The sequence below is a fragment of the Schistocerca americana genome, chromosome 4 (genome assembly GCF_021461395.2).
Source record: "Schistocerca americana isolate TAMUIC-IGC-003095 chromosome 4, iqSchAmer2.1, whole genome shotgun sequence".
In the NCBI taxonomy this organism is placed as follows: Eukaryota; Metazoa; Arthropoda; class Insecta; order Orthoptera; family Acrididae; genus Schistocerca; species Schistocerca americana.
The window spans coordinates 286031674-286175852 of record NC_060122.1 but is presented as its reverse complement, the minus strand read 5'-3'; the positions used below and the strand labels follow the sequence as shown (position 1 = coordinate 286175852).

Below are 144179 nucleotides of genomic sequence, written 5' to 3'. Positions count from 1 at the left end.
GACATGTGGTTCACATGAATGATACAGAAGTACCAAAAAGAATATTACAATATTACAGAGAGGACATGGTCGACCAAGAGCCAGATGGGAAGATGGAGTAATCGAAGATCTTAGGAAGATGGGATATAAAAACTGGAGAGTATTGGCAAAGGACCAAGAGAAATGGAAGGAAATTGTAGAAGAGGCCAAGGCTCATCATGAGCTGCAGAGCCAAGGAAGAAGAAAGAAGAAGCAATGCCAGAATACTGTAGTGAAATGCAGGAAGAGCTGCAGAGGACTGACGATTGGTGCAGTAAGTGGCAATTGTCAATCATTCTTAAAAACAAATCTCCACTTTGAAATGAGCAACCATTTCTTTTCAGGTGGAAAGATCATCTTCCAAAATACGGTCCATTTACATTATCAAGTGAAGCCTTGACTCCAGAAGTACTTTCCAACACTTGAAAAGTATAACAAGCTATAAGAATATGCTGTGGCTGTAAAATCTTTATTTGTGATTATTAAGAAACAAAATTGAGATAACAGCATACATCAGTAACTGTCAATAAATACAATTCTTTTATTGATGGAAAAGTAAGATACATAATAATACAAATATAACCTGTTCCTCGTGATGGGGTGATTGAAACACAATCTTCGGATTTTATGATATTTGCCATGAGATATTAGAGAAGCTCTCAATGTGAATACACTTGGTTGTGTGTGTTGGTTAGAATCTTTTAAAAAGTAAGTTATGGTTCTGTATGTTGCATTTCGTAATGTGAGGATTGTGGTGACACTTGTGGGGAATTGTGTTTCAACTTGCTTAGTCTCTTGTACAACATTACTTGATAACTAAGATACCACTCACAAACAAAAAGAAAATCTGATTTAAATCACCTCCTAACGTAGGATGGCACCAATAAGTTGCAGCGCCTCTGATGTCTATTTTATGGAATGTACTTTGAAACTTTATATGATGGAAGCACATCTCTATGTAAATGTTACTAAATTCACTGAATTTTCTGTAGCAGTTGCTGAAAACTGAAAACACAGGGACAGGGAATCAACCATGAAAAGCAGATCTATTAGACTTACTTAGAAAGGTACAAAGCAGATCTATTAAACTTCCTTAGAAAGGTACTGCATATAACATCCCTAGACATTCGTTTTGCCAAATTATCTGCTTGAGGGATCACAAAAATAATTAACTCTCTAAAAAGAAGTAACTCGTCTGGCTATTACAGTATTTCAACCAAGGGTCTTAATTCTCATGCTGACTTGATAGGGTCACACTTGAGTTAAGCCTGTAACTAGTTGACGAGTCAAGGTGTATTTCCCGAAAGACTGAAGGATGCTGTAGTAATGCCCACATTTTAAATGTAGACATAAGCAAAGTGACCACTTATTATTGATCCATCTGTATTCTTCTCATGTTCTCATACATTTTCGTGAATATATCCTGCAAATGAGTTGTGAACCACTTTTCTGAGAGTAACTTTTAACAACAGCTCAGTTTGGTTTCTCATAGATACTGTGCTGAGGAAACTAATATATAACCACATAAACTCAGCTCTGGTAAAACTGAACAAGTAAAATTACTGTACTGACATTTTATGCTCTTGCCAGTGCCTTCAACAATGTGGATCTTAAAAGTCTACTAGCATAATGAAAATAGTGTGGCATAAAAAGTGTCCTTTGAATAGCTGAAGTCTTATCTTAACAACAGAAGGGAAAGGGTTGCATTAACAAATGATACAAAAGTAATAAGACTAAATTTATAGGGGGGAAATGTTAAATATGGTGATCCACTCATGTTTTTGACATAAATACATGATATACCTGAAATAGTGAAGGACTCTTCAGAAACTGTGGAGCTTGCTAAAAAAGATTCCAAACACATTCACACCAGACACTACCAGTAAAGAATGGACAGATTTAAAACTACACTCCTGGAAATGGGAAAAAGAACACATTGACACCGGTGTGTCAGACCCACCATACTTGCTCCGGGCACTGCGAGAGGGCTGTACAAGCAATGATCACACGCACGGCACAGCGGACACACCAGGAACCGCGGTGTTGGCCGTCGAATGGCGCTAGCTGCGCAGCATTTGTGCACCGCCGCTGTCAGTGTCAGCCAGTTTGCCGTGGCATACGGAGCTCCATCGCAGTCTTTAACACTGGTAGCATGCCGCGACAGTGTGGACGTGAACCGTATGTGCAGTTGACGGTCTTTGAGCGAGGGTGTATAGTGGGCATGCGGGAGGCCGGGTGGACGTACCGCCGAATTGCTCAACACGTGGGGCGTGAGGTCTCCACAGTACATCGATGTTGTCGCCAGTGGTCGGCGGAAGGTGCACGTGCCCGTCGACCTGGGACCGGACCGCAGCGACGCACGGATGCACGCCAAGACCGTAGGATCCTACGCAGTGCCGTAGGGGACCGCACCGCCACTTCCCAGCAAATTAGGGACACTGTTGCTCCTGGGGTATCGGCGAGGACCATTCGCAACCGTCTCCATGAAGCTGGGCTACGGTCCCGCACACCGTTAGGCCATCTTCCGCTCACGCCCCAACATCGTGCAGCCCGCCTCCAGTGGTGTCGCGACAGGCGTGAATGGAGGGACGAATGGAGACGTGTCGTCTTCAGCGATGAGAGTCGCTTCTGCCTTGGTACCAATGATGGTCGTATGCGTGTTTGGCGCTGTGCAGGTGAGCGCCACAATCAGGACTGCATACGACCGAGGCACACAGGGCCAACACCCGGCATCATGGTGTGGGGAGCGATCTCCTACACTGGCCGTACACCACTGGTGATCGTCGAGGGGACACTGAATAGTGCACGGTACATCCAAACCGTCATCGAACCCATTGTTCTACCATTCCTAGACCGGCAAGGGAACTTGCTGTTCCAACAGCATGTATCCCGTGCCACCCAACGTGCTCTAGAAGGTGTAAGTCAACTACCCTGGCCAGCAAGATCTCCAGATCTGTCCCCCATTGAGCATGTTTGGGACTGGATGAAGCGTCATCTCACGCGGTCTGCACGTCCAGCACGAACGCTGGTCCAACTGAGGCGCCAGGTGGAAATGGCATGGCAAGCCGTTCCACAGGACTACATCCAGCATCTCTACGATCGTCTCCATGGGAGAATAGCAGCCTGCATTGCTGCGAAAGGTGGATATACACTGTACTAGTGCCGACATTGTGCATGCTCTGTTGCCTGTGTCTATGTGCCTGTGGTTCTGTCAGTGTGATCATGTGATGTATCTGACCCCAGGAATGTGTCAATAAAGTTTCCCCTTCCTGGGACAATGAATTCACGGTGTTCTTATTTCAATTTCCAGGAGTGTAGTTCACAGCAAACAGTGTATAAAGACTTGTATTTTACAATTTGAAACAAATAAAAGTGACTTACAGATACCAGAAGTGCACAGCAATCACTGAGGCTGCTTGTACAGAGTCCCCTGTCATTCAGATGGATTATATGGTTCTGCATGTGAATAACACAACCAAAAACTGAGTTCTACCTAATTTGCAATTAAAAATCTTACTTGTAGTGCTGCCCTGCAGATGAGATTCTTAAATACGTTCTCAATACTGCTCTATGGTATAATCTTCTGGAGCAATGCAGCTAAGCTCAAAAAATATTTATTCTACAAAAGTACGCAGTATAGACATTGTGTAAAGCTCATAACTGAACGTCTTGAAGAAGCCTCTTCAGGGACCTTGGTATTCTCACCCTCACATGCAGACACATATACTCATTAATGCAATTTATGGTTAAGAATGAGAATGAATTTTGGATGAATTGTGCAATTGACAACCACAGTACCAGCATACTATAATACAGCATCTGAGTTTTGTAAGAGGAATTGCAGTGACTTTTGAAAGTAACTGTTCTGGACTTCCCCTCCACTACCAGCTTTTCTGAACTGTGCAGATACTTAGAACACATTCTCCACTCCTGAAATTATCCCAGCCTCTGCACCCTCACCCAGCAGTTTTTGCCCCCTGCCCTATCACCTCCTCCCAGTTATGTCTCCTCACCCTCATTGTGCACTGCTCTCTGTCAACACACCCACTGGTCTTTTCCCCTCCTCTGCTGCCCTCCATACCTACTCTCCCCGCACCCACCCTCCCCCACAGTCATCCTTTCTGTGTTCCTCTCTTTTTCTGCTCACCCCACCCCATCCTGCCCCCAGAGCCACCCAATGCTGTGTCTGGCAGCCTTGTCCCTGCATGCTCTGTCAGGTAGTGCTCACTTCTCTCCTCCTGTCTGTACCCTGTTATTTCTCTCCCCTTCCTCGCCTCATTCCAAATTCCTGATTCTGTTCAATGCTGTTGCACTCTGAACGGTCATGTGTGAATGTGTCTGTTTCCTTTCTGAAGAAGGCTTTGACCAAAATCTCAATGTGTAACTGTCTTTACATTGTGGCTGCCTGCAACTCAACATGTCATCTTTACAGCGAGTAGCGATCTCGCCTTTCCATAATACTGTTAAATATTTTCGATGTAAGAAATATAAAGTAATTTAGAAGTAATCACAGTCATCATCCATGAGAGTAGATTTGCACTAGTCTTAATTTGTTGTTGGTATACCTTACAGAAGTAGCCTTGTGTGGTTACTTCAGTCTGTTAATTTATAACTTGACTGGTTCCATACACCTGTAGGTTTTCCTTTGTGATGGAATGTATGGAAAAAATATGTAAATGAATGCAAAAGAGAAGTATATTGTATCACGGAATCATAAGCAATGACTCAATCATACTGTTAGAGAGAAACTATTTATTCCTGAAACACTGTTGACAACGTTTCACCCTAAAACAAATGAGGGAAGATTAAATAAAAGCAGGAGAGATTGATAACTTATGGGATTAAAGTATCTAAGTATCTTATGCTAGAAAAAGAAGACTCTACATAGTTCAGAGGACAAACTGTAATCAGAAGTTGAAACTCCAGTACCATCAGTATTGTAAAAAACTTCAGTCTGTAATTGTAAAAAATGTAACACATGCACTGGGTACAAAGTAAGCAAATACTAAATGCATAAACAATTACAAGAACAAAGAAGTATTGCAAATAAATGGAGTTAGCAGGAAAGACATTACACTGAAATCAGTGGCCACTCAATCGAGTGCTATTCACTACATCCCTAAAAAGCAGTAATTGTTGTGGCTATGGAAGTTTTTGTAACTGAATATTAAAAATTTTTACTGACATGATAGCCGGCCAGGGTGGCCGAGCGGTTCTAGGCGCTACAGTCTGGAACTGCGCGACCGCTACAGTTGCAGGTTCAAATCCTGCCGTGGGCATGGATGTGTGTGATGTCCTTAGGTTAGTTAGGTTTAAGTAGTTCTAAGTTCTAGGTGACTGATGACCTCAGAAGTTAAGCCCCATAGTGCTCAGAGCCATTTAAACCATTTTTTACTGACATGATAGCAATACCATTAATGTGTCAATGATGCAGGGCACACTTCCTGATAGACTTAAATGTCTGCCTTTAAAACTGGAGGTAGGCAAACCACCTCTAATTAAACCCACTTCATTCCTCTGTCCTTCCAGTAGCTTTCCTGAAAAGACCTGTGATATAATACTATATCATTTTTCTGAGCAGAGAGCTCTTTAACAGCATTTCTGTTTCGATTTTCTAAAGGATTCTCCCCATTAGATACCATACAAAGCCATATGATTGCATGGCATAGCTAAACAAGAAAATACATCTTGAAGATATATTCTGTGGCTTGTTAAAGCCATGGTGTGAACCACAAAATCCTGCTTGGCAAACTAAAATGTTATAGCACTAATGGCATCCTTCTTACCCTCAACAGAAAGCAGAGAATCACGTTCGCAATCATAGGTATAGAACTTAACTCAAAATGGAAGAACTGAACAAGTTAGTTCCAACAGGGATCAGCACTGTGTCCACGTCTGTCATTAACTAACATAAATGTTCTACCAATGAATTTAACCCCTTCACTGATCATCAACAGTTATTCAAGGCAGGCCAATTTGTTCACGAAGTACTATCTTCAGATAACTCGTGTGTCTTTCTGTACATTTCTTGCTATCTATTGGGCACGATTTTGTCTTCAGTTAATCTTAGTTTCGTTTATGGCGTATGGTTGTTAGCATAAATTTCTGTATAATTTAGTGAGCTATTGTTTCGTATCAGGTCAACAACATGGTTGACTGCATTACGACTTCCTTTGTCAAAATGGTGGGAAATGTGTTAGCAGTGTAAGTGGGTATTGTCATAGAAAAATTTCTGGGCTGCCAAGTGCTGGATAGCCAAGTAAATTGTGATGAAAAACACACACTATGTCAAAAATGCACCAAATCCACAGTTTTGGAGATAAGGCAATTTGTACCACGCTTTACACGAAAGTAACACATTTACGTATAAAATCCTTTGATTATATACATTCATCTTTTTTTAAATGAAATTTGAAGTTTTATTTTCAAAAAATAATATATGTTCCTTTTTCTCAGAACATATTCAAGATATTTCTACAAAAATTTCTCTGTTTCCTCTCTTTATATCTTATAAGCTTCTCTCATGAGGTTTTTGGAATAGGTCAAATAGGAGAATTTTCATAATTTTTTAATTATAATTCCACAAGTACAATTTTAAATTCATGCAAAATTCCAAGCATTTTGTCCCATATCTCAGCTTGAAATCAGAATTTCAAAATTTTCTCTTGAGACAACGTTTGTTAGGTTTATAGAAATGTGTGTACAAAATTTCATAATTCTAGCATTCATAGAATCTGAGGAAAAGGTACATAAACTTTAAAAAACAAACTTTTCAGGAAACGCAATTTGAAGTTCAACCTAGCTTTTTTCTTATGTCACTTCTTCAGAAGGCACCACATTTGTACTCTAGGCCATCTTTCCCATCAAGGTTTCTCTTCTGGTTTCTTGTTGTCTGTCGTCTTCCCTTTGTCAGGTCTTCAACTGACTTTTCTGCTGCAGAGATGTGCTGTAAATCTTATTTTTCTCAGGATGTCTTGAGTAAAATATCCTACCTTGAAGCCCATTCTTTCTAATACCTTCATCCTCCTGACGTTCCCATCATTAAATACAATAACTGCATCATAAGTTGCAATTGTGACAACTGTAGCAGATGCAAATGTGTTTTAGGGCATCGTTTCCATATGGGTGAATTTAGAGGCTCTTTTGGGTTTTGCCATGAACACACTTTTTGAGAAGTGCAGGATCAGCCAGAAACCTGTAAGTGGGCTTGACAAGATCCAGGATACAATTTGGAAGCCTCTCCTTGTGAATGTAGGGGTTGTTATCCCTCTGAGCTTTTAGATATTTACACCAACTAATGTGGCACAGATTATGAATAGGGTGTTCATCTGTTGACAACATGTGGAAATATGTAGCCCATACTGCACTTTTCATGCCATTTACACTGGATAGGTTCTGTATGATAGCCTTACCATAATACACTTGAAGAGAGTCTATCATCTTCTTTGTGAGTATGTTGTATCCACCAATGCCCTTTACATCTTCCAACTTTTTGCCTTTCATGTCACTGACAAGTTTCCTCGATCTTGAGCCATTCTCTTCTGGATGTGACCTATGCATTCAAGTTTCTCAATTGAAAGTTCTCCATAAGGTTTGCTGTCATTCACAGACTTGAATGCACTGGAGTCACCATCCCCAAGATGTTTCACATATCTGACACAACATTCCTTGACAGATCTCTTAAAAATAATTTGCATACCAGTTCCTTCCATTCCACCACTAGAACCAGAAAATGTTTTGCTGGAGTTATGTCCTTTTACATCTTCTTCACATTCTCCACTAAGTGCACAGTTATGGCAGAATTTGCTCATAACTTCAACATCTAGTACCTTCCCTGTGTCAATACTTATGACACTTGGCACACCATATAAAGATGTATGCTCTCTTTTCATGAATGTACCATCACATGACACAACAATATCTGTTCTAACATGACCAGAATCGTTCTCATCTAATGGGCCATTGTCTGCAATAGCTTCTACTGTAGCTGCTATAATACTGTCCTCACACACATCAGAAATTATATTTTCCAGTACACGGTCTTTTTGTGTAAATCTCAGACATGGCGCTGGCATATTCATTATTCCACACAATAAATTTCCCCCTTCTCTCCCATCTCCAGTGCACCTCGATCCATAGGTAAACCTCATATTATCTTCATAGTACCAGTTTTTACATTTAGAAGTTTTGAATGAGCTATCAGCATCACATTTTTTACACACGATATGCAGATTTGCTGCCAAGCCTACTCCCTTACCATAATCTATAATCTGAATGTTATCACTACCACACATTTTACAAACATGAGAAAATTTCACTGCTGCAGTCAATAATTCATGGTCAATTAATCTGAATCCAGTGTACCGAGATTCATCACTGTAGTACGCAGCATTCACCTCACCAATTTTTTGCTTGGAACTGCTAGGAGACGAGTTCACATTTTCAGCAGATTTTCTTACTTCGGACGTAGCCTCATTGCTTGTTTGTCGTTGTTTCTCACGTCTTCCATTCACTAACTTATTCAAATACAATTTATCCAGTTTTTATACACTCTTTGTGATCATGGCATAACTGAATGAAGAAAGAATTGAACAGTTATATAAACCTCCGTTAGTATCACAAGGCAAATGAAGAATTGCTTCATCGTAAATGATGCAGCTAGTTTTTTATTGTTTATAGTATACGGAACAGAGTCAAAGATGATCTTTAAAACCAAAGAGTATGTATCACGGCCTTCTAGATGTATCCCGTACACATTTGGTGGAAAGTAATACATAGAATCGTTGTTCACTGAGCTGGTATTGAAGTGCTGCTTCAAAACATGGGCATGGCAGGGAGGCCGTCATACACTTTTAATTAATTTTCAGGCACTTTGGATGCGATTTCAACATTGAAACTGTGGGAACTTATTGTCCATGAGTTGTACTAACAAATAAAAAATAAATTGAAGATTGACATTTTTGGTCAATTTCATCAACTTCCTCCCTTAAGCTGATGTTTCCATTTTCAAGTCCGTTAGTGATTAGCCATTGTACAGTGAAACAGAAATTAATTCTACACTGCCAGGGGAAAAAACAAAAATAGTAGCACAGCTGGAAAAATGACGTCAATTTTGATCCGATCTTGGCGTATGCCACCTGGGCAATAGTAGATGTACTGATAATGGTTTTAATATCATCTTCCAACAGATAATGTAGTGGCATAGCTACCAGAGTGCCATCTGTGTCTACACTTTAATCGGCAGTACTCACATCCAGAAATCTCAGTGTGGTGCGAATGTGTAAAACAACAGGCAGCCAAGCCACAGAGATGGACCCATGCTTCCTACAGTCAACTGAGTGAGTTTGAAAGGGGTCAAATTGTGGTTTTCCAAGTGGAAGGATGGTCCTTTCAGACAATTGCCAATCAAGTTGGACATGTTACATCAGTTGTGCAATGATGCTGGCATCAGCAGCCACATGAACATTCTCATACCCATAGAAGAGGTTCTGGATGTCCACACTCCACAGATGCTCATCAGGACTAGTTACTGTAAGGGCAGCAGTGGCAGATCATACAGCTACCACAGCACAGATAAGAGGGCTTGTGAGCTCAGACATGTCAATGAGACCTGTTGTGAACTGGTTACTAACAGAGGAACTATTGCATGCACACCTCTAGCCCATCTTCCACTCATGCCACAGCACTTATTTGCATGGCTCAACTGGAATGGCATACCAAGGTCTCTAGTGATGAAAGCATATTCTGCCTGCATGCAAGTGATGATCATTTGTGCATACAACATAGGCCAGGTAAGCACTGTCTTGTAGAGTGCATTCGTCCAAGACACACTGGCACCACCACAAGCCATGTGACCTTGGTTATGATCAGCTACAACTCTCGTTCATCTTTGGTGTTTCTGGCTGGGACACTAACAAACACTCAGTACCTGCAAAATGTTAGACCCATTCTTCCACCAGGAAGGTGTGTTGTTCCAACAGGATAATACTCGCCCACACACTGCCTTTGAAACTCAGTGTGCTCTGTAAGATGTGCAGCAACTTCCCTGGCCAACATGATCTTCAGACTTTTCTCCAGTCAACCACATGTGGGATATGAAGGAACGAGAAGTGACGTGTGATTCGAGAACCAACAACTCTTACAGTACTATATGAACAGGTTGAGCGGGTGTGGCATAACATATTCCAGGACAGTATTCCCCATGTGTATGATTGACTGGATGCCAGAGTCAGCACCTTCATTGCTGCCCGTGGAGACTGCACCATGTACTAATATGGATGTTTCAGCATTTATCAATACCTGGTACCTCAGGACTGCTTGTGCTATTAATCTGTAAATGTAATCATTTCATGTTCTCTATGTGCGTGCTGTTGCAACAATATATCTTGAGTGAATTGGAAATCTCTAAAAGGGTGTACTATTTTTTTCCCAGCAGTGTGTTACAGGTGAATACAGAATCGGCCTAGTTGGGTGCCAAAATCTAGCAGGACAGGGATAGCTGTGGGCAAACTGGAGTTAACATGAGCAGTTCTTACTTGTTGTAAGGGGTTCAAGTCTTCCAGTGGGCATGGTAAGATCCGTAGATATTTTGGGAGATGGGAGACCTGTGGTGAAACAGAAGACAAACCAGCAATGGACATATACACAGTCCTTCATCCCACCATTCAACTTGATTCTTCCATGAATATGAACAAGCCTTTAATTATTCCACCTGGCTAATACAGTCTTTCAAGTCATTCCTTCTTCACATAATATGCCACACTGAGCGGCAGGCATAGTCACGGACAGTGGTGCCAAGAGGAAAGTTGTTTACTCAGTCAAGCGCCATCCTGGTACACTGCCTCAGTGATTGTGGTGCAGACACTTCACAAGTATTCATACAGCTGCAGTGTGGAGCAAGGCCAGCCAGCAGTGTCTTATGTCTTTCTAGAAGGCTGCAGCATTCCTGGTGGCATGGCGATGGTGTTGGCCAGGGTTGACCAGTGGACTGATCACTGGTGAGCTGGGGTAGGCAGCTTATGCAGCGTTGGCGGCTGGGGCTGGACAGACAGACAGACAGGCAGGCAGGCAGGCAGGCAGGCAGGCAGGCAGAGGTCCCTTGTTCGCAACACAACCTGGTTTTGACAGAGTTAAGGCAACAATTCTAATTGACACAGGCTGGGCATCACTTACTGCCCAACTGGTTGAACGAAGATGAGCTGGTTTGCCCATGGTTAAATATTGCTCTCCCCCTACTGATTCCCTTTTAACAGCGGTGTTTCTGGGCTGTGTCGAAGTATCTAGAGCGTGTCAATGGCCAAAATGTGGAGCATAAGCGGTGTTGATTACATAATGCCAGGCTGTGGCGTGGTTCGGCACAGTGGTCTGATGACTTAGGAGCTGATCACGCAGTTCAGTGACCAGTACCTGCTGTCTGGGGCTATGGCTTTGTTACATTTCTGGACTCTGACTTCTGCTGCAGATTTTCCAATAACTTTTCCCTTTTACATTCCTCTCCACAATGAAGAAAATTTGTCCTGAATTTTACAGAAAAATTATGAGGGTCACTCCAAAAGAAATGCACACTTTTTTTTTAATTCCATCTTTTATTCTACATGTCTGAAAGTTTTACAGTGTGTAGATACATCCTTTAGGAACAATATTTTCATTTCTCCACATAATTTCCGTCCCACTCAACTGCCTTACGCCATTTTGGAACCAGCACCTGTATACCCACACGGTAAAATTCTGGACCAACCTGTTGGAGCCACTGTTTGGCAGCGTGCACAAGGGAGTCATCATCTTCAAACCTTGTTCCATGAAAAGAGTCTTTCAGTTTCCCAAAGAGATACATCCACACCATTCTCGTAGTGTCCTAAAAGTTCACTGCATACCGTTTTTCTTGTTTCTTTGTGAGCCACTGTCAACATTCTGGGAACCCACCTGGCATAAACCTTTTTTAACGCCAACACTTTCAGTATTCTGCAAACACTTCCTTTCCCTATCCCAACGTAGCTTGACAATTCGTTCACTGTGATGCATCTGTCAGCAGTCACCAATTTGTTAACTCTCTGCACATTGCCTGGAGCGTGTGTAGTACGGGGCCTGCTGCCGCGAGGACAATCCTCAATATTGCCATGCCCGCTTTCATCACGTAACCTGCTTGCCCACCGACTAACTGTACTGCGATCGACAGCAGAATCTCCATACTCCTTTTTCAACCTCTTATGGATGTTTCCCCACAGTCTTGTTTTCACAGCACAGGAATTCTATGACAGCACGTTGCTTCTGACGAACGTCAAGTGTAGCAGACATCTTGAAGACATGCTGTGACGGCGCCACTCATGGGAACAGGTTGAACTAAGTTTGAAAACAAGCGGGAAGGATGTACCTACACACTGTAAAACTTTCACACATGCAGAAGGAAACTTGTATTTTTACAAAAATAGTGTGCAATTCTTTTGGAGTAACCCTCGTAGTTTATTTACACTTTGTGTTTGTTCCTCCACTCATGGTATCACATTGTACATTATTTGTTGAACTTCACTAGCAGTTGTCTACCCTTCTCACAATTACTGAATCCATATGTTCTCACTTGTAAATTTTTTTACATCAGTTCACTTTTAGCCTTGTTAACAGGTGTATTATTTCACACCATGCGCATGGTATGGGGTCCAGGTAGGCATCCTACCTGCTAGTTATTCTGCTTCATATTTACCCAGTAAAATTCACATCTCTCATATTCTCAGTTGCATACTTCATATTCCTCTAACCCCTTGAATAGAAGTCATACCTCACATGTAGCCAAATGATATGACATGCCATCCAGCACTAACTTAAAAAAACCAGGAACTTCTTAACTTGTACACTTCTCTTTTTGTTCTATATATGTATACTGTAACCTAACAGGTAACGGAATCTATCAACAAGTTTACACTAATATCTTGCAACCTACAATTATCAGCCAATAAGGAAAATACATGTACTGTGACCGAAGTTCTACAAGCACCCTAGGTGTAACAGAACTGACCTATGCAAAGAGTATGATTCATGCAGTGTGCTATTGCTTAACAATACTGGCCTGTGTGAACTCTGTGGTTTGTGCACTGTCCTTTTACACTGTACTCTTATACCATAGCAATTTGCAAAAGTTTATTGACAACAGTAGGAGATCCATGATAACCTTACTCTGGTCGCTGTTTCAAGACGTCATGATTTGAGGATTTATCCAAAATTTCTTCCTTGTATTAATTCCCTAATTAATTCCTCTCACTCAGAGTTATCCAGTGGACATGCTTCATGAACTCTCTACAGGCGCTGTAACTGCTTCACGTGTGCTGTACAAAAACACTAAGTTTTTCCAGCCACAGGTACTATATCAGCCCCACATGTTGTACAACAACAAAAAATCCCTTTAACATCTGATAGATTTTTTCACTTGGTGGGCTATTACGAGTGGATTTACCACTACGTGAACATTACTTCTTGAGGGACCTGGAGTGGTTTAATTGATGACATCACAGCCAATGGCATCTCTCAACCGCGTGGTATCTCAGTGCTTTGGCTACTTTGAGACAATGGCGTATGATGGGAAGACAGTAAAGCCTAACTACTGTTGTGACTCTTTATTCCAATTCTCACTTGTCTGCATCAAACCACAGCTTAAAACTATCTTAATACACTAGTACCTGTTAAATATTTTCTCTGGGTGTCACATTTTCCAGATTAAATCTCCTAATATTCTTGGCATACCCAGTACCTTAAATTATGCTTCTCTCTGATTACTGATATACAAATTACTTTTATCGTCCTTTCTCATCTGGTAAGCATACTTCACACAATTCCTTATTTACAGCAAAAATCCTTTATGCCTCTTCTGGCTTAACTTTATGAAATTACCAAAGTTTTTGGGGTACCCGAGGTTTTCCACACCCGAGCCAGCCACACACACTGCACTGGCTGGCATAATGCCCTTTTTTTTATGGCAAACCCAGAATTCTACAGGATTTGACTTGGTGCATATGGCAGAGTGCCCATGTAAACTGCACTGGGTGCATAGTGCTGGAGTTACCAGTTTGGCCTTTGGTCCCATACCAAATGCTACGGTGGTATCTAACCCTGACATTATGGAAAAGCGTAAAGAAAGTCCAAACCAAAAGATATAGGGCATCCCATGAGTGAAAGTACAAAAGTTTGTTTTGCTGCTTCCATATGTTACTGTGCCTGTTGAATCAGTGTGTTTTCTTTGTTATCATTGATCGATCAGTCTCCATACCATCTCATTTCTGACACCAACTATAACAGGTGTAGCCTAATCGCCCCACATTGAGTGTCTAAGTGTAGCAGGACAGGGATAGCTGCAGGCAAAGTGGAGTTAACATGAGCAGTTCTTGCTTGTCAGGATGGGTTAAAGATTTCCTGTGGGTGTGGTTTGAGAGAGAGGGGAGATGTGGGGAAGTGGTAGACATATCAGCGGTGGACATACACACAGTCCTTTATTCAATCATCCAACTTGATTACTCCATGGACGTGAACAAGTCTTTAATTATTTCATCCAGCTACTACAGTAACTCAAGTGCATTTCCTTGTTCGCATAATATTCTGCACTGAGCAGCAGGCATCACATCCAGTGGCAGAGAGAGGCAAGCTGCTTGCTCAGTGGAGCTTCGTCCCAGTGCGCTGACTCTGCGATGGTGATACAGATGCCGCACCAATCTTCATAAAACAGCAGTGCAGAATGAGGGCAGCCAGCAGTGTCTTCCATCTTCACAGCAGACCGCGGCGTTACTGGTGGCATGGCGATGGTGTTGGTCAGGCTCGACCTGTACACTGACGACTGGGGATCAAGAACAGAAACTGGCACAGCATTGGCTACTTGGACTGGCCAGACAGACAGATGTTCCTCATTCACAAGGTAACCTGGTGGTAACAGAGTTAGGATGACAGCTCCAACTGACATAAACTGGGCTTCACTTATTACCCAGTTGGCCAAATGATGAGGAGCTGGTTCAGCCATGGTTAAATACTGCTTCCTCCAGCTGATTCCATGGGAACACAGTGTTTGTTTGTCGTGGTGAAGTGTCTGGAGCTTGTTGATGACTGGAAGGTGTGGTGTAATGAGCAGTAAGTCGGCCAAGCTGCGTTGATGACATGGCACTGCGCTGTGACCTGGTTCCAGTGCTTATGGCTGGATGACGCAGGAGCTGATCATGCATTTCAGTGATCAGCACCTGCTGTCTGGCTGTGGCCTCATTACAGTTCTGGTCTTTGACTTCAGCACAAAGGGTACGATTATTTGGTATAAAACTATAATGTTCATAGTTTGGGGTGTCCATTCATCCCCGCCCCCACCCTAAAAATGTCCATGTTCCTCAAGTTTTTGCGGAGCACCAAATGTCACACTTCTTGGTGATTCCACTTGGCTAAAGAATTTTATGCTAGCAATTAACTGGTCATGTATATACACTAGTTAGCACCACTTTTACAACTTGCTCTACTATCATTTATTTACAGTTAATCTTTCGCACTGTTGTATTTTTGATTGGTTTAGACCTGGAGCAACCAGAAACTTGACAAGTGGGCAGTGTCTTGGCATGTGTGGTGCCCTTTCTCATCTCATGGTAGCAAAGTTGCATAGTACATTTCCCCCATCATCCTGCTATGCTGTCGGAGTGTGAACTACAAATACGCTGCTTTAAAAGTTGCACTCAGAACATAGACCAGCTTGCATCCAGCTTGATTTTGTATTATGTTATATTAGGAAGTTCAAAAACTTGAGTTGTATGCCATGGATAGCAATATTATACTGTTACTGACTATTGATACAAGACGGTACACTTATAAAAATGAAAATAAAGTTGAGCTTGCAGCTGCATTGCATGGGCAATACTGTGGGAGCCGCATTGTTCCATATTAAAGTCTCACAACATTTCAGCTGAGGTAGAGAAAAAGAGGCAAAAACAAACAGATGGAATAAATTATCCAAGTAAACTTGAAAGGAAAAAGGATTTGTTATTTAGAATTTCTCTGCCTACAGTGCTGTGGTTACAATTCCAAACAAAATAAATCAGAAAGAGAACAAAATTTTCATCATTATTTATCTACTTTTGGTTTGTTGAAGACACAATAAAGTTGATATCTGGTACAAACTGTCGGCATGCTGCCAGACCTGCAACAGTTTATCACACAGTCGTCACTGAGGCTACATATAATTGTGACCTATTTAGTTTCATATTGTCTGCAAACTTATACAGCAAATGGGTTTTGAAAATGCTTTGAAAACAAATGCAGTGACCTGAAAACTGTTCCTGTATTTCTTCTAACACCATAATGCATTGTTCATAATTTGCATTTTCTTTAACACCAGGGCACAAAGGGAAATGAGCAGTGTTCCTTTTCAAAAGTTGTCCCTTCCACATTGTGATTTTCATTTTAAAGACATTCATTCATTCATGCATCCACCTTTCCCATTAACAGAGACTGCTTCTCACGTTGCAATGTTTTATTGTGTGTGTTCAAGAGTGCAGTCAAGTCAACTAAAAGTGTCAGGTCTGCAATCCATTCCGGATCTTTTAATGTTGGTTCCTACTTTCCATTTTCCTCCATAAATTGAACAATTGCAGGTCATATCGAAAAATCATACCAGATATGTCACTTGATTTCACCAACATACTTCGCAGGAGTAAATCATGTCTCCATACTGTTCCTGTAGCTCCATCAAAAACTGTTAAAACTGCCGATGTAATAACCCACATGAGTTTACATAATTTACTATTCAGACCACCAGATACATGTTGTGCTCTGTCCCAGCAAATTTAGCAAAAAATCTTTTTGATGTACAGAGTAATGAATTCCATACAAATCGTCTGTTGATTGATGTACTCTTAATTCTTCACACAACGATGCTAGAGTGCCCCTCGTATTGCTGCTATGCCATCAGTGGCAACAGAGACCAACATGACCAGATTCAGGCCAACGGCTTCTATTGCCTCTTCAACGGCTTTCAGTAAGTCAATCCCTCTTGTTGTGTCTTTCATTGGCATTAGATCTAACTGTTCTCCTGTCATGTGCAAATTGCTGTCATCATTGGCTGACTGCGATATGGAGCACATATCTTTGTAATGGAATGTATTTTAGGATGGGAAATAAGCACTTGTGACAAGGCCACTACAGAAAGCCACAAGCTCTGACGCCACATTAGTTGCGTGTATGAAACTAGCTTTAGATACTGAGAATTTCCATTTTCATTGTGGTAAGTGGCCTGAAGATGTCGTAGTGGATACATAACAATTTAAACCCACACGGATCGGAGCGTGGAATGTCAGATCCCTTAATCGGGCAGGTAGGTTAGAAAATTTAAAAAGGGAAATGGATAGGCTGAAGTTAGATATAGTGGGAATTAGTGAAGTTCGGTGGCAGGAGGAACAAGACTTCTGGTCAGGTGACTACAGGGTTATAAACACAAAATCAAATAGAGGTAATGCAGGAGTAGGTTTAATAATGAATAGGAAAATAGGAATGCGGGTAAGCTACTACAAACAGCATAGTGAACGCATTATTGTGGCCAAGATAGATACGAAGCCCACACCTACTACAGTAGTACAAGTTTATATGCCAACTAGCTCTGCAGATGACGAAGAAATTGAAGAAATGTATGATGAAATAAAAGAAATTATTCAGATTGTGAAGGGAGACAAAAATTTAATAGTCTTGGGTGACTGGAATTCGAGTGTAGGAAAAGGGAGAGAAGGAAACTTAGTAGGTGAATATGGATTGGGGCTAAGAAATGAAAGAGGAAGCCGCCTGGTAGAATTTTGCACAGAGCACAACATAATCATAATTAACACTTGGTTTAAGAATCATGAAAGAAGGTTGTATACATGGAAGAACCCTGGAGATACTAAAAGATATCAGATAGATTATATAATGGTAAGACAGAGATTTAGGAACCAGGTTTTAAATTGTAAGACATTTCCAGGGGCAGATGTGGACTCTGACCACAATCTATTGGTTATGACCTGTATATTAAAACTGAAGAAACTGCAAAAAGGTGGGAATTTAAGGAGATGGGACCTGGATAAATTGAAAGTACCAGAGGTTGTACAGAGTTTCAGGGAGAGCATAAGGGAACAATTGACAGGAATGGGGGAAGAAATACAGTAGAAGAAGAATGGGTAGCTTTGAGGGATGAAGTAGTGACGGCAGCAGAGGATCAAGTAGGTAAAAAGACGAGGGCTAGTAGAAATCCTTGGGTAACAGAAGAAATATTGAATTTAATTGATGAAAGGAGAAAATATAAAAATGCAGTAAATGAAGCAGGCAAAAAGGAATACAAACGTCTCAAAAATGAGATCGACAGGAAATGCAAAATGGCTAAGCAGGGACGGCTAGAGGACAAATGTAAGAATGTAGAGGCCTATCTCACTAGGGGTAAGATAGATACTGCCTACAGGAAAATTAAAGAGACCTTTGGAGATAAGAGAACGACTTGTATGAATATCAAGAGCTCAGATGGAAACCCAGTTCTAAGCAAAGAAGGGAAAGCAGAAAGGTGGAAGGAGTATATAGAGGGTCTATACAAGGGCGATGTACTTGAGGACAATATTGTGGAAATGGAAGAGGATGTAGATGAAGATGAAATGGGAGATATGATACTGCGTGAAGAGTTTGACAGAGCACTGAAAGACCTGAATCAAAACAAGGCCCCCGGAGTAGACAACATTCCATTGGAACTACTGACGGCCTTGGGAGAGCCAGTCCTGACAAAACTCTACCATCTGGTGAGCAAGATGTATGAAACAGGCGAAATACCCTCAGACTTTAAGAAGAATATAATAATTCCAATCCCAAAGAAACCAGGTGTTGACAGATGTGAAAATTACCGAACTATCAGTTTAATAAGTCACAGCTGCAAAATACTAACACGAATTCTTTACAGACGAATGGAAAAACTAGTAGAAGCCAACCTCGGGGAAGATCAGTTTGGATTCCGTAGAAACACTGGAACACTTGAGGCAATACTGACCTTACGACTTATCTTAGAAGAAAGATTAAGGAAAGGCAAACCTACGTTTCTAGCATTTGTAGACTTAGAGAAAGCTTTTGACAATGTTGACTGGAATACTCTCTTTCAAATTCTAAAGGTGGCAGGGGTAAAATACAGGGAGCGAAAGGCTATTTACAATTTGTACAGAAACCAGATGGCAGTTATAAGAGTCGAGGGACATGAAAGGGAAGCAGTGGTTGGGAAGGGAGTAAGACAGGGTTGTAGCCTCTCCCCGATGTTGTTCAAACAAAAGAAAAATTAGGAGTAGGTATTAAAATTCATGGAGAAGAAATAAAAACTTTGAGGTTCGCCGATGACATTGTAATTCTGTCAGAGACAGCAAAGGACTTGGAAGAGCAGTTGAATGGAATGGACAGTGTCTTGAAAGGAGGATATAAGATGAACATCAACAAAAGCAAAACAAGGATAATGGAATGTAGTCTAATTAAGTCGGGTGATGCTGAGGGAATTAGATTAGGAAATGAGGCACTTAAAGTAGTAAAGGAGTTTTGCTATTTGGGGAGCAAAATAACTGATGATGGTCGAAGTAGAGAGGATATAAAATGTAGGCTGGCAATGGCAAGGAAAGCATTTCTGAAGAAGAGAAATTTGTTAACATCCAGTATTGATTTAAGTGTCAGGAAGTCATTTCTGAAAGTATTCGTATGGAGTGTAGCCATGTATGGAAGTGAAACATGGACGATAAATAGTTTGGACAAGAAGAGAATAGAAGCTTTCGAAATGTGGTGCTACAGAAGAATGCTGAAGATTAGATGGGTAGATCACATAACTAATGAGGAAGTATTGAATAGGATTGGGGAGAAGAGAAGTTTGTGGCATAACTTGACCAGAAGAAGGGATCGGTTGGTAGGACATGTTCTGTGGCATCAAGGGATCACCAATTTAGTATTGGAGGGCAGCATGGAGGGTAAAAATCGTAGAGGGAGACCAAGAGATGAATACACAAAGTAGATTCAGAAGGATGTAGGTTGCAGTAGGTACTGGGAGATGAAAAAGCTTGCACAGGATAGAGTAGCATGGAGACCTGCATCAAACCAGTCTCAGGACTGAAGACCACAACAACAACACAATCATTGTATTGTCATGCCAAAATGAAAGTGTAATTTTGACAGCAATATAAAAAATGAGTTTTCTTTTGTCACCCTTAGTGGAGAAACTGTTGAATGCACAGCAATGGAAAAAATTATTCATATGGGCTCTGCATAAGATGGGATAGTGGCAGAAATTAGCTGGAGATAACACAGGCAGATTGATACAGAACTCCTGGACATGGGCTAGCGAGAGACTCCCAGATGACTGGACCACAGCCGTTACGCATCGAATTCACAAAAATTGAAGCATAACAGGTCCATTAACTACAGAGGAATACTGTTGCTTGCAGTCACATAAATCATCGAATGACATGTAACAAGGCAGTTGGACAGTGAGTTAAGGGAATATCAACAGGTTTGAGAGCATTGAGATCGTGTACTGAACAAATGTAAAACCTCAAGCCCATCCTCTAATACAGCAAGAAACGAGCCAGACAATGGGCATCTACCTTCATAAACTTCTAAAAATGTTGGTAGAATCATTCTATTTTGAATACTAAGAGAAACAGAACCCACTGAAAGACTCAGTAGGTTGATCCAGGCTTGTACAACACGAAATTCAAATTAAAGTATAGAGGACAACTCTCATAAGAGTTTTCCGATCACTACAGGGCTGAGGAAGGTGTTGGTATTTCAAGCACATTGTTTAACAGTGTTCTGGAAGGGGGGGAAAATAATGTCAGGGAGGAACCAGATCTCTACCAGCTAACACTGAATTAAGGATGGGGATCAAAGCAGATGATCTAAGGATCTCGTGTCTGCCTGTTGCTGATGACCTGACTGTACTGGCCACCAACATGCAAGAGGCTTCTATGCAACTCCAAGCACTACATTTAATAGCAAAGAAAAGTGATCTATCGATCAACATCAGAAAGACCAAATTCACTACAAATATTAAAGATATCTATAGAAGGGTGAGAGTCAGCACTACCAAGTATATCAAGAGAGCAAAACTGTAAACTGTCTTTGAGAATGGATCTCAGTGAAACTGCTACTTCCAAACAAAGGAAAATCAAACTAGATAGAGCATACCATGCATGCAGAAAAATCTATGTCTCTAAACACCTACCAATGAATATCAGACTAAAACAGTGTAACACAGTACTCAGACCATCAATCCTTTGAGTGGCAGAGTGCCTATCCCTAACCAAAAAATCCCCTAATAAGAATCCTTGAATTACAAGAAAAGAAATTCCTACAAGAGACAGTGGGACCGAGGATTCTACCAGATGAGAGAGAATGGCACAAACCTAATTGAGAATTCTGCCACAACCAAGGAAACCTTAATGATGCCATCAGAAGAAGAAACAAGCTTTCTATGGCCACCTGTACGGGATGGACCCCCAAAGATTGTCCTATAATATCTTCAAAGTAGTCAACAAGGGTAAAACTACTGGATCCCTGTGGATCAAGCAATAAAGAAATTCCTTGCAGAATGACATTTTATTTATTTATTTAACCTGGCAAGATTAGGGCCATGAAGCACCTCTCTTGCACCTAACCAGGCATTCTACTTATTTTACATTCATATGTTTTAGTAGGCATGTTAAACTACATCTAGTACAAAAAGTGAAATGAACAATTACAAAGGCACACACGGAAAAATACATACATATAGAGTTTATATTCGTAGATGATAAGTACTGTTATAATTAGACATTATGAAAGAGACAGATTTTAGATAGGAGTGCTAACAGCAGGGAGTATGAGGGAGACATGGTGAAGGGAGGAGAAGAATAGAGACATGACGTAACATAAATAAGGAAATATAAAGGAAAAGAAGATTGCGTGGTTAATAGAGATAGATGAAGAGGAAGAAGAGAAAGGAGCAAGATAGGAGAGACTAGCTTTGCTATTTGACAGAGGAGAGGATTAGCCTTGTACATTAATTTTGTGGAAAACGTTATCATGATGGCAGTAGGAAACACTTCAAGTTCTTCTTAAAAACAGCAGGGGATTGAAGTTTGTGCAAGGTAAAGGGCAGTTTGTTCCAGAGGCGGACAGCGGCAATTGAGAAGGAGTTTTCAAAAGTTTTTGTTTTGTGAGTAGGCACAGTTAGGATACCAAATAAGAGTGACCTCGTGTTTCGATTATGATGGCATGAAAGGTGTTTAAACTCTGAAGCAAGATACTGGGGTGCTTGCGGATGAGGAGTCAGTGAAGTAGACGTAGAGTGTGATAGTGACGCAATTTGTCCGGCCGCAGCCACCCTAGCTGGGAGTATGAAGCACTACCATGATCATATCAGCAAATGTTGCAGGTGTAACGCACACAAGCATTCATAGTTAGTTATAGCCGTTGGTTGTTTTCACTACTCATGCCTTGTTGAATTACATCACAATAGTGGAGGTTTGGTAGAACGACTGCTTGCATGAGCTGGCGTTTCAAGTCCTGTAGAAATACGTTCTAAAACTTTTTGAGAGCATAGAGACAAGCAGACATCTTTTGGCACGCTGCGACTGTATTCTCCGCCCACTTGAGAAGCTCATCGAAAGTTACACCTAAGTTCTTAACTGTTTTCTGATATGGTATTGGAATACCATCGAGCAGAATAGGAGGCAGCCGTTCTCGGGAATCTGAACTTGTTAATTTCTGATGCGCTATTAAGATTACATGTGTCTTTTTTGCATTTAGTTTAAGCCCCAGGTTTTTCACCCATGTCACTACTGAAGACAGAGCATCGTTCATCTGAGCGATTGCAGTGTTTATATCTTCAGGTCTGACGCTTAGGTAGAGCTGGAGGTCGTCGGCGTAGAAATGATATTTACGGGAGGACAGAACCGACGAAATATCGTTGACATATAAAGAAAACAAGAGTGGTCCTAACACTGATCCTTGTGGCACTCCCGAGGAGACATGTTTCCATGAAGATTTTTCATTTACGCAGACAACACATTGCTGTCTGTCTTTTAAGTAGCTTTCAAGCCATCTCATTGCACTATTTGAGAAATTAAGCTTTTCTGAGCAATATGTCAAAGTTAACAGTATCAAAAGCTTTGCTGAAGTCTAGTAGCACCAATTTGTTGCCTTTCGGCTGTCGATGGCATATTTCAGATCATCAGCTACTTTAATTAGAGCAGTGTTTGTGCTGTGATGTTTACGAAAACCGGATTGAAATTTGTCATATAGGCTGAATTCATGCAGGTGTTTAGTGATTTGATCATGAACAATATATTCAAGTGCTTTGGAAACAGCAGGCAGTATACTAATTGGTCTGCAATCACTAGGCAGTTGCGGGTTTTAAATCTTAGGGATGGGTCGAATTATGCTTCTTTTCGATGCAGCGGGGTATATTACGTTCACAAGGGAAAAATTAAATATGTCAGTTAAGACAGGTACTAAGATATCGGCAGCATTCTTAATCATGGTTATACTGATACTGTCATTGCCTATCGCGTCAGAAGAGATTCTCATTATTGCTTTTCTTGCCGTATTTATTATTACGTGTTTTAGGTGGAAGGTATCATTGTTAGTTATCCAGTTAGGGGATTCTTGTGGACAGTAATTATCAGCCATGTGGGTATTCAGAGGTGCAGAGAAGGACTTATTTAATTCGTTAGCTGAGACATGAAAAGCTGTTTCCGATTTTGCCTTTCCGACCCCCAAGCTATGTAGATTCTTCCATAGAGTCGTGGGCGTCAGATCGCTGCATACAAGGGAGCAAGCGTGCCAGATTTTAGCATTGCGAATGCATTGTTTCACTCTGTTCTGTAGTTTTCTATATTCTTCGAAACACTCGGGTTTCAGATCTGCCTTGAAACGCCTGTGGGCAGCATCCCTATTATTCATCATTTGACGTAATTCAGCTGTCGGCCATGGAGCAGGAGATTTTCTTATGCGGATTGTGCGTACAGGTGCATGTTTGTCATAGAGGGCAGTGAGTTTATCACCAAGTTCATTAATTTTGCCATCAATTGTAGGTTCTCTGATTATTTGATGCTATGAGATTTCTGAGCAATCGGCTGTTAGAGCATCAAGGTCAATACGTTTCATGTTCCTACAAGTTACGTAACGCGATTTGATTCTTGGGGGCTGCACAGAGTAGGCCAGGAATATTACATCATGTGCTGAGAGGTCTGGGGCCAAAATTTGACTAACATTTCTTACTTTTTCAGTCTGTTTCGTTGCGATTACGTCTATAAGAGTATGACTGTGCGCCGTATGGTGTGTAGGTTGTAATGGAAGAATGTTCATGCTATTGCAATTAAACAGTCTTCTTAGGTTTACTGCGGAGGGGGTCTCTCTTAGCAGGTCTATGTTCAAGTCACCCATTACGATGACATGTTCGTATTGACACTGAAGTGAATGTAATTCCAACTGAAAGGAACTCATTGAGCTTATTTTTGGTGGCTTGTACACAACACCAGTCAAGAACGTCAGACTTTTTATATTTATTTCAGTGAACATGAATTCAGCCTCTTTTTCTTCAGCAGGGTTTGACACACATAATACTTTCGCTTTGAGATCTGTTCGTATATACACACTGACCTCGCCACCTCGCTTTTTTGATCTGTCTGCCCTAAGAAATGTGTACCCTGGGAGGTGAATATATGTAGATGATATGTGTAGTTTTAACGACGTTTCGGATAAGAGGATTACGTGGTAGTTTAGTTGGTTGAAGAGGAGGTTAAGTTCTTCATAATGTGCAGGTAAAGACTGGATGTTGCAGTGCACTACTAAAAGCTCTGACGCATTCCGCTGGGCAGCCTGGAGTAGGGCGTCAGACTGGTTTGTCCCTTTGTTAGGCACTACCTGCCGCAAGGGGCACTGGCCGCTGCTTCTGCGAAGTGACATAACACAGAGGTGTCCGAGATTTTGCGCGCCCTGTTTGTGATCCCCCGAGTGCCGAAAGAAAGGCGATCGCAAGAGATTTTCTGAGGTTGCAGTGGCATAAAAAATGGAGTAGTGGTATTCGGTGCAACGAGAATATGACCAAGGCAAGACTTAAGGGGTGATTAGCATTTAGTTATTGCAACTAGACCTTTGCTAACATCCTCTACAGGAGTTGACCACATTGAGACCAGGAAATGGTTTGAGAAATGCAAGATAGAATTTAGCAAGAAAATGAAAGAATACAGTAATACCCCAGATCTATGCGGTAGCTGGGACTGAGCTATAACCGTGTGGGCCAAATTTGTGCAACAAATTATTTTCGATTGGGACCAGAGACTAAAGAAAACAATGCAGCTTAGAAGAAGATGTTTAATAAAATGTTCAACAATACAACAAATTATATTACAGTACACTATTATGCATTGCAACAGTATAAATCAAAGTTATTGTGACACAGAAGTTTTCATAAAATCTAACGTCATTTGATGAGTCAATTTTTTTTCTTGTCACGCAAAATTTTGTCATAGTATGCTAATAAAATTTTTATTCCCTGTTTTGTAGCAGAAATGCGCATTTCACTGGAGTCTATTTTTTTCTAAAATTTGTAACCCTTTTGCAGCAGAACTGAGGCCTTCTGTGAAGTTTACAACCATGATTGACCTTCTGGTTGAAACGGATCTGCAGAATCAAGTTGTTCAGTTTTGCTCTTGCTCAAGCATTTCTATAAATCGTCGCCATCAACCTCTAAATTTGTCTGGCAATATCAATCCCTTCTTCAATCACATTATCAATTTGATCAGGATCTGGTGCATATTCAAGGGTTTTTTTTTTTTTTTTTTTTTTTGTTTTTTTTTTTTTTGTGATAACAAGGCTGTCCAGTAATTCTCATGGCATCTAAAACATTGAATTGCTTCCAAAAATCTTTAACAGAGAGCTCATTGTTTTGTCTCATATCTTCATATAGATGTGCAAACAAATGTCTCATATAATAAGATTTAAATGTTCAATGACACCCTGGGACCATCGGTTGAAGCAAGCTGGTTGTATTCAGTGGCAAAAATACAATTTTCACATGTGGATTGAAATTAATTAGAGTAACAGGAGAATGAGCTGGGCCACTGTCGATTAAGCAGCACTTTAAAGGAGATTTGTTTTAATTGGCAATAACATTCAACTTCAGATATGAAGCGATGAGCAAATCAATTCTCAAAAAAAGAAGCTGTCACCAAACTATAGCTTTCAACTTACAAACCAGGAGCAACCTATCTTTAGATGTTTTTTTTAAAGCTCATAGGTTTTCTGAGCAATAAATTAAGAAAGATTTCAATTTACAATCACCAACTGCCTTCACACCAAGCATCACTGTCAGTCAATCTTTGGCAGCTTTCAAGCACGGAAAGGTTCTCTCTTCATGTGCAATAAAAGTTCTTTTAGGCATCTTCTTCCAGAACAGAGCAGTTTCATCTACATTGAATATGGTGTGGCTAGTATAGCCACCTTCTTCTATCATTGCCTTGAGTTTCTCAGGATAGAGCAATGCAGTCTCTTTATCAGTGGTTGGTTGGAGTTAAAGGGACCAAATAGCGAGATCATCAGTCCCTTCGTCCTACATGTATCGAACTAGGAATAATCCTCACAGGAAGGATACAAAAGGCAAATCATGGGACGCCTGATTGTAACCAAATCGCAGTAAGACAGAGATGGAAGCAAGGACAGGTAGGAAAGGGGGTAAGATGGTGAGCTGCCCTGCCCAGAATGCAGTTGGAGGTCTCCAGGGCACGGTATGCAGTAGAAGATGCACCATCTGCATCAGACCAGTACTGTCTGTTACCATAAGAAAATGAGCAGCACAGACAAGATGATAAATTTTTGGGAAAGACAAAACATTAAAAACAGTAACTGTAAAAGATAAAGAGAATAAAAAAGTGGAAAGAGTAGCAGGAGGCAGGCTGGACCACCAAACATGGGCCGCCATGTGTCCTCTTGGCCAGAGCAGGTGAGGGTGCCCCTCCGACCTCTCAGCCAGTCAATGAGGCCAAACTGCCCTGCCTCACAGAGACAAGTAGAAACAACCTTCACAGGTGAAACATCAAACAAGGTCAGCCACTTTGGTGTTGGCCGCTAGCACCGGAGGTAGCATGTCAGGAGGTTATGATATGGCTGCAAAGAGCCAAATTTGGGCAGTCAAGTAGGATGCGGATCACTGTCAGGTGAACAGCACATCGACAGTAAGGTGAGTCCTTCCATCTGAGAATGAGGCCATGGGTCAGCTAAGTGTAGCTAATGCATAGCCGACAAAGGGCAGTTCCCTGTGAGAAGCGTGAAGGTAAGACTGCCACATGGTTGCGGTCTCCTTTATTGTACTCAGTTTGCTTGGGGAGTCCAAGGCAGACCATTCCAAATTCCAGACATCCAACAGTTGATGGCATAGGGTCAAGCAAAGGTTCAGTTCTGGGTCACCCTGGTAGCCAGCTAGTCAGCATGTTCATTCCCTGAGATGTCAAACAAAGACAACTGGCTGTCCAGCTTGATGGAAGGCAGAAAGAAGATCCTGGATAGTCGTACAAATGGGTGACAATGACAAGGGTAGCAATGGTCTACAGCCTGAAGGCTGCATGGGGAGTCACTGCACAACAGAAGCATCTTGCTGGTTCAAGAATTAGCATGGGTCAGGGCTCATTTGATGGCCACCAGTTCAGCAGTGAGGACACTATATCCATTTGGCTGTAAGCGTAGATCACTGCACCTTGCATGAGCGCATGCAAAACCAGTTTGTCCACTGACCGTTGAGCTGTCGGTGCATACCACTTCTAAACCTGGAAATGCATCAAGAACGGCCAGGAACAGGCAGCAAGAAACCATGGGGTCAACTGAACCCGCCCAAAAGATAAATCAAGACAGATCTGAGGTCAAGTTACATACTATAGGGGCATGCATGATTGCTACATGACAAGGTGGTGGTTGTTAGTGTTTAACGTCCCGTCGACAACGGGGTCATTAGAGACGGAGCGCAAGCTCGGGTTAGGGAAGGATTGGGAAGGAAATCGGCCGTGCCCTTTCAAAGGAACCATCCCGGCATTTGCCTGAAACGATTTAGGGAAATCACGGAAAACCTAAATCAGGATGGCCGGAGACGGGATACATGACAAGAAGTGACAGTGGCAGAAGTTGGAGTTCAGAGCAGAGTCACTACTGTCGATCTGCAGTTGTGACCCCAGTTCTGGGTCTTTGTTGTGGGAGGTAGATCTCCCTTCTAGGGGAAGAAGGAAAAAAAACATGGTAGCTTTGAACATGTGTAGCACAAGTGAGTAGCTGTTGTTGGCACCTGATGTGTAATGGAAGGGCTCCAGTCTACACAAGTAGGCTGTTCACAGGGCTAGTTCGAAAGGCTCCTGTATCAAGTCGAACTTCATAGTGGTTCATCGGGGGTCCAGTGACTGCAGTTTTGAGGGTGATACTGAACCATGTGCTAGACTCCCACAGCCAAGACAGGACAACACCAGGGCTTTGTAGAACTATAGAAGGGTAGTGTGGCCTGGACCTCAGCTGGTGTTACTGAGGCAACAAAGGGTATTTAGATGTACCCAGCACTTTTGCTTAAGTTGGCATAGATGGGGAAGGCAAATCAACCAGGTATTGAAGACCAGTCCCAAAAATGATGTCTCCACCACACTGACAATCTGTTTGTCAATGTAAAGTTCTGGTTGTGGACGAACGGTACAGTGTTGACAGAAGTGCATGATGTGAGTCTTGGTTTCTGAAAAATGAAAGGCATGGGTGAGGGCCTATGACAGCACCATTCAAATGGCCCTGCAGTCAGCATTCAGCAACATGTTCACTAGAGGAGCAATAGTAAAAGCAAAAATCGTCAGAATACAATGAGGGTAACACTGAAAACCCCACAGCTGCTGCTAGACCATTGATGGCCACCAGAAAGGAAAGGGCATTCAATACAGAGTCCTGTGGGACCCCATTCTCTTGGGTATGCGGGGTGGGGTCACAGAGGGAAGCACAACTTGATCCCGGAACGTACAGTGCGACAAGAAGTTCTGGACAAAAATTGGAAGCAGCCTCTGGAGACCTCACTCATGTAAGGCAACGAGGATGGATATCGCCAGGTGATGTCATATGCCTTTTGTAGGTTGAGTAAGACAGCAATAAAGTCCTGATATTGGACAAAAGCAGTCTGGATTGTGGAGTGCAGACTTCGGACAAACCAAATTATCAGCATTGGAATGGGCTTGGCAAAAACTGTCCTCGAATGGAGGTGGAAGACCTCGAGACTGAAGGAGCCAGTGCAGCAGCCAGCTCACCATGGGTTTGAGCAACTTACAGAGAACATTGGTGAGACCAATTGGGCAATACGTGTCCATCTCTAGGGGATGCTTACCCAGTTTCAGTACCGGGATGATGATGCTTTCTCGTCATTGAGATGGAACTCACAATACGGCCTCAGGTGTTTCACCATCAGAAGGAAGATAAACATTACAGACAGTAAAATATTAAAATGCCCTTACCCGAACAGCCACTGTCTCCAAAGTTGTATTGAGAGGCAAACGTTTGCTATATAGTGTCCAGAACATGTGCAAAATCCACCCAACACCCTGTCATAGTTCAACGATGCTTAAAATATCCGCACTAGACACAAAGGGCAGAGGTCCATGTTGCTGGAAACCAGGTTTCCTGAAGGGCAATGCAGAAAGCAGGGGAGGAACTTAAGAGATGTTGTACCTCAGCCAGGTGGTGGAGAAACTTCTACAATTCCACTGGAGAATCATGCTGTCAGTGTACTGCGAGAGAGTGGAAGGATAAAGGAGGAAGGTCATGCCCCAGGGCCACCTGCTGCCTTCAGTTGAGAGGTTATGGTATCAACACAAACAAGTTCTGAGACACATTGTGTGGTGCAATCTGGAGCCTCAGGAGCCACCAGGATCACTGCCTCAGCCACAGAAGCAGAATGTGTGGGATTCGGAGGCATGGGGATCCCCAGAATCTCCATCTTGGAAGACTTACTTTTATCTTCCTTCTCCTTAGGGGGTTTAGATGACTGGGAGAGCTTTCCTGAATTAGTTTCAGGGACTGAGGAAGATCATAAAGCCCTACATCCAGCAGCCTATGGCTCATTCATCCATTGGCTTGTTGGTTGGGTTGATTTGGGGGAAGAGACCAAACAGTGAGGTCATCGGTCTCATTGGATTAGGGAAGTATGGGGAAGGAAATTAGCCATGCCCTGGCAAAGGAACCATCCCGGCATTTGCCTGAAGCAATTTAGGGAAATCACGAAAAACATAAATCAAGATGACCGGATGAAGGGATTGAACCGTCATCCTCCTGAATGCAAGTCCAGCGTGCTAACACCTGCGCACTGACTGGTATCGAGTTGGAGTCCCACAGAAACCTTGGAGGTGAGTGTCGTGAGGGATCCCTTCATGGCATAAGAAGTCAGATGAGGGTTGTGTGTTGCGTACAGTGGTCATCCATAATCCCAACAGACTGGGCTAGCATTGCAATGCAAAGACATGTGCCCATATTTCATGCATCTGAAGCACCACATGGGGGGATGGGGATAACTTACAGTTTCACATCGCATCTGTGTAGCATCACCTTGACCATTTTAGACAACAAATTGCTCTCTAAGGCCAAGATGAAGACCCCAGTAGCATTCCTATTGCCCTTTGGCCCCCCTCCGGACATGACAAACTAAGTGTATACCCCATTGCTCCAAGTTGGCATGTAGCTCATCAGACTGTGAGAGGAAGTCACAACCAAAAGTGATGTCTTGAACCATATTTAGACTATTATGGGGCCTGATAGTCACCATAATGTCACCCAGCTAGTCAAAAGTAAGCAACACTTATAACTGGGCAAGGGATGCCGTTTTAATCAAAAGTGACCCACTCTTAATTTTGGAGACAGCTGCAGCTTCCCCAAACTTACCTTCTATATTTCTCTACAAAGAATAAAGATTTGTGGCCAACAAAGAATCCCCATTGGTTGGAGTATTTCTTTGTTTATCACTTTAGCCCTATGTTCCTCCCACAGCGTAGCCATGGACGGAAATATTTTGGGGTTGTACCTCTCTGTGTGACATTAAGGTAATACCATCAGAGGCCTTGGACAGCGACCACTGTTTGCTGGCAATGAACCTGAGAGGGACTAAGGATAATAAAGTGATGGAAAACCAGGAAAGACATAAGGGTATGCAAGTTGAAGGAGGAAGAAAGCAGGCTACAGTGCCTACAAGTAGTAAAGGAAAGCATCCCAAAGGATGAACCAAAAATGGTAGATGAGGAATGGGGTAGGTTCAAGGGGACATTAGGCAAGCTAGAAACAAGCAAAAAGAGTGGTGGCTGAGGAAAGAAGAAAGTGGATGGAACAGTGGACCAGAATGATGGATGAGGATAGTGAAGGTTACAAAATGGTGTTATATGGGAGGATTAAAAGTAAGAGGAAGAATGGTACGACAGATTATGCTCGATTGGTCAACAAAAGTGGACAAGATGTAGAGAATAAGAAGGAACTCAAGAATATGTGGAAGGAGTATTTTGAAGAACTTCTGGACCCGATTGGAGACTGGATGAGGAGGAACAAACTGAGAATAAAAAAAGAGGAGGGACAGCAAATAGAAAAAGACGTTACATGGGGAGAAGTGTGTCAGAAGCCTGATGTGGACCAAGTGTAGCGATGCAAGGGGTACCCAATTTGCTATAAAAGTCAGTAAATTACTCAATGGACACTATTTTTCAGTACAGGTATTTCGTTCCTTCCAAGCAAGTGTTTATTCATGACATCATCATCCAGACACAAGTTGACTGTAATCTGAATCAGTTTCATCAAACTAATATCATCTCTCAGGCAGTAAAATTTTATTGATTATGAGATACAAGTTCTTGAAGTTTATTCAGAATCAGAAATGTTTAGTTAGTAATTACGTGCCATAATTTATTTGTTTCATATAAAGGCGTTTTGAATTTGTATGCATAAAAAAAACTGTGAATTTATGTTCGGCTTTTACTCTGAGACAAGTTATCACTTAGAGTGCTAAAAGTGCGCGTGTACAGTTCGCTGACTTATGTGGTAAATTTTATTTTGTGATCTTGACCCGAATGGAGAGTAAATCCAGTTTCATTCAAACTATACGTGAGATAGACACATCAAGTTATTACAAAAGAGTCGTTTAGCCTATTAGGGAAAACTGAAACCTGCACGCTCGATTTGAAATACATTACACGCCAGTGCGTGATCGAGCTGTCCAGTAAATTGCATATAATAGTTATAAATGCATTTTGACTTAATGCACGAAGCTGGAAATTAATTTTGAGACAAGTGCTGATTTCGACAAAAAAATTAACCGAAAGTTTATTCAAAATATTGAGGTCCAGTTTTAATTCAGACACGTATCACCATGTTAATTATGTTGCCTAGCAACACTGTAAAGCACAACACTGTAAAGCAGCTTAATTAATTCATTAGTATTATTTGTGACATAGTAAGGCCCATTACACACACACAAAATGTTACACTAAGTTTGCTGACCGCATGAGAGTATTTTTCTCTCCATAAATGCCAATAAACCAGCAGTTTCAAAAGTTAAATTATTAACTGTTGTGTAACTTCATTGATTGTCCTACACCACTATGGAACTTGTTGTATCATGTCTCTTCACAAGAAGCCAGGATAAACAAGAAAAAGGAAGAGACTAAAAAAGAGGCATTGGTATACAGGCATGTACCCCAAATCAGTAAAAAGGTTATATACCAGTCGTAAGTCATACTATGTCCCGATCCTGACTTATGCATCAGAAACCTGGGTTACGAAAGGAAGAGAGAAAAGCGAAGTACAAGCTACTGAGATGAAATCCTTCAGAAACAGTATTGGAGTGACAAAGATAGACAGGTTAAGAAATGAGAGGATCAGAGAGTTGATAAAGGTGGAACCATTACAGGAGGAGATAGAGAAATCAAGGCTGAGATGGTATGGACACATTAAAAGAATGGAGGAGAAGAGTATACCCAGGAGGATACACGAGATGAAACAGGAAGGAAAGAGACCAGGAGGAATACCGAGTGGCAGATGGCTGAAAGGAGTAGAGGAATGTGTCCAGAAGAAAGGAGAAAACTGGACCAAGGTCAAGACAGAGAGATGGTGGCAAGACAGAAGATGATGGAGAGGCCTGTGATCCATACAGACCCGACCAGAGTCTGGAAACTGTCCAAGATGATGATGTCCTCTCTATGTTGAACGAGTTCTTTCTTTGTGAAGCAAATGCTGGTGTCAGCGGAAGAAAGCTGCTTCTGCTTCATCTGTAGTCCCCTGCCATGGTATAACCCACTCCGAATGGGGCCTCTCCACGTGGGTGTCACCAAGCCTCAGCAAAGGCTGCCTGGCCAGTTGTGTGTTCCTCAGAGTCTCTGTGCCCCATTCATGACAGTAACATACTCCTTATACACGTTGCGTTTCGATCTACACTTCTGAAACATTTAGAAGTGTTAGCAGGCTGAGCTCAACAATGGGGACCATGTGTTTATTAATGAAAAGGTGTAGAGAGCACCGGAAGTGAATTGGAAAACCAGAATCCTAAATAAAGTACCAGGTTCAAGTGGGGTCAACTCCAGGAAGACCATCCGATGGAAAGACAGGGGGGAATGGGATAGTGGAAGTATAGGCTTGCAGCACAGAAAGGGCAGTAGTGCTGCAAAAGCTGGTCCCTATGGTAGCCACACACGTACTGACAGAAAAGCTGTGAGCTCCTTGGGGTAGCAGGGGGAGGGGGAAGGGGGCTGTGTTGTATCAGTGCTTGCCATCTTTCCACTTTCTTTCAAGTTATGCCAGTCACAATTACTTTTGAATCAGCCAAACCATCCTCTACTAGTTTCATCTTTGGCTGCCTCCCCAGTTTCTTCTTCCAGTCACCAAAAATAAGCTTAGCTTGAGAACACACTGTGTCCTTATCGGTAGGACAATTTTTCACTCGTACTTGATTATCACACCCTAATTTTAACATTGCTTCCATCTGAGTAATAATACCATAAATTTACGAATGGTACTTGAATTCAAAGATTGAGCATTTTCACAGCTTTTAGAATTTTTTCATTACCTTTTATAAATGTTCTGACTGTTGATTCTGGTTCACAAATTTTAATTTTTGTGTTGAAGTCTTTGTAATATTAAGTTTATATTTCAAAGATAATTTTTTTGCTTGTTTGATGTAAGTGAATCACATCTGCTTTGTTTGGATGACAATGAGTCTATCACTCAATAGTGTGGATAAAACGATTCCACATGCAACATGTCTGAACCTGTCGTAAGCCTAACACTATGTGGGCGGAGTGGAGGAGCAGAGGTGCATGGCACTCAGATAGAATACATCATATCCCGGCATCTTTATTTTCTTAAATATGTATCAAATGCCTTATTACATGTTTGTAACAACAAAAATAATCAATTATTGATAATATAATGTAAATGAGTAGAAAAAAATCTACTCAAGGATTTAACTTTTACAAACTTTCAGATCCAGTGGCTCCTTCTTCTGGTAGAAGAGTTTTAGGGGGCGATAGAGGGCTAAAGGAAAAGGGCTGGAAATGAGGTACAGTTCAGGAAAGTCGCCCAGAATTCCAGATCAGGGGAGACTTACCGAACGGGACAAGAAGGAAAGAGTCTTTCCTTCTCATCCTGTCCGGTGAACGGACTTGTGAAAACCAAGGATATGCTGGAGGGAAAGTTCCCACCTATCTACTTCTGGGAGAAATGTAAGTGGAATGGGTGTTTAAATTATTGGTGCTGTGGTGGCATTACGTTTGATAACTGAGAAGTCAGGTTTGCATTTGGTCAGAATTTGGTAGCAGTTAGTAATTGTATCACAGCTAATACATCATGTAATTGCTGTCACATGTGGTTCTACCTCTTAAGGGATTGGAAATGCCTGAGAGTTGAATGCAGTTAGAGCCCTTGCACATATGCAATCCACAGGGTAAAGACACATTTGGTGTGCCACAATGAGAACAGCGTTGGATTGGGATACTGTATAGGTTGTATGGACAACAGTGCACTATTTTAGATATAATGAGGGTAAGCTTATTTTGGGTATGATATACCTCAACTTAAGGGCACAAAGAGACAGCCCTGACAAAAGACGTGGTTAAATTTTTCAAGATCTGGGTTGTAAGTGGTGATTACTCAGTGATTGATGACAGGTTTGTTGCTATCATGAGAAGAGACCTTCTGGACTGTTTGGCAGATTACTGTCTGCTTATAAGGGGCCTGGCAAAGTTATTGGTTTATTGGTAAACATCTGCTTTCCACTACAGATGTTGTGCCCATAAGTGCCAGATCATTTGATGAGGGACTTTTTAATGTGGAATGGGTGACAACTGTAAAATTTGAGGTACTGTTAGTGATGTTTTCATGCAGCTGTCCAGGATGTTGATAATATTCTGGGGAAAAGATCAGAACCTATGCTTGCCATGGACCAAATCATTATGTCCACAAACCTAAATCAGAAAGTGTTTTACAAATTGAGTGCATAGGAATGATTTCGCTATGTGGCCTATACACAAATTAGCACAGACGGGTGCCATGTAGGTACCCATGACAGAGCTCCACAGGTTTGTTTTTAGACTTAGCCCTTGAAGAAGAAATAATTATAGGTCAGTATGTGGTTGGCCAAAAGAATCAAGAGAGAGATCAATAGAGATAGTAGTAAAAGAGTAATAATGCTTAGGTTTTACTACATGAACAGTGAAAATGTAGTAAGCAATAATTTTTTTTTTTTTATTCCGATTTTGGCCGTCTAGGGACCGCGTTAAACAACTATTTTTCAATGTACATTTCTCCTATTGCACTCCTCCTCTTTTCTCTTCTGCCAATATGTCTTCATCCTCTCTCTGTGCTGCTCCCTTCGGTCTTCTGTCCACACTGTTCCTCCAGTTCTTCTCTTCTTCACTTCAAATCCTTCAAAATGTTGAATTTTGTCTCTCATTAAGTCTCTGTTGGTTATATCATCTTCTCCTATACCCATCTCCTCTAAGTCTGCTTTGACTTCTTTGAACCAGGTAATTTGGGTTCTGGGGTTCTTGTCAAAAAACATGAATATTTTCTTTGTCAGCCTTTCATCATTCATTCTTTTCAAATGGGCGTAAAAGCTTACTCTTCTCTTCCTCATAGTATCTCCCACGTTCTCAATTTTGTCATACACTTCTCTACTACTTCTAAGCTTCCAAGTCCCATTCTCAAACCTCGGCCCAAGTACTCTTCTAATGATTTTTCGCTCCTTTTTTGCTATAGCTTCCATTTCCTTGTTAGTGTTCATTGCTGAACATTCAGATGCATACAGACACTCTGGCTTAATCACAGTGTTGTAGTGCCTTATTTTTGCGTTAATTGATACTGACTTCTTGTTGTACACATTCTTTGTTAGCTGGAATGCTATTTCCATTTTTCTTGTTCTTGTTTTATTTCCTTCTTTATCTGAAGCATTGGGCTGGATGATTTCCCCTAAATATTTGAAATTAGAAACCTTCTTTATCTGGCCATACTTTGTAATCATATTGTTCGGTACCACTTTTACATTGGTTAGGTACTCTGTCTTTTCAAAGGAGATTTTCAGTCCTGCTTTTTCTGCTGTTTCATTCAGAATATTGATCTGTTTGACTGCTTCTTCCAAACTTCCTGCCAGAATCGCTAAGTCATCCGCAAAAGCGAGGCAATCTACTTCTAATCCATCTTTTATTCTTCCTAATCTGATTTTTTGTATTCCTTCTTCAGTGAAGAAGTAAGCAATAATATTTTTCCTTTTGTCATTTTATGGTGGGTGTCAGAGAGAGAAACTTACATGAAGTTTGGAATTGTGTGTAAAGTTTGTTGGAAGTCACTAAGTTCTCTCAGTCTGAAGTACTGGATGAATAAAGTCTGGTTATTTGCATGCCATCAGTTACGCTGAAAAATTCATTCATTCATGTGATCAGGCCCAGTGGACCGCACGCCACCACAGTAGAACTCTCCACCTGTCTCTGTCTTCTGCTATCTGTCTCCAGTTTTCCATGACTCCCAGATGCTACAAGTCTTCTCTCACTCCATTGATCCACCTCTTTCTAGGTCTTCCCACTGGTCTGCTGCCTGAGGGGATCCAGTCCATTGCAATTTTGGGCTACCTTGTTGCTTCCATTCTAACTACATGTCCAACTCATTGCAGTCTTTTGCTTCTCATCACTCCTACGATGTTAGGCTCCTTACAGCTCTTCTGTGTTATTGCATCTTCTCCTTTCTCCAGTAGTCTGATCTCAGACTAGTCCAAATATTTTCCTGAGGGCATTCCTTTCAAATGTAAGCAGTCGGTTGAGGTCTTGTTTTCGAGTGCTCCAGGTTTGAGAACCTTAATGTCTTATGCAACACTAGCTTTAGTTGTTGAGAGACACTTCTACATTTTAATATAGGGTCTAGAGAGTGATAGCAGCTGTTTCCCACCTGCAGTCGTGCTTTTATCTCTGCTTCAGTTGATGTTACTTCTGTGAAAATTGATCCAAGATATTTGAACTCTTTCATGTGTTTATACCTGGTGTGGCTCATCATTAAATCTTGAGAGTTTTGGATCTTTTTTCCTATGGTCATATACTCAGTCTTTTCAGAGCTAATTTGTAGACCAATCCTAACTGCCAATAACTCCCAAGTCTGGATACTTCTTTTCAGATCTATTTGTGTGCATGCAAATATTTTTTTTTAAATTGGGATAATCAACAGACAGATTTCACAAACTGAGTTATTTGAGGTTCATTCCCCCCCTCCCCTTTTTTAACCCCCTTCCTGCCCCTCCCCTTTTTAAACCCTCAGCCTCTCGTCATTTGCGTCAACTTGGTTGAGTGATAATGTGCACTCAGGCACAGGATGATGTTGAACAAATTACGTTAATTTTATAATAAATACAACGAGAGGGGAAGTTACAAGGGACAGAGGTGGATTGCGTAATGTAATACTATCTGTAACACACAATAATTTTCTTTATACTTTCTTGAATTGTTTCGAAACAAGCCCAAGTGCATTACTGACTTGTTTCCTTTAAGTTGCATCATTTAAAGGGTATTTTTAAGGAATATTTCATTGGTGCTTGGAGGAATGTATACATATCAAAAACTAAAACACACAGTATTAGTGTGGGATGTCAACACTGTATATTCCAGTTTTAATAAGAATGAAAAAAATCAATTTTTGGTATTATAATGTAAATGGATAGATAAAAGATCTCCTCTACAAGTGGTGGCACGAAGACACAAACACAAAAGGTTTTACTTATGGAAGCTTTTGGGGCCAGTGGCTGCTGCTCCTCCTCCTGGCGGAAGGGTTGAAGGGGAAGGAAGAGACTGAAGGAAAAGGAACTGGAGAGGTTCAGGAAAAGGGGTACCGTTCAGAAAAGTCACCTAGTACCCCAGATTAAGGAAGGTTCTTCCCTCCCCTCCCCTCCCCTCCCCTCCCCTCCCCCTGTCCAGTAAGTCTTTCCTGACCCAGAGTTCTGGGTGACTTTTCCAAACTCTACCTCTTTTCCTTAACCTTTCCAGTTCCTTTCCCTTCACCCTCTTCCTTCCCCTACAACCTTCCTGCTGGAAGAAGGCACCACTGGCTTCAAAAGCTTGCATGTATGTGTTCTCCTGCTGGCACTTTGTGAGTAGATGTTTTATCTATCCAGTTACATTATATTGTCAGTTTTCAATAAGGTATATAATTACACCTCTTTCAGATTTTTTTCCAGTGAAGTTTAAATGGAAAGTGTTGGCAATAACTGAAGATAAAATAAAAATCAAGTATAAAGTTCATAAATTTTTGCCCAAGTTTTTTAGTAGGATGTAGCGTGTCAAACTTTTACACTCTTTCCATCCAACTCTACTGTAACATGACTAAATTTTTGGATGTGGAAGGTTTTCAGAATCCTGATATTTCAGTCTTTGATAAAAATAAAAAGCTATGTAGCTTCAGGTGTTCAATCTAAAAGGAGCCATAAAACTCAGGAATTTCTGCATATAAAGAACCATTGAAAACTTTTTGCACAACAAAAGTAGTTTACTTATCTTGCTGCACATAATGATGTTCTGATAATTTTAGGATATCATAAGTTCATTGTATGGCACTGTAGAGTTGTTTGTATTCCCAAACCTGATAATTATGCCTGTTCACTGTAACGGGTATGTAAAATGTTGATCCATCAGAAAACATATCCCCAGTACAAGAGTAACAGTATTTAGATTTGATGCAATATTTCAAACTGGCAAGGCTAGAATTTTACTTTCAAGTTTCAGCTTCTTCTGTTTTCAAGTACGTAAGAAAAACAATTTTTGAATAGCCACCCCAGGGGCTATTACCAAGATATCTCTGGCCACAATTGCATTTGCTATTTTTTTACTGGCTGCTGCTTACACCAGTCAAAGTGTATTTGAACCCTATGAAATATTCACACTTTTTCTTCAGTTAATGCCAACTATGTATAAACTGAAAACTGAATTCTAGCAGTAGTCAGTAGGAAAACGAGGTATTCTACGGAAAATCTAAAAAAATGGCATTTTATTGTAGATATGCTGTATCTGTTACAGAAATTCATTTTTGTATTATGTAAACAGCAATGGTCCTTAATGTCTTTGTGCAGCAAGCATGTTTACATCAATTTGCAACTGATAACACACTAGCAATATCAGTGTTAATTCAATTCCCCATTCAACATTAGGGAGAAAAAACAAAGCTGTAATATTTGCAATGTCTTATCTGTATCTGTATGTGTGTGTTCAGATGTGGATTTGAACATTCCTTCCAATTAACAGTTCATTTTCTTAACTACTGTACCACATCACTTTGTCAGAATACATGGAAGAACTAGCTCAGTGAAAAAAAAAAGCAGGAAATAAGTAAACATAATGATAATAATAAAACTTTTATTGAAAGTACAGAACATCAAATATCTACCCATTGTTTGGTGGAAGATATGCCATTAACAGTACCTGACATTGTAATAACACCAATATTTATTAACACAGAATAACCACAGTATAATATCTTTAATACAAAATATGTACAAGAATTCTTATTAATATACTATGTTTTGGGATTTCTCATTTAAATTAAGTTTGAATCTGATGTCTGATTACACACACATCAAATGGGATGCAAATATATCTCAACAAATTGAGGTCTATAGCAGGAAAATTGTATAAAAAAATCACTTGTGCAAAGAGGTGGAATCAAACAATTCAAATTTATATAAATATCAGACCTGGGAGTGGAGGTGTGTGTGTGTGTGTGGGGGGGGGGGGGGGGGGGGCAGAGGAACAATAGCCACAGCAAGACACAGCCCATTACACTATTAAAACCTTGTCATGAGTTACAAAGTCATGTGTATGGGAAAGAGAGAGAATGGATGCTGAAATAAAATTACACTGAATACTAACTGTATTGGTTCCTGATATTTACATCATAATCTGTCCATCATTTTAAAGGAAGCAGTTAAAATTCCTTAGCAGTTACTCTAAAATATGGTGGAAACTTAAGCATTGTAGAAATTTCTGTGCTATTCTTTTTGTCATAACCTAAGATTATCAGTGTATATACTTCATAGTCCAAGTTATTACATGTACTTGCTTCTCAGTCTTATTTTACAGAAAAGATGATAAATTTATTTCCTGGACTCATTAAGAGCAGTTGTGTAATGAACTGCTCACAAAGTCAAAATATTAAGTATGTACACACATCGTACACCAGTAGTTATTGCAGTCAGAGATAAAAAATTATGAAAACCAATGGCACCTTGGTATCCATAAACAGTGCTATGAAGGATAATGAAACATGAGAAAGGTTGGGAACCATGTCAAAAGCTTTTGTGGAATGCACATAAAAATATGTAAATTGCATTGAAAGCTGGAAGAGAATAAGCCAGAGGGTGAAATGATATACCAAACTCCCACTGCGTCAAAAGTGTGGAAATAAAAAGATTACATAGCAATATTTAATTTATTGCATTTTAAATTCAGAATGCAAGAAAATGTGAAATGGTTATAGCAAATAGACTCCCACTTTACTGTGAATCTGAAAGATTAACTTATGATGTAAGAAAAGTAGTCAACAGTTCTTAAGAATTGTGATAGCTGGAAGGGGGAAGGTAACAGTAAAGAAGCAAATACTTAAAGTTGAAGTCCAAAACAATCAAATTGTGTGTATTTTTCTGAAGACACACATATTTAATACAATTGGAAAAGGTACAAAAGAGCAGAGAGAAGATGAGTAGCAAATAAAATAAAATATATGGGGTTACACATAACAACAAAACATAAAATTTACTGTATTTGCAAAATCTATAAAAATGCCTCAACTATACGGAAAGTAATCTTACAGTAACTTCTTCCACTATTTATAGACTGCAGTATTTGTTAGTTTTTGTTTTATATTGGTGACATTAAGAAAAGTTTATATTTTAATAAGAAAGCCTGGGCTGAATGCAAACAATGCCTAGTTAGTGTTGTCACTCGGGCAGTGCTGAAGAATATCGATTTGAAGTCTGAGTATACAGCAAGAAGTTGTCTTTTCTAATATCACAGTTTGTATTAAAGCTTGTTTTGAACTTTAATTTTTGTGAAGATAATTTCATAGTTGGATACTGCTGTAAATTAGGCAGTACTGGCTGATTATTTACAATAACTATGTCCTAGATCTACAAACAAGACTGTGTTAACCTTGGTGATCGCCTGGCTGGTGTAGAATGAAGAGGTGTCATGGCCTTTATAGGTGTTATTGGGTGCCGTCCTGCAGCACTTCCTGAATTCCTGTATGGCTTCAGCATTTTACTTGGAGATCGCAACAACAATGAATCTTTGATATGGGGTACTGGTGTCTGATATTTAACTTCAATGTTGTTTCGCCCTGCCACTACGTTTCCCACATCCACTCTATTCCGGACTTTTAATGGAGAAGAGACGTCTTTTGATGAGTTGAGGTGTGATTGTTTTCTTAAGATATCTTGACACTTTTGCGAACGGAATTCTGCTATCTTATTTCTAAAAAACTGATCATCTGTGGCTGCAAGGTTTTCCTTTTCACCATTTGCTGTCTTTGAAGGGGTGGTTTTATTAAATCTTGAATGGCTGTGCTGTGATTTAGCAACTTTGCAACTGTGTGACTTTCTCACCAATCTATTTTTGGGTGAATTCACATGACTGCTTAAAATTGCACTTTTTGACAAAGGAGATTTTGACTGCTTATGTCTAGTTTTTCTGGAAGTCTCTTTTGGGCTTTTAGCGTGGCATTTCTTTTTATTTGAAGTGGTTGTACCGTGGGTAATGTTTTTAGTAGTTCTGTGAACAGTAATTATCTTAGAGTGCTGCTGACCATTAATCACGTCCACTCCTTTCAAACTGTTAATCCGTGTTCTGTTACTGATGGGAACTGGAGTGTCCAATACACCAGAAATAGCATCACCAATATAATTGTCAAAAAGTCTCATTCTTTCCAACACCATTCCAGCATTTTCATTTCTTATTCGGGCTACTGATGCCCTACCTGTAACTGGAGCTTCTCCATGAACAGTTGGTGTCTTGGGCAGGTGCGTTTCAGCTGAAAACCATTGGTCGCCATTTGAAACAGCAGCAAAATCTTCACTGCCTTCCAGCATAGGTTGGTGTGTAACAACACAATGGTTTTGTTCTGCAAACTGAGGGGTGCTGGAAACAGTCATCATTCCAACAGATGACTCAATTGACTTTCTTCTCTGTAAGAATAATTGCTGATCAGATAAAACTGGGCTCACAGTGCAAGATAAATTTCCAAAAGTATCATTTCCAGCAACACAATTTTTGGAGACAGATGAAGTCACATCTGTATCAATACTAGATTCCCGCCCATGATAAGATGATGATCTACGGCATGGACGTCGTAGACCCGTCAATACTGTATTTGGACGGCCCCGACGCAGTGCAGAGCCATTTGCGGTTGAAACAATAGCATCTGGAGAAGCCCACGAATTCCGCCGTAATTTTTGTGCTTCTATTTCTCTTGAACGCCTACGCAATGAGCCAATCTTACGAGCACTAGGTGATCTGATTGGTCTTGCTCCATCCAAACTTCTTCGTATACGCAGTTCACGGCTCAGTCGTCGAGCAAGTTGATCAGCAGAAACCATATCTTGACCAGGAGTCCCATCAAGACGTGCTTGCTCTTCCAGAGTACGCTCATAAGCAGACTGAACTGACAGTGTACCACACACTTGTTCATCTGAAGATGCATGATTCACATTGCCAAATTCTCTTGTAATTTGATTTTCAATTTCAGAAACTCTGTTCTTAATGGCTTCATATTCACTCTTGGGTATACGGACAAACTCAACAGAATCAGAGGCTGTGTTGTCATAGTCTTCAAGAGCAGCTCTTGAAAGTTTACCATCTACAATTGCCTTATTTAAATCACAGTCTGATAGATTTACAATGGCATGTGAGAAAACAAGATCTCCTGAAGAAGTGCTGAGATCTGGCATGTCTGTAGATTCTGAAGGAACAGAAACATCTAACGAGTCAAGTCGCCTTTTGCGGCGCCAAAGACCTGTGCTCCATCGTCTTTCCAGACTTGCTGTATGCTTTTGCAGCCAACTAGTTTCTTCTCTTACCTGCAACAATTATGGAAACTAGATAACATATATTCTCTAAAGTTGTGTGCAGTAGTGTATGACATTCTAAACTTCTTTATTAACCTTAGATTCTAGTACAAAGAATAAGATATCTGCACCGAACTGTTATTTTGCAGTCACAAAACAACTTCAAATATCGCTATTAAGAGACAGTATGTTAGCTTTGGAATAAGATACTTTCAGAAAATTAACAACAAACTGTCTCTTGATAAATCAATCAATCTAGGTTTTACTTGCCTGGCTGGATAAGGAGTGGGGTTTCTTTCGATTTGTTGATGCCATGCATATCTGATCTGGACAGGTTTCATTCCCACTTCTGCTGCAATTAAGATAAAATAAATTTCACATCACTGCGTTTGCTGTATAGATAGTTATGGGAAGATAATTAAAGCTTCTGACGTTACTGAAAAAATTAATTTGTATTACAACTGTAAATTAATAAGCACAAGCTTAGTTATTTAGAAAACATTCTCATCTCTTCAGTGTGGAACTGTAACACTGTTACTAGTCATAGTGTTACAGTCATTAAAGGGAAGTAGAAGCAAGCAACTGCTGAAATATTGTTCAAGTGCTACTCCTGGACACAGTAATGAATATGGTCAGTACATTAGAACCTGTATTATCTGATCCTCAATTAACTGACTCCTCAGATTATTTGTCCATGTGCCCAATCATCTGTCTGTGCTCCACACCTAACAGAATGTCGGCTTATCTGTTATCACAACAATCTTCCATCTAAGACATGATCTTCGTGCATGCTCAACTGACAGACAATTGTCCTGTCAGAACGTTTGCTTCATTATACTCTAATCTGCTGCTTTATTTGTGCATTTTTTAAGTTTATTATTATATTCTTTTAATTACACATTTGCAGATAGTTGTTGCAGTTGTGATTCAGAAAAGCAATGGATTCAGAAAAACTAAAATGGGTACAAATCAGAGTAGGAAACATGTTGTGTGCATAATCGAACAAAAACTAAAGTGTTCTGCAAACACTTACAGAGGTGAGTCAATTACTAGCTTCGCTTCTGAAATGGATGTCTGAGTGATGCCCATTAATGATTGGAAAAAATCCAAGTTTAAGTGGTGAAAATGCTTTAAAAACTAGAAAAGCATTGAAAAAACCAAAATCTGAGCTCCTGGATGACACTGTGTGTCTATGATTTCGTCAGAAAAGAGCTGGACTCCTCTTTCAGACGCTATCGTAAAGAAAAAGTTATTCAGTTACACCAAAAAGTGGGGGTAGGGGGGTGAAGAAGATGGATTCCCAGCAAGTGGAGGTTGTCTTCACTGATGGTAAATCTTCACAGCATTATGCAAGTTGCTATTTCAGGTGGAAAACTTTCTGTTGTTGATGATGATGATGATGATGAAGGTAGGGAGTTTGTTGAAAAAAATTTTAAAAAAATAGTCTAAGAAAATAAATTGGTTATTGATCAATTATACAACATTAACGAGAACCAAACAATGAAATGTCAAAAAATGCTTGCCTCAAAGAATGAGACATTCACAGACAGGAAACTAGTAGCAAAGGACAGGCTGACCAATTGCAACATGAGGCAATGCAAGAGGTGAAAGAAACCAAGAGCATCCATAAACATTCAAGAGTGCACTCAAATATTTCGAACAACAGCTAACTACTTTAGTTATGGTCATATTGTGGACAAAACACCTTTTACACTTCTTTAAATAGATTTTTATTGTCTAAAATTTTCTGTTTTACTTTCTCTCAATTAGAAATGTATTTTTTACTCAACTCTGATTAATTACATCATTTTGAACTCTGCAAATGATTTGTTTCGTTCTCCTCTGATTATCCGACCATTCTAGCATTTCAGGCACTGCCTGGTCCCAAAACTCACAGATAATCACGGTTCTACTGTAGATAGCAAAAAAATGTAAGCTGGCTGATGAAAGCCTGAAGTAATAAATAATAACAATTTTCCACTAGGGTATTAAACATGAAATATCATATTGCTAGGCTATATTTACAAATACCAGAACGATAAGCAGTCACCACAGCTACATTGGTCAATGTTTCAACGGAGATCGCTGTATATTGTACTGGGACTTTGTTCACCTATATGGGTACATGTTTTATTTTTTCTCTGTTTATTTTTATGCATTAATTCGCCTAAGTAATTTACGGCAAAGATTAAAATGCAGTATGTCCACCGCAATCAAGGCTGTGCAGATAGTGAGGAAAAAGCACTAAGAACATTAATTTTCTTGCGTTTGTAAAAACTCTTATGGGATGTTTCATAAATCCTGTAAAGTGTCTTATGGTCCATAATAGAGATAAGATGTGAATTTCTGTTTAGTTCACTAACGATGTGAATTATATCAATTATTATAGTAATAAATTAATTCTTAAAGAAATAAGCTAATGTCACTAATTCTTTATTTCACCTGATCTATCTATGTGTGTCCCCATACCTGCAATACTTCAGAGAAGCAAGAAATTTAAGCAAAGCAAGCTGCACGCCATAACATTGTCTTCAAAGAAGAAGATGAGGAAAATAATTTCATGCCTGGCTGGAAGAAAAATCATCTAATAATCTAACATTACACATTAGAGATTTTTTGTGTTATGAAAAATCATAAGCCTAACTGTCTGAAGTGTGCGTACCTGTGCGCAAATTAGTTGAGACACATGCTCCTGAGCGTGCTTCTTGTGCAGTGCCAACAAATTTCTATCGTATTTATTATTCTTAAAATTAATAATTAACCAATAGAACTGGTGACCTTTCCCTGGATGGTGCCAGATAGATTAAACAGGCGAAATAATTAAATGATATAAAACCTGTTGAGCAACTGTCTATTGTACTAATTGTTTCTTTATTTACTTCATTTCATGATGGACAAACACCACATGGTATGCATAAATGACGTATGGTTAACCAGGGGAATTTTACCAAAAATCTGTTAGAAGATTGTCTATAAGATAGGAAAGAACTCCAACTTATTGCTTGCATGACTGCATTTGGAAACACATCTATCAAAAGTAGTTTCAGTATCTTACCCCTATCCAGTCATAAATCTGAAACATTTTTTTAAAACAACAGATATTTGGGTTAACATTATTCTGATTTCTTTTCGAATTAGATAAAAAAATTGTAAATGGCAAAAATAAGCTGCAATTCTGGTGAAGGATAAATCATACATTGATTGGGAAAATTCTTGCAATCAATTTTAAGATTAAATTTAAATTTTGTTTCATATTTATAACTTTAAGAAAGACTTGCAAGATGGAACCAGTTGAAAAGATAGTGCTGTCTAATGAAAATAGCGTAGACACACACAATGTTGCCACAATGGGTGTGTGACAAAAAATGTCTATCATATCGACGGCAGCTCGGAATACTACACAAATTCAGTTTATGCTGATGACAGTAATGTCTTACCTCATGATGCTACCATGCTCATGGTAGAAGAGAGTAATCCCCAAATCTTACTAAGAAGCATTTTCTTCCATGAAGCCAATGAAAAAAGCATTAGTGTGGAATAAGTAAATTTCAAGAGAATTTGTTTCAAATGTGACTGAACAAGACACAGTAGGTACACAAGATGGTTGTGTGCTATCAATGAATTCAATGCAGGACATGTATAAAGCCTTTACTAACCCCATGAAGAATTTATTTAATAATTTTCTAAACAACAAACCAACAAAAAATTTCATTATTTTAAAAATGACCTATCACAGATGTTCGATCATTTAAGTCAAAATCTACACACTGACTTTTCTAATGATTTAACATGCAAACTTGCTGATATGGGGAAGACATTGAAGGTGTAATTATTCACTGATTTGTTTCAGGAGATAAACAGCCTAGATCAAAAATGTCATTTATACAGGAGGCACAGCCGCAAGAGGCTCAGTCAGAAGCTTCAGAAATTTATAAACTATGACAGTTACTGTTAATGGGTTGCAATCTTTATGTAAAGATTTAACGGAAGAAGTAGAGGAGCTGTCAGTAAAATTGAATAATTTAGATTTAGGCACTAAGTTCATAAAGAAAGCACAAGGAAACATCATAAAGGAGGTAAAGACTTTAAACAACAGAGCCAAAGCAGGAATGTTAGATAAGGGTACAAACCTCACACAGAAGGTCGTACAAGAGCTTAAGACCTATGTTGAGGCAATTTAAGAGGTACTAAAGGAAAGAGAAAATGAACTGATTGCTAGGATTGAGCTGGGCTTAAAGGCAGCAGAAGAGAAGTTGCAGGGCAGTCTAATTAATGTTGTGGGTGTCACTAGAGAGACGCCAATAGCAAGCAATCGGGAAGGAAAGGTAGTGGTAATACTTATCAACCATTTGCTATCAGCTCTTCAGATGGAGAAGAAAGGAATTATGAAATGCAACAGGCACTGCTAACATCAATACCAGTTGTGCAAACATATCCAGAGTGTAATCATGTACATCCAAACAATGCTGTGGCGGCAACAGACAATACTGCATGCTTGCTTCCTTTATTAATAGATGTTGGTCTCCTCCATCACAGGCAATTCCCAGTTTTTTCATCTGAGAGTAAGAAAATGAACCTCATAGTGTTTATCAGAACTTTTCACAATGTGTTACCCTGCAACTGGGCAGAAGCACAGAAGATCCAATTCATTTTAGGGTACACACATGGCAATGTTTTTATTGTGGGCAACAGATATGGCTGAGGGATGCCATACCTATGAGCAACTTGAATGGACTGACTTTAACAAATATTGGTCCACAGCAGTCTAAGAAAGGCTATGTCAAGCAATTTTCAACCCAAGACCATTCAGTAGTAAACATGACGGACTGAGGAAGTATTTCGAAAAATATTTAAACAAAACCAGTTATTGGACAAACCCAGTTTCCCACATGGACATATTGAAAACACTGAGAAGTGACGTGCCCACCCGTATAAGGAAAAAACTGACCACATACCTGAAAATGATAGAGTATTTCTTATCTGCAATCAACTTGGTTGACCTAATATATGAAGAGGGGCCGTCACAAGCACAGAACATTAATACACAGTCCGTGTCTCCATGAAATAGTCAACTGCAGAATGTCAACGGTGGCAATAACCAACATGGTTGGCACCCATATTTCCCATGCAACAACAACAACAACAACAACAACAACAACAATAATAATAATAAAAGAAATAATTATGATGGGGGAAGCCAAAAGTACAAACAAGTTTTCAAAGTAATTGCAATAGACCGGCTTATATCAAACAGAAGAGCTGTGGCCAGATAGTTCACAAACCACCTCCCACATGTGATAATAACCAATACAGTAATTTGCAGGAACCGAATGCAAATAGACCATCCAGCAGACCTCCACCTGGCAGTTACAATCAACGTAGTAACAATTATATATGGTGGGGGTCAAACAATTTAATTCCAGGGCAATAAAGAACACGAACTGGCGGGGTCAAACCCACAACAAGCAGGTAGTTAAAGTTACAATGAAGAGGCTAACCCTCCAACCAATCAGGAAAACTAACAAGTCACAATAAGGAGACCTATAAAAGGGGTGGGGGCATGGAATTTGTTCCAAACTACTTTCTCAGATATGAACAAGGGGGGGTAGATATGAAAGAAGAACTGTATCTTGTGTATACGTGGACAAGGAAAAAACTTCCTGGATTTCCCGGTTAAAAACACACTTTTTCCGTGTTAAGTGACAGTATACTTTTCCTCAGAACTGTAAAACTTATCAATTTATCGAGATTGCTACGCGCTTTTGTAAGCCAGTCGTAGCTCACATCACACGATCTCGCCAGCCGATAGCATTATCACTATTAAGTAACTTGGACACACAAATAGGAAAAGTTAATGGTTTAAATTAATATACATAGTGTTGCTACAAGAAAAGCAAAGCTTTCACATACAATATTGGTATCAGGCGATTAATAAGCTACAAGAGAAGCTAAACTTTCACGTATAACATTGATCTTCTTTGCACGTGTTACACTTTAAGATACATCACACAAATGTGCCAGTAAAATTTTTAATAACAACATAAATGTCTGATCTTCTGGGCTCGAAATTATTCTAAATGGTCATCCTCGAAAAGTTGATTTTTAAATGAGAGTCAAACACTCTGCGAATAAAGAAATTCATCGCACATAGTTCATCTTGGGTAAAAGAAAATTTACTTTGAAAGTAACGCTTTTCAATCAATCATTTGCGATATTTTCCCGTGACCTGTTAGAAAGAGGTTCGTTTCAGCAGTCGCCAGAGAGCGCCAGATAACAGGTGTGTCAGCGCTTGAGCAGCTACAATGACGCAAGAAGCCCCTATGTTCGTACGTGTAAAACATTAAAAGATCTTACGTTATGTCATAAAAGAAACAAGACATCAGAGGATATTCCAAGAGCATCAGAATTTCGTGAACCATAATAATGTGCATAATTCAGTTTAAAGTGCACATTCGTACATCCAGATTGGGTTGTAAATTTTCTTGGAGTACCATTACTGTATTATTTCATTTTTGGTTCTTTATTATGGCATAATGCCATATATGCAAGAAGACGAAAACATGCTCTTTTGAAATGCAGAGAACAGTTGAAACTGCCCAATAGTGTGGAAATAAACATTTCGTAACAAACAAATTGACTGCCACAGCAGAAAAGGTGAATAAAAACCACATTTCTTTAGCAAACTGACAATAATAACTTCATTGTTCTGCAAGGCGATTAATGCTTGACTGAAATTGCCGCCCGGGGCAGATACCCGGTTTGCTCCCAGCGAAAATGGCAGCTTGCGCGCGACAGTAAAATTTTTCCGAGTAGCATCTCGCTACTGCTTATACAGCTAACAGCCACACTTTTGTAGCCAGAAGTGGGAGAAGGTACTACACATACGCAACTCAACTGCGCATGCGCACGGGCCCGCACGCAACTGCGCACACAAATCCATTGTAAACAGTTGTGACGTTACGCTCACTGGAGGCAATTTGTTGTTATGAAGCATTGCATAGTATTCCTAAAGCCTTTGACACATTTTGCTGCTGGCAGATGCTTGTGTGAGGACTGTGTTTTGTTGTTGTACATGGCACATTTCCTTTGCAACTTAAGTTTTATTTTAGTTTTTTTCTCTCGTTCATGTTTTATTGCTGCAGTATTATTCTGCAGTAGAGGGATACAGCAATGTTGTTTGTTTGAATATTATTTCTTACCAGTCAAAATAACAAAAATTTAACTGAAAAGTAAAACAAAAAAAATCACGAAATTCTAAAAAATTCCTGGGTTTTTCCCGGTTTTCTCCCAGATGAAAAAATTCCCGGGTTTTTCCCGGATCTCCCGGTTGTCCCACGTCATATACACCCTGGTATCGGGAAGATGTAACAATTTAGACAAGGCAAATAAGGAGTCAGTGCAAGCTGTCACTAATGCCCAGACATGTGATTTAGATGTACCTCTGGTACTTAATATGGGTTCACTGACAAGTGTAATAACACAAGGTCTATTTAACGAGCTGCAAATTCTGGTGCAGAATTGTCATATTCTGACCGCAGTTGGGAGCAAGTCGAAAGGAGTTAAACTTCAGGGGTTAATACCCATTACCATCAGCAATTGTTCTCTGAAATGCATTTTTCTGGTAGTGGAAAAACTTGTAGTAAACTGTCTTACTGGAAGGATACCTTCAGACAATACAAAGTACAGATTGACATATGGCAAGAAAAACGTTTCTTTACCACCAACAAACAGAGGTCATCAGTAACTTTAATTAAAACCAACACAACAGAAAATACACTCAAAGCGAGTATTGTTAGAGTAGAATTCTCATATCCAAACGTACTGATTCTCGATAAACAAGGAGCTGTCTGAAGAAGACGTGACCCCAGAGCCTGTCCAAACCAAGGTAAGTGAATCCGCTTGTTTGTCAGATGATCAGAAGAAGGAGTTACAAGGAGCAATACTTTGGTATGCACATGTATTTAGGAGGTGCAAGAGGTAATAAAGGGTTACGTGTATAAAATGGACGTTTACCCACACAAATCATTCTGCTTTTCTTCATACTCAATTCCATGGGCAAAAGGAGAATCTGTGAGGGAAAAAATTGGAAGGATGATAAATTAGGAGGCCATACAACCCTCCTATTCCCCAGTTGTAGCTCTATTTTAGCTATCGCCAAGCCCGATGGTAGCATGAGGCTTCTGTTTGAGGCCCAAAAGTATAAACAAAATCATTGTTCCTGTCAGGACATGCCTTGACTACACTAAACAGTTACTGAAGTTTCACAATGTTAAATACCTTACTATAATCAGTTTAAAACTGTCATATTGACAAATAGCATTTCATGAAGGGTCTTTGTGAGTGGGGGTAGGAGCTGTGAATTCTGCGTTTTGCCGTCTGGCTTGAACGTGAGCGCGGGTGCAGTCACCACAACTACATCAGTTAACGTTTCAACAGAAATCAGTGTAGATACTGCTATAATCTCCTGACAAGTCCTCCAATATATGTGGCTTACGTCAATAGAATATATTTCACAGTTCTCCACAGCTAAAAGTCCATGGGGGTATATCTGGATATGGTTGGTGGGCAGGAGAGGGGGCGGGAGCAGGGGGGGGGGGGTTACTCAATGCACACTCTTTGTCCATTCCAGTGCCCCTGCATCCTGGAAAACTCGTGCAACCACATGGTAGTGTGGTGGCACCCCGTCCTGTTGGTAGATGACATCATCAGCTCCATAAAATGCATGTATACTTCATAAAATTAACTCATGTAACATTTCCAGGTACACTTCTCTAGGGACAGTATCAAAGAGAAAGGGTCCTAAGGCCCTAGATGGTATTCAGAACCCTACATGAACCTCTGGTAAACTGACCATCTTATCCATGTGAACAAGTGATTTTTCAGAGCCCAGTAGGTGCAATTTTGCTGATTCAGTGTTCTATTAGTTTTAAATTGGCCCTCATTAGACCACACCAACTATTCATCTCCAGTCAACATTTGCTAATATTTAAAAATGAATATGAACGGTCACAACTGCAATGAACTTTATCTCTTTATAAGTTTATTGCGGTTGTGACTATTCATACTCATTTTTAAGTATTAAATACACTGCTGTGCTCCAGAGAAAGATGTTCTCAAAAATTATATGCTGATATTATTTGCAAAATTTTATTCGATAATTAGCATCATCACTTAACTGCATGCAGTAATTGTAGGATGTAATAAGTGTTAATCATCACCTCATGTGCACAAGCATAACAGACTTCTGTGGAGAAGCATCAAACTTGTCAGACACGAGGGTCAATGAAGAAGGACTTTTTGCTGTACCATGGTCTTCCAAAACTTTTCGTGAATATCACAAATCATTCCATGCATCTCAAACATATCAGGAATGAGTTTAATTGTTAGACAGGTTGGGAGTTTTGTTTCAAACTCCTATTTGATAAACCACTTCAAAATGGATTTTCACTGCTTGAATGTCAATTGTGATTCAGCCATTTTGTTTTCTCACCAACATGATACCTGTTGAGTGAGAGGCCATACTACAATATAATCTGAATTTAAATTTCTTGCCAATATCAATATCCAGATACAGTGGGACAGCGGATGTATAGATATTTGACAGACTCTGTATATAAATGAATTAGCAGACAATACTAAATAGTAACTTCATATTTCTTTGCATATGATACAGTTATCTATAATGAAGAACTATGTGAAAAATGGTGCACAAGTATCTACTCAGATCTAGATAAGATTCCAAACAGTGCAAACATTGATAACTTGCTTTAAGTGTAGACACACACAACACAGTGCATTTCAAAAAATGGAGGAAAGTAGTATCTTATGACTACAAAATGAATGAGTTTCAACTGGAACCAACCAATTCATAGAAATATTGGAGTAACAATTTGAGGGGATATGAAATGGAATGACCACATAGGCTAAACTGAAGGTAAAACAGGTGGTAGATTTCAGTTCATTGGTATGATACTGGGAAAATGCTGTCAGTCAAAGGAGATTGCTTACAAAACACTTACGAATCTCATCCTAGAAATTTTCTCACGTGTATGAAACCTGTACCAAATGTGACGGACAGGGGATATTGGATGTGTACAAAGAAGGGCAGCATGAATGGTCACTGGCTTGTTTAGCTCAAGAAAATGCTGAAAAATCTTAAGCAGCAGATACATGAAGATAGGCACCAATTATCACATTAAAGCTTACCTACAAAGTGAAGAACCTTTTATATTAATTACAGCCTGCACAGAGCCATTAAAGCAGTCATTCTTCCATGCTGCATATGTGATTGTAACATGTGGTATAATGCTAAGTACCTTCTGCCATGCAATTCACGGTAGTTTGCCGAGTATGTAAGCAGATATAGAATTATATTTGCATATAATTACAGACATGAGAAAATAAATGTATACCTTATTTCTTACTTTTAGGTATTGAATAGTTTTAAGAATATGCACAGAAAATGGAAACCAAAAGGAGAAAACTTCAAAAGAAGAAAAGAAAGATTTGCAAGTAGAAATATTTAAAGAGTTTAAAAAGTATACATTCAACACAAAAATAAACATACTTATCTTGAATCTTCTGTGGAAATAATTTACGGTTTCTTGGCTTATTTACTGGGCTTCTTGACTTTGTAGTTGGACTATAACAAAAATATTTCTTAAATAACAATATTTAAACAATCGATGCATGGAGTACAGAAACACACAACAGAAAACAGCATTCAGGCTAACTTTCGAGCAGACAACCAAAACACACACTCCTGCAGTCACGGCATTACACACAAGCCCAATTTTGAAGACAGCACATTTGACAGTAGGGTTCTGTAAAAATCTATAAAGTTTTAGACACACAACAGTGTACAAATAAGCTGTGTTGTTACACTGTCAGTACCTTTTCCTTCCCTGGGAAATTAAATTTTTACCTGTACAATTACATGGTTGTTTCATTGTTCTATAGCTATCTTAAAGTTGGATTCTTTATACGGTTTGGTCCCCACAGCCTTTCTCGTTCACAGTTTACATTTTGTTAATAAAACTGCAATAGAATCAAGAGAAGTCTGAATTTTTAAGAATCTGTGTCACCAAAATTTGATTTTATGATCTTAGCACGTTTTAACTCTAAACAGTGTGTTTCTAAGAATTTAAGTAAAGTTTTGTGTTCATTAAAGATAAGCAGCACTGCCACAGCCAAGGAATGGTTAACTAAGATTGGCATCCAAGGAAAGACATTTCACCCACAAATGTTTCCCCGAATACTTACTATTATTAGAAATGTGAAAGTAACTGTCTGGTATGTTTTCACAACCAAATTGCTGAACCAATTTCAATGAAATTTGGTATGGAGGTAGCTTGAGCCCTGAGAAGGAACATAGGCTACTTTAAAAAGCAACAAACAATGGCCCTAAGAGGGTGAAGCAAGGGATCTACCATCTTTACTTCAGTAAACATAAACCACATAAATTATTAAATTGGTTGCATAGTGTATAGTTACTTCAATGGCAAGCTGCAAAGATGTACACTCCTGTCCAAGCCCCTCTGCATGCACTGCTTGGCAGTGATGCTGCCTGTACGCCAAATTGTGCGTTGGGGCAGGGCACACATCACAAGCTATGCTACCCCAAACACACACACACACACACACACACACACACACACACACACACACACACATGCGGGCAGCTGAGGTTATTGCATTTACTCATCCTCACTCATCATAACAAAACTACTGATATGCGAGCACAGCCAGTACTTGATATTTTAATCTGCTGGGAGGGGCAACGTAATTCCTTTAAGCACTCTTTTTTGGATAAATAAATTTTTAACTTGGTCTTAAGAAATTTAATGTTGTTAATATTGCAGATAAGTTCAATCACATATCATAGAAAAATTCCAGTTAGAAAACACAATATCAAATGTATACAAAATTTTCTGGTAAATAAATACATACACAATGAAAATTCGCCTAAGAGGGAAAGTGTGGGTTTTATGAGCAGTTGTGACATCATACAATATCTAAGGGAAATTCTGATCATAAAGTTTTTTGACTAACAAGAAAAGGCCAGCATGCCTTTTGGATATTGTATCACACTTAAATAACATGAAAGTTAAGCAAAAGCGTAATCTTTTGCGGCTTTTGTCATGCAGTGGTATAGACTGGAGCAGTGAATCTTTGAATCTGTACTGTTGCAACTCAAATGCTGTCTTCAGTACGTAGATGGTGCTTTCATCATGTGGCCAAACAGTAAAGAGGAACTGTATAATTTTCACTATTTTTTAACCGATAGCATGCCAACATACAGTTTATGATGGGGACAGGAAAGCAAGGTATGCTACCCTTCCTTGAAGTGAAGTGACAGAATCTGGACCAATACACATTAGCCAAGAAGTATACCAGATCAGTGATGCACGTCAAAAAGTGAAGACTGCAGAAATTATTTCTAGTAGTAAAGGGTACAACAATCAGTTGCAAATGATGTTTATTGCATATCTATATTTCAGTCACTGTGTGGTCGTATTCAGTGCTAAAAAAATGCAAAGAACCAGTTACAATAAAGTAACATGCATGCCTTACTGAATGTATTGTTGCATAACCTTTAAATGTAAGTGAGTCATAAAACAAATACTAGTACATGTGAAATAAAACATGAAAACCACTTGTAAATGCACGTAGTCCCAACTGGACAATTCATGTCAGAGGTTGAATTAACACTGAGGCCACTGTTTATAATTACACCACAGCTGGCTTCAGTGTATATCATACCAATCTACAGTGTCCTCCTTACATGTACGATGTATTGAAAATATGTATTAAATTTAATTTACAATACGTATGTTTTATCATTTTATTTTATATATTTTTTAAAAATATGTACATAAAACAATAGGGTAGTTTTAACTAAAACCAGCGATTAACGTTTTACAGTTATACATGGTGGTAATTGGCAAATACCTAAGCTAATAATTTTTTTGATTAAAACCTTGCTATATACTAAGTACAGTTAAAAGAATTGGAACAGGCGGGAGTGGTCCTATAAGCTGTCGTGCCATCATTAGTATGTTGAAAGGCCAGAGATCTTTATGCTTTAAAATGTTCTCTGTTATGAGTTTAGTACACAGAGCCACTATAATTTACACAGTTCAGTGTTAAAATTAATTAACTATCATCTACATCATGTAATATCATGGGAAATAGAATGGTTCAAATTGCTCTGAGCACTATGGGACTTAACATCTTAGGTCATCAGTCCCCTAGAACTTAGAACTACTTAAACCTAACTAACCTAAGGACATCACACACATCCATGCCCGAGACAGGATTCGAGCCTGCGACCGTAGCAGTCCCGCGGTTCCAGACTGCAGCACCTAGAACCGCATGGCCACTGCGGCCGGCTCATGGGAAATACAATTTCATTTTTCTCCAGAAACTTCGTACTCTTATGCTTCCTAGCAGGAGTGTAACCATTATTGTCAGATCAGTGTGTGTGTATTGGGACTGGTGCATAATAGCTGAATCCCAATGGTTTTTAAATAGTTCCCAAAACCGAGCTGAAGACAGTTATATAACTAAGGTCAATAATTACATGCATAATTATGTCAATGGCATGGGTAACAAAATGGTGAACAAAAGGCAGAAAGAAAATAGTTTGAATATAGGTGACAATATCAGTGATAAGAACATTTGTTTAACATACTATGGTAAAATTAGTGACAGAGTGGCCTTCCATTTTTAGAAAACAAAGTAAATGTGGCATTTTCTATTACGGGTAACTTGGGTAGAATTTTAAAAAATAGTATTAAAAAAATCTTTTCCATAAGTCAGGTCACTATAGAATTGAATGTCTTGACTGCAATGCTTGCTATGTGGTACAAATTGGTAGATGGCTGGAAGCCAGGTTCAGTGAACATGTCGCATTAAATTGTCAAAATGCAACAGAAAAATTAACTTCACTGTGCACCTCCTTGAAAGTGGGCACATTGTACCAGTTTTGTCCTCACACACGAGGATGCTCCATCCATGCGAGAAGGGAAGATGCATGGCCTGTTGGAGGAGCTTGGAATCTTCTGCCATCATGCTTCATCTCGTGTGGCATTGTTTAATGAGCAGGTGGCCACAAAAAACACCCAGTTTTGGGAACTGTTTAGAAATCATTGGGATCCGGCTACTATGCACTGATCCCAACAGCCACACTGATCTGACAATAATGACTTAGCTATGATTACACTACTGTTAGAATGCATATACGGGTAAGTACAAAGTTTCTGGAGATAAAGGCAATTTATTTTTCACTTTATTATATGGCGTACTGGATAGTTTATTAGTATTAATACCAAATTGTGTAAATTATAATTGATTCATAAATGAAACTCTATGGCAACTTATAGTAACATTCCTGTCGGTTCAAATTCTACTTAATAACAATAATAACAACAACAACAATAATAATAATAATAATAATGGTTTTAATAAAAAATATTAATATGAAATTTGAACAATATGTTTTGTATTTTTAAAACTATGTTCAACTGTAAAATGATCAGCAGTAACTGATGCCACCAGTTCACACAGTTACTACCATGTATAGCTGTAAAACATTAGTCACTGATTTATTTGTTTTATGTGCATAAGTTTTTACAGAGTATAAAAAATAAATAAAATGATGATATTCAATCAGAGCTGCCGGGGATAACGGTCAAAGGCTTTGGGTGAAACCTTTCCATTGTGCCTGTCTGCAACTTAGCAGATCATCTGTGATACTGCAAAATATATTCATTTCCATCCGCATTTACATTTTCTTGGATGCAATAAGGGGACCATAATCTAACCACAAAGAACACCCCCACACCATAACACCACCTCCCCTGTACTTTGCTGTTGGCACTAGGCATGATGGCAAGCAATGTTCTCCAGGCATTCACCAAAGTCAAATCCTTCAATCAGATTGCCACCAGGTATAGCATGTTTCAAATCACTCTTTCCAATCATCCTTTGTCCAGAGGTGTTGCTCATTACATCTCCTCAAAAGTTCCTTAGTACTGACTACAGAAATGAGGAGCTGCTTGACCATTATTCCTGCTCCCTTTCCACAGTCACTGGACTAACTGAACTGCTGATAGAAACATGGAAATCAAAGGTGAGTCCTTCCACTGGTTTCATGTGATCTTTTACTACCAACCTGTGTAAAGCTAAACATAAGTGCATGAGATGTGCCTAGTCTTGGTTTACCTGTGGTCATTCCTTTCCACTTCACCATCACATTAACAACTGACTTGGGCACCGATCGAAGGGTTGAAATGTCCCTGATGGATTTAGTACTCAGGTGACATCCAATGACAAGTCCACAATCAAAGTCACTGAGCTCCCCTGCGTGACTATTTCTACTGTTACTGCTTCTTTGCCAACAACACGATACTCCCTGCCCCTTTTATACTTGCAGGTTCACCTCTTCTGACATCTAGCAGTCAGTTACACATTACATGGAGCTGTCTGCATACTTCTGATCAGATCGGGAATGCGACTATCCTGGCAGTAAATACCGCACATTAGTCTTCGCAACAACATGATGAAGTCAGATACTCAGGAAAGTTTTATTGAAAAAATAAAAATTCTCTAGAACACTTGGCCTCTTCCCCATTTTGGTTCTTATTTGTCCCCATTTCTTCTACTTACCTGTATGCTTCATTTGTTGTTTGTTTGCTCTTACAGACCTAGACACTGCTGAATATTTCTCTGAATCACTCACAATGCATTTTAAAAACCTGCTCATATAGTATTACCGTTAGGAACAAAGCTTGAGAGTAGGAATTGCACCAGACACAGATTAAGTCCATGAGTTGGATTAATAATTATTGGTCTGGTACATTAGTTAATCAGAATGTGAATTTTAGTTAGTTCCCCCTCCATATTAAGGTGACGTTAAGAATTGATTCCTGTCTCAGAAAGAGATGCCAGACCCATGGCTAGTGAGACCCTGCAATGAAAGTGAACATGTCATGTAGGTGGATAATATCTGCTCCTCCCTCAGAGAGGAGAGGGTTATTGCTTGGGGGAGGTTAAAAAGGAAGAGAAAGTCACTTAGGCCCCAGGATGAGACTATCCATCTGTAGTTAGGGCTGATGTGGACGAAGATCACTACTATAGTCCACACTACAGGTGCATCCCTCTCAATCTGGGGTCTGAGTGACCTGCCTTTCTATTTTAACCTCTCCCAAGCAATCTCCCCCCACCACCAAAGTTCTCCAAGGAAGCAACTAATGGTTCCGAAAGCTAGGATAGTGTCATGTACCTCTACTTTTCTTATTTTATTTTGGCATCTGAGCAGGATCATTATCACTCAGGAGGGAGGGGGAGAGGGGGGGAGGGAGGGGGAGAGGGGGAGGGAGGGAGAGGGAGTGATGGGGAGGGAGAGGGAGTGATGGGGAGGGAGAGGGAGTGATGGGGAGGGAGAGGGAGTGATGGGCAGGGGGAGGGAGTGAGGGGGGAGGGAGAGGGAGTAAGGGGGAGAGGGGGGAGGGGGAGAGGGGGGAGGGGGAGAAGGGGGAGGGGGAGAAGGGGGAGGGGGAGAGGGGGGAGGGGGAGAAGGGGGAGGGGGAGAAGGGGGAGGGAGAAAGGGGGGAGGCAGAGGGAGAGAGGGGGAGGGAGAAAGGGGGGAGGCAGAGGGAGAAAGGGGGGAGGCAGAGGGAGAGAGGGGGGAGGCAGAGGGAGAGAGGGGGGAGGCAGAGGGGGAGAGGGGGGAGGCAGAGGGGGAGAGGGGGGAGGCAGAGGGGGAGAGGGGGGAGGCAGAGGGGGAGAGGGGGGAGGCAGAGGGGGAGAGGGGGGAGGCAGAGGGGGAGAGGGGGAGGCAGAGGGGGAGAGGGGGGAGGCAGAGGGGGAGAGGGGGGAGGCAGAGGGGGAGAGGGGGGAGGCAGAGGGGGAGAGGGGGGAGGCAGAGGGGGAGAGGGGGGAGGCAGAGGGGGAGAGGGGGGAGGCAGAGGGGGAGAGGGGGGAGGCAGAGGGGGAGAGGGGGGAGGCAGAGGGGGAGAGGGGGGAGGCAGAGGGAGAGGGGGAGGCAGAGGGAGAGGGGGAGGCAGAGGGAGAGGGGGGAGGCAGAGGGAGAGGGGGGAGGCAGAGGGAGAGGGGGGAGGCAGAGGGAGAGGGGGGAGGCAGAGGGAGAGGGGGGAGGCAGAGGGAGAGGGGGGAGGGAAGGGGATGGGGCGGGAGAGAGGGGGAGAGGGAGGGAGGGAGAGAGGGGGAGGGAGGGGGAGGAAGAGAGAGGGAGGAAGGGGGAGGGGCGGGAGGAAGGGGGAGGGGAGGGAGGGGAGGAGGGGGGAGGGAGGAGGGGGGAGGGGCGATGGGAGGGGAGAGGGGAGGGAGGGAGGGGCGAGGGGAGGGGAGGGAGGGAGGGAGGGGCGAGGGGAGGGAGGGAGGGGGGACGGGAGGGAGGTAGGTAGAGAGGGAGGGAGAGAGTGGTAGAGGGGGTGGGAGGGGGAGGGAGAGGGGGTGGGAGGGGGAGGGAGAGGGGAGGGACAGCGAGAGAGATGGGAGGGGGTGAGGGGGGTCGAGAGAGGGGGGTGAGGGAGGGGGGATAGTGAGAGAGGGGGGGAGGTAGGGAGGGGGGATAGCGAGAGAGAGGGGGGAGGTAGGGAGGGGGGATATTGAGAGAGAGGGGGGAGGTAGGGAGGGGGGATAGTGAGAGAGAGGGGGGGGAGGTAGGGAGGGGGGATAGTGAGAGAGAGGGGGAGGGAGGTAGGGAGGGGGGATAGTGAGAGAGAGGGGGAGGTAGGGAGGGGAGAGGGGGAGGTAGGGAGGGGGGATAGTGAGAGAGAGGGGGAGGTAGGGAGGGGGGATAGTGAGAGAGAGGGGGAGGTAGGGAGGGGGGATAGTGAGAGAGAGGGGGAGGTAGGGAGGGGGGATAGTGAGAGAGAGGGGGAGGTAGGGAGGGAGAGTTGGGGGGAGTACTGAATATTGCCTCCTGAATGCAAGTACTGGTCAGATATTCTGTCTCACTATTTAATGGTCTTATAGACTGAGTGTTCACATTTGCTTCTGCATCCTTCTAAGTGTCCTAACCTAGGCCAAACCATACCATGCCCTCCCACAAGGGTCAGACATCTACGAGTCTGTGGTTTGCTAACAAAGTGTGCCCAAACTGAGCATTATGTACCCTCTTCAGTTTTTGAAGTTATACTAGAGACCATACTGACCAACAACCACTTTCATTATATTATCTATTTGGACAGCTAATTTGTACCTGCATGCCACAGCAGTGTTTTACTCTTTTGTTATCTGAGAAGGTGTTTCAGTGGTTTCTCCTACATAAAGTAGCAAGGAGTTTTTCAAGTATAGTTTTTGCATGCCTAATTCCTGATATAAGCCATCATTCTGGTGCATTAAGGAGTCCTGTTTACTTTAAGATTCCCAATCCTTTTAACTTCTGGGAAAATTCTCACATAGTTTTCAAGATTAAGTTATTAGTTATTCAGGCAGTTTAACTTCATCAGAATGATTAGTTTGCTATCAGTTAAAGTACACAGTAAGCAAACACATGTTGTTTCTTTACTTTTTTCTGTATTTATTTCATTTGTTTTAAATATTTGGATCACGCTGACAATCTTCATGATGTTTCCACCATGCGTGTTATCTGCGAAATAGATACCCTGCACAAAAGCTGAACAACATTCACACTGCGCTTCTTGCATAAGTTGTCCAAATCAAAAGAGTGTCTCAAAGCTAACATCTTAGAAATGGTTCCCAATTATGAAACTAGATAATGAAATACTTCATTTTAATCCATTCCCTCAGCCCTCAGCTATCACCAAATTTGAGATTTATAAAGTGGTATTACATCTGGACTTAACAAGGTTAGATCAAGTACATCATCTCCTGTGGGCAATCCCAATGTAAATTGTTCTTAACATTATCTCCCCCAGCCTGGCAGACCATAATAATTTCACAGAGTAATAAAGAAAGCAGTGAAGAGATATATTCACACCACCTTGGGCATCTTGAAATGCTGTGGCTATGGCTTCAGAAGGAATGTGTTACTCTATTTATAAACAAAACTGAAGTGACACACACACAGCTACATACTCACCAGCACCTCAGTTTCTAAAAAAAATTATTAAATTACCTATCCATCAGTCCAAATGGAGTAAATGTTCAATCCTATATGCCAAGAAATTAAATACGAGGGCCGTTTTTTCTTCAACCTCCAATCGCTTAGTACAGAAGCTACGCAAGTGGCAGAAAGTGGACACGCGCTGTAGGCTACTGCGCAACTCTCGCACTACACATTCCGCCATTGCCGACCTCAAGGCACCAGTCTGCATTGCACTACAGCCATGTAAACATGGCTGCTGTTATTGTTGCTCCCGCCAAGTGTGAATTACGAAGTGTAATTCGGTCTCTGCAAGCAGAAGGGAACAGTGCAGCAGAAATTCATCGGAGAATGAGTGGAGTGTACGGTGATAACTTCACGACTGATGGTGTTTTGTGTGAATGGTGCTGAAAATTTGAAGATGGCTGAAATGACATGCATGATGAAGGGGGCCAAGGACAAGTTTGTCATTACAGCCGACCTTGTTGAACGAGTTAACAGAATGGTTAGAGAAAATCGTAGGTTCACCGTAACTCCTTTGTCTATGGAAAATTCAGAAGTTTCAAGATCTGTTGTACACTCTGTCATTACTGAATATTCAGGCTACAAAAAACTTTGTGCTCGTTGGGTTCCAAAAAATGTTGAAAGACGCCCACAAAAGTCACCAAATGGCGTCCGCTTTGAATTTCCTTGACCATTATCCTGATGAAGAAGAGAACTTTTTGAAATCAACTGTAACTGGAGATGAAACTTTGATACAATATGATACACCAGAAACAAAACAAAAATCGCAACAATACATGCATCCAAATTCACCAAACAAACCCAAAAAAATTCAAACATTCAACAACAGAAACGTTATGGCTACCATGTTGTGTGACCATAAAGGTGTGCCCGGAACCACTATCAATGCTGCTGTTTATTGTGAAACTTTACGACGTTTGTGGAGAGCCATTCAAAACAAATTAAAAGGAATGCTAACTTCAGAAATTGTGTTGATCCATGACAACGCTCGTCCACACACCGCTGGCACAACCCAACGGCTCCTTGAACAATTTCAATGGGACATTTTTGATCATCCACCATACAGTCCTGAGCTGGTACCTGGCACCCAGCAACTTTCACCTTTTCCCTGAACTGAAGACATGGCTAGGAGGGCAGCAGTTTCAAACCAACAAAGATCTTCAAAACAACATCAATGCTCATTTGAAGTCATTGGCAGTAACATTTTTGGAAGAGGGGTATTGCAAAGCTTGTCCACAGGTACGATAAATGTCTCAATCTTTTCGGTGATTATGTTGAAAAGTAACCAATAGTGTAAAAAACTTTTTGTAATAAAATAATTGTTTTCTGTGAACTTGTGTTATTTATAGCCTATCAGAGGTTTTTAAAAAGAGGCCCTCATATCTAACTCTGTTTTTATTAAGTAATCTTAAGACGTAAGTTACATGTGATACATGCAAAAAATACAGCTACTAACGAAAAGGAACCAGGTCCAGAAGAAAGTATTTAAAACTACAAAGCAAACAAAGAGAGGAACAGTCTAAAAACCACTTACTTGGGATGCACACAAACTTGTGGTGTAAGGTACAATTCACGACTGACGCAATGTGCAGATGTAGGTGTAGGTGTAGGTGTGAACTGAACAGAAGACAGAGGGACTCCTTGCGGCAAAGATTTCAACACTTCTTGCCTGAAAACCAACATGCACACATGCATACTACAGGGACATGCACCCATAAAAAAGTGTACAATAACCTACTGAAGACAACAAGCATTTGCGTTTACAAATAATCCTTATCTCTCTCTCTCTCTCTCTCTCTCTCTCTCTCTCTCTCTCTCTCTCTCTCTCTCTCTCTCTCTTCCCCCCCCCCTTTTCCTGAATGGGTAAAAGTTTCAAAAAGAAATTTTCGACATATGGTACTATGGATAGTGGGATACAACTTTAATTCTCTTAACTCTTATATCAACTAAGATAAGAAGCAAATATATTTTTTAATGAAATAATATGCATTTTAACAGCATTTGAAAGCTCTTGAAAAGACAAGCTGTATAACTCTTGCTAATGTTGGTGCTGAACCTTCTTGGAAAAATGTCTGAGAACTGTACTTAAACTGAAATGCCAGGTGGCCGAAAATGGCTATTGATGTGTTAACATAATTAAGCAAGGCGCCATCATTGTAAAAATAATTCTGATGGTATACTAGTTTCAACAGAAGCTGTTCACTTAAACCTGGAGATATCCACACCTTTGAAACAGCCTTCCTAAGCCAATCCTGGTATATAGAAATTAACATATAACTTAATTTACAAAAATCAATAGTTGACTCTGTATCCAATTCATATCAACTCGAGCCAAGAGGGAATTCATCTAATTCTAGGAGACTCAGTCTTTCTTATTGTAGCATATAATGATGGAGCCTGATTTGAGAGGGGGAGTGAGAGGGGACACTGAGGGTGAGTGGGCGAGGTGGAGGTGGAGGTGGAGGGGCAGTGGGCGAGGTGGAGGTGGAGGTGGAGGGGCAGTGGGCGAGGTGGAGGTGGAGGTGGAGGGGCAGTGGGCGAGGTGGAGGTGGAGGTGGAGGGGCAGTGGGCGAGGTGGAGGTGGAGGTGGAGGGGCAGTCGGCGAGGTGGAGGTGGAGGTGGAGGGGCAGTGGGCAAGGGGGAGGCAGGGGGCAGTGGGCGAGGGGAAGGGGAAGGTGGGGGTGGAGGGGCAGTGGGCGAGGGGGAGGTGGAGGTGGAGGTGGAGGGGCAGTGGGCGGGGCCGAGCGGAGGTGGAGGGGCAGTGGGCGGGGCCGAGCGGAGGTGGAGGGGCAGTGGGCGGGGCCGAGCGGAGGTGGAGGGGCAGTGGGCGGGGCCGAGCGGAGGTGGAGGGGCAGTGGGCGGGGCCGAGCGGAGGTGGAGGGGCAGTGGGCGGGGCCGAGCGGAGGTGGAGGGGCAGTGGGCGGGGCCGAGCGGAGGTGGAGGGGCAGTGGGCGGGGCCGAGCGGAGGTGGAGGGGCAGTGGGCGGGGCCGAGCGGAGGTGGAGGGGCAGTGGGCGGGGCCGAGCGGAGGTGGAGGGGCAGTGGGCGGGGCCGAGCGGAGGTGGAGGGGCAGTGGGCGGGGCCGAGCGGAGGTGGAGGGGCAGTGGGCGGGGCCGAGCGGAGGTGGAGGGGCAGTGGGCGGGGCCGAGCGGAGGTGGGCGGGGCCGAGCGGAGGTGGAGGGGCAGTGGGCGGGGCCGAGCGGAGGTGGAGGGGCAGTGGGCGGGGCCGAGCGGAGGTGGAGGGGCAGTGGGCGGGGCCGAGCGGAGGTGGAGGGGCAGTGGGCGAGGCGGAGGTCGAGGGGCAGTGGGCGAGGTGGAGGTCGAGAGGCAGTGGGCGAGGTGGAGGTCGAGGGGCAGTGGGCGAGGTGGAGGTCGAGGGGCAGTGGGCTAGGTGGAGGTCGAGGGGCAGTGGGCAAGGGGGAGGTCGAGGGGCAGTGGGCAAGGGGGAGGTGGGGGGCAGTGGGCAAGGGGGCGGCGGGGGGGCAGTGGGCGAGGTGGAGGTGTAGGGGCAGTGGGCGAGGTGGCGGCGGAGGGGCAGTGGGCGAGGTGGCGGCGGAGGGGCAGTGGGCGAGGTGGCGGCGGAGGGGCAGTGGGCGAGGTGGCGGCGGAGGGGCAGTGGGCGAGGTGGCGGCGGAGGGGCAGTGGGCGAGGTGGCGGCGGAGGGGCAGTGGGCGAGGGTGGCGGTGGAGGGGCAGTGGGCGAGGTGGAGGTGTATGGGCAGTGGGCGAGGTGAAGGTGGAGGGGCAGTGGGCGAGGGGGAGGGGGAGGTGGAGTGGCAGTGGGCGAGGGGGAGGGGGGAGGTGGAGGGGCAGTGGGCGAGGGGGTGGTGGAGGGGCAGTGGGCGAGGGCGAGGTGGAGGTGGAGGGGCAGTGGGCGAGGTGGAGGTGGAGGTGGAGGTGGAGGGGCAGTGGGCGAGGGCGAGGGCGAGGTGGAGGTGGAGGTGGAGGTGGAGGTGGAGGTGGAGGGGCAGTGGGCGAGGGGGAGGGGGAGGTGGAGGGGCAGTGGGCGAGGGGGATGTGGAGGGTCAGCGGGCGAGGAGGAGGTGGAGGTGGAGGGTCAGTGGGCGAGGGGGAGGGGGAGGTGGAGGATCAGTGGGTGAGGGGGAGGGGGAGGGGTAGGTGGAGGGTCAGTGGGTGAGGGTGAGGGGGAGGGGTAGGTGGAGGGTCAGTGGGTGAGGGTGAGGGGGAGGGGTAGGTGGAGGGTCAGTGGGTGAGGGGGAGGGGTAGGTGGAGGGTCAGTGGGCGAGGGGGAGGGGTAGGTGGAGGGTCAGTGGGCGAGGGGGAGGGGTAGGTGGAGGGTCAGTGGGCGAGGGGGAGGTGGAAGTGGAGGGTCAGTGGGCGAGGGGGAGGTGGAAGTTGAGGGGCAGTGGGCGAGGGGGAGGTGGAGGGGCAGTGGGCGAGGGGGAGGTGGAGGTGTGTGGGCAAGGGAGAGGTGGAGGGGCAGTGGGTAAGGTGGAGGGGCAGTGGGCGAGGGGGAGCGGGAGGTGGAGGGGCAGTGGGCGAGGGGGAGCGGGAGGTGGAGGTGCAGTGGGCGAGGGGGAGCGGGAGGTGGAGGGGCAGTGGGCGATGGGGAGCGGGAGGTGGACGTGGAGGGGCAGTGGGCGAGGAGGAGCAGAGGTGGAGGTGGAGGCCTCTGTACTTCCACCTCGACTGACATCTCTGCCCGAACTCTTTGCCTTTACATATGTCTGCTTGTGTCTGTATATGTCTGCTTGTGTGTGTGTGTGTGTGTGTGTGTGTGTGTGTCTATATATATATATATATATATATATATATATATATATATATATATATATATATATATATATATATATATGTGTGTGTGTGTGGGGGGGGGGGGGGCGCAAGAGTGTATACCTGTCCCTTTTTCCTCGTAAGGTAAGTCTTTTCATTCCCAGGATTGGAATGACTCCTTACCCTCTCCCTTAAAACCCACTCCTTTCGTCTTTCCCTCTCCTTCCCTCTTTCCTGATGAAGCAACCGTGGGTTGCGAAAGCTTGAAGTGTGTGTGTGTGTGTGTGTGTGTGTGTCTCTATCAACATACCAATGCTTTCGTTTGGTAAGTTACATCATATTTGTTTTTAGATATATTTTTCCCACGTGGAATGTTTCCCTCTATTACATACATAATGTAAAAACATTGACAACACCAACAATAGTTTAATCCAGAAAATTTAAGACAACTCCTTATATTTTTAATGGCAAATTTGGGAAAAACTTTCATCTTATAATCGAATAAATATGGTAAGACATAAAATTATCCTTTGTCATTTCCTTCCCCTACAATTGCAGTAAGGCAGACATTTAGTAAACTTTGTACAACTGGTGTCAATATTTCACACTTTGCATAACTTGACTGTACAGCACGCGAAACTGAATTAATGTGCTTTTTACAGTAAGAACCCTTTATACAGGTCATTTTCTTCTGGACTGTCATCACAACCTTGACAAATTTGAGAAAAAGACATCATTTCATCAGGCTGTATTTTAAACTCGCACTTGATTCAGAACATATCACCCTCGTCTCATAATACAGAAAATGCACATAATGTGTAATTTATGAATGATGGGCTCCATGTGGTTCTCATGTTGTGCAGTGACAGTAAACCATAAAGTTACCAAATATGCAGCAACCAGTCACAAAATCATGTTTTATTTATTCACTTTTGCAAATCAATTTCAACTGATTAACAGCCATCATCGGTGCTTTCAACCAATATATGCCCTAAGTAGTAATACTGTCTAAAGCAGAGGTGAAACAAAAGTCATATGTTTGACCTCTGCTTAAGACAGTATTACTACTTAGGGCACATATTGGTTGAAAGCACTGATGATAGCTGTTAATCAGTTGAAACCGTTTTCAAAAGTGAATAAATAAAACATGATTTTGCGAGTCGTTGCTGCATATTTGGTAATTTCATGTGTAATTGTGTGCAACGTGGACATCAAAGTCCATGATCTCGCGACGCACAGGGCTATGAAACAGATCTACACACAGTTGCTCAGGGTACTGTCTAAACTGTCCTTTACACAGATTGTGAAATAAATGTTTCACACATGACTTCTACCCACCTCAGTACAAGTAAAATAATGGTGACAAAGTACAGTACTGTCATATCAGCTACCCCTCAAGTACAAAGACACATAACAATGCTAGAATGTAGGAAGATTAGTACACATACATGTTGCAGGTGACAAAAGAACACACTACTTTCTTTCTAGAGGACCTACATCACAGCATAGTGAAGAAGAAACATTTAAGAAGTAGCAAAGAGACAGTGCAGAAAAAGTTCCCTTTCATGCTTCTCTACACAATTTAAGTTCAGTGGAGTGCAGTTCCATCAATCTGCCAGTCTCTAACATGAAGGACATTCAGTAATTGAAGAGACAAATTCATGTAGAATTTACCTTATCCTCCTTGCAGTCCAGATTTGTCTCGCTCTAATTTTAATTTGTTTACTCTACTCAAGAAGACATTATGTGGAAATAAAGTTCCACAACAACGAGTTGGTCAAAGAATGTATGGATAAGTAGCTCAAACAACAAGACACAAACTTCTTTGCATCATGTATAAAAAAAGGTAGTACATCATTGGGACAATTGTGTTAATGGCAGGGGTTAAGTTAAAAAGTAGTAAATGTCTCATTTTGTAAAAATAAGCAGTCTTTTTTCTTCATATTGCATCAATGACAGCAAAATTTCACACAAAATTTGGCACATATTACACCAATGTGAAATTGTCACTAAATCCAAATATATTTCTCTTTTCTTGTGAGGCAAGATATTCAAAGGAATTTCTATTTTTTTGCATAATGTTCCAATGAGCGTACGTTAACAATCTGTGGCAAGTTTTCTAGCAAGAATGTAGCCTGCTATCCAATTGTCAAGGGTAATACTCCTAGTTCCCTTTACTGGTTCAGACATTGGCAGCTATGTTACTCACTTTGAAGAAACCTCCACATTGTTGCCCCACACATACTTCCAAATTATGTATATAGTATGTCTCTGCATCTGCAATTGTTTGTTTGTTTTGTTGCGCAAAAAACAACTGGGGTCATACGCACCCCAGTCAAAACCACAGAACACAAACACAGAGAGGAGAAAAATGACTATACATCAGTCCCAACGGACAGAATAGGAGACAGCTAAAAACAGGCGGGTGGAAAAAAGGCTAAAATAAACCATGCAAAAATGGAGATCCAAAACTAAAAATTAAATGGCCTTTGCCATATTGCTTCAGCAAATAAAAAGTACAACACGGTAGACATCCTGTGCATCATTCGCTAAAACGACTGGTAAATTAGACAGCAAACCCAACGTGGAACGTAAATTTTAAAAAAAAGGCATTCCAGCAGGAAGTGGGGAACAGTTAAAATTTGGGCGCAATGCATTCAAAGTGGCAGGGTAGCACCACTGAGCAAATGACTATGGCTAAAAAGGCAGTGCCCAATACGTAGCCGAGTTAAAATAATCTCCTCCCAGCAAGAGGGCCCAGAGGAGGTCAGTGCCAGGAGAGGCTTAATAAGCCGAAGCTTATTCCCTTAAAGGGAGGACCATTGGCTGTGCCAAAGGGACACCACCTCCTGACAGATGGTAATGCAGAGATCATCGGAGGGAATATAAGTACTCGTGGGCTGAGGTACAAGGACTGCAGCCTTGGCAGCAGCATCAGCAGCCTTGTTTCCTGGCAGACTGACATGACCAGGGATCCACAGAAACTCGACATTGGCTACACATAGAGTGAGCAAGTGACAGTTTTCCTGGACCCGCTGCACTAAGGGATGAGCAGTGTATAGTGCACAGAGACTTTGGAGGGTGCTGAGTGAGTCTGAGCAGAGGACACAATTGGGAAGGCTGTGTCACCTGATGTACTACGTGGCCCGATACAAGGCGAAAAGCTCGGCTGTAAAGACTGAGAATGTGCCAGAAGCTTATATAGATAGATATGGGTGCCAATGACGAAGGCACACCCGACCCCATGGTCAGTCCGAGAGCCATCAGTTTATACAAAGGTATTATCGCAAAGTTCCATGCAAAGGTCATTAAAACTGAAGGCGGTAGACCGAGGCTGGAGTAGTGTCCTTAGGAAGTGAATGAAGGCCAAGGTTAACATGGGCCACTTCATGAAGCCAAGGTGGTGAAGAGTTCACACCCACTGGGAAGGTTGCAAGTAGCATCAATTTAAGGCGCAATAGCAAGTGGCGAAAGTGGACTCCAGGAGGTGACAGAGAAGAGGGACAAGCCCCATACTGATGATCAAAGGAATCATCAAACAAGGAAGCATAGGAAGGGTGGCCACACATGGCTGACAAATGGCATGCAAACCTGCTGAGGAGAAAGTCACGGCAGTAGGGCAATGGTAGTTCAGCATACAGACTCAACCGGGCTGGTGTAAAAGGCGCCCATTGCCAAACGGATGCCATGATGATGGATAGTGTTGAGATGGCATAAAAAGGATGGGTGTGCAGATCCATAAAGCACCCGTAGTCGTTTCGAACGGACAACGGACCAGTACAAACGGAGGAGGGTGGTTCGATTGGCATCCCGGGAAGTACCATTGATGAGACGTAGGACACTGAGGGACAGCAAACAGCGGGCTGCCAGGTAAGATACGTGGGACGACCAAGAGTGTTTCCTATCGACCACGAGCCCCAGGAATTTCGTAGTGTCAATGAACAGAAGGGCAACAGACCAAAGATGGAGAATGGTGGGAGAAACCATTTGCGCCGCCATAAGTTCATACAGACGGTTTTGTCAGGGGAAAAGCGAAATCCATTGTCAATGTTCCAGGAGTGAAGACGATCAAGACTGCTGAAGACGCCACTCAGTGAGACAGGTTCGTGGAGAACTGCAATAGATGTAAAAATCATCAAGAAAAAGGGAGCTGGAGATGCCCAGTGGGAGACAGGCCACTATAGGGTTAATGGTGATAGTAAACAGGACGACGCTCAGGACAGAACCCTGAGCACACCATTTTCCTAGATAAAGGTGGCCGACAAGGCAGAACCCACACACACCTTGAAAACTCTGTCTTGTAAAAATGGCTGAAGAAAACAGGGCAGGCACCCACGGAAGCCCCATGTGTAAAGAGCACGGATGATACCAGCTCTCCAACAGGAGTCGTAGGCCTTCTCCACATCGAAAAACAAGGCCACACTCTGGGATTTTCGCAGAAAACCATTCATGACATGGGTTGACAAAGTAAAGAGTTGGTCAACTGCATAATGCTGTGCTCAAAATCTACACTGTGCATTTGTTAGTAAATGGCGAGACTCTAGCTACCACACCAGCCAGGCATGAATCATATGTTCCGTCACCTTGCAAACACAGCTGGTAAGAGAGATGGGGCAGTAGCTAGAAGGAAGGCTTTTGTCCCTACCGGGCTTAGGTATAGGTAAGATGGTGGCTCCATGCCAGCATCCAGAAAATGTGCCCAAAGCCCAGAAGCAGTTGTACATGTTAACCAGAAAGTGCTTGCTCGCAAGAGAGAAGTGCTGCAACATCTGAATATGGATGGCATCTGGGGCGGAGGATTGGGATGAACTGAGAGCATGATCTAGCTCCATCATAATAAAGGCAGCATTGTACCACTCACGATTTGGAGAAGGGTATCGCCCAAGCCTCCACTTGTTTCCAATGGATGAAGGCAGGGTGATAGTGGGAAGAGCTCGAAACTTCCGCAAAATGGTGGCCCAAGGTGTTGGAGATAGCAATAGGGTCCTGGATGACATCGTCAGCTACTGTCAGGCCAGAAATTGGGGAATGGATCTTGGTTCCAGAGAGCCATTGGAGGTTGGCCCACACGACAGAGGAAGTGTGGAACTGTTAAAAGAACTAGTGAATGAAATCGAGCTAGCTCTATTGCTATCCCGAAGAACTCGACGATACTTTGCATGCATCTGTTTATAATGAATGCAGTTTTCCAGCATACGGTGGCAGTTAAAAATGCGGAGAGTATGTCTCCATGTACGAATTGCATCGTGACATGCCTCAATCAACCAAGGGGCTGGGACAGGGTGTGGTAAAGAGGAAGTGCGAGGAATGGAATGTTCTTCAGCAGTAAGGATAACATTGATGAGATAGTCCGCCTGGTCATCACAACTGGGATAGGAGTCAGCAGACAGAGAGCACACTGGAAATGGTCGCTCAAGTAGGCGTCAGAAAGAACAGACCACTCAAGACGATGGTCAAGCTAGGCAGTGCAAAAGGATAGGTCCAAATGGGAATAGGTGTGCGAGGAGTCAGAAAGGAAAGTGGGTGCTCCAGTGTTAAGGCAGAAGAGGTTAAGTTCGTTAGGAAGGTCAGCCAAGAGGGCACCTCTCTGACAGGTCCTAGGAGAACCACATCTACATCTACATTTATACTCTGCAAGTCACCCAACGGTGTGTGGAGGAGGGCACCTTACGTGTCACTGTCATTATCTCCATTTCCTGTTCCAGTCGCACATGGTTCGCGGGAAGAACGACTCCCGGGAAGCCTCCGTGCATGCTCGAATCTCTCTAATTTTAGATTGTAATCTCCTCGGGCGGTATAAGTAGGGGGAAGCAATATATTCAATACCTCATCCAGAAATGCACCTTCTCGAAACCTGGACAGCAAGCTACACCGCGATGCAGAGCACCTCTCTTGCAGAGTCAGCCACTTAAGTTTGCTAAACATCTCCCTAACGCTATCACGCTTACCAAATAACCCTGTGACGAAACTTGCCGCCCATCTTTGGATGTTCTCTATCTCCTCTGTCAACCCGACCTGGTACGGATCCCATACTGATGAGCAATACTCAAGTATAGGTCGAACGAGTGTTTTGTAAGCCACCTACTTTGTTGATGGACTACATTTTCTAAGGACACTCCCAATAAATCTCAACCTAGCACCCGCCTTACCAACAATTAATTTTATATGATGATTCCATTTCAAATCATTCCGTATGCATACTCCCAGATATTTTACAGAAGTAACTGCTACCAGTGTTTGTCCCACTATCATATAATCATACAGTAAAGGACCCTTCTTTCTATGTATTCGCAATACATTACATTTGTCTATGTTAAGGGTCAGTTGTCACTCCCTGCACCAAGTGCCTATCCGCTGCAGATCTTCCTGCATTTTGCTGCAGTTTTCTAATGCTGCAACTTCTTTGAATACTACAGCATCATCCGTGAAAAGCTGCATGGAACTTCCGACACTATCTACTAGGTCATTTATATATATTGTGAAAATATAACACTCCCCTGTGGCACGCCAGAGGTTACTTTAACATCTGTAGACATCTCTCCATTGAGAACAACATGCTGTGTTCTGTTTGCTAAAAACTCTTCAATCCAGCCACACAGCTGGTCTGACACTCTGTAGGCTCTCACTTTGTTCATCAGGCGACAGTGCGGAACTGTATCGAACGACTTCTGGAAGTCAAGGAAATGGCATCTACCTGGGAGCCCGTATCTAACCACAAAGGGGATGATGAGCATTAAAGTCACCGTGTAGCAAAAACAGAGGGGTGTGAGGGGTAGTTTTCCATTAAGCTGAAAGAAGTCTGCCCTGGTGAAAACGAATGACGGAGGGACATAAATGGTACAGAGTGAAAAAGTCAGGCAGGGAAGGAAAAGATGAACAGCAACAGCTTGAAGATGGGTAGTCAGGGAGATGGGTTGACTATGAAGATCATCCCGTATGAGCAGCATATTGCCCCCATGAGATGGAATACTGACCTTGGAGGATGGCAGGGGGGGGGGGGGGGGGTGGAAGATCAAAACAAATCGGTAAGTAATGTGAAAGCTCAAAGTAGCCGTGAGGGCACAATTTCGTTTCCTTAAGGCAGAGTACAAGGGGATGCTGCGATGCTAAAAGCAGCCATAAATCCTCTTTGTGGGACCGAAGGTCGTGAACATTCCATTGGAGGACAGTCATGAGGGGAAGAGATGTAGGGGTGTCAACACGGTGGCCGCTGAGTGACAATCGGTGTAGAGTCACTACTATAAGGCACCGAAGCAGGAGGATCTTGTTCCATGGGGTCCACAGAAGCATCGGCGTGCTCGTGTGGTCAATCTGCGGAGTCCAATGCCGAAAAATGGTTGGTGGTGCGCACCGGCGAGACAGAGGCCAGCCGGGCTGAGGAACCACATGGACACCATCGAGCAGGATCTTCGAGTTGGCGAAGGAGATGACCGTTTGTGGACTTCTTCGAGCCGTTCTGGTTAGTGGAAAGCTTGGGTGTTGTTTGGCTGGAGGGAGTACTCCTTGTTGTGTAGTGGGTGGTTTCGCCCCTTGAGGTGAGAGTTTGACGGTTTCTTGCACAGCGGGATGGGGGGCGGCGATGCTACCTTGATACTGGGCGATCTCACAACCTCAGGGCCGAATTAGAGGTCGCATGTCTGCGTGGCCATGTCCTTCATGGAGCTAGGGGTAACAAAAACAGAACTATAGGTGCCAGATGGGAGAACACAGGGTTTGTGACTAGCTAGTAACTTGTGAGCTACTGGGTAAGGCACTTTTTCCTATACCCAAATCTCTTGAACAGTCCGCTCATTTAGATACATGGGACAATCCCAGGAGGAGGCTGCATGGCCACCATTGCATTTGATACAACGGGAGGAGGAGGTGGACATTCGCCCTCGTGTGCATCCCTGCCACAGGTTACGCATTTGGCTGGGTGTCGACAAGAAGTTCAAGTGTGTTGAAATGATGATACTGGCAGCAGTGCATCGGATTCGGAATGTACGGCCAGACTTGGACGACAGCACCACCCTATTAAAGTGAGGAAAAGAGCGCAGGTGGGCACCAAGGAGGAATAGACCTTTTTCATTACACAATAGACGGCAATGAGAAGATTGTATTTCAGCGTCAGACCATCAAGCAGCTTGGTGTAAAATACACCACGGGAAGAATTTGAAGTTCCATGTGCCTTGACATGAACAGGGTAGCTGTGGAGAAGCGAGGCAGCAAGCAGTTGTGTTTGACAATCAGAAGCCGTCTGCTAAAGCAAAGTGCCATTCCGTAAACGAGAGCAGGATTTCACAGGGCCAGCAATTGCATCAACACCTTTCTGGGTAATAAACGGATTGACCGTGGCGAAGGACTGACTGTCTTCAGTACGTGAGACCACAAGGCACCGCGTTGCAGCGGGAAAGGTCTTCGAATCAGTAGCCCCATTACGTTTACGCTTCGTAGAAGTCAATGGGGAGGATGATTGACTCATAGTGAGGAAATCCCTCGTGATTGCCAGCGTCTCCGATGGTGCGCTCCTTCCAACTGGGGGCCTCCTTCACAAGGGGGCGCATCCGCCTTAGGTGATTGTTCACACTTGAGGTCACACCTCCCAAACACCTGACGCAGGGACCAATCGGCAATTTGGGAAGGTTACCACTCAGGCAATCACTCCTCCCCGGGCCTGGCCTGTACCAGGGGGTACATGCGAATCCTACCTGTCAACCCAGGGCTGCGAATTACGTGTTACCCAGTCACCTGTTATGTGTCAGATGCTTGGGCCGGCCTTCAGGAGTGCACAGGGAGGAAGAAGAAAAAAGAGGATCCTCAAACGCCAAAGTGGAAGAATGAGAGGAAGAGGGAAACAGAGAAAAGAAAATGGAACCAAAATCAAAGTTGAGACTGTTCACACATCAGCGACAGAATGCAGTCAGGACATTCCCAATAATACCCCAGACATTTTCCCCAAGGGAGGGGAACATTTTCCCCAAGGGAGGGGAAAAAAGTAGTAAGAGGATAGACAGGCAGCATGGAAGGGAAAAAGTGCTGCAAAGGCTGGGGCTCCGTGGTAGCCAAGCACGAACCCGCCAAAGAGTGGCGAGCCCCCTGGGGGCTTGATCTGCAATGATAAATATTTTGATCTCATACTTTCCAGGTTTTGAAGAAATGAATGTTATGAAAGCACAAACTCCCCAGAAAGATAGTAACATTTCATCCACTGTTAGGTGTTCGCATGTCATGTAATACCTCATACAATTTTTAGAGAATCCCTCCATAACACCGTGTACAGGGGCCAACTTATAACTCTTTATGTTCCTATCTTGAGTGAATACAGTTTTATGTAATCAAATCCATCTGAAAAGAAAAGAAAATCTTTGCAGTGCCATGCCAGGCAGGAAGATTTCTGTCCCGATGCCACAAGAGTCCCAACATTCTTCCATATTTATTTGCCTCCATGCCAAGTCTTCCTTGAACTCTTTTTTTTCCCAAGTTTCTTGCAGTATTTAGGTCACTTTTATAAGAGGTTTTACTTTATCTATCTAAGAATTTGTGCTCTCTATAATCAAATTGAGCAAATCATCATCAGCGAACAGTTTCCAGGCCTCGACAAGTGTGTTTGCATTTCTGGCTTGCCCATTGACATCAGGCAAGTGCGTAATTATATTGTGAGATCTGGTATGGACATTTTGACTGGGGACATTTTTCAGCTGGTTAGTTTGTCCAAGTCTCAACAAATAGCAAGATGATGATTCACTGGAGGAGGGACTAGAACCAACCACATTAGTTGACAGAGAATCTCAATCAGTATTAGTGCTGGCATTTATGTTTTTGATGGGAATAACTAAGATATGTCTTCACTGTCCAACTGTTTGTTGCTCATTTCACTTCTCTCTCGTGACCACTTTCAGGAACAAAATCAGGATCTACATCCAAATCTTCATTAACACTTTCTAATAACTATTTTTCAATTTCTTCCTCAATTAGTGGACACTGCCAATCAATAATCAACTGGTGAATAAAGAGGAATGATGAAGCAAGTAGAGGCCTTTAGAAACATTAACTGGATGCTACAATGAATGGCTTACTCCAAGTAGTGTACTCTTCTGGATATTTAAAAAAATCTTGCCTGGCTCTGAGAGACACAACCCATCAATACTAGAGTTAATTACTGAATGTCCCTTGTATTTTCCAAGAAAATACATAGCACCTAGCCTTATCATTGCTGGCCCCCACTCTCTCACCTTCTGATAATGTTTCTTCAATCTCCCACTACTTTTGAGTTCTGACAAAGTCCTGTCATAAATAACAAGCATCAATACATAATGGTTACTATATAAATGTCTATTGATCTCAACTGATCATATCTCTAATTACTTACCTTTTCTTGTTTGAGAATGCACTCGTTGGTACATCTAATAATTTCCGTTTCTTAGTAGATTTCATTACTGGTGTGGAGAAATCTGGTGTTGAACTAATAAGATCATTCTCATCAACATCTGGCGAAATTCGTCCAACCATTTTCTTGAAACCATTTATCACCCCTGTTGACACATATATATTATAACTAGTTGATTAGCCATGAACTACCAACTTTATTTCAACACAAGATCAGTCCACTATAAATTGACACAGTGTACAATTTCTTCTTACTTGTAAATGAATTACTTCGACGTTTTTTCTTTTTCTTTGTTTTAGGACCTTCTTCCCCATTCATCCCCAACATTTCTATACCATCATGGGCCACAGAAGTCAACTGGCAGTAAATGTGATCTGGCAATAAACCAATTTCAGAAGCATTCTCAAGCAGGGTCTGGAAGTATACAGTAGGCACACTGAAAAATAGTTCTCTTAATCATCATGTCAAAAGCAGAGATTGGTTATAAGAATAGAAAGAAAATACTTTATCCAAGAGAAACTGATAGTAGAGATGAGGTAGAGGAGAAGGGAGCAGGAGTGCAGTGGAAGGAGAGGACAAGACTGTCATGGCAGTGACAATGGAACGAGAAAGAGGAGCAGCAATATCAATATTTTCTCCATTGAACGAAATGTGTAGGGGTCTGTAAGTCATCCCCACTCATCCTTTTCCTGTTCACTGTCAAATTTATGACAAAAGAAAAAAGAACAGTAATAGTAATAGGAAAGCAAGAGAATAGAGTGCAAGGTTTATTTCAGCAGGTAACATTAAAAATATTGTGTGGAAAATGAAGCACAAACTGACTGAATTCAAACTGACCTCAACAATACTGACGTGGTACCCCAACCTTGTTCCTGTATTGGTAATCATCTTTTCATCCACTGGCATAATAGAAGGTGTCAAAATAATAGCCAGATTTCTTGTATCCATTTTGTTCAGTTCGGACTGTGATGCAACTCTCTGAAAGAACTAAAAATTCAAAGCAGTCAGCAGAAATCTGACTTCTGTCCACCTGTAACAGAGCCTAGAGCAGTTTGTAGAAATCACTGTATAGTATTTAACTTACCTGCATTATGTATTCTAGTGAAGCAAGATGTACTGCTGGTAGAAGCAAGCATGTTAGAAGAACTGCCTCTACTTTCATTTCTTTTAACAGCAAGCAACTGAAAGTTTTGAAAACATGCATACAACTTATACAAATGACATAAGTATCAGAAAATAAATAACCTAAATGTCTTCAAGTTACAAACACCTTTTTGAAAAGCTAAGCACTCTCAGTCAAACGAGAACAAAATACTTTGATTCAGACAGTATCTCATTTGAGACAAAATACCAATTAGCATAAAAAAATTAAAACTGATGAAAAATACAAGAACTAGTTTGACGGGGACATGGAGACTGGACGAGATATACCGGGGAGGGGGGAAACTGGGCTAAATAGATAGAGGGGGGGAGACGAGGCGAGATAGACGGGGGGAGACAGGCGAGACAGACAGAAAGAGGAGGGGGAAGCCACCGGGCGGGACGGAGGGGGGGAGGGGGAGGACACCGGGCGGGATGGGGGGGGAGTGGGAGGGCACCGGGCGGGACGGAGGGGGGGAGGGGGAGGGCACCGGGCGGGACGGAGGCGGGGAGGGGGAGGGCACCGGGCGGGACGGAGGCGGGCAGGGGGAGGGCACCGGGCGGGACGGAGGCGGGCAGGGGGAGGGCACCGGGCGGGACGGAGGCGGGCAGGGGGAGGGCACCGGGCGGGACGGAGGCGGGGAGGGGGAGGGCACCGGGCGGGACGGAGGGGGGGGAGGGGGAGGGCGACGAGGGCGCCGGGCGGGACGGAGGGGGGGAGGGGGAGGGGGACGAGGGCGCCGGGAGGGACGGAGGGGGGGAGGGGGAGGGGGAGGGGGACGAGGGGGCCGGGCGGGAGGAGGAGGAGAGGGGGCCGGGCGGGACGAGGAGGAGGAGAGGGGGCCGGGCGGGAGGAGGAGGAGGAGGGAGCGCCGGGCGCGACGGAGGGGGGCACCGGGCCCGACGGAGGGCGGCACCGGGCCCGACGGAGGGCGGCACCGGGCCCGACGGAGGGCGGCACCGGGCCCGACGGAGGGCGGCACCGGGCCCGACGGAGGGCGGCACCGGGCCCGACGGAGGGCGGCACCGGGCCCGACGGAGGGCGGCACCGGGCCCGACGGAGGGCGGCACCGGGCCCGACGGAGGGCGGCACCGGGCCCGACGGAGGGCGGCACCGGGCCCGACGGAGGGCGGCACCGGGCCCGACGGAGGGCGGCACCGGGCCCGACGGAGGGCGGCACCGGGCCCGACGGAGGGCGGCACCGGGCCCGACGGAGGGCGGCACCGGGCGCGACGGAGGGCGGCACCGGGCGCGACAGAGGGCGGCACCGGGCGCGACAGAGGGCGGCACCGGGCGCGACAGAGGGCGGCACCGGGCGCGACAGAGGGCGGCACCGGGCGCGACAGAGGGCGGCACCGGGCGCGACAGAGGGCGGCACCGGGCGCGACAGAGGGCGGCACCGGGCGCGACAGAGGGCGGCACCGGGCGCGACAGAGGGCGGCACCGGGCGCGACAGAGGGCGGCACCGGGCGCGACAGAGGGCGGCACCGGGCGCGACAGAGGGCGGCACCGGGCGCGACAGAGGGCGGCACCGGGCGCGACAGAGGGCGGCACCGGGCGCGACAGAGGGCGGCACCGGGCGCGACAGAGGGCGGCACCGGGCGCGACGGAGGGCGGCACCGGGCGCGACGGAGGGCGGCACCGGGCGCGACGGAGGGCGGCACCGGGCGCGACGGAGGGCGGCACCGGGCGCGACGGAGGGCGGCACCGGGCGCGACGGAGGGCGGCACCGGGCGCGACGGAGGGCGGCACCGGGCGCGACGGAGGGCGGCACCGGGCGCGACGGAGGGCGGCACCGGGCGCGACGGAGGGCGGCACCGGGCGCGACGGAGGGCGGCACCGGGCGCGACGGAGGGCGGCACCGGGCGCGACGGAGGGCGGCACCGGGCGCGACGGAGGGCGGCACCGGGCGCGACGGAGGGCGGCACCGGGCGCGACGGAGGGCGGCACCGGGCGCGACGGAGGGCGGCACCGGGCGCGACGGAGGGCGGCACCGGGCGCGACGGAGGGCGGCACCGGGCGCGACGGAGGGCGGCACCGGGCGCGACGGAGGGCGGCACCGGGCGCGACGGAGGGCGGCACCGGGCGCGACGGAGGGCGGCACCGGGCGCGACGGAGGGCGGCACCGGGCGCGACGGAGGGCGGCACCGGGCGCGACGGAGGGCGGCACCGGGCGCGACGGAGGGCGGCACCGGGCGCGACGGAGGGCGGCACCGGGCGCGACGGAGGGCGGCACCGGGCGCGACGGAGGGCGGCACCGGGCGCGACGGAGGGCGGCACCGGGCGCGACGGAGGGCGGCACCGGGCGCGACGGAGGGCGGCACCGGGCGCGACGGAGGGCGGCACCGGGCGCGACGGAGGGCGGCACCGGGCGCGACGGAGGGCGGCACCGGGCGCGACGGAGGGCGGCACCGGGCGCGACGGAGGGCGGCACCGGGCGCGACGGAGGGCGGCACCGGGCGCGACGGAGGGCGGCACCGGGCGCGACGGAGGGCGGCACCGGGCGCGACGGAGGGCGGCACCGGGCGCGACGGAGGGCGGCACCGGGCGCGACGGAGGGCGGCACCGGGCGCGACGGAGGGCGGCACCGGGCGCGACGGAGGGCGGCACCGGGCGCGACGGAGGGCGGCACCGGGCGCGACGGAGGGCGGCACCAGGCGCGACGGAGGGCGGCACCGGGCGCGACGGAGGGCGGCACCAGGCGTGACGGAGGGCGGCCGAAATCTGAAAGCTGGGGCATAGAGCCCATGACTGCGTCTTGTGGATGGCCCCCAGTAGGCACTGCTCAGCAACACCAATACTGATGGAGCAGTACGAAATGCAGAAGTCGCCTGCATGCACAGAGGGTGACCTGGATGGCCCTACAGTTGCTGCTAGACCATTAATGGCCACTAAAAACAGAGATACACTCAATACAGAGCCCTGTGGGACACCCATTCTCCTGGATATATGGTGAACTATGGGAGGCACCAAATTGGACATGGAAAGTACAAAGCCACAGGAAATATTGGATAAAAATCTAGAGCGTGCCTCTGAGACCCCACTCATATTATACGAGGATATGATATCGCCAGGTGGTGACATACACTTTTCGTAAATCAAAAAAGACAGCAACAAGGTGTTGGCGACTGGAAAAGCTGTTTGGATGGCAGACTTGAGGTACACAATATTATCAGTGGTAGAGTGACCCTGGCGGAAACCGCCCTGACACGGAGCCAGTAGGCCACGTGACTCCAGGACCCAACCCAACTGCCGACACATCATACGTTCCAGCAGCTCACAAAGAACATTGGTGTGGCTGACTGGCCGATAGTTAGCCACATCAAGTGGATTTTTACTGGGTTTAAGCACTGGAAAGACACCATGGCACCAGATGCGGTTGAAGATTATGAGGAGATGTCGCTGGCCCAGGAGCTGTGTCGGGGCAATGTGCAAGGGCACTGAGGAGCTCGCACTCTGTAAATAGGGTGTTATAGGGTTCACTGTGGCGTGTAGTGAAGAGGACTTTCATCTCGATCTGCCGATTGAGGGTGCAGAAGGCTGGGGGGTAGTTCTCTGATGCAAAGGCTCTAGCATAGAGCTCAGCATTCGCTTTTGTGTCAGCAGACAACACGTCGCTGATGTTAATGCCAGAGGCACCTGTTGGGGACTAGTACCCAAAAAGGTGTCTGATCTTTGTTCAGACTTGGGAAAGAGACATATGGAATCCAATGGTCCAGATATATCTCTCCCAACACTCCTGCTTCCATCTTTTGATAAGCTGGCGAACGTGGGCACGGAGCTGCTCAAAGGCTATGATGTGCTATATGAAAGGGTGACGCTTATGCCGCTGTATAGCTCACCGGCACTCCTTAACTGCCTCAGCGACTTCTGGTGACCACCAAGGGACCGCCTTTCAGCGGGGACAACTGACAGAGCAAGGGATCGCATTTTCTGCTGCATTAAAGATTGTTGTAGTCACCAGCTAAACCATTACATCGATGTTACTGTGTGGGGGAGAGTGAAAGGTGACCGCAGAGGTGAAAGTTTCCGTGTCTGCCTTGTTTAAGCCCATTTGGTCAAGCGTCCATGGGCCTGTCGCCAGGACAGTGACAGGAAGATGGGGAATTGTTAAGTACCACACAGGTCATCATGTGCTCTCCAGTGGATAGATGGGAGAAGGCTTGGGCTGCAAATGGATAAATCGATGGCCGACTAACTACCATGAGCCACACTGAAATGTTTAGCAGCCCCAGTATTTAAGAGGCAGAGGTCGAACTGAGACAGTAAAGTTTAGGCATTTCTCTGCCTCAGCCAGAAACCACGGTGCCACCCCACAAGGGGTTATGGGCGTTAAAATCTCCCAAAAGTAGGAAAGTTTTAGGGAGTTGATCGATTATTGCAGGTAATACATTCAGGGGAACTGCACCATCTGGAGGAAGATATACCTCGCAGACAGTTATTTCCTGCATCGCCCTTATTCTGACAGCTACAGCTTCAAGAGGGGTTTGAAGGGGCACAGTTGCACTACTGACCGAGTTTAGGACATAAACGCAAACTCCACCTGACACTCGATTATAGTCGCTACGGTTCCTGTAATATCCCTTATAGCTGTGGAGGGCAGGATCCGCGTTGCCGGGAACCAGGTTTCCTGGAGGGCAATGCAGAAAGCAGGTGTAAAGCTTAACAGTTGCCGTAGCTCAGCCAGGCAGTGGAAAAAAAAACCACAATTCCACTGGAGGATGACATCGTGAGACTGGGAAGGCATGGAACATTCAATAAGGCTGTTTACACTTCTGGGTCATCTGCTGCCACCGACATACTGCCTGAGCAGTTTATATCCATTGTGTCTGAGGGTCCAGCGAGATCTAGGTCCTCAGTGGACGCCAGAACCTCCACCTCATCCCCAGATGCAGAACTTGTATGTAGCGGTGGTGTGGGAGCCACTGCAATTTCCTTGGTCTTAGGGGTCTTCTTTTTGGACTTTTCTCGCTGTTTCTTGGGTTTCTCTGGCTGGGAGGGCTTCGCTGATTCAGTCTCCGGGACTGAGGAGGATCGTGAAGTCCTACGACCAGCTACTTTTGGGCACTTCAGCCACTAGCGGATGCAATCTTTCCCACTAGCAGAAACCTGGGAAAGGAGTGAACTAAGGGATCCCTTCCTGGAGAGAGGAGCCGAAGAAGCTTCACCAGCTGGTATGCGGGGTCTGGTGTCTCCGATGGTTGGGGGGCAGTGCTCCCGAGATAGGCAGTGCGGGAGCAACAGGGAGGTATGTGCCCCCCACCATCAAGGGGCCAGGTGTAGTCTTCTGGCTCTGAGAGCCGACTGAAACTCACACAACTGATGGGGCTACAACTGTTGCTGTAGCAGCGGCGTATAAGGTGGTCATAGCCATAGGATGTAGGTGCTCATATTTTCTCTTAGCCTCAGTATATGTCAGTTGGTCCAGGGTCTTGTATTCCATGATTTTCCTCTCTTTCTGTAAAATCCTGCAGTCTGTCAAGCAAGGTGAATGATGTTCACTGCAGTTGACACAGATTGGAGGCGGGGCACATGGAGTATTGGGATGTGATGTACATCCACAATCTCGACATGTGACGCTGGAAGCGCAGCGGGAAGACATATGGCCGAACTTCCAGCACTTAAAGCACCGCATCGGGGGAGGGATATAAGGGTTGACATCACAGCGGTGGACCACAATCTTGACCTTTGTGGGTAAGGTGTCACCCTCGAAGGCCAAGACAAAGGCACCAGTGGCAACATGATTATCCCTCTGACCCTGATGGATGCGCCACATGAATAAACACCTCGCCGCTCTAAATTGGCACGCAGCTCATCGTCAGACTGCAAAAGAAGGTCCCTGTGGAATATACGGGGTGTATATGTGGGCAAGGATTTCCCAGTTAAAAATACACTTTCACCCAGACGAAAATACAATTTTTCCGTGCTAAATGACAAGATACTTTCCCTCGGAGCAGTAAAACTTAGCTATGAATCTACAAAATCTATGAATTGATGGCTTCCGGCCACAGAAATCAGTTTTGTTTTCATTTGATGTGAGATTTGTAATTGAAGAGGAAGCAGCAAAATAATTAAATATAAACACTGCGTCCCAGAAAAATTTTCTGGGTAGCATCTGGCTGCTTGCTACAACCATACTTCCAAGTAGCCAGAAGTGGGAGAATGTACTGTTCATACACAACTGGCATCTTCTCTAACGAAGCTAATGTAAACAATTGTGACGTCGCACTCATCGCAAGCAGTTTGCTGTTATGAAGTATTGCATAGTCTTTCATCCTAATGCATTTAACACGCTTTGTTGTTGACAGACGTTTGTGGGTGCAGTTTGTTTTCTTGTAAATAGCTCATTTCCTTTGCAACTTAAGTTCTACTTAATTTTTTCACCCGTTCATGTTTTATTGCTGCAATAGAATTCTGCAGTAGTAAGGTAGAGTAATATTCTTTGTTAGACTATCAGTTGTTAGCAATCAAAATTACAAAAATTTAATTGAAAACTAAAATTCTGAAAAATTCCCGTGTTTTCCCAGTTTTCTTGCGGATGAAAAAATTCCCAGCTTTTTCCCGGATCTCCCGGGGTGTATACACCCTGAATATAATACCCTGACCATATTTAAGCTCTTATGTGGCATGATGGTAACAGAAACATCCCCCAACATGTTACAAGTGAGTAAAGCCTGTGACTGGGCAGAGGATGGTGTTTTTATCAAGACTGGCTGCCAGAGCGCATTTTGGACAAACCCTCCACCTCCCCAAACTTGCCCTCTAAATTCTCTACAAAAAACTGTGGCTTCATCGAAACAAAGGAGTCTCCATTAGTTCTTGTACATACGAGGTACCACGGTGAATAAGGTTCGCTGCCATCCTTAGCATGCGTTCCTCCCATGGTGTGGCCAGGGTGGGGTAAGATTTAGGGTCGTACTTTCTTGCATTGCACTGAGACTTGGGACACTTACAGACTGCTGGTGTCTGATAACCAGCAAGTGATGGCATGTTATGCTTCATCATGTGTCATCTGCCCTAATCCCATCCACTCTGACCAGGGGCCCTCCCCATGGGGGCCACCCAGCCACAGCAAAAGCCACCTGGCAGGACAGCCTTTGCCGAGAGTCCTGATGCCCCAGGGTGACGGGCATCTACTCCTTGGCATACGTGAGGAGTTAACGGCACAGGCATCAGCAGAGCAATCTCTGTGTTGTCAAGGGGCTACAACCCTACAACATGGCAGCCCCACCACAACGGACTGGCTACCATGCTGGATATGAGGTGCAAAGAAGTCCATGGTTGTAATCTGTGCAGAAAGCAACACTGCAAAGTGCACGGTGGATAACACACCCAGGAAGGTGTCCTCGTAAAAAGAGATGGAGAATGAGCTGGACTGCAATGTGACTACGAGAAAGTGGGCTAAAGATCTCAATGCACGATGGACACAATGCACAAAGTAAGGCCCTCTTCCCGAATTGGCTCGCTCTTCGGGAAAATTTTGAAAAAAATTGGGGGTCAAACCGTACAGGGGACCACCGGGCGAGATATACAGGGCGAAGAGACTGGGTGAGATATACCGGGCAAAATATACAGGGGGGAGGAGATAGTTTCATCTGTCAATGATACCCTCGGCCTTCCGCTGAGATGAGATTCCATCTATGCAAGAGGTATGTCAGTAATGTCATAGCATCTTAGTTCCGCACCTACACTGATGGCACAAAAATGTACCACTTCAATTTCCTGAAGAAAATGATTTTCAATTTTTCCATTTTAAATTCCAACCACTTATATGAAACTGATCTACTAATCTATGAAAAAATTTTTTGGTAGAGGCCCAATTAGGTGTCTGACAATGTAAAAAATTACATTTATATAAAAGTAAGCCCAAGAGGCGGAAGTAATATGAATGGATTGACACTTCAAGCACAGTTTGAGGAATCTCACAAGGGGAAATGCACATCTGTTTTGGTTTTCTACACTACACAGACCTCTCTTTGCATTTTCAAAGGCATCTGTTACCTCCTGCACCAGTCTAAACCTCCAACCTTCCAGGCTTGCTCCTGATTAATACTGCAGTGTCTTCTTGAGGAATCATCTCCCATTCTTTCAGGAAGGTCTCTGAATAATGCTCACTGACCCTTTTTCCCAGGTGGTTCTGTACAAGCTGAACAGGATTCAAATCAGGGGTTTGAGCAGTTGAGGCATAGCATGAATCTCTGCTTCATCCAAGAACTCTTGCACAATTCATGCAACATGTGGGTGTGCACTGTCAAGAATCACCAACAGATGGAGCAAAGGATCCAATAAGCTCCAGAAGGATTACCACCACATACCAATATGCTTTAAGACCAGTAGCTCTACAAAGACCAAATTTGTTCTTGCAGTCATACTGATTTCTTGCCACCCCAACAGAGAACTACCCTGTTAAGGCATCCTGGATGAGAACATGCAAGATCAATGAATGACTCTTGCTCTCTCAGTTATTCTCTCCAGCCATGATATTATATGCAAAACAGATGAAGTTGTGTGATGCTCTCTGGTGAGTTCTGGGCATGTGGTGGATCTTCAGAATTGAAGATTGACTTCTTCCAGTCTTCTTCAGATGGTTCTCTCAGTAACATTGGTGGAGTTAATTTCGTGCTTCAGCAGTAGCAGGCTGACAGTTGTGGAAAACTTGATATCGTAAGAAGTGGTAATACTGTGCCCATGTTGTTCTCACGCCTGATCCTGATTTCCTTGCATAGTCTCCAACTTCTCTGTACCTTCTTACGGTTCTGGAAGTAGTGGAAGCTGCAGTTCTGAACACTTCCACAGCATAATGCTTGCTGCAACCATTCTCCACCAAAGCAACAGCTTATGCAGCACCTTCGAAGTGTAAGGGCATGTTTATTCCAGAAAGCTGATAACAATGACAGAAAATTCCTAAAAATACCCAGATTAAAAGGGGAACAATACAAGGTACAACAATAAGTGCAATAAGAGCAGGAAAGCATTACTGCCTCACATCCAATGTTCTGTTTTTCAGGTTGCATGAGAAACAACAATTAATTCTAGTGAAATATGCAAGCGATGCACCACTGTTTCCTCACAAAGCAATGCACTGGCTGCCGAGGCCAGACTGTGAGCAACTGCGCACGATGGGAGAAGCATACCAGGTGGTGGCGTTAGGGACAAGGCTGGGTTGGCTAGGGGAAGGGATAGCAAGGTAGGAGAGGGGGACAGTAAAGTGCTACTTGTGAGAGCATATAGCGACACGATTGGGACAGATTGGAACAGTTAGTGCATTCAGAAGGTTTGGGGTGGGAAGAGGGAAGGGGGGGGGGGGGGGTCGGAAAAGGGAGAAGTAAAAGGATTGTGGGTGCATTGGTGTGGGAGCAGGGAAGGGAATAGGTGGGTGGAGAACAGTCAACCCCCTGGCCAAACTCCAATAATCAGTGTACTTTAGCCACCTGTGCACTTCCTTGCTGCCACTCCAGCAAAACAGAGCCTTCTGTTCCACCAATGCACCACAGTCTTTTTAGTTCTCTGCTTTTTCACTCCCTCTACCCACCCCCAGCCCTCCTCACGACAGCACCCAGCTGCCCTCTCCCAATTCCCACCATATCCCTGAATTCTCACTACCCCGCTCTCCCTCCCCCTCCCTGCCCCAGCCACCTACTTGCCCCACCATCCAGACTGCATCTCCCATCATGCACAGAGTGTGTGTGTGTGTGTGTGTGTGTGTGTGTGTGTGTGTGTGTGTGTGTGTGTGTGTGTACTCTAGAAGGCCTTTTAGCCAAAGCTTACTTGCTCAGCAATTTTTTTGTTGTGCCTGTTTGTGACTCAACATCTCCACTATGTGGCGAGTAGCAATCTATCCTTTTCATAACAGTCATTAATCCGTCCTGGATTTTTCATTGCTTAATTAAACATTATTACGTGTTGTGTATAATTTTACAGTCCACACAAACAAAGGCACAGATAGCGCCAACAGAATAGCTTTGTTGTTTCGCTCTTTCAGGGAGACTTTTGTTAGATAACATATGGCTCTCTAGAGAATCAAATCACGAAAGCCAAACTGAGAAGTACTTAAACTGTGCTGTGAAAATGTGGCATTCTTGTAGTGCTGAGAGGAGCAGTGGAGTAATCATACCTGTGTAAGAGTTACTACATGTTCGCATGCGGCCAAATTAGTGGAAGATGAAAGATGCACGAAGTTGACACCTATGACACTAAACATGCTACAGCAATAGAAAATGGACGCATGGTGTAATACAGTGTTTGTGGTGCCAAGTTTAAATGACAGCGGGGGTGAACAAGAAATACAATACTGTTATTTGGAAAAGAAATCTATGTGGTAACAGAGAACTTCTCAAACACAAGAGTAAAACTATGAAAGGTACATCATCTGTTTGCATGTATTACAGGAAAATAATCATGCCCTGAAAAACATATGGAAGAACAAGCAGAAGGACTCACTTTAATTTTTTGATTATGTACTACACTAAAGTTTGCATCTGTAAATATTATTCACCAGTGTATGAACATACCGCATAAAAAGATCATGGTAAATGTATGGCAGGAGTGGTTCTGGAAGCTCTCTGAAGAAATGCTTCAGAACATTTGCAACGTCTATCACATGATGCTGTCCACCAAGTTTTCCACCACTGTCAAGATGCGTCTGCAAAAATTCAATATGCAAATCAAATTTAAAAAATAAAAATAATAAAATAAACAAATTAAGGCAAAGGAAATCTATTCTGGTTGCAAATCCTCACTTTCTAGTCAACTGATAACAACTTCAATTCTGGCATATTGTTGGGTCAGAATGGAAAGATGAGTCATCCAAAAATAAATTTCCCCTTAGCATTTTGTCAACCCCCACAAGTATTGGGTTGTGGCACAGATTCTGTTTCTGCACACAAACTATGTGCCACCATTTTAACAATGCTATAATTAAGTGAAATTATTTGATTAGTTACATACACACCTTTATCTGCCTTTGTCGGGCATTTGAACCTGCTTTGCGAAAGAGCCCTTCTGTACCACAGTTCTCTTCAATACATTTACAAGCTTCGATAATGAAAGTAGGGACTTCAGCCTCACATCCAGACTCCAAAGTTATTTTCTGACACTGCAGCTGATGTAAAGGCTTTTTGAAAAGTCTTCCATCATTACCTGTTGCTCGTAACTGCAACAAAAATGTTTCAATGCATTAGCTGTTTCTCAACCAAGGCATAATGTTTTAAAACTAATTTTAAGTAGTATTCCCAAACCATCTTTAAAAAAATGTATTTTGCTTGCTTCACTAGTATGAACTAGATTTACATGTTTTCTAAACCAGTGTGAATAAAAACAGAACTGTCCTAACTCCAAAACAATCCTGTAAAAACACAGGGAAAAGCTTTTGTTTGTCATGAGGAAGTGAACAAAGACAGACATGAAAGCTGATGTTGTTGTTGTTGTTGACATGAAAGCTGATAGGCTCACTAATATTTAGAAACTAGAGGATACAGGAATATTCCAGGTTTACACTCAAAGGTAGTTAAAATAGCAAGTAGGAAAGCTCTATTCTGGTCTTGGCACTCTTTATGTACATATCGAGTGGCATCTCAGGCCTTGCTGAGAAGATATTTAGAGTTACGATTGATGAGATATTATGCAGTTTTAATTTTAAGATTGAATTCCAGAAATGAGAGATCTCTGTCAGCACCTTCATTTAGTTGTGATTCATGAAGTGTACTGTGTTACTGCTACTGTCTGAAACTACTGACTGTTTGAAATGTGTGCCCACAGTTCAGTGCAGTTCTGACCCTGTGGCTAAAGTATCACAGATGACAGGAGAGCTGTCAAGAGAGTAACATGTGAGCCTTCAAAGACTACCAAAGCAGAATATTGTCAAATGATCTATCACGAAGACCCAAAGACATTCTGGTCGTATGTAAAGACTGTTAGGGGCACCAAAGTTAGTGTCCAGTCCCTAGCGAATGAGACAGGAACTGAAATTTAGAGTAGCAAAGGAATTGCTGAAATGTTTAACTCTGTTTTTAAATGTTCCTTTACAACAAAAAACTCAGGATAACTGCCCAATTTAATCCTCATACCACTGAAAAGATGAGTGAAATAAGAATTAGTGTCAGTGGTGTTGAGAAACAGCTGAAATCATTAAAATTGAACAAAGCTCCAGGGCCCCATGGAATACCTGTCAAATTCTATGTGAATTTGCAGCTAAGTTAGCCCGTCTTCTAACTATAATCTATTGTAGATCCCTCAAACATAAAACAATGCACAGTTCTTTGAAAAATGCACAGGTCACACCCGTCTGCAGGAAGGGTAGTAGAAGTGATCCACAAAACTGCCATCTAATATCTTTGACATCAATTTGTTGTAGAATATTAGAACGTTATTTTGAGCTCAAATGTAATGAGGTACCTTTAACAGAATAACCTCAACAATGCCAATCAGCATGGATTCCTAAAAAATCCATTACATGAAACCCAACTCTCAATTTTCTTACCTGACGTACTGAAAGCTTTGGATCAAGGCAACCACGCGTATGCATTATTTCTTGATTTCCAAAAAGCATTTTACTCTGTACCATACCTATGTTTATTGTCCAAAGTATGACCATATGGGGCATCGAGCGAAACTTGACTGGATTGAGGACTTTTCTGTAGGGAGGACACAGCATGTCATCTTGCATGGAGAGTCATCAGATGTAGAAGTAACATCAGGTGTGTCCCATAGAAATGTGTTGAGATGCTTGCTGTTCACATTCTATATTAATGACATTGCAGACAATGTTAATAGAATGTTAACCTCAGGCCTTTTGCAGGTGATGCAGTTATGTATAATGAAGTACTATCTGAAAGAAGCTGCATAAATATTCAGTCCGGTCTTCAAAGTGGTGCAAAGATTGGTAACTTGCTTTAAATGTTCAGAAATGTAAAATTGTGCACTTCACAAAACAAAAAAACCATTGTATCCTACAACTGTTGGGGGGGGATTTAAGGGCGCTCAACTACTGAGGTCATTAGCGCCCAGTCACTGTTGTTAGAGCACATGGAATCTAGTAAAACTCAAGGGGAGGGGGGGACACCAGAAAGACCTAACAAAGATGGAGATAAAATAAGTAAAAAGGTTAGATGTCTTTGGACAAGCCAGTCAAAGTTATAAAACGCAGAACACGAGCAGCTGCTCGAGCGTCGTCAGCTAAAATATCCGGTAAAGTAGAGGGCAGGGACAGGACAACACGAGATTGACTAAAGTGGGGACACAACAATAAAACATGGCGCACTGTTAATGCCTGACCACAAGGGCACTGCGGGGCTGGGTCACCAGAGAGCAGGTAGCGGTGGCTAAACCGGCAATGCCCAATCCGCAACCTGGTCAGAAGGACCTCCTCTCGCCGAGACGGTCGGGAGGAGGTTGTCCAAGCAGTTGGAAGCGGTTTTACTGCCCGGAGCTTGTTTCCTTGGAGGGATTACCAAGCATCCCACCACAACGACACAAGCCTCTTACAAACATCCCCACCAACGTCAGATGGCGGGACACGATGGGAGGCTGGCCGAGGCAGGAGGACTGCAGCCTTGGCTGCAGCATCCGCAGCCTCATTCCCAGGCACTCCTACGTGTCCGGGAACCCACAGAAAGCTGACAGGAGAACCATTATCAGCAAAAGAATGGAGGGACTGCTGTATCCGTTGAACCAAGGGATGGACCGGATAGGGAGCTCCAAGGCTCTGAAGAGCACTGAGTGAGTCAGAGCAGAGTACATACGATGAATGGCGGTGGCGGCGGGCATACTGAACGGCCTGATGGAGAGCAAAAAGCTCGGCCGTAAAGCTGGAACATTGGTCGAGGAGCCGGTATTTAAAGGTGGCAGCCCCGACGACAAAGGCACAGCCGACACCATCGTCAGTTTTGGAGCCATCGGTGTAAATAAAGGTGTGACCGGCAAGTCGAGCACGAAGTTTGACAAACCGTGAGCAATACACTGCAGCCGGAGTACCCTCCTTCGGGAGTGAGCTGAGGTCGAGATAAATATGAACCGGAGCCTGGAGCCAAGGTGGTGTCGGGCTCTCACCCTCTCTGAAGGTGGTAGGGGGGGCAAAATCCAATTGTCGAAGCAGGCGACGGAAGTGGACTCCGGGGGGGCAGCAGGGCAGACACATACAACCCGTACTGACGGTCGAGAGAATCGGCGAAGAAGGACTGATAAGAGGGGTGGTCGGGCATAGACAACAGCTGGCAGGCATACCTACACAGCAGTACGTCGCGCCAGTAGGTCAATGGTAATTCGGCAGCTTCAGCATAAAGACTTTAGTGTAGAAGGCTCCGGTCGCAAGGCGTAACCCCTGATGGTGGATGGAGTTGAGACGGCGTAAGAGGGATGGCCGAGTAGACGAAGCTCCCATAATCCAGCTTCGATCGGACTATGGACCGATACAAGCGAAGCAGGACAGTGCGATCTGCTCCCCAAGATGAACCACTAAGAACTCTGAGGACATTAAGGGAACGTGTACAACAGGCCGCCAAATAAGAGACATGCGGAGACCAACACAGTTTCCTGTCCAACGTGAGCCCTAGAAACTTAGTTGTTTCCACGAATGGGAGAACAACGGGACCGAGATGTAAGGATGGCGGAAGGAACGCTTTGTATCGCCAAAAGTTGATACAAACCGTCTTCTCTTCAGAGAACCGGAAGCCATTTGCCATGCTCCATGAGTATAGGCTGTCTAGACAACGCTGAGGGCAGCGCTCCAGGAGGCATATTCTCTGGGCACTGCAGTAGATCGCGAAGTCATCGACAAAGAGAGAGCCTGAGACATTAGGTGGAATGCAATCCATAATTGGATTGATCGCGATGGCAAAAAGGGCTACGCTCAAGACGGAGCCCTGAGGCACTCCGTTCTCCTGGAGGAAGACGTCGGACAATACGGAACCCACACGTACCCTAAACTTTCGATCCGTTAAAAAGGAATCAATAAAAAGGGGCAGGCGACCGCGTAGGCCCCACCTGTGCATAGTGCGGAGGATACCTCCTCTCCAACAGGTATCATAAGCCTTCTCCAAATCGAAGAACACGGCTACCGTTTGGCGCCTTCGCCAAAAGTTGTTCATGATGAATGTCGACAAGGTCACAAGGTGGTCAACAGCGGAGCGGCGGCGACGAAAGCCGCATTGGACATTGGTAAGTAGCCGTCGAGATTCAAGAATCCAAACTAACCGAGCTTGAACCATGCGCTCCATCACCTTACAGACACAGCTTGTAAGAGAAATGGGGCGGTAACTAGAAGGAAGGTGTCTATCCTTCCCGGGTTTGGGTATAGGAACAATGACGGCGTCACGCCAACGCATGGGGACCTGACCTTCGGTCCAGACGCGATTGTAGGTACGAAGAAGGAAGCTTTTTGGCTGCCGGACAAAGGTGTGCCAGCATCTGAACGTGAATGGCATCTGGCCCCGGAGCAGAGGACCGGGACAGTGCAAGCGCACGTTCGAGTTCCCGCATAGTGAAAGGGGCATTATAAGTTTCCAGATTCAGCGAGTGGAAGGAAGGTCGCCGAGCCTCTTCTGCCTCTTTCCTGGGAAGGAAGGCAGGGTGGTAATGGGCGGAGCTTGAAACCTCCGCGAAAAACCGGCCGAAGGCGTTGGAGACAGCCACAGGATCAACGAGGACCTCATTACCTGAGGTCAGGCCAGGTACCGAGGAGTGGGCCTTAATGCCCGACAGGTGGTGCAGGCCACCCCATACGACAGAAGAGGGAGTAAAACTGTTAAAGGAGATGGTGAAAGAGGCCCAACAAGCATTTAGCTGTCTTTGATGACTCTACGGCATTGCGCTCGGAGTCATTTGTATCCAATACAATTCGCCAATGTAGGATGGCGGCGAAAGGTGCGTAAAGCACATCGTCGAGCATGGATAGCGTCTCTACAAGCCTCGTTCCACCAGGGGACGGAAACGCGATGTGAAGAAGAGGTAGTACGAGGAATGGAACGTTCGGCAGCATTGATGATAACAGCCGTGAGGTATTTGACCTGACTGTCACAACTGAGAAAATCGTGGTCCGGAAAGGTCGCCAGGGAGGAGTGAAGTCCCCAGTCAGCTTTCGGTATGTTCCAGCTCGAAGGACGTGGGGATGGGGTGTGGTGCAGGAGACGAACGACACAGCGGAAGTGGTCGCTCGAATAGGTGTCAGAAAGGACATACCACTTGAACCGACGGGCAAGAGTGGTAGAACAGATCGAGAGGTCCAAGTGGGAGTAGGTATGAGTAGAGTCCGAGAGGAAAGTCAGGGCGCCAGTACTGAGGCAGACAAGATTGAGATGGTTGAAGACATCCGCCAAGAGGGAGCCTCTTTGACAGGATGCAGGAGAGCCCCAAAGGGGATGATGGGCATTGAAGTCGCCAAACAATAAAAACGACGGGGGAAGCTGAACAATCAGGTGCATCATGTCAGCCCGACTAACAGCGGATGACGATGGAGTGTAGATGGTACAAACTGAAAAAGTGAAGGCAGAAAGAGTAATACGGACAGCTATTGCTTGGAGTGGGGTGGTCAATGGGATGGGATGGTAATAGACATCGTCCCGAACGAGCAACATGACCCCACCATGAGCTGGGATACCGTCCACAGGGGTGAGGTCATACCGCTCCGAGATATAGTGGGTAAAGGCAATACGGTCAGTCGGGCGCAACTTGGTTTCCTGGAGACCAAGGACGAGTGGACAGTGCAGGCGGAGGAGCAGTTGTAATTCCTCCCGATTAGATTGAATACCTCTTATGTTCCAATGTAACAAGGCCATCGCTAGTCAAAAAAGAGGGGGAACGAGACGGGGGAAGAGCTGGTCACCTCGACGGCCGCGGAGGGCCAGGTTTCGAGGGAACAACGCTACAACCGGCGGGAGGCGGATCCTGTTCCCGAGTCATCGCCAGCTGCGGCCGCTGTCCCTGGTGGTGTAGGAGGGGCAGCATCATTTGCCGACGAGAGGCCAGCTGAGCGCCTGGCAGCAGAGCGTCCCGGCGAAACTGAGGACGGCCGGGAGCAGCGACTCACGGATGGAGTGTCAGACGAAACGCGCCGGGGTGGAGAGGGGGATAGAGACTTCTTCTTGGGGGCCTTCCTGGAAGTCCGAGGAGGCACAGGGGTGGTGGGCTGGACCCGAAGAAGGTCCTCACGCGCGGGTTCCGTTTTGGAACGCCGTACCTCGGAAGCTGGGGTCCGGAACGTTTCCCCGATGGACGCCTGAGAAGAGGATTGGGTGGGGGGGGGGGCACGGGGGAGGAGGATTTGGAAGGTGGAAGGGAGGGATTTGGGAGGCAGAGGCAGAGACCCAGGATGGGGGGAGGAGGCGGAGGCAGAGACCCATGATGGGGGGAGGAGGCGGAGGGGGGACAGGATAGGGGTGAGGATACCGCGGAAGGAGGGGACACAACTGAGGCAAACGAAGTGGTCAACGGCACGGGATGGAGGCGGTCATACTTCTTCCTGGCCTCAGAATAAGAGAGACGATCCAAAGTTTTGAGTTCTTGTATCTTCTTCTCCTTCTGATATGCGGGGCAGTCTGAGGATTTAGGCGAGTGGATGCGAGGACAATTAACGCACCAAGGTGGTGGGGTGCACGTATGTTCCTCACGAAGAGGACGTCCACAGTCGCCACAAAGGGGCTCAGCCTCACACCGTGACGACATGTGCCCAAAGCGCAAACACCGAAAACAGCGCATAGGAGGCGGGACATAAGGTCGCACGTCGCACCGGTAGCACATCACCTTTACCCCTCGAAGGCGAGGATAAAGGCCCCGGTGTCGATGCGACGGTCTTTGGGGCCGCGTTGGACTCGCCGGACGAAATGCACGCCTCGGCACTCCAGGTTGGCCCTGAGCTCCTCATCAGATTGCAGCAGGAGGTCCTGATGAAAAATAACCCCCTGCGTCCTATTTAGTGCCAGATGCGGGACAATGGACACAGGGATATCCCCTAGGCGGTCGCACGCCTGGAGCGCCGCCGACTGTGTGACGGAGGTGGTCTTTAGAAGAACGGACCCCGAACGCATCTTACTGAGAGCCTCGATTTCCCCGAAGTTGTCCTCAATGTGCTGAACAAAAAACATGGGCTTGGAGGTGGTAAACGTCCCCCCATCGGTTCAAGAACAGACCAAATAGCGGGGGAAGTACTTCGCCCCAAGCCGGCGGGCCTGTCCCTCCTCCCAGGGAGTGGCCAAGGGGGAAAGGGCAGGAGAACCAGAACTAGAGACAGCACCTTTCCGTTTGAAAGACTCGGTCGCAGAGCGACCTGATACGTGTTGACGTTTCATCTGCGAAACATCCGCCCCGATACCACCCACTCCGACCAGGGGCTCTCCCCACGGGCGCCACCCAGCCTCAGCAAGGGCCACCTGGCAGGATGACCGTTGCCGGGAGTCCTGATGCCCCAAGGAGACGGACATCTACTCCTTGGCCGACGTGGGGAGGGTGCAGCTCAGGTATCGGCAGTACGATCCCTGTGTTGTCAGGGGGCTACAACCTAGAGGGTACATGACGACCCCACCACAACGGGCTGGCTACCGTGCTGGATTTCTGGTGCCATGGAAAGTCCATCATGATCGTAGGTGCAGATGGGGACGCACTATGGGCGTAACTTGTACAGCCCATCAGGCGTTTAGGCTCAATTTGAGGAATAGTGGGTATGGTTACAACGCCGGTACAATGCTGAGTGCCAAGGTCTTAGTGCACTGAGGACCAGTGGTACACCACGTAAGGCGTCCTTCCCCAAAAGGCTCGTACTTCTGCAGAATTTTGAAAAATGGAGGTCAAACTCCAAAGGGGACCATCACATGGAAGGCCAAAATGGTTGAAACTCCTTTTAGTCGCCTCTTACGACAGGCAGGAATACCTCGGGCCTATTCTTACCCCGGACCCACAGGGGGTGGGTAAAGCAGATGGCAGATATTGGTTTATTGGTGGGATACTGGGGAAATGCAGTCAGTCTAGAAAGTAGATTGCTTACAAATCACTCCTGTGACCTATCCTAGAATGTTATTGAAGTGTGCAGGACCTGTATGAAGGCGATATGAACATACAGAGAAGGGCAGTATGAAGGGTCACGGGTTTATTAAATCTGTGGAAGAGTGTCACAGATACTGAAGGAGCTGAACTGGATTACTCTTGAAGACAGACGTAAACGATCCTGAGGAAGCCTATCAACAAAGTTTCAAGAAGCATCTTTAAATGATGACTCTGGGAATTAGTACAATCTCCAATGCATTGCTCACATTTAGCATTCTCCTGCTCTGGTATATTCCTAGAGCCACAATTTAAAGTCGGTTCTTGAAACTTCGTTAATAGACTTTCTCAGGATAGTTCACGTCTATCTTCAAGTCATACAATTCAGTTCCTTCTGTATCTGTGGCTCTCCCATGGATTAAACAAACCGGTGACCACTCATAATGCCTCCCCCCCCCCACCCCTCCCCCCATTACTCCTATTTCATACAGGTCCCACAGTCCGCCCCGGTAGCTGAGTGGTCAGCGTGACAGACTGTCAATCCAAAGAGCCCGGGTTCGATTCCCGGCTGGGTCGGAAATTTTCTCCGCTCAGGGACTGGGTGTTGTGTTGTCCTAATCATCATCATTTCATCCCCATCGACAGGCAGGTCGCCGAAGTGGCGTCAAATCGAAAGACCTGCACCAGGCGAACGGTCTACCCGACGGGAGGCCCTAGCCACACGACATTTCCACAGGTCCCACACAGTTCAACAATATTCTAGGATGGGTTACAGGAGTGATATGTAAGCAATCTCCTTTGTAGACATGATTGTACTTCCCCAGTATTCTACCTATAAACTGGAGTATACCATCTGTTTTACCCACAACAACTTATACGCTCATTCCATTTCATATCCCTATAGTGTGTCACATTCAGGTACTTTTACGAGTTGGCCGCTTCCAACTGTGACTCATTGATATTATAGTCATAGGATACTATGTTTTTGTAAAGTGCACGATTTTACATTTCTGAACATTTAAAGCAAGTTGCCAATCTTTGCACCACTTTGAAGATCGGACTGAATATTTATGCAGCTTCTTTCAGATAGTACTTCATTATAGCCTTAGGTTACTATTAATATTGTCTTCAAGGTCATTAATATATAACACGAACAGCAATGGTCCCAACGCACACCTGGGACACCTGAAGTTACTTCTACATCTGACGATCACTCTCAATCCAAGATAACATGCTGTGTCCTACCTACTAAAAGGTCTTCAATCCAGTCACAAACTTCATTTGATATCCCATATGATTGTACTTTTGAAAATAAACATAGGTGTGGTACGGAGTCAAGTGCTTTTTGCAAATCAAAAAATATTGCATATACTTGTTGTCTTGACCCAAAGCTTTCAGTATGTCATGTCAGAAAAGTGAGAGTTGGGTTTCACATGATCAATTTTTTCGAAATCCATGCTGGCTGGCATTGAGGTGGTCATTCTGTTCAAGATACCTCATTACGTTTGTGCTCATATCTTCTAAGATTCTACAACAAATCAGTGTCAAGGATATTAGATGGTAGTTTTGTGAATCACTTCTACTACCCTTCTTTCTTATAGATGGGTGTGACCTGCGCATTTTTCGAGGAAGTGGGCATGGTTTTTTGTTCAAGGGATATACAATGGATTATAGTTAGAAGACTGCCCAACTGAGCTGCAAATTTGTATAAAATCTGATAGGAATTCTATCAGACCCTGCAGATTTGATTATTTTTAATGATTTCAGCTGCTTCTCAATACTTACTTCATTCATCTTTTCAGTGGTATGAGGATTACATTGGGGCTGTTCTCCTGGATTTTTCATTGTAAAGGAACATTTGAAAATGGAGTTAAGCATTTCAGCTTTTGCTTTGCTATCCTCAATTTCATTATTCGCTAGGGACTGGACACTAACATTGGTGCCACTGACAGCCTTTACATACAACAGAATTTCTTTGGGTATTGTGAAATATCATTTGACAATATTCTGTTACGGTAGCCATTGAAGGCATCATGCATTGCTCTCTTGACAGCCAAACATGTTTCATTTAGCGTTTCTTTGTCTGTAGCCTTTTGCTTTATTTTACACCTATAATGCAATAACTTCGGTTTCTTTAGAACTTTCTTTACAGTGACTGTATACCATGGTCGTTCCCTCCCAGTATGGACTGTTCTTGTGGGTACATATCTATCCTGTGAGAGGTCAACTATTCTTTTTAACTTGAGCTGTAGTTCGTCTACAAGCTCCTGCCATGTGCTGAAAGTTTCAAGTTCCTCACTGATATATCACTCAACTTTTTCTGCCAGTCACTAGAATGACCCAAGTATTATCTCTAAGCCCAGACAGCAGGCAGCATTCGTTCCAATGTGTGCCACAATCTGCAGTTGGTTGCACCCTGTCCTCTAATGGCTGCTGGAATAGCCTCTTGAACATGTTGAATGAGGCCCGCAGGCATACACACTGAATGCACCTGGTATCCTTTCCTGGCCCTAGCACCTGGTGTCCTTTCCTGTCCCTTAATGCCATTCCCCTCCCATTCACCATATGTTTGAACTGCTGATGATGTATATGTATATGTTAAAGATAATTGGGCAAGACACCCTTGTTGAACCTCGTGTCATAAACCAGTCAGACAAATACGAGAAAAATTTATTAAAATTCAAGCAGCCATGTTGTGCCTGCCACCAATAAGTAAGGGCTGAGGCATTTCAGATGTTTAAAATGCTGCTCCTTCTTTCCCTCAATCCCTCAACTTAGCACTGAAGTGTTTTTTTTTTTTTTTTTTTTTTTTTAGGGCTCAAAAACAACTGAGGTCATAAGTGCCCATGTCATAACCTTAGAACTTCAAGAAGTAAAAGAAGTTAATAGCAACTATACGTTAAGCTCAACTGACGAAAGGAAAGAACTAAAAACAAGGCCTTCCTCTCGGAGAAAGGTCCACAAAATGTGCCATACAGACAGAGAAGTTCCCAAACCACAGATTAAATGTCTTTTACCCTATTGCTATGATGGGTAAAAAGTACACTACTGACCATTAAAACTGCTACACCAACAAGGAATGCAGATGATAAACGGGTATTCATTGGACATATATATTATACTAGAACTGACATGTGATTACATTTTCACGCAATTTGGGTGCATACATCCTGAGAAATCAGTACCCAGAACAACCACCTCTGGCCGTAATAACGGCCCTGATACGCCTGGGCATTGAGTCAAACAGAGCTTGGATGGCGTGTACAGATACAGCTACCCATTGGTTCAATGGGCCACTGGAGAATGTGCTGGTCAGGGCAGCAGTCGAACATTTTCTGTATCCAGAAATGCCCATACAGGACCTGCAAAATGCGGCCATGCATTATCCTGCTGAAATGATTTCGCAGGGATCGAATGAAGGGTAGAGCCACGGGTCGTAACACATCTGAAATGTAACGTCCACTGTTCAAAGTGCTGTCAATGCGAACAAGAGGTGACCGAGACGTGTAACCAATGGCACCCCATACCATCACACCGGGTGATACGCCAGTATGGCGATGACAAATACATGCTTCCAATGTGCATTCACCGCAATGTCGCTAAAGACAGATGGGACCATCATGATGCTGTAAACAGAACCTGGATTCATCCAAAAAAAATTACGTTTTGCCATTTGTGCACCCAGGTTCGTCGTTGAGTACACCATCACATGCTCTCTTGTCTGTGATGCGGCATCAAGGGTAACCCCAGCCATGGTCTCCGAGCTGATAGTCCATGCTGCTGCAAATGTCGTCGTTCTGTATTACCCTCCTGAACCCACCGATTCCATATTCTGCTAACAGCCATTGGACCTCTGCCAATGCAAGCAGCAATGTCGCAATACGATAAACCATGATCGCGATAGGCTACAATTCGACCTTTTTCAAAGTCGGAAATGTGATGGTACGCATTTCTCCTCCTTACATGAGGCATCACAACAACGTTTCACCAGGCAACGCCGGTCAACTGCTGTTTGTGTATGAGAAATCGCTTGGAAACTTTCCTCATGTCAGCATGTTGTAGGTGTCGCCACCGGCGCCAACCTTGTGTGAATACTCTGAAAAGCTCATCATTTGCATGTCACAGCATCTTCTTCCTGTCAGTTAAATTTCGCATCTGTAGCACGTCATCTTCGTGGTGTAGCAATTTTAATGGCCAGTAGTGTAAACAGTCGTTGATAGCCCACATGTCGTTCACTAAAACTGCTGGCAAACATACTGTGGAATGTAACCGGTTAAAAGAAGGCCATTGGGTATGGAAATGGTGAACTGTCAGAAAGGCTGATGACAATGGGCACAAAGTGATGAGGGATCACCATTTAAATGGCAATGACTAAAAAGGCAGTGCCCAATATACAACCTTGCTAAATTGATCTCCTCGCGATGATAAGTCAAAGATGGTCAGCCAAACGATTGGTAAAGGTTTAATTCCACGAGGCTTGTTCTCGTGAAGAGAAAACCACTGGTGATGCTAAAGTGACATCATATGCCGACAGACAGTAACATGGAGATCATTCAAAGCAATGGAAGAGCTAGCAGACCAAGGCAGGATAACTGCACCAATGGCAGCAATGTCAGCAGTTTCTTTTAACCTCAGACCGACATGACCAGGAATCCTAACACTGCAGTGACTCCCTCAACAGCAAGCAAGTGGGAGCTTTCTTGGACCTGCTGCACTGAGGGATGGATTGTGTACAGCACACACAAGCTCTGAAGGGCACTGAAAGAACTGGAGCATATGAAAGTTAAAAAGCACATATCGCCGGATGTACTGGGTGGCCTGATAAGATGATGAAGAGCTCTGCTGCAAAAAATCAGCAATTTTCTGGAGGCCAGTACCGAAAAGGGTCGGTGCCAATGACAAAGGCACACCTGACACCATGGTTGGTCACGGAGCACTCACAGTGTACATGAAAGTACCATTGCTAAGTTGTGTGCAAGGTCGAGAAACTTGCAGCAATAGATCACATCCAGAGTAGTGTTCTTGGGAAGCAAATGAAGTCCAAGAAGAAAATGGGCCACTGCACAAAGCCAACGCAGTAAAGGGTTCATACCCATTTGGAACGTAGCCAGTAGTGTTAAGTTAATCTGCTGGAGCAGTAGCCAAAAGGTAACTTTGGGAGGTAACAAGACAAAAAGAGCACACCCCATACCGGTGGTCAAGGAAGTCATCAAAAAAAGAGGGCCTAAGATGGGTGGTTGGGCATGGCAGACAAATGGCATGGGTATTCACTGTAGAGGACATCATGCCAGTATGACAATGGTAGTTCTGCAACTTCTGTATAGATACTCTCAATCGATCTAGTGTGAAAGACGCCAGAGGCCACATCTATTCCACGGTGGTGGATTGTGTTAAGACAGTGTTTGCACGGTGGTGGATTGTGTTAAGACAGTGTAACATGGACGGACATGCAGAGGAATACACAAAACACCCATAATATAGTTTCAACTGGGCAAGGGATTGATACAAAAGGAGAAGGGTGGTCTGATCCACTCCTAGGAAGTACCACTTGGGACACATAGGAAATTGAGCATGCATGCACAGCATGCGTCCACGTAAGACACATGGGAGGACCAAGAAAGTTTCCTATCAAGCATGAGCCCCAGGAATTTCATAGTTTCAGCAAACAGAAGAGCAACAGGCCCAAGATGTAAAGACAGTGGAAGAAACCCTCTGAGCTGCCAGAAATTCATACAAATGGTTTAGTGGGTGGAAGAGAAAGTCATTGTTGATGCTCCACAAGTAAAGACAATCAAGACATCACTGGAGGTGCCGCTCAAGAGACAAGTCCATGGCAAAGAGTAAGAGATCGCAAAGTCATTGATGAAACAGAAGCTGGAGATTCCTGGTGGGAGACAGTCCATAACAGGGTTAATGGCTAAAGTAAAGAGGACGATGCTCAGGATGGAGGCTTGAGGCTATTTGTTCTCCTGGATAAAGGTATCTGACAAGGTTGAACCAACATGTACTTTGAAAACTCAGTCTTTTAAAAATTTCTGAAGGAAACTGGGCAGGCAGCCTTGGAAGCCCCACGTGTATAGAGTATGGAGGATACCAGTCCTCCAACATGTGTCTTAGGAATCCGCCAAATCAAAAAACACGGCCACAGTCTGTTATTTCTGCAGAAAACTGTTCACAACATGATTTGACAAAGTGACGAGAGGTCACCTGAAGAACGGTGCACATGAAATCAACAGTGCGCAATGGTCAGTAGATTGTGAGACTACAGCCACTTTACCAGACGACCAAGAATCATACATTCCATCACCTTGCAAATACAGCTGAGGAGATAAATGGGGTGGCAGCTAGAAGGAAGCTGTTTGTCCTTGCCGGGCTTAGGTGTGGGTACGACAGTGGCTTTAGGCGAGCATGTGGGAAATGTACCATCTGCCCAAACATGATTGTATGTACGAAAGAGAAAGGTGCTGCCACATCTGAATGTAAACACCGTCCAGTCCTGGGGCAGAAGTTCGGGATGAGATGAGAGCATGGTCAATCTCCCTTATAGCAAAGCCAGCATTGTAGCATTAACAATTCTGAGAGGAGTAGGATGTCACCTGAGCCACCTTCACTCATTTCAGTGAGAGAAGGGCTGGGTGATAATGGGTGAAGCTTCAAATCTCTGCAAAATAGGGGCCCAGAGTGTTGGAGGTAGCAATAGGGTCCACAATCACATCATCATGCTGCAAATCAGGGAATGGACCTCAGTCCCAGACGGCCAATGGCTGTTGCCCCACATGACGGAAGAGGGAGTGAAACTTAAAAGAACTATTAAAAAAATCTAGCTAGCTTTTTTGCTACCCCAAAGAATGTGATGACACTGCACACAACCGTTTATAACAAATACAGTTTGCCATTGTAGGACGACAGTTAAAAGCATGGACACCACATCTCTGCATTCGAATCACACCGCGGCATGCCTCAGTCCATCAGGCAAAGGAACATGGCGTGGTAAAGAATTGCAAGGTATGGAACATTCTGTGGCAGTAAGGATAACATTCATAAGGTCATCACAACTGAGGAAATATTGTTTGTCGAATGCCCCCAATTGGGCTTAGGAAGCTGCCAATTGGGTTTACATGCAGTTGGGGTAGGTGTCAGCAAATAGACAGCACACAGGAAATGGTCACTCTAGTACATGTCAAAGACAATGGACCACATGAGATGACGGACAAGCTGGGCAATGCAGAACGAAAGGTCCAAATGGTAATAGGTGTGTGTAGTCTGAAAGGAACTTGAGTGCTCCTGTGCTAAGACAGGTGTGGTTGAGTTGGTTGAGAAGGTCAGTCAAGAGGGAACATCATAGATAGGTTCTTGAAGAGCCCCAAAGGGCATGGTGGACATTAAAGTTGCCAAGTAGCAAAAAGGAGTGAGGGAGCTGACCAATAAGGTGGAGCACATCTGCCCTGGTGCCAGCAAGTAATGGACAGATATAGACAACACAAAGAGAAAAAGTAAAACAAGGAAGGAAAATGCAGACTGCAACAGCTTGCAGGTGTTCAATGAGTAGTCTGGCTATGGACATCATCCCGGATGAGCAGCATGACTCCACAATGAGATGGAATGCTGTCCACGGTGGGCGGGGAGGATGGTGGTTGCTTTGTTTAAAAGAGGGGGGAAGGGAGCAAACACCTAGATCATTGGCCCCTTGTTCCAAAAAAAACAATGCGACAAGGGCGAGAATAAAACAAAAAAGACTGACAACACAAAATGGAAAGAAAGGAAAAACCACAAGAACAATGGAAAGGCAACAAACACTTAAGTGGAAAAAAGGGGACAAGAAAACCACAGAAACTCAAGAAGAGATTAAATTGACAAAACAGATTACCGTGACTGGCTGACTATGAGAATAAAAAGGAGAAGCCAGCCACTGTGCAACACATTAAACCCTCCACCCTAAAAGCACTAGGGTGGAGAACACAGTGGGACGAAGGACAAGTGCAAAAATTTAGATTAAATGTTAAAACCCACCCTCACAAATACAAGGTGAAACTAAATCAGCCGATTGGGCGTTGTCAGATAAAATTAGTGGCAACAAGTCAGGTAACCGAAGATTTCATCACAGGGCAGTCGAAGTGGGACAGTGCACCAGAATATGGGCCACTATCAACCGGGCGCCACATCGACATTGAGGTGGGTCTTCATGGCGCAGGAGGTAGCCGTGGGTCGCCCAAGCGTTGCCAATGTGGAGCTGGCAGAGAACCACAGAGCCCTGTGAGAGGCTCGCATGGAGGACTGCCACACATTCATAGTCTCCTTAATGGCACGCAGTTTGTTGTGCGTACTGAGACTATGCTATTCCGACTCCCAAAGCCGAAAATCCTAGCGACACGAAAACGAACACAGGTCAGTTATTGGAATGCTGATATCCATAAGCAGTTTCTGTGCAGCCCGTTTGCCCAGCTAGTCAGCAAGTCAGCAAGTTTGTTGCCTGGGATTCTGACGTGTCCTGGGGTCCATACAAACACCACTGAACGACAGGACCTTTCCAGGGCTTAGATGGACTCCTGGATGGTCACTACCAAAGGATGGCGAGGGTAGCACTGGTTGATAGCTTGTAGGCTGCTCAAAGAGTCAGCACACAGAAGAAACGATTCCCCAGGATATGAATGGATGTGCTCAACAGCACGAGATATAGCCATCAGCTCGGCAGTGAAAACACTGCAGCCATCGAACAAGGAAGGTTGTTCAATATGTCCTCCATGGAAATATGCGAAGCCGACGTGACCATCAGCCATCGAGCAGTCGATGTAAATCACTTCATGGCCTTGGTACATGTCAAAAATTGAGATGAAGTGACAGCAGAGAGCCGTGGGGTGAACTGAGTCCTTCAGGTCATGTGAAAGGTCCAGGCGAAGCCACGGCCTAGGTGTACACCACGGAGGTGTACGCAATTGGACCTCACGTATAGGTGGTAAAGCCAAGGACTCTAGTTCAGATAGAAGGGATTGGACGCGAACTGCAATTGTAAGCCCTGACCTGGGCAGCCGATGCGGGAGATGAACCGACGTGGGCGGGAAAAGAAGGTGGTAATTCGGGTGCGCAGGAGAACGAACATGTGCAATGTAACTAGCGAGCAGTTGTTCACGCCTGACCTGCAATGGAGGAACTCCAGCCTCCGCACAGACTCTGTCCTGAAAGCTCCCATCGCTAGTCGAACGCCACAGTGCTGCACTGGGTCGAGCAAATGCAACACCATAAATCAGACTCCCATAGTCAAGGCAGGATTGAACAAGGGCTCTGCATACCTGCAACAGCTTAGAGCAATCTGCACCCCAGTTGGTGTTGCTCAGGCAGTGAAGGGCATTGAGGTGCTGCCAGCACTTCTGCTTAAGGTGACTAAGGTGAGTAAGCCAAGTCAATCAGGAGTTGAAAACCAGTCCTAAAAATCGATGTCTCAACTACAGTGAGGGGATCGTCAGAAAGGTAAAGTTCTAATTCTGGATGAATGGTACAATGCCAATAGAAGTGCATAACACACGACTTTGCGGCCAAAAACTGAAAGCCGTGGGCTAGAGCCCATGACTGTGCCTTGTGGATGGCTCCCTGTAGGCACCACTCAGCAACACCAATACTGGTGGAGTAGTACAAAATGCAGAAATCGTCTGCATACAGAGAGGGTGAGACGGACGGCCCTACAGCTGTTGCTAGACCATTAATGGCCACTAAAAATAGAGAGACACTCAATACGGAGCCCTGTGGGACCCCATTCTTCTGGATATGGAGGGAACTATGGGAGGCACCAACTTGGACACGGAAAATACACAGCGACAGGAAATTCTGGATAAAAATCGGGAGCGAGCCTCGGATACCCCACTCATGCATTGTGCCAAGGATATGATGTTGCCAGGTGGTGTCATACACTTTTCGTAAATCAAAAAAGAAGGCAACAAGGTGTTGGCATCTGGAAAAGGCTGTTCGGATGGCAGACTTGAGGGACACAAGATTATCAGTGGTAGAGTGACCCAGGTGGAAGCCGCCCTGGCACAGAGCCAGTAGGCCACGTGACTCCAGGACCCAACCCAACCGCCAACACACCATACGTTCCAGAAGCTTACAAAAAATGTTGGTGAAGCTGATGGGCCGACAGCTATTCACATAAAGTGAGTTTTTGCTGGGTTTGTCAGGGCAATGTGCAAGGGCACTGAGGGGCTCCCACTCTGTAAAGGGGGCGTTATACGGTTCACTGTGGCGTGTAGTGAATGAGAGGACACTCTCTTCCATCTGGTGTTTGTTTTTTTTTTTTTTTTTTTTTTTTTTTGTGGTTTTAGGGCGCACAACTTCAATGGTCATTAGCGCCCTGACTACGTTAAGAATGCACCGCGAGGCACAAGTTTAAAACAACAACTAAAAGGGAAAACACAATAAAAGACAGACTGACAGGCATAGGATTAAAAAACAGCATCATCAAATGTCCTTAGAGAGGTTTGTCAAATTGATAAAACGAAGAACGCGAGCAGCTGCTCGTGGGTCATCCGCTAAAATGGCATCTAGAGTACATGGCAGGTTAAGATCTAGACGCAGTGTGTTAAAATCCGGACAGTACATTAAAATGTGGCGCACCGTCAGCAATTGCCCACATAGGCAGAACGGCGCCGGCGCAGCCGTCAGCAGATGGCGATGGTTGAACCGGCAGTGTCCAATGCGTAACCGGGCCAAAACGACCTCCTCCCGCCGAGAAGGGCGGGAGGAGGACGTCCAAGCCGCGGGAAGAGGTTTCAAGGCCCGAAGCTTGTTGTCTGTAAGTGCAGCCCAATCGACATGCCACAGCGATAAAATGCGCCGAGAAATTACCCTGCTACAATCCGACGAAGGGACACAACAAGAAGCTGTTCGAGGCTGGAGGACCGCAGCCTTGGCCACGGCATCTGCAGCTTCGTTCCCAGGGATACCGACATGGCCAGGGACCCACATAAAGCGAACCGGAGAACCGACGTCCACCAACTGCTGAAGAGAGCGGTGGATCCGGTGCACGAAAGGGTGAACCGGATACGGATCACTGAGGCTCTGGATGGCGCTCAGGGAATCGGAGCAGATGACATAAGCAGAATGTCGGTGGCGGCAGATGTAAAGAACAGCCTGGTAGAGGGCAAAGAGCTCAGCTGTGAAGACCGAACAATGGCCATGGAGCCGGTATTTGAAACTTTGTGCCCCGACAATAAAAGAACACCCGACCCCATCATTGGTCTTTGAGCCATCTGTATAAATGAAGGTCATATTGATGAACTTCGAACAAAGTTCAACAAAACGGGAGTGGTAGACCGAACCGGGGGTAACCTCTTTTGGGAGCGAGCTGAGGTCAAGGTGAACACGGACCTGAGCCTGGAGCCAAGGTGGCGTGTGGCTCTCGCCACTCGAAAGGTTGCAGGGAGTGAAAAATTAAGGTGTTGAAGGAGGCGACGAAAGCAAACTCCAGTGGGTAGCAGGGCAGCGACATACAAACCGTATTGACGGTCGAGAGAGTCGTCAAAAAAGGAACGATAAGACGGGTGGTCGGGCATTGACAGTAGCCGACAGGCATACCGACAAAGCAGTATATCGCGCCGGTAGGTGAGTGGCAATTCTCCAGCGTCAGCATGAAGACACTCTACGGGACTAGTATAAAACGCTCCGATCGCAAGTCGTAAACCCCGATGTTGTATGGAGTTGAGGCGGCGTAAGATGGATGGCCGTGCAGTGGAGTATACGAAGCTCCCATAATCCAGCTTGGAGCGGACGATCAACCAATATAGACGAAGCAGGACGGTTCGATCCGCTCCCCACGACATACCACTGAGAACACGGAGGACATTTAAAGAACGGGTACAATGGGCAGCCAAATATGACACATGTGGAGACCAGCTAAGTTTCCTGTCAAATGTAAGACCTAAAAATTTTGTTGTCTCCACGATTGGGAGAGCAACGGGACCGAGTCATAAGGACGGTGGGAGAAACTCTTTGTAGCGCCAGAAGTTAATACAGACCGTCTTCTCGGCAGAAAAACGGAAGCCATTGGCGATACTCCAGGAGTAAAGACGGTCAAGAGAATGCTGAAGACAGCGCTCCAGGACACGTGTACACTGCGCGCTGCAATAGATGGTAAAATCGTCCACGAAAAGGGAGCCTGATACATCAGCTGGGAGGCAATCCATTATTGGATTGATCGCGATGGCGAAGAGAGCGACGCTCAAAACTGAGGCCTGTGGCACCCCATTCTCCTGGCGAAAGGTGTCTGGCAGGACAGAACCCACACGTACCCTGAACTGTCGATCCATTAAAAAGGAACGAATAAAAAGAGGGAGGCGACCGCGAAGGCCCCATGTATGCATGGTGCGGAGAATGTCCACTCTCCAACAGGTGTCGTAAGCCTTCTCCAAATCAAAGAACACAGCCGCGGTCGGGCGCTTCCGCAAGAAGTTATTCATAATGAAGGTCGACAAGGTAACCAGATAGTCAACAGCAGAGCGGCGCCTACGAAATCCACATTGTACATTGGTAAGTAGGCGTCGAGACTCTAGCAGCCAAACCAATCGAGAGTTAACCATTCGCTCCATCACTTTACAGACACAGCTGGTAAGCGAGATGGGTCGATAACTGGAAAGCAAGTGCTTGTCCTTCCCCGGCTTAGGAATCGGGACAACAATAGACTCGTGCCAGCATGCGGGAACATATCCCTCAATCCAGATGCGATTGTAAGTACGAAGAAGAAAACCTTTACCCGCAGGAGAAAGGTTCTTCAGCATCTGAATATGAATAGAATCAGGCCCTGGAGCGGAGGACCGTGATCGGCAAAGTGCGTTTTCGAGTTCCCGCATGGTGAATGGGGCATTATAACTTTCACGATTCGAGGAGCGGAAGTTAGGTGGCCTAGCCTCCTCTGCCTGTTTGCGGGGGAGGAAGGCAGGGTGGTAATGAGCGGAGCTCGAAACCTCGGCGAAAAAGTGGCCGAAGGCCTTGGAGACATCCTCAGGGGCCACAAGGACGTCATTCGCGACCGTCAAGCCAGAAACTGGTGAGTGGACCTTAGTGCCAGATAGCCGGCGCAGGCTACCCCAGACAACAGAAGAAGGAGTAAAACTGTTGAAGATGCTTGTGAAAGCAGCCCAGCTGGCTTTCTTGCTTTCTTTAATAATACGACGACACTGTGCACGTAATCGTTTATAATTGATACAATTCGCCACTGTAGGGTGGCGTTTAAAGGTGCGTAAAGCACGTCGACGAGCACGTAAAGCGTCTCTACATGCTGCGGTCCACCAGGGGACCGGTACGCGACGTGGAGAAGAAGTAGGGTGAGGGATGGAATATTCAGCAGCAGCGAAAATGACTTCCGTGAGGTGTGCGACCTGACGATCACAGCTTGTGAAGGTTTGATCCTGAAAGGTCGCCCTGGAAGAGAAGAGCCCCCAGTCTGCTTTGGAGATGGTCCAACTAGATGAGCACGGAGAGGGGGTATGCTGCAGGAGATGGATAACACACGGGAAGTGGTCGCTCGAATATGTATCAGAAAGCGCATACCACTCAAACCGGCATGCAAGTTGGGGAGTACATATAGAGAGGTCTAAATGGGAATAGGTGTGAGATGTGTCCGAAAGAAAAGTAGGGGCGCCAGTATTGAGGCAGACAAGATTGAGCTGGTTGAAAAGGTCTGCTAACAGGGAGCCCCTCGGGCAGGATGCTGGAGAGCCCCAAAGGGGATGGTGGGCATTGAAGTCGCCAGTTAACAAAAATGGTGCAGGTAGCTGAACAATAAGTTGCATCATGTCTGCCCTGGTAATGGCAGATGATGATGGAGTGTAAACGGTACAAATGGAAAATGTAAAAGTGGGGAGAGTAATGCGGATGGCAACTGCCTGCAGGCCGGTGTGCAACGTGATGGGATCGTAGTAAATATCATCCCGGACCAGCAACATAACCCCTCCATGAGCCGGGATACCTACCACAGGGGGTAGGTCAAAACGCACAGAGGTGTAGTGTGCCAAGGCAATTTGATCGCATGGGCGTAGCTTCGTTTCCTGGAGGGCTACTACGAGCGGACAGTGCAAGCGGAGCAGCAACTTCAAGTCCTCTCGGTTGGAGCGAATGCTGTGAATATTCCAGTGAATAAGTGCCATCATAAGAAGAAAAGGAAGATGAAAGAAGGGGTCACCTCGAAGGCCGCTGAGGGCCTGGCTTCGAGCGAGCACTGCCGCCGCTATCAGTAGGCGGACAGTCATCGTCCATTAGGTCTATAGGTTCATCAGCCATCTTGGGAAGATGGCCGGGAGGGGGAGCTTCCTCTGCTGGTGAACGGCCAGATGTTCGGCTACCAGCGGTGCGGCCAGGCGAAACGGATGACAGCCTGGGGCGGGAACCGCTGGGTGGTGCAGGAGAAGAAATGCGCCGTGGCGGAGAAGGAGAACTGTGCTTCCTATGAGCCTTCTTGGAAGGATGTTTGGTGGAAGTACCGGTCAAAGGCTGGGAGGTCGAGGTACGTAGGAAGTCTGCACGGGACAGTTCCTTCTTGAAGGCCCGTGCATCAGACTTCTGGGTCTTCGTCTTAGCAGAAGCTGATGAAGGGGCTGGTGTCTGTGGGGTGATGGGACGAAGAGGAGACGTCAACCGCGCGATCTTAGCACTGGCTGAACGGACGACCGTGGTGCTTAAGGTCAGATCGCATGTCTGGGTTGCCACCTCCCTGGTAGTCCGAGGAGAGGCGAGGACAGTACTGTATTTCCCCGCTGGGAGCAGCGTGGGCTTCCTACTAGCCAATAGCTTGCGAGCAGCCGAGGTGGACACTTTCTCTTTGACCCGAATTTCTTGGATACAGCGTTCTTCCTTATAGACAGGACAGTCGCGGGAGGATGCGGCATGGTTACCCTGACAGTTCACACAACGAGGAGACGGAGGTGGACAGTCACCCTCATGGGCATCCCTGCCACAAGTGACACATTTAGCCGCATTGGAACAAGACTGTCTAGTGTGATTGAAACGCTGACACTGGTAGCAGCACGTAGGTGTCGGGACATAGGGGCGAACAGAAATAACCTCGTAGCCCGCCTTGATGCGCGATGGCAGCTTAACACTATCGAAGGTCAAGAAAAGTGTCCGGGTCGGTACAAGGTCATTGTTGACCTTTTTCATCACCCTATGGACAGCCGTCACGCCCTGCTCAGCGAGGAAAGATTGAATCTCCTCGTCAGTCAATCCGTCGAGGGATCTAGTATAGACTACACCACGAGACGAATTCAAAGTTCGGTGAGCCTCCACCCGGACAGGGAACGTGTACAGGAGTGTGGCCCGAAGCAGTTTTTGTGCCTGAAAGGCGCTCTCAGTTTCTAGTAATAAGGTACCGTTACGCAACCTGGTACAAGATTTGACAGATCCGGCTATGGCATCTACGCCCTTCTGGATAACGAAAGGGTTGACAGAGGAAAAATCCTTTCCGTCCTCAGATCGAGAAACGACGAGGAACTGTGGGGCAGGCGGTAGTACTTTTGTCACTGGTGGCTGGTCATGTTTCCGTTTTTGGGCAGAAGTCGAGAGAGATGGAGTGAAATCCATTGCGGAGGAATCCCCCATGATTGCCAGCGTCTCCGATGGCGCGCTCCTTCCTTGTGGGGACCCTCTCAGAGGGCACTCCCGCCTTAGGTGAATGTTTACACCTCAGGTCACACCTCCCGAGAAACAGACGGAGGGACCAATCGGCATGGTCAGAAGGTATCAGCTCAGGCAATCACCCCTCCCTGGGCCTGGCCTTTACCAGGGGGTACGTGCGTGCCTTACATGTCTACCCAGGGCGGGGAATTACGCGTTACCCCGTCACCGGCTACGCGTGCGAACGCGTGGATCGGCCTTCAGGCACGCACAGGGAGGAAGGAAGAAGAGGAAAAAGAAGAGAGAGAGGGAGAGAGAGGACAGACTGTCTCAAACGCCGAGGCAGAGACCAGAGAAGGCAGGGAGAAGAAGGCAATGAGAAGGCAAGGAGAAGAAGGCAATGAGAAGGCAAGGAGAAGAAGGCAATGAGAAGGCAAGGAGAAGAAGACAAGGGAAAGAGTAAGGAAGACAGTGAGGTGGAGAAGAGCAAAGAAAGGAACCAACCAAAGGAAGGAAGAAACGAGAAATGAAAAAGCAAAATGACCGCAAATAGAGGTCGTGGAACTGTCCGTCTCCGGACGCAGGCGCTAACGACCCCCTTGAGGGGGTGGGACTCCTTTTAGTCGCCTCTTACGACAGGCAGGAATACCTCGGGCCTATTCTAATCCCCGGACCCGCAGGGGGGATCTGCTGTTTGAGAGTGTGAAAGGCTAGCAAGCATAGTGCTCAGCAAAGTGCTCGGCAATCGCGTTTGCGTCGGTACATAAAACGCCATTTATGTTAACACCAGGACCACCTGTTGGTGTCTGGTACCCGAAAACTTGTTTCATCTTTGCCCAGACTTGGGATGGTGACATGGCACCCAATGGTCGGCACTACCTCTTCCCAACACTTCTGTCCTGAGTTTGGTAAGTTGGAGAACGCGGACACAGAGGTGTTTAAAGGCTATGAGGAAGGGTGATGCTTATGCCGCTATAGAGCTCGTGGACACTCCTTAATTGACTCAGTGACCGGCAACCACCAAGGGACTGTCTTTCACTGGGGGCACCCTGAAGAACGAGGGATCACGTTTTCTGCTGCAGAAACAATCGTTGTAGTTACCTGCTCAACCATCAAATCAATGTTACCATGTGGGGGAGATTCAACTGTGGCAGCACAGGTGAAAGTTTCCCAGGCCACCTTGTTTAAAGCCCATCTGGGCAGGCGTCCATGGGCCTGACACCAGGGCACTGACAGGAAGATGGGGAAGTGGTCACTACCACACAGGTCGTCATGTGCTATCCAGTGGATAGATGGGAGAAGGCCTGGACTGCAAACCGAGAAATCAATGGCCGAATATGTGCTATGTGCCACACTGATATGTGCGATGGCCCAGTATTTACGAGGCAGAGGTCGACTAGTGACACTAAATTTTCATCATCTCTGCCTCAGCCAGTAAGAACTGTGCCACCCCACAAAGGGTTATGAGCGTCAAAATCTCCCAAAAGTAGGAAAGGTTTAGGGAGCTGATCAATTAGTGCAGCCAATGCGTTCAGGAGTACTGCACCATCTGGAGGAAGATATACGTTGTAGACAGTTATGTCCTGCGTTGCCCTTATCCTGACAGCCACAGCTTCAAGAGGGGGCTTGAAGGGGCATAGGTTCACTGCATACTGAGTTCAGGACACAAACTGCAATAGACACTCTATTATAGTTTCTACAGTTCCTGAAACATTCTTATAGCCACAGAAGGCAGGGGTCTGCATAGCCGGGAACCAGGTTTCCCGGAGGGCAATGCACAAAGCAGGTGTAAAGCTTAACAGTTGCCGTAGCTCAGACAGGTGGTGGAAGAAACCACCACTGCATCCTGTGTTTGTGTTTGTGTTTGAGGTTTACGGGCGCTAAACAGCGAGGTCATCAGCGCCCAAACGTATAAAAACAGGAACACATGCAGTGAAGGGACTAAGACGAACAGCGAACAAGGGGAACAGCGAAAAGACGCAGTTCCAAATCCTCACGTACAGAGGCAAAACAAGAGGAGAAGGTGTGCACTAAAAAAGGAAAGGAAACTCAAGGAAGGGAGGACAGAAACTGAAGGGAAACAAGGAGGTATTCGTGACTGGCGGACCTCTTACCTAAAATCTGGGTGAGCCAGTCATCCAGCAGCACATTAAAAACCTCTCCCTAAAAGCCGTGGCAACAAATTGGACAGGACACAAAACCGTAAAACCTTAAACACAGACGTTGCGTCGTCTTTCAAAATAGAGGGCAAATCCGGTGGCAAAGAAACCACCGCCCTCTGGTCAGAGAATAAAAGACAGTCAAGTAAAATGTGGCGGACAGTAATCTGGACGCCACAAGCACTGCAGATTGGGGGATCCTCCCGCCGGAGTAAAAAACCATGTGTGAAGGGACTGTGCCCGATGCGGAGGCGAGTGAGGAGAACTTCATCCCGCCTGCATGACTGGTAGGACGTACGCCATGGCCGCGTGGTGGCCTTGACCAGACGCAGCTTATTTTCACCGACTGCCAGCCACTCCTCTTCCCACTGACGCATAACGCGAAAACGCAGGAGGGAGGTAACAGCATGGAGGGGGACGGCACAGTCAACAACGTGAGGGAGGGAACATGCATCTTTGGCAGCCACATCCGCCAGCTCGTTTCCCCTAATACCCACGTGCCCCGGCACCCAGCAGAAGGAAACCTCCTTCCCCTGCCGCTGCAGGTGGAGTAGGGCATCATGGATGTTCTGGACGACCGTATCCGCTGGGTACAAGTGTTGCATGGTCTGAAGGGCACTCAGGGAGTCAGAACAGATGAGGAACTTACGACTGGGAACACATCTCATCTGCTCCAATGCCCGCAAGATCGCAAACAATTCGGCATCAAAGATGGTAAACGCCGCAGGAAGCCGTAACTTGACGACTCGATCGGGGAAAACAACAGCACAACCAACAGAGTCCCCCTGTTTAGAGCCATCTGTAAATACTGGTATATGGTCGGGATGCTGGTTTAAAATATCATAAAATAAGGCGGTAAAAACAAACGCAGGAGTGCAGCTCCTCCGGTACTCCGACAAGTCTAAAAGGACGCTGGGCCTCTGGAGCAACCAGGGAGGCAGGCGAGTAAAACCTTGTCGTTGGGGGGCTACACGCTCCACACCAAGGGACTCAAGCAAATGCTTGGCACGAATCCCAAATGGTCTCGTTGCCCTGGGACGACTGGAAAAGAGACGTTCCATAGGCGGTCGGGCAACGGTAGGGTACGCAGGGGATGTAGGACAGGCAAGGAATTGACACACCCGACGCACCATGAGGAGTTGCCGCCGGATGGCGAGCGGCGGTTCCCCTGCCTCAGCACACAGGCTGGGGATGGGACTGGTACGGAAGGCACCAGTGGCCAGCCTGATACCCTCATGGTGTACTGCGTCAAGTATCTTCAGATACGAAGGCCTTGCTGACCCATACACGGTGCAACCATAGTCAAGACGCGATCGGACGAAAGCCCTATAAAACTGCAGCAGACGTGCCCGATCTGCTCCAAAGGACCGATGGCTCAGACACTTCAAAATATTCAGTGCCTTCAGGGCCCGCACCTTCAGGTCTTTAAGGTGAGGCAACCACGACAGTTTGGAATCAAAAGTGAGGCCCAGGAACCGCACAGTGTCGCTAAAAGGAAGAATGGTGTCCCTCAGACGCAATTCAGGGGAGGTAAAAAGACGTCGAGAACGATTAAAATGAACACACACACATTTGTCGGCAGAAAAGGTAAAACCCGTCTTCACAGTCCATGCCTCTAATCGCTGTATCGTAAGCTGCAACTGCCGACTAGCAGTGACAAGACTGGAGGAGGTACAGAAAACTGCAAAATCGTCCACAAACAAGGAGCATTGGGCAGGACTCCGGATAGTGGACGTGATACTGTTAATGGCGACGGCAAAGAGGGTGACACTTAAAACGCTTCCCTGAGGAACACCATTCTCCTGCACATACAAATCAGATAGCACATTACCAACCCTATAGCGAAAGAGGCGGTGGGAAAGAAAGGACCGAATGAAGATGGGGAGACGGCCACGAAAGCCCCACTCATGGAGTTGATTGAGGATATGGCGGCGCCAAGTAGTGTCATACGCCTTATGAATGTCAAAGAATACACCTAGAGAATGCTGGTTACGCAGGAAGGCCTGCTGGATGGCCGCCTCAAGCAGGGTCAAGTTGTCTATAGTGGAACGCCATCTCCGAAAGCCACACTGAGAGGGGCTAAGGAGCTGCCTGGTCTCGAGCAGCCAAACCAGGCGACGATTGACCATGCGTTCCAACGTCTTCCCGACACAGCTCGTCAAGGCGATACTTCGATAACTACTGGGATGCGTTCGGTCCTTCCCTGGTTTGAGGAGGGGTATCAAAATCGCTTCCCTCCACGAGTCAGGGTACGTGCCGGATAACCATATCATATTAAAACAATTCAGGAGAACTTCCTTGGAAGGCAGTAACAAGTGCCGCAGCATGCTATACCGGATTTGATCATGACCAGGCGCAGTATCATGAGCCACAGACAGCGCCGAATCCAGTTCCCACATTGTGAAGGGGCAGTTGTAGGGTTCAGAATTAGGAGACCGGAAGTCCAAGTGACCCCTCTCGATGGCAGTGCGGTAGCGGCAGAAATCTGGATCACAGTTAATAGCGGCGGTAGATTCCGCAAAATGCATTGCCAGTGTCTGGGCAATGTCTCTCGGCGCCGTGAGGAGACTTCCCTGATGCAGCAAGGCCGTGACGGGTAGCTGCCCGAGTTTCCCGGAAATCCTCCTGATGGCTTCCCATACTTTCGTAAAACTAGTGGAGCGGGAGATGGAGTTCAAGAACGATTGCCATGACCGTCGTTTGCTCTCTTTAATCACGCGTCGCGCTTTAGCCCTTGCCACCCGAAAGGTTGCAAGATTGTCAGCCGTGGGACGGCACTTGAAGCGGCGCAGAGCGGCACGGCGGGCTCGGATGGCTGAGCGGCACTCAGGGGTCCACCAAGGGACAGGACGCCTCTGGGGATGACCGGATGACCGTGGGATTGACAATTCAGCAGCATGGGAGATCACAGCTGTAACATGGTCTACCCATTCGTGGACGCTGTCACGGTGTTCCAAAACGGCCAGGTGGCTAAAAAGTGTCCAGTCAGCCCTGCAGAGGTGCCACCGGGACGGTACCGGAAATGCCATAGCCTCATCCAGGAGGCGAATCCAAAGGGGGAAGTGGTCACTAGAATGGAGGTCAGCATCAACCTCCCATAGAGCAGAATCCGCTAGTGCTGGAGAGCAAAAGGAAAGGTCAATAGCTGACGACGACCCAGAAGCAGTACAGAAATGAGTGGGGGCACCAGAGTTGAGGATGCACAGTTCTTCAGACACCATGAGGCGTTCCAGAATGCGACCCCTGGGGCAAGTAGTCGACGAGCCCCATAAGACATTATAAGCATTGAAGTCCCCCAGAAGAAGAAAGGGGCGGGGAAGTTGGCCAATAAGGTCTGGGAGAGCCTCAGAGTCTATCGCATCCTGAGGAGGTAAGTAAAGTGAACAGACTGTGAGCCTCCGACCCACAAGAAGGTCAACTGCAACTGCTTGCAAGTCTGTAACGAGAGGGAGCTCAGATGACGGGTGCATGTCACGGACAAAAACCGCAACACCACCCTTTGCCCTTTCCCCCGTCAGATCATCTTTCCGATAGACGGTATAGCCCCGTAAAGAAGGAGCATCAGTGGCCCGAAAATGTGTCTCTTGGAGACATAAGCACAAAGGGAACTCACGTACAAGGAGTTGTAGTTCGGCCACATGCGTCCTGAACCCATTCAGGTTCCACTGTAAGATGGGAGCCAGTGATCAGGGGGGCTGAACTTTCACCCTGCCTCTGTGTTTTGGAGGAGAGCCCGTACTGGCGGGAGATTCATTCCTGGGGCGAGAAGAGCGCCCCCGGTCGACATCAATGTCCATCAGCTCCGATGACGACCCACGGGAGATGTCAGACAGTACGATGGTCTCGTCATCGGACCGACCCTGATCAGTCTCCGCAGGTGGCAAAATCTTCACCTTCGGCGTCTTGGTCTTAGGGGGCTTTGGATGCAGAGACTTGTCAGCAGTTGGAGCTTTACTCGCCTGGGCAGAAGGCGCCATAGGGGAAGAGGCAGGAAGTACCCCAATGTCAGCAACCACGGCCTTGTCCGACGTTGCGGGGAGAGCTGCAGGTTGCAAAACAACCGCAGCAGCACAAGTGCACTGGCAAACGCAGGTATTAGTGCTAACACTAGCAACCTCCGTTTGCGTAGCAACAGTGGCCATTTGTACCGGTTTTTTCAGAACGGAAGCGAAAGATGTAGTAAACACAGGAGGTTGCATGGCCTTAAAGAGCTTCTTGGCCTCACCATAGGGTATGCGCTTAGATGTTTTAATCTCCTGTATCTTCCGTTCGTCGAGATAGATGGGGCAGACCCGGCTCCAGACAGGGTGACTCCCAGAGCAATTCACGCACTTCACAGGCGACGAACAATCAGCTCCTTCATGGGCAGGCTGACCACATTTACCGCAAGTGGCTATCCCATTGCACCCCAATGTAGTATGCCCAAAGCGCTGACATTTAAAGCAGCGCATTGGGTTGGGGAAATATGGCCGTACTGGCAAACGTAAGAACCCCGCTTTAACATGCTCTGGAAGTCGCGGGCAACTGAACGTGAGAATAAACGAGTCGGATTTTACTAGGTCCCCATCGACTCGCCTCATAATATTCTGCACATCAACAATACCTTCGGCAGCCCACTCAGATTTCAACTCGTCTGTGGAGATATCCGCCAAGTCCCTACATGTCACAACACCCTTACTATAGTTGAGTGTGGAGTGGAGCTCGGTCTCGATAGCGTACTCTCCGAGACAGGGTGCTTTCCGAAGAGAAGCGACTTGACGGGAACTAGAAGTCTCAACTAAGAGAGTACCATTGCGCAGTCGCTTAACAGATTTCAGTGTACCTGCAATTCCTTCAAGACCCTTGTGGATGTAAAAGGGAGAAACCCTCTCAAAGCTACCCTCCTTTCGTTTAATAATCAAAAACACATTCTGATTATCAGCATGTGCTCTGTTACAACAGTCTGATAAATCTCTAGCAACACCAGGAGCTGGAGGACTCGAAGCACGAAGTCGCTTTTTCGAAGGGGTGTGTTTGCCTACCAGCGGCCCACCCAATCCACTGGTAGGGGGAAATGTAGAAGTCGAAGGGTCCATTGCGGTCCCACGAGCAGCTAGGGAACTAAAGGTCCGCTCAGACAGAGCCCCGCGTGCCTGAGTAAGCCGTATACAACTGGGGTGTGGCAGGTGCCCCAGAGGTTGCCCGCTTGCGACTGTTCCACCTCAACAGCCATGCATCTCATAGGGGCGGAGCACACCGGAAGATTGAGGGGTTTTTTATAGAGGTTTGTTCCATCCTCGCGATCCGGGCGGCCAAGCCAAGATCCCCATTCCCTGAGACACACAACATTCCACCGCCGCGCCGCACGGTGGTCGCTGAAGTGTACTCAGAGCTTACGGTGACGGGGGACAGGTGGCGCTTACCAGTCCCCAGCTCAGGAACCCCGGGGTCGCCAAGCCCGTACCCAGCAAATGAAGGCTGAGCCCCTGGGGGGCACTGCATCCTCAGATGCAGAACTGATAGGGAGTGGTGTTGGGGCCACCAGAGGGTCCTGTTTCTTAGCAGACTCCTCCTTAGTTTGCTTGCTCTCTCACTTCTCTTTAGGGGCTTGCTGGGAAGATTTCTCCGAAGCAGCTTCAGGCATGGAGAAAGACCATGAAGCTCTTCATCCAGCAGCTTTTGGATCCTTGAGCCACTGACGAGTGTCCGCCGTGGCATTAGTGGAGACCTTGGAAGAGAGGGCCCCAAGGGACCCCTTCCACACGAGAGAAGCTAGAGGAGGCTGTTGCTTCTCCAGCAGGGGGGAGGGGACTGGTGTCCCATGCGTTTGGGGGGTGGGGCCTTGCGCCTGAAGTAGGTGCTTTGGGAGCAACAGAGGAAGATTTGCCTCCTACCACCAAGGGGGAAGATGTATTCTGGTAGTCCAGAGGGCCCACTGTTAATGGCAAAGAGTGAGGAACCATTGGCACTTGGGACAGCAATGCTGATGTAGCGGCAGTGTATGTCGACGTCAACCAAATGGGGTGTAATCTTTCGAATTTACGTTTAGCCTCTGTGTAAGTCAACGGTCCAGGGTCTTGTACTCCAAAATTTTTCACTCCTTTTGGAGTACTGAGCAGTCTGACGAGCAGGGGCAGTGGTGCCTTCCACAGTTGATGCAAGTGGGATGTAGCGCACATGGAGTATCTGTGTGCAGTGCAGCGGGAAGACATGTGCCCGGCCTTCCAGCACTTAAAGCATGGCATAGGGGGAGGAAGACAGGCATCTACTCCTTGGCATATGTGGGGAGTTTACAGCTCAGGCATCAGCAGTACAATCCCTGTGTTGTCAGGGGGCTACCACCAAATGGGTACATGATGGCCCCACTACAACAGACTGCTACCGTGCTGGATATTGGGTGCAGAGAAATCTAATATTGTCATGGGGGCGAAAGAGGACAGTAGGCAACGGAAGAAGATAACATACTCCGGAAAGTGTCCTCGCCCAAATAGTTGAATCGCAGGTGGAGCCATAAGAGATTCAGGAGATCGAATCTAAGGGCACTATGGATAACTCATGCACCAAGTAAGGCGTCCTTCCCCATATGGCCCGCAGTTCTGTAGAATTTTGGAAGTGGCAGGTCAAACCATAGAATGGGACCTGAACTCATAGGGCCGGAAAGTGTGAGACTTCTTTTAGTCGCCTCTTACAACAGGCAGCAATACCTCGGGCCTATTCTAACCCCCAGACCCGCAGGGGGGGAGCGTGGAGGGGAGGAAGGTCAAAGCAAACCAGAAGGATATGAGAGACGTCAAAGTGGTCACAAGGACGCAGTTTTGTGTGTTGGAGGAAGAAAACAACCCAAGGGTGTGATTCCAAGAGCAGCTGCAATTCCTCCTTGTTAGATCTAATGCCACAAATGTTCCACTCGAGAAGAGTGATAACGGGGCATGGGGAGGATGGAAAAAAACAAGGGGAAGTCACTTTGGCAGCTACTGCTGAGTGCCAGCCTTAGAAGATTCATTCCTACATGGTGCAGAGGCTGGAGGATCCTCTTCTGTGAAATCTACAGAGGTGTTGACATTATCCCTGTGTCAGCCTGCAGATTCCAGGGCAGTAAAACAGTAGACGATGCGCACCGGTGAAATGGATGTCAGCCGGGTGAGGGTATCACGTGATGAAACCACTGAAGAGGATTTTGAAGTCAGGGAAGGAGAGGAGCGTTTGCCTTTGTTCAGTTTGTTAGAACCTTTATACTTGGCAGGTGAAGACTGACATTTGTTGTCCGGAGGGATCTAAAATGTCTTTGCGGGAGTGTTCCTTTTGTCCTTTCTGGCCTGACAGTTGTGTAGCATGTGATTTCGTCACTGAGGGCGAAGATTTGGTGGCTTGTTGCACAGCTGCAGGAATGCTACCATGATACTGGGCAATTTCCCGACAGTACTGAACTGGAGGTCACAAGTATCTGTGGTGAAGTCCTCCACAGAGCACGGTGTAGCAAAAATCGTACTACAACTATGGGATGGTAAAATGCAGGGCTTTTGACCAGCCAACGAGCTGTGAGCGACAGGGTAGGATACTTTTTCATTCACCCGGATCTCCTGGCCAGCCCGTTCATAGAGATACACTCATGGGATGAAGCAGCATTGTCACCATATAATTAATACAGTGGGGAGAAGGAGGTGGGCAATCACCCTCAAGATCATCTGTACCATAAATAACACATTTGGCCAGGTTTTGAGAGTACAAGCAAGCGTGGCTGTAACACTGACACTAACAGCAATACATCGGGTTTGGAATGTATGGTTGGACCATGACGACGTCATGGCCTGCCTTAATCTTTGATGGTAACACTACTCAATCAAATGTGAGAAAAAAGTGTGTGTTAGCACTAAGTTTGCATCAACCTTTTTGATTGCCAGATTGACTGCAGTAATGCCCTGATCAGAGAGATAAATTTGAAGATCTCCCTCAGTCAGAACATCAAGCAGCTGAGTGTAAATAACACCTCGCAAAAAACTCAGTGTACGATGGGCCTCGATATGAACAGGATAGCCGTGGAATAGCAAAGCTGTAAGCAGTTGTTGGGCTTGAAAATCACAGTTCATCATCAGAAGCAAAATCCCATTATGTAAGCGAGAGCAGGATTTCACAGGGGCTTCAATTGCATCAACACTTTTCTGACTAACAAATACATTAACAATAGCAAAAGACTGGCCTCCTTCGGTACACGATATCACGGGAAACCGTGGTGCAGCTGGGATCTTTAACTCTTTAGCTTCACTCCATTTACATTTAGTAGATGTAGATTGAGATGGTAATTGGCTCATTGCAAAGAAATCCCCCAAGATTGCCAGTGTCTCCAATGGCGTGCTCCTTCCAATGGACAACCCTCTCAGAGGGGGACTCACCCACATTACGTGATTGTTCACACCTCCTGAACCCCAGACAGAGGGGCCAATTGACAATTGGGAAGGTAGCAGCTCAGGCAGTCACTCCCTGGGCCTAACCTGTACCAGAGAGTAAGTGCAAACCCTCATGTTACCCCGTCACCCGCTGTATGTTAAACACGTGTGCCAGCTTTCAGGAGCACACAGGGAGGAAGAAGAAACAAGGAGACCTTAAATGCCAAAATGGAGGCAGGGAGGAGATAGAGAACAAAGAAAGAAGGAAAAAGCAGACAAGGGACTGTTCCACTGTTGGACTACTGAAATTTTTTGAACATATTCACGAAGATACTCAAGACATGTTCACCAAGGGAGGAGAAGAAGAATGGCAGGAGAATATACCTGCAGCTCGGAAAGGGGAGATGTGCTGCAAAGGCTGGGGCTCTGTGGTAGCCAACCAGAAACTCACCAAGAGTGGTGAGCCCCCTAAAGGAAGTAAAGTTCAATCTGAAAGCTTAACGCCTTACTGTAGTTTTAGAAGTAGTGTCCCACATCTAAAATTATGGGAGATGAAAAACAATAATCATGATTAAAATAAATAGCTTCTCTGAAAGAGTGTTAAAAATGAGAAATCACTATCCATACCTCCACCCATCAGTTGCAAAAACTGTTCGTTCAGACCTTTTTATGTGTACACACAGAGACACACTTAACTGAGTGATTAGAAAACTAAGTTTCACTTATGTACTAGAAGAAACAAAGCATCTACTCTGAACTGCGATTTTGTATGTAGGTGATGCCACAATTTTAGCAGAGAAAGCACTTTACCTTCTAAATAAAATGACTGAAGACTACAACAATATTATTATATCCTCAAGGAAAACTATAACAATGGCATTTATAGGATAGGAACTCATAAGAATAGAAATAATGGTGAACAATAACAGCAGAAGAGCAGGTCATCCACTATAATTATCTGGTATGTGATATCACATACGAGTATGATAAAGATGTAGAAAGGAAAGTAGCAAAATTTGGAAACATGTATGTGAAACAATAAACAGGTACAAATCAAACAATAGAAAATCCAGACACGTAACACAGCCATGAACCTTTCCTCCAGAAGTCTTAGTCCCACAGAAATATCAGTCCTTTTCAAAGGCCTCACCTTTTGCCCACTCCCAAATTCAATCATGTAGGATTTGTTAAAGACCTTTTCTCCTCCTCCCGATCCCTACAGTGGAAATACTTTTTCGCCACCAACCCTACCAATCAGATTCAACAGAAGACCAACGTCGAACCCTGCCTAACTCAGTTCACTCCTCCATTCAACTGTGGTTCATCCCCACTGGCACCAAATCACCTCCTGTTAACTTACCAGAATTTTTTAACCTCAAACCTTGCATCACCATGATTCCCCGAATCCCTCAACATGTAAGAACCACAGTCTACCATCTAAAAATTTATCCTGACCTTATAATCCTACCTGCAGACAAAGGCTCCACCACTACTGTTTTGAACTGCAAGGATTACCCGGCAGAAGGACCCCACCGGTTGTCAGATACTTCCATTTACAAACCTTGCCACAGTGACCCCATTCCAGAAATCCAGCAGGATCTCCAGTCACTCATCAAATCTGTAGGCTCATCCCAGAACCTGTCCCTGGAGTCCATCACTCTGCTCACCCCTACCACTCCCTGCATTCTTACCATCTACATGCTTCCTAAAGTCCATAAATCCAATTACCTGGGACACCCCATTGTGACCAGTTACTGTGCCCCCACTAAGAAAATCTCTGCTCTCATAGACCAACACCTTCAACCTATTACCCGGAACCTACCATCCTATATAAAAGATACCAACCATTTTCTCCACTGACTCTCCACAGTTCCCATTCCTTTCCACATGGTGCCCTGCTCGTCACTATTGACGCCACCTCCCTTTACACTAACATCCCTAATGCCCATGGCCTTTCCGCTATTTAACACTACCTTTCCCAACACCCGACAAATTCTAAACCAACAACTTCCTTCCTAGTCGCCATGACCAACTATATCCTCACCCATAACTACTTCTCCTTTGGAGGCATTGCCTACAAACAAATCCAGGGTACAGATACGGGCACCCACATGGCACCATCCTATGCCAACATATTAATGGGCCATCTACAGGAATCCTTCGTAAACACCCAGAATCCTAAACCCCTCACCTGGTTCAGATTCACTGATGACATCTTTGCTATCTTCATCAAAGGTGAGGACACACAATCCACATTCCTCCAGAACATCAACAACTTCTCCCTCATTTGCTTTACTTGGTCCTACTCAACCTAACAAGCCACCTCCTTAGATGTTGACCTTCACCTCAAAGATGGCTACATCAGTACCTTTGTCCGTATCAAACATACTAACCACCAACAATACCTGCACTTCGACAGCTGCCACTCATTCCATACCAAGAAGTCCCTTCCGTACAGCCTAGCCACCTGTGGTCGTCGCATCTGCAGTGACGAGCAGTCCTTCTCAAAATATACCGAGGATCTTGCTGAAGCCTTCACTGACCATAATTATCCTTCCATCCTTTAACAAAAACAAATCTCCCATGTCTTATCTTTCCAGTCTCCAACCACCTCCCAAAGTCCCGCAGACCAGCCACAGAGGAGTATTCCCTTCGTAATTCAGTACCATCCGGGACTGGAGCAACTGAATTACATTCTCCACCAGGGTTTCAATTACCTCTCGTCGTGCCCTGAAATGAGAAATGTCCTGCTCACTATCCTTCCCACCCCTCCCACAGTAGTATTCTGCCATTCACCGGACCTACACAATATACTCATCCATCCTTACACAGCTCCTGCTCCCAATCCCTTACCTCATGGCTCGTACCCCTGTAATAGACCTAGATGCAAGACCTGTCCCATACATCCTCCTACCACCACCTGCTCCAGTCCGGTCACGAACATCACCTATCCCATCAAAGGCAGGGCTACCTGTGAAACCAGTCAAGTGATTTACAAGCTAAGCTGCAAACACTGTGCTGCATACTATGTAGGCATGACAGCCAACAAGCTGTCTGTCCGCGTGAACAGCCACCGACAAACTGTTGCCAACAAACAAGTGGACCACCCTGTTGCTGAGCACACTGTCAAACATGACATCCTTCATTTCAATGACTGCTTCACAGCCTGTGCCAGATGGATCCTTCACACCAACACCAGCTTTTCTGAACTGTGCAGGTGGGAACTTTCCCTGCAATACATCCTACATGGCCCATAACCCTCCTGACCTCAACCTTCATTAGTCACTGTCCTCACCCATCCAGCCTGTTCCCATTCCAGCACTACACAGCTGTCATTCCACCATCGCATTCAGTCTTTTTACTTCTCTCCTTTTCTGCAACCCCCCTCCCCATCTCTCCCCTGGCCTCCATCTAACCCGCAGTACTTCACTGTCCACCAACCCTGCCCTAGCATCCCTCCCCCTCTCCCCATCCCACCCTCCTCCCTAAACCCACCCAATTGCCACTCCCATCATGCACTGGGGATGCTGCTTGCAGTGTGGTTTCAGTTGCCTGAGGCTGCAGTCTGTGTGTGTGTGTGTGTGTGTGTGTGTGTGTGTGTGTGTGTGTGTGTGTGTGTGTGTGTGTGATGAAGGCCTTACTGATCAAAAACTTTATTTGTGACAATCTTTTCATTGTGCCTATTTGTGACTCAGTATCTCAACTATAGGGTGAATAAATGGGTACTTTAGAAACAAGATGCAAAAGGAACACACATGCAATTGTGTAACTACAGATATGAGTCGTGGATCACTTACAGACGACAAGAAAGTAAGACCCATGCAGTTGCAAAGAAATGTCTTACACCTTTGAAAGGCCATATCAGTGTAGGCAGGTTAAAAAACAGTGACAGTAAGAAAGAATCAAACACATTTAACGTAAATTATTATTAGGATGATATTCATAATTATTACTATTATTATTGAAGATAACAGATAAAAATGGAGTGAATATCTGGACCGTATGAACAGAGGCAGATTAATTACAAAGTCGGAAATTATAATCTGGTAGGCTAAAGAAGTCTGGAAAGTCCAAGGGAGCAAACACCTGACATCTGATATGCAGAAGAAGACGAAGGAGGAGGGGAATGGCCACTATGGGGCATCAATGATATGTTGTAACCTCCAAATATTATGCATCCAAGTGGCAGACAAGATCTCTTTACAAGTACAGCTGCTATTCAGTCATCTCTTGCAGGGCCGGCTTACCAAACTCGGGACTGATATTTCTTGAACCTACACTAGACGTGTGGAAGTAATTATCAGAAATCCATCACACTAAAGGTACCAGTTGACCATGAACAATTGCAGTTCTGATTATGATATTGGTTTCACGGTGCTCAATGGCATGGTTATCAGCACCCCTGTAGAATACAGACTAAATCCTTTGTGAGAATAAATTCTTTCCTTAGGACAATGGCACATGGAAATGTACTGGACACTTTAAAACCTGTCTGGCAATGACAACACAGTGATTTCTTATCAGTATACTAAAACTGATGACAAAAGTTACACTATGTAATCGAAAGTATCCGGACATCTGGCTGGAAGAATTACAAGTTCATGGCACCCTCCATCGGTAATGCTGGAATTCAATATACGGTGTTGGCCCACCCTTACCCTCACTGACAGCTTCCACTCTCGCAGGCATACGTTCAATCAGGTGCTGGAAGGTTTCTTGGGGAATGACATCCCATTCTTCACGGAGTGCTGCACTGAGGAAAGGTATCAATGTCTGTTGGTGAGGCCTGGCATGAAGTTGGCATTCTGGTGTTCTATAGGATTCAGGTCAGGACTATGTCCAGGCCAGTCCATTATAGGGATGTTATTGTCATGTAACCACTCCATCACAGGCCGTGCATTATGAACAGGTGTTCGACTTTGTTGAAAGATGCAAGCGCCATTTCCGAATTGCTCTTAAACAGTAGGAAGCAAGCAGGCAATTGAAACAAAACATCAGTATAGGCCTGTGCTGTCATAGTGCCACACAAAACAAGGGGTGCAAGCCCCCTCCCTGAAAATCACCACCACCTCTGAATTTTACTGTTGCCACTAAACATGCTGGCAGATGACATTCACTGGGCATTCGCAAAACCCACACCCTGCCATCAGATCACCACATTGTATAACGTGATTCGTCCCCCCACACACCGTTTTTCCACTGTTCAATCATCCAATGTTTATGCTCCTTACACCAACCGAGACATCGTTTGGCATTTACTGGCATGATGTGTGGCTTATCAGCAGCCGCTCGACCATGAAATCCAAGTTTTCTCACCTCCTGCCTAACTGTCATAATACTTGCAGTGGAGCCTGATGCAGTTTGGAATTCCTGTGTGATGATCTGGATAGACATCCGCCTATTACACGTTACGATCCTCTTCAACTGTCGGCAGTCTCTGTCAGTCAACAGACAAGGTCGGCCTGTACGCTTTTGTGCTGTACATGTCCCTTCATGTTTCCACTTCACTATCACATCGGAAACAATGGACCTAGGGATGTTTAGGAGTGTGGAAATCTCATGTACAGACGTATGACACAAGTGACACCCAATCACCTCACCATGTATGAAGACCATGAGTTCCGCGGAGTGCCTCATTCTGCTCTCTCACAATGTCTAATGACTACTGAGGTCGTTGATATGGAGTACCTGGCAGTAGATGGCAGCACAATGCACCTAATATGAAAGGCATATGTTTTTGGGGGTGTTCGGATACTTTTGATCACATAGTGTATGCATGCGACTATTCATGCATGCATTCACATTCATCCCCTTTCCAAGTGCTTAAATAAAACTATAATATAGCCATGACATAAAACATTAAATGAAACAGGAATTAGCTGAAAAATGTGCTAAGAGTTATTCTCTGGTACATGCGATTGGCCGAATGTTAATAAAAACAGGGAGAGAGACAGCTAATGTGAGAACATCCATATATTTAACAGATAAGTTACATATACGGATGTTAAAAATGCTTAAATAAGAACTTGACTCCCAGACCAGTTGAAAAAGAGAGGAGGAAATAAAATCTAAATTCACAGGTGGAGAGGATATGTGACGCTATTGCAGTGATTACCTAATTTAGTCAAATTTGCACAAAAACTTGGCAGTATAAGCCAAGGTATCAGTATGATGTTGCACCCTCTCTGGCCTGAATGCATGCACCTATTGATTTGGGAAGTGTGTCAAAGCTGTTTTATGTTCTGAGGCAAGCTGACCCACTACTGTTGTAAATGGTCCTTGATATCATTGATACTGGCACTGGGACTGGTTCCACCCATATCCTATTGTGGAAAACTCTAGAGATCTTGCTGGCCATGGGAGTACCTCTCCACTCCGTCTGAGCTTAGACAAACGTGGCGCGCGCGCGGGTGTGTGTGTGTGTGTGTGTGTGTGTGTGTGTGTGTGTGTGTGTGCGCACGCGCGCGCACAAGCATGCGCACATGCACTGCTCTGTTAAAAAGGGCACCACAATACTTTTGCACGAGCGATAACATATGTGAATACAGGATGTCTGATGTACCCTTGTGCCATCCTAGTTCCTTCAATCACTACCAGCCATGACCTAAAGTCATGGACAGACACATCCCCACACCACGAAGCCAGGGGTAACAACAATGCCTCCCAAAAACTTTCAAAGAATTTGACGTCTCCTAGGGTAGCCATAATGTTCATCCATGATGACCATCTGGGGTAGTGTACAACCACAATTCATCACTGAGCACCGTGCGACATCATTCATCAGCAGTCTATATGCTTCCTGGTCACAGCATCACTCCAAATGAAGCCATTTATGTTGTTGTGTTAGCAGCAGCCAACGCATGGAATAATTCCCTAGTCTGGCTGCTGCAAGTCTCCTGCCAATGTTATGAGTTGACACAGAATGATGCAGGACATCTTTTACTCATTTTCAGATGGCAGGTGGGTGGTAACGATATGCTTGGTGCACAATATAGCAGTCCTCCCTTTTGGTGGTCAGATGTGGTAAACTGGAACCTAGAAAATTAGTATGCCTGCCCTCATGTTCCCATGCAGTTCAACATCACACCACTGTCACATCTGAATGCCCCACAAGTTGGGATATTGTACAATTCAACCAGTCGGCCATATGGCGACCCTCTAATAGACCCCTTTCAAACTATGTCAGGTGTTGACAATGCTGTTGCACACAAGTATTCAGCATCTTCGTGTCTTTCACAGTGATCCACCAACTTCTGAAGCTATCTGTGAACCTTATATAACCTTCCCTTTCAGACCGAGTAAGAACATTAATGTAATCTGGTGGCTGTTCTACCTGTCACAGATAACTGCAACTATGTATGAAGTTACACTGACAACTCTCCAGAATAATGATGTGAAAGTACTCATCAGGGAGCATGGGGTAATACACTACTTTCATTGCATTTTTCAGTTGCAGCAGTTCTCCTATGCAATTGGTTAATTTAACAGTTGTGTGGCTATTGGGGCATACAGTTCTGTCCTCATTTTAAAATCTGGATTAAATTTGCCTCTTTCTGTAACTCAGAAATGTGTACTGTCAGTCAAGTCCTATTAAACATGCAAAATTTTTTTTAAGAATTTACAATATGATACCATAACCCATGTGCACTGTATATCATGCCTCAGATAATTCTAATTCCATATCACAGAACACAACAAGGAGGAAATTCAAGTGTAAACAAGAAACTAATTTTTGTTGCGTATACAGTAGGAATGTCGGACAGAATAGGAAGATGTATTTTAAACATAAGTACAGGATATTTAATGGAAATAATTCAAGGCTTTTGACAAGTGCATTAACATTGTTATGAGTAGATGAAATACCTCTACAAGAGATTTACAGAAGCTCATAACTGACAGCAGCTTCTAATTCAAGATAATGGGAATTTTTCTGTTCAAGTGGGATAAAAACTAAATAGTTATTCTTCAGAGGGAAACTTGGGTGATAGGCCTATCAAAATTGACAGATACTGCAGAACTTGATAAGATCAAGATGTTTGTCCTTAACACATTCTTACAGAAGAAAACTAGAAAATGGATTTGATAAAGACCAAACATAACTGAAAATCAAATTGCATACATTTGATTAAATAATAATGAAACAATAGAATTTTATAGTCCTGAACCACTTCCAAACTGAAAAAAAAAAAAAAAAAAAAAAAAAATCTTATTCATATGATACAGAGTAAGAACAGATACAAAGCTAAAAAGAAACATACTTATCAAGGAGGCTTTTAGAAATTTAGATTATGATTATTTCCTTCCTCACAGCCAAGACTGGTATGCAATCAATGGAAAATTTACACCATCATTGAATAAACATTTCTGAATTCAGGAAAGGGCAATACACGACTCAATTTTGTTTTCAGACTTTCTACACAAATATCTTGGCATCTGTGGCAAGAAACTGAAAACTTGAATGACAAGAGGCTGTTTGTGGAGGATGCTGTTGTACATGTGAACGTCACAACACCAGAAAATTGTGGTGAAATAAATGAATCTATATAATAAATAACTATATATAGGCCCTATATATATAATTTTTTGGAGTGGCTGTGAATGACAGACCATCCAATCAATTTACCATGCGCATTACAATCTAGCTGGCTGGCATATGAAATGTGGCACTTTCATACAAGAAAAATTCTAATTCTTAATACTTTATTCACACATGTACAGCAAAGAAAATCTTGTCAACACTGGACTACAACTTTGAGAAGTTTTACTTTACCGTACAATTATCCCTACAAAGAACTGACACAATTATCCTGTTACTAAGGACTATTAGTAAGTAAGAAAAAGGTTAAGCATGATGTTGTCACAGAATGCAATGCCTCTGGCAGCTGGCACAAAAATGTTTCGACAGCACAAAGTAAATAAGCACTCGTAGCCTCACACAACGCTGCACTGCATCAAAGAGCAGTGATCTTTGTCGCAGGGCAAGAGGACCATTGTCCAAGAAGCACGCCGGAAAGTGGAGATGTCAATCTGATCTTTCTGTATATCCTGGAGGCCTGTCTGTGCTAGGTGGCGAAGGTGCCAGTGCTGCAGTAGGTCAGCATTGTAGTACATCAGTAGGTAGCTCTTCCTCAAAAACTTATGCAGGCTTCACCCGATCACGAGAGATGGTAGAGGACTTGTTAAAAAGTATGTTGATAGTGCGAACTACCCATCGTATGACCTTGTGTATGCCCATGTTTTAGTGATTGTAGTGCAGCTGGCAAATGTCACAGAGAAGGTGGGTCTGGGGGCGAAGCCAACGTGGCGCCGTACCCCCATTTGTCAAGAAAGTTTTAGGAAATTGGAAGGAAAGGATGTAGCAGTTGATTGAAGCAAACTCCTGGTGGTAGAAGAGAGGAAGGGTGGCCTGCATACCATAAATCCAAGGAGGCGTCGAAAAAATGGGCATGGGTCAGATGAGCACGAATGGAAGACATGACTTGCGTAACGAATCAGAAGGACAGCTCACCAATTGGACAGCGGAGGTTCAGCTGTCTCAGTGTAAAGGCTCTCCATGGAGCTGGTGTTAAAAGTTCCAGATGCTAAACACAAGCCACGGTGGTGGACAGAGTCTAGACGCTGAAGAATAGACGACTGTGTAGAGAAGTAAACTATGCTTCCAGAGTCAAATTTTGAGCCCACTAAAGTGTGATATACGTGGAGGAGGACCACTCTGTCCACTCCCCAGGAGGTACCACACATAACACGAAGGGTGTTGAGGAATCGCAGACAGCGAGCCGAAGGATATGAAAAATGGGAAGACTAGCATAGTTTTCTGTCAAATATAAGTCCCAAGAATTTGGTGACATCTGTGAACGGAAGGTCAACAGGGTCTAGATGTAGGGAAGGTGGATAAAACTCCATACAACGCATATGGTTTTAATGGGAGAAAATTAGAAGCCAGTTTCGATGCTTCATGAGTGGAGGCAATCGAAACATCCTTGAAGACATCATTCAAGAAGGCTGGTCTGTTGAGTGCTGTAGTAGATTGTAAAATCGTCGAAAAAGAGGGAGCCAAGACATTGGGAAGGAAACAATCCATAATTGGATTTATGGTGATGGCAAACAGTACCACACTTAGCACAGAGACCTGCGGCACCCCATTTTCTTGGAAGAAAGTAGGGGGAGATAGTAGTGTTCACCTGCACCTTAAATGTGCGCTTTGTCATAAATTCATGGATGAAAAGGGGTATCTGACCATGAAAGCCCAAGAGAACAGTGGGCAGAGGATGCCTGATCTCCAACAGGTATCATATGCGCTCTCCAGATAAAAAAAATATATCTACCCTTTGGCGTTTCCTGAGAAAAATGTTCACGGTATAAGTGGAGAGAGAAACAAGGTCAACTGCGGAATGATACTTTCAGAAACCATACTGGGCAGGTGTTAAAAGGTTTCGGGACTCAGCCACCAGCCTAAACGTCAGTTTACCATACACTCCAGAACCTTACATATAGGCCTACTACTCGTGAGAGAGATGGAGCAATAGCTAGAGGGGAGACGTTTGTCCTTTCCAGGTTTTGGAACAGAAATGACAATAGCTTCCCGACATTTTCTGGGAAAGGTACTGTCTATCCAAATTCGATTATAAAGGCGATGGAGGTAATGCAGACTATGGTATGATAAATGCAGCAACATTTGGACATGGAAAGGGGGGGGGGGGGGGGGAGAAGGCTCGGGGACAGGGAGGGATGTGGAAAGGGATAGTATGCAGCCCAGAAAGGAAAGAGCTTCACTAGCTCAGGGTCCTGTGCTCACCACGCACATATCCACAAAAGAGTTGTGGACCCCCTGCGGGGAATAGGCTAGTTCTCTGTTGGATTTCACTTTGTTTGTTTTGTTTTAGGGTGCAAAAACAACTAGGATCATACGCGCCCATGTCAAAACTGTTAAACACAAAGACAAACAGAGGGGCTAAAAACAACTATACATCAACACTAATCGACAGAAAATAAGGCAGCAAAAAATGGGGATGTGGAGAAAGATGCATAAAATACACCACAGAGAAATAGAGGTCCAGAACTAAAAATCAAATGGTCTTCACCATATCGCTACGACAGATAAAAAGTGAAACGCGGTCAACAGCCCACACGTCGTTCGTTAAAACGGCTGATACCCCAGATGGCAGAGCTCCTCTCAGATAGTACTTCACTATATAATTGCACCATCTGCGAAAAGCCTGATTTACTATTAATATTGTCTGCAAGGTCATTAAAACACACTTCCTTCCCTATCCTGACCTAATCCTACCCTACTTTTTACATGCACATATTATTTCTACAAGTTGTCTGAAATATTGAATAGCACTGCCCTGAATAGTATAATGACAGATAAATAAATGCATAACATTTATTTTTCAGAGAGTTAATAACAATGAAAACTTCTTTTGGAGATGATGTATGAAGTTAAATATAATCAAACTTGTTTTTGGCAGATTTTCTTAACTGTAGGCTATCAAGTATGGAAGTGTTCAAACCATAAATATCTGCTACTGACAGAAAAAGTTATTAAAAATTTCTGCAATTTTTGTGCTACCTTTCATCAGATCATTACCCATCTTTAGTAAAATTTCTTGTGTTTTCTTGATTCATTTTTGCTGTCTCATTTTCCTACCACTATAGTTGCACTGCACCCAAAACCTACCTTTCTTAATGCATCTCACTTCAAACCATGTAAAAAAAAAAAAAAATTACGGAAACCTGTGGCAACCTATAGATGTAAATTCTTATACTAAACCACAGCACTGGAGTCATGTATGGTTCATGTAGAGTATCAAGCTCTAGGAAAAGTTATGTTCTATCTTTGAAATGACAATAGACTACTTTTGTTTGAAATAGTGAATAGTGCAGCTTTGTAAACTGACAGTAAAATAACCCCTATCATACTTCATGCTCTTGTTTCTACTGTTTCAATCCAAAATATTTTGCACTGTTTAACTGCGGTCACGGAAAATAAGTACACCTGTTAAGAGCACATGCGAAACCCCCCCCCCCCCCCCCACACACCAAACACACACACATTTACATCACATCCTCTATGAGCCTAAAAAAAAGCTGTTGGAATCAATAAACTCTTACAAACAGCTGAGTGAAACATGTAGGGCCATGAAATGAAACAATCACATACGATCAGTTGGGGGCAAAGCAGTTAGTCTTCTGTTTAGGCCTACTAGTAAAATATTAGGGAAATGCAATCATTCTACAAAGTAGAATACTTACAAATCACTCATGCAACCTACCCTAGAATATTGCTGAAGCTTGTGGGACCTGCACCACATAAGGCTGAAGTGGGACATTTAACACATGCAGAGAAGGCCACCACAAATGCTCACAAGTTTGTTTGAGCTGTGGCAGAGTCTCAGATGATGAAAGAATTAAACTGGCACACTTGTAGGCAGAGATAAGCTACACAGAAAAAGATAGCTCACAAAATTTCAGGAACTGGCTTTGAATGCCGATTAGGAATATACTACAGCCCCCTACGTACACTCTCACAGGGAATGTGAAGACAAGTTTAGATTAATTTCGGCACACAGAGAGGCATCTAAAAAATCATTCTTCGCACACTCCATACATGAACGGAATGGGAGGAAGCCAAGATAACTGGTACAATGTGACAGACCCTCCACCATGTTCTTAACGATTTGCAGAGTAGGGATGTAGGCCTAGGTTTAGAACCAAGCATACTACTGAAACTTCTATTATCCGAATAATTTAATTCAACTCACATGGCTTAGTAATGCAGCACTCTAATGACAGAACACATGAGTTAACTCTTAAAAAGTCTATAAACATGACTGAAAAATTCGTCCATCGGGGAGCAACTGAGCCAGGAATAAGAGTATAGGCCTATAACAAACTTCCCATGAGTATAAAAAAATTAATAACATGCATGTATTCAAAAGGAAATTAAAAACATTCCTCACAGAGCAAACTTATTATAAAATGAAAGAATTCCTACACTAGTAAGGCATCCTTTTGAGTAAAGTAGCCTAGGAAGAAATAAAATCTTTATGTCATGAAGATATAATTGTGTACTTCTAACATAAATTGTAGTGATAAAATGTAAATTTATTTATACCTTAGTTTGAAACTATTACTACCACTTATTCTATACTATTAAGTATTCACTTGAACCTATCTATGTAATGAAGACAAAAATTTTGTATTTTAAGTTAAATCATAGTGACAAAATGTAAGTTTTATTATTTGAGGGACGGGGATAAAAATGTATACTCCCATTCATTCTGTTATTTTAAGTATTCAATTTAACTCATACCAATAAAGTGCAGGTTGTAATATTGTCCTCAATTAATCGTTCACAGAAAATAGGTATTTGTATGATATATAAAATGCTCACATATTTTTTTAATATTTCACTTGACTTGTCCTATATTACTAGCACACTCTTTGTACAGTATGTATCAGGACCAAATAAAAAAATCTAATCAAATCGTAGAACAGCGATTTTACAGCAACGAAAAGCAGGCTGGACGTTGCCATCGCTCACTGGAAATGAACACAGACGGATATAGGTCTAATTAGATTCAAAAATTACTACCAACCTGAGAGTACTTGTTGACATTGAGTTTCTTAAGTCTGTGCTTCACGCCCATGTCCTTCAGTGTTCGCAAAATTGTATGCTGCAGCTCCTCCGTGCATTCCAGTGCAGAAATATGCATGATGAACACAGTCAAATTCCATACCATAAACGAGGGAAGGTGAACACCAATACTACTCAGTAAGGTGTATATTAAAGACGCATGGCTGTATTATTTTTGAAACACTGCCGGGTGTAACACCGTGCTAACAAACACTGTAACACAATCCACACTAAGACCATTAGTAAACTAAAACACACATCACAGCCGCGGTCTATTGCAACTAACAAAAACTTTAGATTTTCTATCTTTGGCCTTACTGACACATCTTTCCGTTACACTTTTCAAATCGACCACGCAAAAGATTCTAGTCTTTCCGAAATGTCATAACAGAATAGCCAACATATGAATTGTACAACAGATTTTGAAACGTTTGACCAGCCATTCAAAACCAGAGACGATTTAAGTATATCAATATTAATGTTATTATTACAGAACACTGCTATCAGGTTTAGTTTGTTAATTGTTTGTTATTGTTCTCCCAGTATTCCACGGCGTCTTCCTACGCTTAATTTTTTGACATATTTGGAACCTAACCAAATTTTCGATGTTCTCACTCTACAATCTTGATCTGCAGCACGAATTTCCGCACTTTCCCATGCAATACATTTCCATATAAAAGAATGTACTATTCGACAGAACACGATTGTTATTTGTGACGTTGGGCACCCATAATTTTAAACTGCTAGTCATTAAAAATATAAAAATACAGTTTTGCGTCTTCTTCATGCCGTCACTGATAAAGACTTCAGAACCTGAACACTGAAATACAAGTTCTTTTGTGTTAAAACGAAAAATATTCATGTGCCCATCCTTCTACAGTAAAATTTCCAGATATAAATGTTTTATTCCACCGTTGAGCATTTTTACATGCAACGGTGGAATAAAACATTAGTATTTGGTTATTTTATTGTAGAAGGATGGGGATAGAACACACTAAATAAGGACATGAATATTTTTCATTTTAATGCAAAATAACTTCTATTTCAGTGATCTGAACGAATACTACGGGAGTTTCGAAGACTGGATCTAAACTTCTAACAGTTGTATTTTATTTTTTATTGATTGCATGTTTTGATGGAGGATTGTTAAGTCTGTGAAATGCCCCATGTTACTCTTTCCAATGGTTTGTTTTTCATTGAGACATCTGGTGTATGTGATAATTGAGGTGTTAAAATGTGTCTTGTGAGTAATTGTTTCAGTATTTTTAAAGTGCTGGAGATACTGTTGCTTCAGTTAGAAACTGATGAGCCTCAGGCAGAGGTAGGTGTAGACAGGACACAACAAACTTTCAATAGAAAATTGAAAATGAATGTAGGAAAGTCATCTAATAGGAAGAAAGTTTTGTTCTTAGGCAGTTCTCATGCCAGAGGTGTAGGCCAACTTCTGCAGGAGGAATTAGGACCAGAATACCAGGTCACAATTTTTTTCAAACCAAGTGCTAGTCTGGATCAGGTGACAGATGATTTAGGTTCATTCAGTAAAGGATTTACCAGGGAAGACACCGTGGTTATTATGGGAGGGCCAGGGAACAGCATCGACAGAGATCCTGGGTACAGTATAGAGTGTGACCTGGTAAAGATTGCGTCGGCATCGAGACACACCAATGTTGAATTTGTATCTGTCCTGAGACGCCATGACCAGCCTCATTTGAACTCTTCTGTTGGGAGAGTTAATTTGTAGTTGGAACGGCTGCTTGGGTCAGGTGCGGGGCCTCATATTGGTGTGGTTCCTGTTGATTCTCTCAGTAGGAGGGACTATACCAGGCACGACCTACATCTCAACAGGAAAGGGAAGGGGAAACTGGCTGGGGTAATAGCAGGAAATTTAAAGGGCGGAGGCACTGCCATGAATGGTAAAATACCAGTGGTTACAGGTGTTGGAGCAGCACCTTTTTTAGGATAGGTATGACAGAAAGATGTCAAGTTCTACGAGAGGTCAGGATTGAATCAAATCTTCAGTTTAGGAAAGAAATTAAACAGCACAATTCTAGCACATTGGATCACCAATCACAGCTGTCAATTACAAATTGTCACCAATCACCAGAAATTTTATCTCCACCAAGTTGTATCTCAGTCCTAGGTAATTGCATTGATGAATTTAAGTCACCCAACCCAGTTGACATAATCTGCCTCTCTGAACACCATGTGACCACTGGTATAGCAACTAGGCCTAAGCACAATGAGAAACTCAGACAGGAGAGTACTGCAAATGTTAGAATAAGGAAAGGTTGGCTGTCCTCAGAGCCATCCCTAACCCCACTTTGATTCGCCTCACAGCTCCATCAAGGTGTGGTCAATCATGACGCCAGAACAGCTCAACAAAGTGTTTGTTGGTGCCATGAGTCAAGGAAGCTATCTTGTCCAGGTCACCACCTATGTCATATGCCCCATCCCGGTCCAAACAGTTTCCCGCCCCACTCACTATCACTACATCGTCCTCTTTTGCAAAGTCCTTACATAAAGACCCTAGGTCCTGTATACATGACTTAGTCCTTCATTTGGCTTGAAGATACTGGTGGCCAGGTACGCTGCTCCTAAACTTTCCTGTAACTGAGAGCCTACACCTCGCCCATGGCTACTACCTAGCAGCAGCACTTTCTTCTTCCTAACACTTTGTACATTCCTAGGCTTCTTGGCCTTGGTTGAAGTGTGCTGCACATTTCCTGCTCCTTGTTCTACCTGAGGCTCTTTTCCACTTAACTCTGGCAGTGGTAGATACCTGTTTTCGGTGTTGATGATAAAACTGTCAGATCGGGTTCTCTTTCTTCCTATCCTCCTACCAGCTGCCAGTTCCCAACCACCCTCGTTCCCCCTATCTCCTTTGATCCTTGCTTCCTCCAACTGTGCCAGAAGGGCAAGATTTTCCTTTCTTGTTCCCCAATCAAAATGTTCCTACTGCATACTATGCAGTTCCAGGAGAGAGCGTCTTCTGTTCTCCCAACATGCTTCCCACTGCATCCCCCCCCCCCCCCCAGTGAAAATATTTCCTACAAGATTGGCAACAGATCCCTCTACTCACTACCCTATAACTGCTCCCACGGCGTAGTGTGACTTAGTTCGTTACCTGGAGAAACTTCAGTGAGTTGCACTGTGTGTGTACTTCGCCAATTAGTGTCGGTAGCTGCTGTGCAGTTATTTTGCTGCTCAAAGATCGGCTGCGGTACAACATAAGGCATGGCAGTGTTGTTGCGCGTTGACCACTGCTGCGGCTGACGGTTTCTATTCATATTCGGCATAGGGCCTTGTGATGGTGAATTGTAATTCGCTCGTGCATTGAAATTGCCCCTGTTGTTTTTGAAATTTCTTTCAAATCGTTTGTTTTTTCCGTTCCCGTTGCTGTACTCATTACCTCTGGGTATGTAACTTAGCTGTCGTGTGTACCAACCTTGCTGTGTGTTTAAATCACGTTTTACTGACTGATTTATATAATTATGTTGTTGTTGTGCCTGATTTTCTGTTGCTCAATGGGGTACCGGTCTTTCTTCATAGATTAAGTCGATAGAATCGAGAATTGACAGAAAATATTCAGTGTTGTGTTCGGGCATTGTGGCTAATTTTTCTCTAACGTGCGAGGTTAAACGACTTATCAAAATTTTTAACACATCTACCTGTGATATTGGGTTCATCCAGTAGCGTGTCTTGTCAGATATTTTTCAAAGAATCCACGTAGACTAACATATTTGCCACTGAATGTCGCAGGCTTGTAAGCCTTGCGTCTGAGTCTTTCTTGCACGGCCTCAGACCAGTATTTGTCGAGGAAAGCTCGTTCAAATGCTGCAACGTTTGGCCACTTCAGCTTCCCGTAACAGCACATCGCCTTGCGTATATCCGACGACAAATCTGATTTTCTGTGCTTCCGTCGAGTTGCGTGGAAATACATGACGAAAAGCATTAATAAATACTACGGGATTCATTATTTGACCTTCGGTAGTAAATCTAGGACATTGTCGATGTCTCAGCAAACCTTCGTCTGCAAAAATAGTCGATAGACTCGAGGCATTTTCGATCGTATTTATGTTGTTATTGTAGTTACCTGTAATTCCGGCTGGTAATTGTTCAGGTATTGGAGTTGTGGGTATGTTTACATTTTGCAGTCTACCACTGTCACTGGTACCTGCTGTGGGACTCGCGACAGTTTATGAATAGATACCAACAGGTTGTGGTTTGTTCACTGTAACCTGTGTATTATTTACATGCATATTTCGAGATCCAGTAATATTTTCTTCTAAAACATTGTGGATCCTATTTTCCAAGGCTTGTAGGTTAATGTTTACATTGTTCACGATTTCATTTTCTTTTTTCTGAATGGACTTTTCTACTATATCTGTGTATAACTTACAATCTTTACCAACTTCTCTGCAATGATATTACCCTGTTGTCAAGATTCATATTTAGATCGCTGCCCGACGTTTCATTCATGAGGGGTATGTCGCTCTGGGATATACATGGCATTGTCTCATCAGTTGTAAACATTGTGTCGTCAAGGTTATTCTGCTGTGTAGCGAGGCTATCATTTGTCACTCCTGCGACACTCATCTCTGATCTACTCAAACCTTCAGCAGTAAGGATTCCGTACATGGGGCCAGTAGTGGTGTCTACTATAACTGGCCAGTATTGGCCGCCACCAATTATGGTGCTACTATCCTTGTGTATAGGGGAACTGGCGCCTTCCACGGCCATTAGCGAGTGGCGGTCAGTAAAGTCAAACATGTTTGATTTTAGTGGCCGATGAGGCGGCAAGTAGCAGGTCATGTGATATACCGGCGGCCATTATTGGACGGTTCTTAAGTGTAGAGGCCGCCAGTAGAGCTGATTCAGTCGTTGTGTGAGGAGCTGTGCCGTTGTTTTTGAGCCTAGGACAAGCAGTTGTGCCTTGCTGTCGTGTAGTGGCTTGATATCTCTTGTTCAAAAGCAAACAAAGATATCGGTACTAAGAAGAACGTGAATTGGGGGCCTGATAATATTGAAACAATTTTAGAAACATTCCAAAACTATGAACTACTGTGGAATATACGCCATGAAGATTACTTCAGCAAAACAAAAAGGAAAAGTAATATTTTGAAACTGAAAGAAGACCTTGAAAGTCAGGATGTAGTTGTTCCCGATGTTGCGTTTTTGAGAGCTAGAATAAAGACTATCAAGACAACATACATAAGTGAGTTACTAAAAGTTATCTCATCAAAAAGAAGCGGAGCTGGAGCTGATGATGTTTATCTACTGAAGCTACCTTGGTTCAAAACGGCTGACACGTTTCTAAACAGCGTCGTCGGAACTCGAGGCTCAATCAAATTTGGTAAATTAACGTATTCTATTCTAAGTACATGGCTTGAAAATTACTAAATATAAAAATAGCTAAAAACTGACTTTTTAGAATTTTATAATTGTTACTACATGGAAATGTTTAATTGTATTTTCCAATGTATGCAAAAACTTTCAATGGTAAAATGAAACAATTTTTTTAATAATTTGATAACTAATTTTTTATTGATTCTTTACTAAAAAGTATTTACAAGCTTCTATATCTCGAGATTGAACTGTTTATTAGAAATAATTAAAATTCTAATTTTGTAAGAGTAAAAGAGCTAAGTCGTTGTACAAAAGTAGGTAAAATCAGAAGTTTTAATTACTATACATCTTCCACCATATTTACATTCCGATGGCCTTCATTTGCCAAGGAACTTGTCCTTCTTGGTTGAAGTAAGCAGCCATTTTGTCCTCTTTTCTGATGCCTACTTTGAGTAGGCATTGGCTGTACGAACACTACTTATGGATGGTAGCTCCGTTCCAGGTGTGCGCCATAGTCCTGGATGCAGCACTCCTGTTTCTGTGTCTTCATAATCAGCCCATCCTTTTTCAAAGTACGAACCTGGCTATAATGTACATAACCAGTTGTGAATCGTACATGCAGTTTGCACAATTACATCAACTGTGGATAAATTAACCTCAATGTCTTTTCGAAATATTCTAAATCTAGCTGCTAATATGCTGAAAGCGTTCTCAACATCTCTTTGAGCTTTTGATAACTGGTAGTTGAATATGTTTTCTTCTCAGAACAAGTTTCTTCTCGAGAATGGTTTCATCAAATTTGAATACAGGGGAAATGTGTCATCTGCTACAATAACGTATTCCTGAGGCAAATTCAGGCTGTTTTTGTTAATGGCTGTTTTCAAAGTAGACAGCCTAAACACACTTCCATCACTAGCCCTTCCATTTGTTCCCACATCTACATAAATGAATTTACAATCGGCGTCAACCAAAGCCAACAGTATTATGCTGTAACCCCCTTTGTAGTTGCAAAATTCTGCACAACTTCCAGGTGGACGTTTGATGGCTATGTGTTTACCATCCCACGCACCACAACAGGATGGAAAATTCCATTTGATCTCAAAACTATTTTGTATATGTCTCCACTCTTCCATAGTTTGAGGTTCCTTCAACAAAATAAATAAACATTAAAATATAG

General features: G+C 44.7%; 1 protein-coding gene across 5 annotated transcripts; it reads right to left on the bottom strand.

Annotated features, from left to right (window-relative positions):
• Positions 1 to 39916: 39916 nt before the first annotated feature.
• Positions 39917 to 137994, bottom strand: LOC124612987 (rho GTPase-activating protein 11A-like). Of its 5 annotated transcripts, none has more exons than XM_047141524.1 (11): positions 137619 to 137994; positions 89890 to 90090; positions 89450 to 89580; positions 78882 to 78978; positions 78635 to 78784; positions 78052 to 78211; positions 77780 to 77942; positions 64234 to 64368; positions 54168 to 54242; positions 43871 to 43952; positions 39917 to 43612 (listed from the first exon to the last, which is right to left on the bottom strand). In XM_047141524.1, the coding sequence occupies exons 1-11, from the start codon at positions 137760 to 137762 to the stop codon at positions 41669 to 41671; spliced, it is 3282 nt and encodes a 1093-aa protein (XP_046997480.1). In that variant the 5' UTR covers positions 137763 to 137994; the 3' UTR covers positions 39917 to 41668. The 5 variants fall into 5 exon arrangements, with proteins under 5 accessions (XP_046997480.1, XP_046997482.1, XP_046997483.1 ...); XM_047141526.1 differs by having other exon boundaries at positions 43871 to 43949; XM_047141529.1 differs by having other exon boundaries at positions 43480 to 43612; positions 43871 to 43949; positions 54172 to 54242.
• Positions 137995 to 144179: the final 6185 nt, after the last annotated feature.

What these genes read in the sequence shown, in the direction of transcription:
- LOC124612987 (XM_047141524.1), bottom strand. Translation starts at nt 137,762, where the DNA reads ATGGTATGGAATTTGACTGTGTTCATCATGCATATTTCTGCACTGGAA. An exon ending in TACCATGATCTTTTTATGCG is followed by an intron (nt 78,979 to 89,449) that starts GTATGTTCATAC and finishes CAAAACTTTCAG; the next exon opens with TTGCTTGCTGTTAAAAGAAA. An exon ending in CAAGTTTGTGTGCATCCCAA is followed by an intron (nt 54,243 to 64,233) that starts GTAAGTGGTTTT and finishes TTTTTGTTATAG; the next exon opens with TCCAACTACAAAGTCAAGAA.